Source organism: Vigna umbellata, chromosome 1 (assembly GCF_029865625.1).
Source record: "Vigna umbellata cultivar VRB3 chromosome 1, Vumbellata_1.0, whole genome shotgun sequence".
Classification (NCBI taxonomy): domain Eukaryota; kingdom Viridiplantae; phylum Streptophyta; class Magnoliopsida; order Fabales; family Fabaceae; genus Vigna; species Vigna umbellata.
Window position 1 is genome coordinate 10,220,536 of NC_142165.1, and position 144,179 is coordinate 10,364,714.

The 144,179-nt window shown below is 30.2% G+C and overlaps 7 protein-coding genes, 1 long non-coding RNA gene and 1 pseudogene across 21 annotated transcripts; 3 read left to right on the plus strand and 6 right to left on the minus strand.

Moving 5' to 3' along the window:
• Positions 1 to 573: 573 nt before the first annotated feature.
• Positions 574 to 1,702, minus strand: LOC148204585 (ethylene-responsive transcription factor 3-like). Its single transcript, XM_088093997.1, has one exon. The coding sequence runs from the start codon at positions 1,532 to 1,534 to the stop codon at positions 920 to 922; it is 615 nt and encodes a 204-aa protein (XP_087950123.1). The 5' UTR covers positions 1,535 to 1,702; the 3' UTR covers positions 574 to 919.
• A 7,624-nt stretch (positions 1,703 to 9,326) lies between these two features.
• LOC148204586 (zinc finger CCCH domain-containing protein 3-like) lies at positions 9,327 to 13,990 on the minus strand. Of its 3 annotated transcripts, none has more exons than XM_088094008.1 (7): positions 13,531 to 13,990; positions 12,850 to 13,019; positions 12,604 to 12,657; positions 11,659 to 11,775; positions 11,253 to 11,540; positions 10,367 to 10,618; positions 9,327 to 10,144 (listed from the first exon to the last, which is right to left on the minus strand). In XM_088094008.1, exons 1-7 carry the CDS (start codon positions 13,592 to 13,594, stop codon positions 9,830 to 9,832), a joined length of 1,260 nt encoding a protein of 419 aa, XP_087950134.1. In that variant the 5' UTR covers positions 13,595 to 13,990; the 3' UTR covers positions 9,327 to 9,829. The 3 variants fall into 3 exon arrangements, with proteins under 3 accessions (XP_087950134.1, XP_087950130.1, XP_087950139.1); XM_088094004.1 differs by having other exon boundaries at positions 13,513 to 13,990; XM_088094013.1 differs by lacking the exon at positions 13,531 to 13,990 and adding an exon at positions 13,104 to 13,490.
• A 14,746-nt stretch (positions 13,991 to 28,736) lies between these two features.
• Positions 28,737 to 32,744, minus strand: LOC148204587 (alpha-galactosidase-like). Of its 3 annotated transcripts, XM_088105610.1 has the most exons (11): positions 32,675 to 32,744; positions 32,235 to 32,370; positions 31,903 to 32,154; positions 30,443 to 30,617; positions 30,237 to 30,298; positions 30,005 to 30,168; positions 29,803 to 29,900; positions 29,590 to 29,648; positions 29,348 to 29,482; positions 29,127 to 29,262; positions 28,737 to 29,038 (listed from the first exon to the last, which is right to left on the minus strand). In XM_088105610.1, exons 1-11 carry the CDS (start codon positions 32,731 to 32,733, stop codon positions 28,824 to 28,826), a joined length of 1,491 nt encoding a protein of 496 aa, XP_087961736.1. In that variant the 5' UTR covers positions 32,734 to 32,744; the 3' UTR covers positions 28,737 to 28,823. The 3 variants fall into 3 exon arrangements, with proteins under 3 accessions (XP_087961736.1, XP_087961747.1, XP_087961746.1); XM_088105621.1 differs by lacking the exon at positions 32,675 to 32,744 and having other exon boundaries at positions 31,903 to 32,125; positions 32,235 to 32,350; XM_088105620.1 differs by lacking the exons at positions 32,235 to 32,370; positions 32,675 to 32,744 and having other exon boundaries at positions 31,903 to 32,160.
• An 8,464-nt stretch (positions 32,745 to 41,208) lies between these two features.
• LOC124846759 (E3 ubiquitin-protein ligase COP1) lies at positions 41,209 to 63,384 on the plus strand. Its single transcript, XM_088094017.1, has 13 exons — positions 41,209 to 41,624; positions 42,177 to 42,254; positions 52,245 to 52,400; positions 52,567 to 52,926; positions 54,191 to 54,348; positions 54,736 to 54,801; positions 56,174 to 56,252; positions 56,937 to 57,092; positions 57,237 to 57,335; positions 57,604 to 57,708; positions 62,278 to 62,457; positions 62,766 to 62,876; positions 62,945 to 63,384. Exons 1-13 carry the CDS (start codon positions 41,316 to 41,318, stop codon positions 63,113 to 63,115), a joined length of 2,028 nt encoding a protein of 675 aa, XP_087950143.1. The 5' UTR covers positions 41,209 to 41,315; the 3' UTR covers positions 63,116 to 63,384.
• A 30,820-nt stretch (positions 63,385 to 94,204) lies between these two features.
• On the plus strand, positions 94,205 to 99,677 carry LOC124846771 (inositol diphosphatase DSP4-like). Of its 4 annotated transcripts, none has more exons than XM_088094036.1 (6): positions 94,205 to 94,770; positions 94,981 to 95,074; positions 97,305 to 97,362; positions 97,462 to 97,505; positions 97,602 to 97,717; positions 99,459 to 99,677. In XM_088094036.1, exons 1-6 carry the CDS (start codon positions 94,508 to 94,510, stop codon positions 99,466 to 99,468), a joined length of 585 nt encoding a protein of 194 aa, XP_087950162.1. In that variant the 5' UTR covers positions 94,205 to 94,507; the 3' UTR covers positions 99,469 to 99,677. The 4 variants fall into 4 exon arrangements, with proteins under 4 accessions (XP_087950162.1, XP_087950159.1, XP_047180075.1 ...); XM_088094033.1 differs by lacking the exon at positions 99,459 to 99,677 and adding an exon at positions 97,840 to 98,383; XM_088094029.1 differs by lacking the exon at positions 99,459 to 99,677 and having other exon boundaries at positions 94,224 to 94,336; positions 94,478 to 94,770; positions 97,602 to 98,383.
• Positions 99,678 to 105,201: 5,524 nt separating this feature from the next.
• On the minus strand, positions 105,202 to 106,890 carry LOC124845908 (1-aminocyclopropane-1-carboxylate oxidase-like). Its single transcript, XM_047323102.2, has 4 exons — positions 106,710 to 106,890; positions 106,347 to 106,573; positions 105,884 to 106,217; positions 105,202 to 105,641 (listed from the first exon to the last, which is right to left on the minus strand). Exons 1-4 carry the CDS (start codon positions 106,812 to 106,814, stop codon positions 105,360 to 105,362), a joined length of 948 nt encoding a protein of 315 aa, XP_047179058.1. The 5' UTR covers positions 106,815 to 106,890; the 3' UTR covers positions 105,202 to 105,359.
• Positions 106,891 to 122,555: 15,665 nt separating this feature from the next.
• On the minus strand, positions 122,556 to 125,368 carry LOC124845906 (uncharacterized). Of its 7 annotated transcripts, none has more exons than XR_015784204.1 (6): positions 124,890 to 125,368; positions 124,371 to 124,425; positions 124,125 to 124,149; positions 123,854 to 123,979; positions 123,146 to 123,609; positions 122,556 to 122,797 (listed from the first exon to the last, which is right to left on the minus strand). It is a non-coding gene; the product is annotated as an uncharacterized LOC124845906 (long non-coding RNA). The 7 variants fall into 7 exon arrangements; XR_015784193.1 differs by having other exon boundaries at positions 124,125 to 124,265; XR_015784218.1 differs by having other exon boundaries at positions 123,146 to 123,244; positions 123,443 to 123,609; positions 124,125 to 124,425.
• A 13,223-nt stretch (positions 125,369 to 138,591) lies between these two features.
• On the plus strand, positions 138,592 to 141,517 carry LOC124846597 (uncharacterized). Its single transcript, XM_047323914.2, has 5 exons — positions 138,592 to 139,120; positions 139,426 to 139,575; positions 139,941 to 140,096; positions 140,194 to 140,361; positions 140,444 to 141,517. Exons 1-5 carry the CDS (start codon positions 138,811 to 138,813, stop codon positions 140,644 to 140,646), a joined length of 987 nt encoding a protein of 328 aa, XP_047179870.2. The 5' UTR covers positions 138,592 to 138,810; the 3' UTR covers positions 140,647 to 141,517.
• Positions 141,518 to 142,538: 1,021 nt separating this feature from the next.
• Positions 142,539 to 142,934, minus strand: LOC148204588 (secreted RxLR effector protein 161 pseudogene; annotated as a pseudogene).
• Positions 142,935 to 144,179: the final 1,245 nt, after the last annotated feature.

A 144,179-nucleotide genomic window follows, 5' to 3' on the forward strand; every position in this document is an offset into this window, starting at 1 on the left:
GTAATAACATGTTTTGGTTATTCAAACTATCCTAAAGACAATACTTAATCAAAATGTGATATGCTGTTTTTTATCCCAACATCTTCAAAGAAACACATGGTTTTAGTATTTGATATTCACATCGCTTATATATCACTTTTGAGAAATGTTTACACAAACATGTTAAAATTTTACATGAACTCAAATCAAATCTTGAGATATAGTGAAGGATAAAAAACATATCTTTCTCTATTTTAAGAAAGTCCTTGTTCAAACAAAAAGTTACAGAAGTAATACGAACTACCCCCCTATAAATCAGATCCATATCATCGTCATCAACTAAGTTATGGTCTACAAAGCAATGATGGTGATTATATTTTAAACTCTTGCAATTAACATCAAAGATTTATTGAAAAAAATCCAGATTCTTGAACGATTTTTTCTCATAACAAAGAACAAGAATTAAGATAAAACAAAGCAGCATCTGAATGCAGAGTCCTACTCACTGTTGCACAAAAAATCCAATCCATATGCAATGATGGAATGCAGATTATGCAAGATGATGACGAAGAAGCAAGCAAGGACAGTGTGCAATTGATTAGAATGTAATTTATTCTATGATCTGATTGCCATAATTTTTGTACAAAAAGAAAACAAAAAGAGTAAGTTCTAATTGGGTAAGGTAAGGTAAGAAGGAGATCCACGAAGAAAGCATAAGCACCAACCAGTTTTCAGATCAGGTCCAATGCTATGACACAGGATCCAAATAACTTACAACAACACAGCCACAACCACCACAACACAAACCTCCATCCCTCCGTGCCTATAATATTACTCTACAACACCACAACAATCTAACAACTTGTAAACATTAATTAATTAAAGGACATCGATGGAACAAGAGGATCAAGAGGAGGAGGAGGATTATACCGATCCGTCATCAGAGGCAGAGGGCGGTGGCCGGGATGTCATCGTCGGCGCCGGGAGGCGGGAGGTTGAGATCGAAGGGGAGAGGTTGCCGGAACGAGGAAGTGAGGACGCAGTCCTCGTCCTCGACGACGGAGGAAGAAGAGTCACAATCACTGTGGCAATCGTCGAGAGGAGGGACAATAGGGTTAACGATGGGCTTGCGAGGGTGGAAAGTGGAGGAAGAAGGAACCCTAGGCCCGCTGAAGGACTCGACCGTGCTGCTCATGCCGCTGGTGGTGGGCCGGTTCACCTGGACCTGGTCGAACTTGGAGAGCCCGTGAGCCTGGTAGAGCGGAATCTGCGAGTGGGAGTGGTCAGTATCCGGGTTCGGGAAAGGAAAATTGGTTTTTGCCTTGGGCCCGCGGAAGGATCGGGCCGCAGCGTCGTAGGCCCGCGCTGCATCCTCGGCTGAATCGAAGGTGCCGAGCCACACGCGCTGTTTTTTCCACGGATCTCTAATCTCTGCCGCAAATCGTCCCCAGGGGCGCTTCCTGACGCCACGGAAGCGCGTCTCCTTGGTGGGAGGTTCCTGGTCCGCCGAGGGATGGACGGCGGCGACAGCAGCGGTGGCTCTCCCTCGTCGCATGTTTTACTGGAATCGTTTGGAAGAAGAAGATGGTTTCGATCGAGACGCAAGAGACCACCTTTTCCAAACCCCAGTTCTTAATCTCGTTTCTTCTCCATTTCTTTTCCTTTCTCGTTTAGGTTTGGAGTCGCATGATGTGGTCTTGCCTCGTTTGCTCCAATAGATTCATTATGGTGACTTTAAATGTCCTTTTTACCCTTTTGTCGTTGTGTGGTGGTGTTTGGGGGCTCTCTGCCCCTGATGTGATTATGGTGTTAGGCGTTTGCTTGTCGTAATTATTGTTGTTATTCGGACCAAAGCGCAATGTCCAACCACCACAATTCTCAGCAACCGTTTTCCCAATTCTAATCACACCTTTTCACTTTTAACCACACTTCTCTAATTTTCACATGTTTTTTCTTTTCACCATTCATGTTTAAAATCTTTTCATAAAACAAACATAATTTTCCACAAATATTCACACTTCTTCTTTACTATTATTCATTGCATATTTATTACATTGCAAACATTTTCTGTTGGTTTAACTTGAATTTGCCTTCTATTGGAAAGTTAAATGAATGGGAAAGTAATAAAGTATGGATAGACAGATGAAATAGCATGGTTTCAATCATAGTGTGTCTCTTGTTCAGTAATTGAACTGTTAGTGATCTTTTAGGTTCCTTAAATCACGATTTATAACCTAAAGTAACGCTATAAAAAGTAAAAGTGTACCAAGTATACCAAGTAATGCTTCATTTAGTTTGCATGAATTAAGATATTTAGTATTCACACATTAAATTAGTTTGTGTATGCGTACGGTGAGAAAAAGTCTCCTATTTATATTTTATTATTATATTTGAATTTTAAGTTATTTATTGTTCACATTTCAACATAAAGGTTTGAGGAGGAAACGGTAAAAAAAAAACAAAAAACAAAAAACAAAAAAGACAAAGGTGTCCTATTGGAGATGTGAAGAAAGAAATGAGAAACACAATCAAATATTACTATTCTAGTATTTTGTCTATTAGACTTATGTATTCTTTAGAAGTTTTATGGATGAAGGTAATGTAAAAAAAATACTGTTATTTGGTTTGTTAAGTAAGGTTGAGAGTGTAATCAGCACATAATCAATTTTGAAAAATTATTGTGTTGAAGCATAATCCTTTATATCCTTAGACATAATTCACCATGTCTCTTTTAAAAAAATGTTAAAACACTTTTTGATTAGCACAAAGTAAAAATGTGTTTTATAAAGATTAAAAAATGATATTTTAGAAAATGAAAATAATTTAAAAAGAGTAAAAATTAATTATTTTAATATTAAAATAATCTAATATAAATAATTTTTTTAAGAATTTCATTATTTTAAAAATGTTATTATTATAATTTTTTTTAACTTTCATTGTTTTAAAACATGATAGAATATTTTAATAAATATTTATGTATATAAAATAAATAATATTTTTATTAAAATTATCACAAATTTTATTTAATATTTTTAAGCATAACGCGGAGAGTTAGTCATAAAATTATTATATATTTGAATATTAAAATTATAAGTAAAATATGTTTTAAACCGTTTTAGTAGTATGTATAAGACCAATCTGCCAACAGTAAGACTCCCACACAAAGAAAACTAAAAAATGTATATAAATATTTTGGAATTCAAAGGCATCATGATAACATGTTAAACCAAAAGGAATTAGTATTAAGGAGGCAACAAGAGGTATGAATGCACTCCACTTAAACTCGAGCATCCCAAAACCTTTTCAAGATTTTAAACGTATATATATTACAAAAATTCCAAGAATTTACTAACAATATAAAATACACTTTTTTTTCATCTTTTAAAGAACTTTAATAATTTTTGTTATTAATTAAATTTTTTTGGTATTATATTAAATTTATTCTTAAATTTTTATCTCATAAAAATATAATCAATTTTTTTCCAAAAAAAAATTCTTCATTGAATAAATTCATGATGCAATGCTGACTTTAATAAAAAAAAATTAACATTTTTTTTGTTATTCATTATATACCTTATAAATAAATAAATAAATATACACGTACATATTTAGTTTCATAATTTAAACCTAAATCTAAATAAATTAAATTTAATGGTATTTCAATAAATGATTAAATTATATGGTTAATTATTTTTTTACACTTACATCCATTATTGTGTGTGTGTGAATTTTACTAATTTTTTAATATTTTTTATGGAATATCTTTTATCGATCAAAAAAAGCAAAATGCATTGGATAATAATGTAACAAAAGCCATGAATTAATTAAAATTAAAGCATTTTAAGAAAATATCATGAAAGGATGTACAGTAATTAAAATTTAAGATTGAGTGTCTTTTAAGTTCCAAAAATATTTTTCAAAAAAATTGTTTTGTTTCTAAATTAAATATATATTTATTTTGTTTGTGCACTTTATAAAAATTTTGTAAACTATTATGCATGTTTATTATGTAACAAATGAAACTTTTCACTGAGTTATATATAACCTTCATGTTTTTGTTTACTGAAAATGATATTTTTTATAAGTAAAGATGAAATAGATATATTATAATTTAAACATAGAAAATTAAAATAGTTTGAATATATATATATATATATATATATATATATATATATATATATATAATGTATTTTATAAACTATTTCAAATATTATTTGATATATTTATAATAATACAATAGAGCTAATTCAATGGATATACAATTTAAAAGTACTGGATGGTTAACCAATTACATCTATGCTTATTTTCTATCATATAACCAAAAGAAATAATAATTATACTTTGTGTTTTGTAAGAGATGTTTGTGTTATTTTATGTATTTTTTTCTTATAAAAACAACTTATTTTCAATTTTGTTCTTTTATTTCCTTCAATAAATATACTTGCTCTTGGAGCTATAATAGAAAACCAGTATTATGTTATTGTAAGTTTTATACTTCATTGTATTATCTAGACAACATGATAATATCAGTCAAACTCTTGAAATTGCAAATTGTTATGATTTAAACATTTATATATCTTATAATGGAGATTTTCTTTTTTTATATACCGATTTTTTTTAAATCTAATCATTTTCCTTTTTTTAAATTTAACTACTTTTTAAAACTAAAATAATTATTTCTAATGAATTTGTGAAAATTATTTACATTTATTTTCTTTAATTATAGTAACAACAATTTTATTATTTTTGTTTATAATAATTGTGTTTTCACTATAAATGTAATGTATCCCGGATAAAATAGTATAAAATGTGTTTGTATTTATATATGCATATGCAATTAAAACTTTATCATGTTTTTCGTAAAAAAACATTATTATACTGATATGTTAGCTTTCATTCCTAGAAAATAATTTAATATTTTATCTTAATGTATTTATTTAAATTTTTTTATGATGAGTACATTTTATTTATTATGAATTTAGTGTAATCCCACTTGATGAATTTTGAGATTTCAATATACTAACATGACCTTAAGATAAAATATCATAAAGTTATAATATTTTCTACATTAATCTATCGTTGATAGATATATTACTTTGATATATTACATTTTTTCAACAACATTTACTCCAAAATTATTTCACGAGATCTATAAAGTGTATGGTTGTCTGCACCTTTTTTAGAAATTAAATAATTTTTTTAAAATTCTTACATTTGTCAGATAATATAATTTAAAATGTATAAAAAAAACATGTATAAAACAGTCTCATTATTCTTAACTAATATTATATGAATCAGGTATATTTTCTATTGCTTATTGGGTGTAGAAAATGTCATGCTAAGCTCAAATTATTAAGAATCACTTTTATGTGTAAACATATATGGTATGAAAAAGTATTTAGATCATCTTCTTAAACTGATTATTCAATTGTGTAAGGAATAAAGAGAGTCATGTAAATTTATAACTGATAGTTTTAGTGGATTAGTACTAGTTTAATGAATTAAAAGGTTAAAAATAACTCCAAGAGTTTAACTTGTGAATTCATCCTTTTGACATGCTAAGCCAATATGGTTGTCCTTAAAAGGTGACAACTTTTTAGCATATTTTAGATCTTATTTAGTATTTCAATAAAAGAAATGTCGATAAAAAAAACTTAAATAAAAAATAAAAAAATAAAATTTAATATAGTTAAATATACTTTTAATCTCTAAACTATTATTTATTTTTTAGTTTTGTTTTTCTTTCAAATTTTATTCTATTTTCATTTAAGAAAGTTATGAATTTAGTTTTCAATGACCAATATTATTAGTTTTTTTTTATGTGGTAGACATTGTACCACATTCCCAACCTGTTTAAGACATGTGTATTATGTTTTCAAGTTGTCAAGATAGTTTAGTGGTGTGTCACATCTAGGGATGGTAATGAATCGGGTCAAGTACGGATATGATTAACCCACTACATAATCCGCATAAAAAATTGTACTCACTACTTGTTTCACTATCCGTACAAAAAAATCTGAAGAGTTTTTTCAATCCGCAAGTACCCGCTAGATACTCGTTTCAATCCATAAATATTTTAAAAAAAATTATTTTGAGATAAATGAAAAAGAATATACTGGTCATAAAGTTAGGGAAGGTCTAACGCTAGATGGAAAAGAAAAATGCATAAATAACATAAACATTGAATATGTAAGAGAAGAATTACTAGTTCTAAAGTTAGGGAGGGGCAAAGGCTAAAACTACAAGCACATAAGGCTTAACTAAGTAACCAAGTGTTAAGAGCCTTAGACAAGTATTAATTGGTGGTGGCATGAATTGCCCTATTCACATTGCAAAAACTAAATTTCTTCCATTTCATGCTAAAACCAATCTTCGATTGTTGGAAACCAAACAATGACATCATCCAAAAGGAATTTAAATGTGCTTTAAACACCCTAAAACATTCATAATCGTGTTCACTTCGAAGATAAAATATATAAACATGAAACTCTAATATAAACAAATTTTAAAACAAGAAAGAACACAAACCCATACGACCAAACATTGAATACCAACACATTGCAATAACAATAAATTTGAACTATCACATGCCAATTACACAAAAATCAAAATTCAAACTATGATCATGTAGAAGTTCCACCCTTCTCCCATGCACACCCTTGTCTTTTAGTCCTGCAAAGTTCAATTATACACATAGATAACATCCACTTTTATCTACTTTTGTGTGTTTGATGTCATGAATAAATCAACTTTTTCTTAACTTTAATCTTATTTTATTCTACCTGTACTATATTGTACTTGAAGTATCCATTACCCACAAAATATTAAAATAAAAAAATTAATTTATATTTTATTAATTTAATTTAATTAAAATTAAAATTATTCTATTTTTTAATAGGTTAAATTTAATTAAATTAAATTTTAATTTATATTTATTTAATTTATATTTTTCTAATTTTATTTATATTTTATTTTAAAAATTTATAAAATATATTTTTTAAATATTCACTAGCATCCACAAGTACCAACCCGTTTTAAAATACCTACGGGTATTTTTTAACAGGTATCAAGCGGATAGTAGAGCGGAGTAATAAGTGAATTTTTTATTGCGGATCGGATTGCGGATTGACACTATTTGTATTTGATTCGACCCATTATCATCTCTAAAATGGATATAGTTCTCTTAACTCAATGAAATTATTTATTTCTTTCATATTTTAAATGTGTTTCAATCTCATATTTAACTTAAAACGTATCAAAAAGTATGAGGAATTCAAATATAAGTTTAAAACATCATTTAATACATCAAAATTATTTTTAAGACAGTTGAATTAAGAAAACCATATTTATTATTTTTTAATTTTGAAAACCAAATTATATCAAAGTTTGAGATAGAAAAAAAATTAATTTTACTTTCAAAATTAAAAACTAAAAACATATTTAATCTTATGTTTAATAAATGTTTTAACGGTTTTTTCTTCCTTCCTAACTAATAATCTGATTGAACTCCGTTAACAAACTTGTTGCACATGATTTAGAGTGCAAACATGTAATTTAAAATTTTAATTTTAAGTACATTGAATTTTATTTTTCTGAAAATGTGAAGATTTTAATTTGTTTTTTATAAAAGGTGAAAAAAAAATTACAAATACGAGGAGACAATAGTCTTTAGGCTCCATTTGGTTTTGGAGACTTGGATAAAGTATAGAAAAGTATGCATATAGAATTTGAACACAAATTTTACATACTTATTGAATACATAACCCATATCTTGCAAGCATAATTTTCATGTTGATCTCAAAATCGTTCAAAAGTTAAAGACAGTGTATCTAGCATTAATACATGTATAGGTCACAATTCATCGAAACTGATGAGAATTATTATTCAGTAAGTCTTGAATTGTACTGAATATTGAAACGAGTAGGCAACTTGGTCCACGATGTGCAGCCATCGTGTTTTTATTCCCAAAGCAATCATTCCATTTTATTCGATGGTGGTGTGACATGAAAACGTATAACCCAACACCCTTAATGCTATTATTCTCTTCTCCAATATTCCAAAATACTTCCACAATGTTGATGTCTCCAACTTTAATGCATCGCCTGCTAAATTCTACCTAGTAATATATCATTAATCAACGCTTAATTCTTACAATAAGTGTGATTAATGATGAGTTAATCATTTATTGGCCTAACTCTTCCAACTTTAATGTACCATTGCTAATTGGAAGGGAATGTATGTGATATTGCTTGTCTTTTTCTCCCCCACTTTGTTTTCATTTACGGGAACATTCCTGTTTTTTTTTGTATTTCTTTTTTCAACTATATTAATTGGATAATAAACTCCTGCTTAATTTGGAAAATCAAATTTAAACCTATATATAATGGTTGGTACATCTATTATCTTTTTTGTATACTTTAATCTATCATAGTAATTTTTTTTCTCACAAAATTTATTCTGTCGTAGCTGAAGTGACCAATACAAGAATGTTCTAACATATTAAAATCGAGAGGCATCCATATATATTGATTTAAAATGTAGGAAAGAGAATGGAATAACAAAAGGCGGAGTTAAATAATATAGATTTTATTGTAACCAATCAACACGTGTTTAAATATATGCTTACACGTTAATATGTTTTTTTTTTCATAAATGTCTTACGTAAGAATCAATCCTGTTGAAAAAACGGCGGTACGTAAATGTATTTATCTTATATTACGTAAAAATTTAAACCATAATGTATTGTTTTGTGAGTGTCAGTTTCTTCCACTAAAATCAATCTAAGTACTAAAATTTGATCAATCTAAATTGTAAATTTTGTTGTTTACGATTAGAGGAATCTTAAACAAAATTTAAATAAATTTGTTCAATCCAAAGGGTTTGGCCTGTGTTGGCCTTTTATTCCAGCCAAGGTCCATATTATCAAATTCATCATAATTTGAACTTTGAAAAATGAGATTGAGACCTTTGATTTTCTTCAATTAGAGATCTTTTTGGAAATAAGTTTTGCCAAGCAAAAACTTGGCAGGAGTGGTTGGAGAATCTCCTAATTATGTAAAAAAATATCTTTTGTACTCAAACAAGATCAGATCTTACTATTTAAGAAAAAGAGAATCTAAATCCATTAGAAAACCAGCACCAACACCACCCCATTTGGTAATGCTCATGGATTCCGTATTCTCTTATTTGTCTTCTTTCTTTGTATTTTATTTTCTATGCTTCTTGTTTTTCTCCTTCAAATTGGTATTTAGAATTCTAACCATGCCACAGAACAATTAAATCATTCACGTACTTTTCCTAAATTACAAGATAAAAAGACAAAATAAGGTTAATAGACCCTACTCACGTGATAAACAAGTCTTCCTATAATTATTGTCTTTCTTGTTTATACTCACATCAGAGACATGAAAGACACAAATGACCAAATCTGCTGGAAAACACCCGACAATAATCTAGAACTTCCAAACTCTACATAGCCACCACTCTAAATTATTAATTGTTATCAGTTAGGCAGACCCTTAAAAAATGGGGTAAAAATTTGGTGACAAGTTTGTCATGCATCCCTGAGTTTTTCATTTACCTTTTTTAAGTGTTATACCAAACCAACCTCAGCAGAGAGAGGGAAAAAAGAAGGGTCATAAACTTTCTACCTGCATTTTATTCACCACAAAAAATGCCTTCCATTCCCCACAAGGTAGTGGTTGTCACAACAACCTCTGAACAAACTATCCAACTCGACAGAATTGCAGGTGAAAAGGGGGGAATCGATGGTATGTGTGTATGATATACTTCTCCTGAAAATGTGGGGAAAAAATAAATTGTCCCAAAGAAAAATAAAACTTGAAGTAGTTTAGTCATGTAAAGGCTCTGAGGAGGCTGGGAAGGAATTTGGTGTAGTATCAGCTTGTTTGGATGAATCTTCTGTGGCAGCTTTTGCATCAGAGTGCTGAAGCTTGTTGTCACTTGATAATTTAGAAGGAGATGTCTCAGGTGGTTGTACACTTGACAACCCTCTTTGGTTACTAATAAGAGGAGCATCAAGTGCTAGAGCAGGTGAGGTCAAGCCATAGTTCTGAGGGATAGTCAACACTGGATGATCAAATTTGCATGTTGGACCAAATTTGCACATTCCATAGATTCTGTAGTAAGAGCATACAGCTTGCCCCTGCAGATAAGCCAAGTTTGAAATCAGGAATCTAAACACTAAAGAGCCATATTTGGTAGCAATATGGATTGTCAAAATAACTTGTCAGTATATTAGGAGCAATAAATACTCTGATTTTTCCTACTATCATGCAGTCACACTCTGTTACGACAGTTTGTGAACTTTCATAAGAATTACTTTAAAAGTGATATCACAAATTATTTTTGGAGAAGCTGAACTTACAGGTCTCACAGGAAGGCCAAGTGGATTTATTAATGATTGAGATACTCTTTCCTTTGGATGGTGGAACTTGCAATCGGATCCATATTTGCAGGTCCCAGTGCTCATAAAGTATCTACATTCTGGTTGATCAGGTCGATTTGGGAGAGCTGAATTTATCGCCTGCCCGCCGAAAAGTGACTCCCCCAGATTCATGAAGTCATAAACAAGATTAGATCCAAGATAACCAGTAGGCATTGTTGGATTCATACTTCCCTATTTTGAGAAACAAAGTCACAGTCAAAACAAAAGATTTTAACTCAATTTGCAGAAACTGCTGTTAACTGTATGCTCCTTTTTAATTTAGTAACCAAAACCCAACATCATTAATTATCATTAAAAGGCCAGATGCTCCAAAGATTTCCTTAAGAACAAGACACTTTTTCGTTTCAGATATTAACAGGGATATGGATTCCAAATGTGCTTCGCCATCACCATAATAAAATAGATGGAAAGTATGATGAATAACTATAGGTATATGTATCTAGACATGTCAGTCAGACACTTGGAATTAAAACATGGTAACGATGGACTATAATCCCCTTGCATTTATACATCAATCAGACGACAAAATTTTAGATGCCACCAAGTAAAAAATAACTATTGCTTAATGCTTCATTCAGCCATCCAAAACATTATGAGTGAGAGTAAAATTTCAGTAAGAGAGAATAGATATAATAATATCCACTTCCATCTTTTTTTCTGTAACAATTAGCAAACGTAAATAACCCTTGCAATCATTCATGAAGAGAAATACTGGCCACACAGGTCGAATTCAACGACAGAATAACACTGAGTAAGGCCAGAGCAAATATATAGATGAACAGGACATTCAACATCCTTAACTAACCATGTAGTTGTTCCAGCTCTGCACGGGTATAATGCCTTGTGAAGAAGAGAGAAAAGGTGGCACATAAGATTGAACACCTTGCCCAGATAAATATGACATTCTTGGCACTGCTGACCATGCAGGAAACCCTCCGGCATATGGTAAACCTGATGTAGGGATAATTGTTGAGGTAGGAGATCCAGCCAAGGGATATGCTCCAATGGAAGCATGCTGTGGATGATGAAACTTGCATGCAACACCAAACTTACAAGACCCGGTTCTCATGTAATAGGGACATGATTTTTCTTCCTAAATGCAACAACAATCAAAGAATGTTGAAAGATTGCAACGGTTTCTTTTATCAACAAAAACAAAATGATCAGCAATCAATTATAAAAATGCTGAAGGTGCAAAGGGATGCGCAAACCTGACGCATTGGAAGACCTAAAGTATTGAATGACACAGGAGCAGCACCACGCCTGTCCTTTGGATGATGGTATTTACATGTGGATCCATATTTGCATGTCCCTGTCTTAAGAAAATACTGCAATGCACATCTCAAACAAGTTAATCAAATTGAAAAGCACCGGAATAGAACAATAAATCTTCCATTGAAATGGACTGTGTAGCATACAAAATTCTTCAGATTACACTTGGGTTCCGTAACCCGATATTTATAGTATGATAGATGTGTACCTCAAGTTCATATATTTTATTCCTTTCCTAGTTCAAGCATGCCATAGCTGGCATCAATAAAATTTTGCCATCATATGAAATCTTATGATTAAGATCTATAAGACAAAAACCGCATAAAATGACCAGTAAAAATCAAACAAATCATCAATAGAAAACAAAATGGTTGACGTTACACTGACAGCATAACTACTCTACTTTTGTCCAGTTCATTAGGTATCGCTACTTCAGTTTGACATTTTCTTTTCCATCATTTAATGGTTTGTTATCAGTGCACCAGTAATCAGTAAGCTAAACATTTCAAACAGATCAGATCTATTATTGAAAGGGACCACAAAAAGGACAAACATAAATGCAAAAGACCAGGTAAAGTTTCTGCCAGAGGGACATTGCAAAATATGAAACGCATAACTTTGGAACTTCTTATGGAGTTTTCTACAGACGCAAGGTATTTTATTTATTATTAATAACAAAACAAACCTCAAACTTCGTTTGATTTCACTGTAGAGTTCTAATATAAAAACGCATCCACAATCAGTTTCATAAAGAATAATCTGTTATGACTAAGCTTAAGTTGCTAGGCAGAGACACAAGAACGGTTCTAAATTACACTCCTAACAAATTCAACAGAGGGAAAAGTTGCAAAACATTTACATTTTGATCACCAAAATAAACATACCTCACAATCAGGTTGCCCGGTCCTCTGGGGGAGTTCTTCACCATAATGAGAACCCTGAACATCTAATTAAGTATTAGAAACTTCCCTTTGTTTGCATATGATAAAACTGAGAAGCAGATTTAAGAATTTCAATAGGAACCAAGAGATTACAATTATACAAACTAATCCAGTGTTTGGCCAAAGGGGTTGCTTAATATATATTCAGAAGACAAGGAATGAAAAGGAAACAAAAGAAAGAGCTCTTACAATTGAAATATGGGCAGGGTGATGGTAGCGACAGTTACTCCCATAACCACACATTCCAGTCCTCAAATAATACAAGCAATCGGGTTCACCGGGTCGATCTGGATATTGGGTAGATTGAGCTGCAGCATCTCTGTCCCAATTATCATTGATTTTCAAACGACGAATCGCTTCTACGAAACAGATCAGTCAGGAATCAGGCAAAGTCTATTCAAGCTCTCATTTGAGCAAATTAAACCAATAGCTAACATTTTCACCTCAAAAAGCACAATAGTGTTCCCTAAAAGATTTTAAGATCAAAACATGTAGGCGATCCTTCGTTGCATCGTTAAAAGAGGTTCATCAACTATGTAAACCCACGGGTGATCAAGCATAAAAGCTCAGCTTAGAAAAGTAAACTTTGAAAAGAAAAAACTAAAACATGTTTTAAAAAATCCCCAAAGGTCTCTCGCAATACATTGTGTGAATCACCAGAATTCTCAAAATCAAAATCGTCGTACCAAAAAAAGAAAGCCACGATATCATAAACGAAAGAAAATGGTTCTGTGAAGACAATCTAATACCTAACATTCCCTAGCGAAACAAAAGAAAGGCAACATGATTAAGCGATGATCAGGACCATTTAAAGCAGGAATCATGACAGAAAAACAGAGGAAAATGAATCACCAGAAAAATCTGCACCACCTTCAATGTTGTCACCAGAAGGTGTAGAATCAGCATTCCTGAGAACCTGCCTGTTTTCTGGCATCTGGTAGCGTTGAAATGATAACAAGAGACTCTTTTTGGTTGTTCGATCAAACCCAGAAGACCCTTTTTGAGCCTTTAAGAAGAAATCAGCGCACAACACTCTCAAATTAACTCACCCCACATGGTAAAATGATCATCAGGAGAGAGTGAAAATTGACCAAAGACTGAAAACAATAAAATAAACAAAACTTTGCCCGGAAAAGAAAATTATTAAAACCAACACAAAAACAAAGGTGCAAAGAGAGAATCGGAGGTAAAATTGAGAAGAATCAAATGTGAAATCGTGAAAAGAGATTTAGTAATATTCCAATTGGATGAAAGTTGGCGTCAAATTAGATTAGAGTTCCTGGCTGTGGTTCTGCAATCTACGGAACATTTTGGATCTTTGAATGTGAAACCCGACAAGTTAATAATAATAATGTTAATACAGTAATACTAAAGTAAGGTTCTTGCGCGCGTGTACGAACATTTAATTCTCTGTACCATATTGCCCTCCACGTGGCACCTCCACAACACGTTTACGTGAACCAATATTTATTTCCTTCACTTGGCGCGTGCTCTTCAACCACTACTACAAATTTGGATTCTTAACAAAATTTAATTAGCCTGAAAAAGTAGATGCCAATTTTGGAATTCTCAAGTTTTTACCAACTCTTAATATTATCTCAAATCTCCTCAATTAACCACTTTAATTCTTTTCATAAATAGACCTCTCCATTTTTAGCTTCATATTCAACCATTCATCATCTTTTTTCAACAGATAACCCTATATATACCACTTTTATATCATAATTTTCATATCTTAATTTGCCTATTTTTAATTTCATGGCCTCAAAACTTTCTTCTCCCATTCTTTGCACCACAATGCTATTATTGTAAAACAATATATATATTTCTTTTTAGTATTATTATCTGATTAAAATGTACGATAATTTTTAAAATTTAATTATCCAAAATCTGTATTTATTACAATTTCTGCTTAGTTTTCGTATACAACTTTTTACCGTTACTTTCCATTGAACTCTTTTTTTAATAGGACGGAGCCACAAAGTATGACCTTTTGAGACACGGAGAACCAAACATCCAATATTATAAATTTGTACCATACCTTTTTTAGATAGAATTATGCATTTAATACTACCCAAAAATAAGTATGCATTGAAAATGTTATTATTAAATATCATATAAATAATGATTTGTTTTTAGATGAGCCTAGTCCTGTTTTTAACTTTGAAATTGATATAGTTTTTTTTTTTTTGAATTTCTTCAAGCATTCTATTCTATTAGAAAAATAAAATTCATGAATAGTTTATAGTAAGTGTGCCGTTGGTGGTGAAAATAATGGTGCAACACTATTTAAAATCTAATTACTTTGGAGATTTGACATTATGAAAAACCATCGTTTTCTATCAACCATCGTTCGATTGCTTTTCAGTAATGTTATGTAACGTTAGATTTCTAATTGCAATTTTTTTATTGCATTTTTGTTGTCCGTAAACAATAATATTCGAAATTATATTAGAATCTATTCAATTTATTAAATTAATTAATATTAGCTTTTATTATCAACATTGAACTTTGTTGTTAACCGTTGGTTTGAAACGTTTCGTTGAGCTATACGTAGATCCACTATACACAATTATATACATTTTTTTAATTAACTGGTAGAATGGTTTGTATCCCACACTCATACACGAAGGATTTTAAAATGATTTGTGAATATTCAGATTTATTTATTATAATAAAAATTAGTTACTGGTAAAAAGATAAGATGAAATTTGCATTATAACAAAGTGAGAGAGTGTTAAATAAAAACGATAAAAAATTATTTATTATCATTTTGACAACTCGTAAATATATATATAATTACTTATACACAGTTAAAAGCTATTAATAATTGTATTTTAACATGTAATATAACTTTGAAACATGACATGTGTGTCATTAAAAATAGCATCACAAGTCAATAATTATAATTTGCAATATTTTAGAAAGTAAAAAAATAATCTCAACAAACTTATCAGTCAAACCGTGTAACGGTCTCTGCGCATTCCACAGTCGTACAATCTCAGTTGGATTTCCAAACATAATTTGATCCTCAAATTATATTTTTTAATTTCTATTCAAATTTAATTTGTTTTGTTTTTATGTTCTTTTTGGAAGGATAAGGATTTAAGTCTCATTTGATATTACTTTAGTCTTTCGTTTAGGATTAAAACATATTATTATATTTCATAGTATAAATGATTTGCTAAAATTGTAAATGGTATAATTAAAAAATTATTTAAAAATGGGATTTATTTGTTGAATATATTTTGACTTTCAGATATTACCGACGGTTGATGTATTTGTTGTCAATACTAACGAAGAAAAAAATGGAAGACTTTTCAATTTTCTTTCAAAGAATGAGATGATAATTTGGAGGATCTAAACAGTCAAATTACGAGAAGGAGGACTTCGCCGTCCGATTTACGGTGGAACCGTGTAGAACGGTGAAATATTCCAGGTCGTTACAAGGGTAGAGACGTCATTTCAAATGAGTGCCAGAACTTCTGGTAAAAAGATCAGTGCAGCATTGACGTATCGGTGGTGTTGCCGAAAATCGTCGCCGTTAAAGGGAACTGAGAGAAGCTAACTTAGATACGCGCCACGTGGAAATGAATTGGCCATTGATTGGAAAAGTGAGTGGTGGGCCCTTCGTTTCTTCTTGTCGGCAGCGTTATTTTAATTTAATCAATGAAGCATGCGTTTTTGCATCATCAGTACACCCATGATGTAATATTAGTATGGCTAATATCATAATTATCATTTCAACAATACACGAAAAAATTATAATTTTCACCAGAAAATATTGTATAATAAATATAGTTGAAATATAATTGAGACTGATCCATTGTTTGAAGGGGAATTAGAAAAGGTAATGAAATAATATTAAATGAGTGATTTGTTTGGGTTAAGAAGGAAATATTAGGCTAGTATATCTTGAAGATGTGGTTGATTATGATGATTGGTGTCCTTTAAGAATGGGTAAGGGTGGTCCATGTTTAACCCATTTGTATTTTTTACTAATGGCATTATCTTTGTGGGGTAAGCATCAACCAACTAGCACAACTCATTAACAACATTCTTTACCATTTTTGTTCATCCTCTGGTCAGAGAATTAGGTTGTCTTAATATCAACTTCTGTTCTCCAGTAGTGTCATCCACCATCAAACAATTACAACAATGTCTGTTTCTTTTTCATTTCACAGTTAAAAGAGTTGGAAAGTGAAACCATTATCCTTTCTTGCCAACATATAATACAATTCTTAATCATTATCAGTATATTTGGATACATCATGCAAACTATTTAGACTCCTTTAAGTAAATATCAGGCATTGATTTGAAAAAAAAAATGCCTGATTATTTGTTTCCATATCAAAATAACATCATAACAAATTTATAGATGTAATATATCTGAAGCATTATTACAGCATCTCCCTGATTATTGTTTACACGTATTATAACAAAATCATTAAATAAAAATTAATTTTAAAGTTAAAAAATAATTAATTTGTTAAATTATAAACAAAACTTATTAATAGTTAAAATAGTTTTCATTAAATAAAAATGTATATTTAAATTGTGAATTAAAAATTTTAATTTATTCTTTAACATTAATTATAAATATATTAGATCAAGTAACAATCCACATTACTTTAGGAATAAGACTAATGCATGAACTATATGTTTCCAGTAAAGAGGAAAAATTGCACCAAAGAATTTGTTTCTAGAATAACATAGCTAAAATTTTGGTAATTAATATTAAAAATCAATTTATACTTTGATAAATAAATTAATTATAACTTTTTATTCATAATATATTTTAATTTAAATGTCAATGATTTTTAGTTTTAAATTAGTTAACACAGTGATCAATTATTTTCTGTCTCTAAAATCTCTAAAATTAATTGATATTTAATGACTCTTTTAGGATGGTTCTACGATAAAATTAGAAAATAAAAATAAATATTTTTTTACTATAATAAAAGTATATCTAATCAATTATATTATATTAATTATTATATTTAAAAAAATCATAGTGTTTTTAAGTAATATAGCTTATTATGGGTGAAGATATAAATTATGCAATCAAATAGCATTTTTTTAATCTGGTTAATGAAAATTTCTTTTAGATGTCACACTTTTTTTATTTTTTTATATTTATGTTTTGTTTGGATAAGAGGGAGAATAGAAAGGAAAAGAAGTGAAAAAAAAATTGAAAAGGGAAATTGTTTGAATTGAGTGAAAATTGAAAAAATTGTAATGGGTTTATTATTGTAATGGAATATTTTTTTTTATACATACACACGTATGTGTGTGTATATATATATATATATATATATATATGAGTGATTCTCCCTTCATCTCCAAAACATATTTTAATTTCAATCATACCCTTCGTCTTTCACACATTTAACGAGAATATTTTGAATCTTTTAAAAAGTTAACTGTCTGCCGCATCTCAAACTCAAACCCTACACCCCCTTTCCAGATCAGTTCTCTCTCTTTTTCTCTCCCTCATTCTGCCATTTTTCTCTCCCCCGTATTCTGCCATTTTTTCTCCGGGTTCCCTGTGCCAAGCTACGTTCGTGTCGTGCAAAGCGTTCGTCCTTCGTGCTTTGCGTTCGTCCGTGCTTGCGTTCGTCGTGGTTCGTCTGTTTTTCACAGTGAGGTTTTTCTGGCGTCTAGTACCTTCCATCTGCAAAACCTTCCATCTGCTTTGTTTGTTGTTCTATGCATGTGCTTGGTTGGGTGCTCGCTTCGTGCGCCGGAGGTTGGTTCGTGTTCGTCGCCGAAGAACTTAAACGCCGTTGGAGTTACGGTCACAGACGTCCGCAGTTGGAGTTGCGGTCACAGACGTCCGCAGTTGGAGTTGCGGTCACAAACGTCTGCAGTTGGAAGTGTGGTCAGGTGCACAGAGAAACCGCATTTCGAACTGCGGAAAAAACAAACCGCAGTTCGATATGCGGAAAGCACAAACCCACCCACCACAGTTCGAAATGCGTAAAGCACGGAGATCCCACACACCACAGTTCGATCTGCGGAAAGCACAAACCCACCCACCACAGTTCGAAATGCGTAAGACAAACCGCACTTCGAAGTGCGTTAGATTTTTAGGGTTTAGTTTTTTTATTTTTTATTAGGTTAGTATATATTTATTTATTAGGTTTTATTTTTATTAGGTTAGTATAATAAATTTAATTTTTTATGTTAGTTGTTAAATAAAATTTTTTGTTTTAATATATTTTGAATTATTTTATTTGTTTGTTAAATTTTGTTGAATTTGTTATTTTTCAACATATTATTATTTTCGTAATATATTATTTATTATGTATTTAATTTTATTTAAGTTTTTAATTTTTTATGAAATTGAAATAATTATTAAATTGTTTATTGAATTAAATAATAATTATTATATGTAATGTTAAATATTATTTTGGATTTATTTATAATAATTTAATTATTATATATGTAATTTTTTTGGAATTAGGTACCATAAAAATATGCACATAAATATATAAACGCACTTCGAAGTGCGACCACTAGCAAACGCACTTTGAAGTGCGGTTAGGAAACAACATAAATATATAAAATGCATTTCAAAGTGCGACCACTAGGAAACAAAACAATTAATTAAGTTTTGACATTTTGTTAAATAAAGGGTAAAGAAGTAAAATTGGGGGTGCAGGACAAAGGCGGTGAGGTGCAGGAAGAATTAATATATATATATATATATATATATATATATATATATATATATATATATATATATATATATAATTTAAAAAATATAAAATGAAATATAAAAGGTTAAAATAAAATTAAAATAAAAAATATTACCAAATCTGAATATAAAAAAGTATATTTTAAAATAATATAAATATATTAATTTTAAAAGTTTCAAAATCTAAATTAATTATTTTTATTTTATTTACTGTTTAAATATTTAAAAATATTTATTTTATTATAATATGAAAACACACACGCATTTAATTATCGGTTTTTCATAATACAGAAACATATATTAATAAAATATTAAATTATTTTATTTTTTATTTCTTATTTTATTATTTATTTTATTATAATATATGAGTGTATATATTAATAATATTTATATTATAATTAATAAAACATTTTGTTTAATGAATGTAAAGATAAATATTAAACATATGTGTTGTATTTGTTTACTGAATTATTACAAAATATTGAAAGTTTAACATTAGATATTTTTTTGCATTTCATATTTTTAAGTTTATTTTTCACATTTTATTTTTTGAAGTTGTATAAACAACATTTTTCATACATAAACACAATATTATTATTATTTTTATTTTTCATTTTTTAATCTATCTTCTTAAGAAAAAATATTTTAAGTTTAATTCGTAGTCATACAATATGTTTATTAAAATAAAGTTTGTATCTATAATACTTATAGTTTATATTTTTATATAGGATCTTCAAAATACTCTGTTATGCTGAAGACATTACATATAAAGAGCAGTATGAGATCTGATAATAAATATACACTCACTTATATATTATTATTATTATTATTTGATTATATCTCTATTGATAACTTTTAACACATCTATTTATAAATGAAAATACAGTAATAAATAAATAAAATACATATAATTGGATCTAAATGGGAAATAGTTTTTCTTATATATACATCAGTATTACTATAGATTCCTAAGTATGGAAAAGTGACACGAAAAGAAGAAACCTAACTTGAAGATATTTGAAAAAAAAAATTGGTTTTGTTCTCCCACGCTATGAGAAAGACAACATAATCATTGTTTTATTTTTGAAAAAAATATGGGCTTCATTTATGAAAGATTTATGTGTCTCAAAACTTTCTTAGAAATGAAGGGTGGAAGGTAGCTATAGAAGGACGTCTCATACCTATCTTTTTCCCATATGCCATTATACCCTTAAAACTACTATGCATCTTTTGCACCCCATAATCTCAATTTCTTATTTTAATAAAGGATTTTAATACAAAGATTATTTTAAATATTATCAGTAACTTATGGTAACATCTAATGGCTAATTTAGTAACTCAATATTATGTGTTTTACAACATTTTTGTCTATTAGATTCTCAAGTCTTAACTTAATGTATAAGTATATCTTTTTAGTCTTTAACCTAAGTATAATTCACAACCCATAATAAAAGTGGATTTGCAACTTTTTCAAGTCACTCTAGTTTGACTAAGTTAACTATTTTTTTACCAACACATGGAAAGAGCCATGCTAATATATTAGTATTTTTATAACTTATTAATTTTGTATTTTATCTTCAATTAATTCGAGAAATAAACTTTTTATTATTATTTTTTCTACTTGTTATTATTTGAAAAAAAATAAATGCACAATTAAACAAAATTAGTCTGTATTTCAAATTGAATTTGTTAATACACATTATTGAATTTTTTTAATTAGATTTTACGGGGGGAAAAAGTGAACATATAAAAGTTGAAAATTGAAATCTTGATAAAACTTGGACCATAAATCACTCGTATATTAGTATAATCATATACTGCAATGTTTTGAATGACAAATTTAAATTTAGTTATGATAAAAAAAAATATGTTTATTTTTATTAAAAAGTTATTTATATTTAGAAATGAAATGATTTTATGTTAATTTGTACAGTAAAGAATTTGAGTGGGCTTGATTTTGTTATATTAGGTTGATGATGAATGAAATAACGTGATGGTGGTGAATCAAAGTGGGTCCCAGTGAAAAAGTGAGCGTTGGATACGTATTACGATGCGAGTGGGCACGAGGAACGAGGCCGAGTATCTTTCGCTCTCACGGCAGACAACGTAAGATTTGGTGGTCCTGCGACACGTCGGAACAAATGTATCCACCAATGGTGGACGAACACGTGTCAAATGACCCATTCCTCCAAAATCAATTTTGAATCAGGTGGTCTCCAGGAACAGTAAAATATGAATACAACTGTAACTGTATCTTTTGGCCAAGTCAAGAAACTTGATGAGTGCACACTATGATTCATCAACTAGTCACTACCTTCTGCCACGTGTTCTCAGTTCAACACTGTCACCATTGACGACAGTATTCAGTTTTCCTTGTTACCGAAGAAAACTGTATGTATGTCTTTTGATTATGTCTTTGATTTTGATTGGAATTGTATATTCATGATAAGCTCCTTCAGAATATGTTTCAACTTTAATTTGTTATCTTTCTTTTTTAAATATGTTAGGGTTCACTGTTATGATTCCGAAGAAAGAACTGCGAAAAGTTAGACTGAATAATTAGTGTAAAAGTGATTGGGAAACAAGTGTTATGAGAAAGAGAGAAAGAACAAAAAAATTGTCTCGACAGAGTTTTTCAATTATGGTAATAGTAACAAATAGATTTATTAATATTAAATAAAACTGTTTTAATCTTATATTTTTAATATTATTATTCTTTTAATCTAAATAAATTTCAATCATTTTATTTATTTATTAGTTTTAAAATGTGTCTACGCACATTGTGGATGATGTTCATTTGTCTGTTTATTAAAGAAAATTAGGCATTGAGAAAAAGTTAATAAATATTTTTAAAATTTATAATTAAATTTTGAATAGAATCAATAAAATTAATTTATAGGTTTAAAAGTTATTGTTTATAAAATCATAAATAATAGATTTTGTAAAATTATAAAGGATAAAATATGTGTAAAAATAGAGTAAATTTTTTTAAATTATAAAAGATATAAATAATGTTGAGTTTTACTCGCTAAAAATATAAACTGATGTATAAACAAAATGATGTAATGTAAATTGCTAGACTCATATAATTAATACATAAACAAACTTGTTCAACATGAGTTGTTAGATTGTCTAATCAGTTTATGGACATTTTAGTCTAATGTGTATATATTATTATACTCGATTAATTAGTATACAAACAAATTTGTGTAATCTATATTGCAAGACTCATAATGTGTATTAATAAATTCATTTATTATGTCAATGAACGAATTTGTCTAACATATAACTAAACTCGTGTGATGTGTGTTATACATGCTATTCTTATATTCATCTAATTCATGTATGGAATGACTCATAATATTTTTTTGTTATATTCATCTAATCAATATATAAATAAACTCGTCTAATATATTAATGGACATCTGTAATGGCTTTTGCTATAGTCATATAATTAATGTATGAAAAAATTTGTCGTATTGCAATATTCATCTAAGCAGAAAATGAATAGATTTGTCTAATGTTTATTCATAGACTAGTCTTATTTGTGAGTGGAAAGACTCGTCTAATATGTATAATATATATTGATAAAGTCGTTTAATAAATATGTGAATGATTTGTCTAATGTATATTATTATGTCAATACATCCACAATCTCGTCTAGTTGTTTTACTTTGCTCATCTAATCAATATATTCTTTAACTTGTTTAGTAATTTTTGTTATACTCATCTTGTATGAAATGACTTGTCTAAATTTTAATAAAGAAGCGAGATAAGAATCCCATTATCTAACTAATAAAAACATTAAAATTTTAATTGAAAATTTTAAAATTAGAAAAGTTTAATGAAAAATAAATTAATTATTCCTAAATTTGTTAAACACTTGAAGTTTTAATCAATGATAAATATTTTCATTTGTAAAACTACAATTTGCAATTTAGGATTAAACATGTTTTTACTCTAAATTTAGATGCAAAATTAAAATTTGTTAATGTTTAAAACTTTAATACATTTTGGTTTTCAACTTAAAAAACAAACGGATACACTCTTACTAACTTATGGGATTAATTTTTTTTACGTTTTAAATAGTATTTCAGAACGATAATTTAGATAATATCAAACGATATAAACAACTCATACATCAATCTGAAACACCATTTGATGTGTAAAAAAAATGAAAGGTTAAAAACACTAAATCTATTTTATCTTATAAAAATTGTAATTAACTTTATTAAAGCTTTGAAAATGGACTAGTCTTAATTTTGTGTTACAATTTAAAAAATTTAAAAATTAAAAACCAATTTATTGGATAATTATATTTTTTATTATTTTTTTAATATGTCCTTTCATGTGATGTTGTCGTTAATGTACAAATTTAGTCAATTTAATAACATAGTCAATTTAATAACAGGAGAGACAAAACAAGATGAAAAGTGATCTGACTCTTTTAGTAATAGAGAAGAAAATTTATCTTTCTCTTTATTTCATAGAAAAAAATAGAAGTAGTATTTAATTTTTTTTTTCCTCTTCATCTCTCAGCTAGAAATTAGTATTACTGGAAAGTGAAATTATCATAAAAACACATGAACTAAACAATAACGCACGAAATTTAATGAGAAAATAATAACTTAAGAAATTAATTGGAGAAAAGCTCAATGAAAAAAATTAATAAAGATAAAACATGAATAAAAATTGTTGGGATCAAATACTTAACTTAAAAGTTTTTTTATTTTATTTTATTTTTAGATAGTAATGGTTATTAGTATTTTATTAATATAGAATTTTAATTGTTATATATATAGAAGTTTTATTAATACAACTAATAATTTTTTGTCACCCACGGAACTTACCTTAGATATCTTTGTATGGTATTTGTTTAGATATTTATTCATTTATTTTTTAGTAACACAAAAAAATGTACTTTAAATTTATTTACTTAATGAGTAAGAACTTGATTCATTCTTTTTGTAATTTAAGTTAAATATAAATAATACTATAAGAAAATTACAAGAAAATTTTTAAATAATAATTAATTCTAGTATAAAAATATATTTAAAAATTATTTTTTAATTAAAAATAATTTTTTAATCAAAATTTTGATAATTAATATTAATGACTAATTTTAAAACTAATTTATAGAAATTAATTATAATTTCTTAGAAATATTTAAATTATCAATAATTTCTAATTTAAAAATAATATCTAAATTATTACTTTTGTTATTAAAATTAATTATTATGAAAATATTTCTTTTGAGTATTAAAACGCATTATTGTTTCATTCAACACTCATCCATCTTTTCAGCATAAGGTACAAAAAATATGCATTTAAAACTTAAGATGTTTTATTATTTATGGAAACTTTAAAATGCTGATAGTCTTTTATTTAGAAAATAATCTTGTTTGTGACGTCATATTTAATAGTCAAATATAAAGATAACGAGTCAACAATAATCATGAATTGTGCAACAAGGCATAGAGAGTGTTGTTGACTACATATATACCACGCTATTTAAATTATTTTATTACAATGGAAAAAATAACATACAAAACCAATCAGTTTATATTTTTAACTAATATAAAAATTTAAATATATAAAATAAAGACTGTAGAAAAAGAGAAAAAACGTACATGTAAAAGTTCAGTGGTTTAGTTGATAACTTTTTTTTTCCAAAATAAACTGATTTTAAATTGTTATGTTTTTTTTTCTCCTTTGAAGATAGATACTAGTGTTATACACACTAGGAAGTGAAATTCAATTTTAAAATTTTTGTTTCAATATTTTAATTAATAATTTTTATAATTTGCATGACTTATTAATTATTTAGTAGTGGTTGCAAGAGAGTCATACTAAAAATAAATAAAAGCCGACAGTGAGACTCGTGTACGACAAGCATGTTAAACAAAAACATGAGTTGGTTTCTAAAGGGTCAAAAACATTTTCATGTAAATTGATGAAGGTCAAGTAATCAGCAACATTTTTCAATCAAGAAGTTAAATGTCACATTCAAAATTCTTCTATAATATTATTTGGCTTTAATTTGTATATTACGAACAATTATTTTAAATTTACTTGTAAGAATGATATAAAAGAGTTTTTAGCCTAACATATAAATGCTAGATAGATATATGTGTATTTTCTTTTGAGATTTTATTTAAATGAACATTGAACAAATTGGTATAAAATATCAGAATAATACTTTTAATCCAAACAGTGATAGAGTTATGAATATTTTAGTTACATACTAATTATTTTATAACTTTTTAGTTTTTTTATTTACATAAATTTAAGAAATTGAAATACCTAATTGGTATGTTTAGTTTCTGTTATATTGGGGACATTCTTATTACTTTGACACCCCATTTACCATTTATATTTATGATAATTGACACGATTCAATCTCATTATCCAAAAATAATATATTACAAATATGACAACAATTGATGACACATATTTAAATATTTAGTAATTAACTTTTAAGTTTATTTTGTCTGATGATATAATGTAATTTCGATTCCAACAACATTTTAGTTCTTAAAATTGTTTAAAATGATTGAACTAATTATGTTTCTTTGACATTGCTATATTTAATTTCATATTTTAGATTAATGCAAGATAGACAATTTTTTTTTTTAAATTATATTATAAAGATGAACAAATAAGTCCTATAACATATCTCAATTTTTTAAAATTATATACAAACATTTCTTTTATTTTAAAAAATGTATTTTTTTTTTAATTTTAAAAACTTTCTCACTTAAGTTTTAAAAATAATATACTATTATAATTCATATTGTAAGAATCAAATTGAATTCACCAGTTAAAATCTCTAGCATTTGAATAAAAAACGAGTTAATCGTATGTTTCATGTTTATAGTACCTGGACCAGACCAAAAAAAAAAGCCCATGATCACTTTTAATTCGCAGGAGTGATATTTTTAGGCAACGGAAAAAAAAACATACTAAAGTAAATAAGATTATTACAAAAGTGTTAGATAGCAGTTTAAATATTTAATATGATTATAAATTTGAAATTTTTACCACACACCATTAATTAATCTAAAACAATTTTATATTAATTGAAAAGGCAGTATACACATAATATAGATCAAAATTAATAAATAAATAAAAATATTGTGAATCAATTCTTTTCCTCCAATTCAATATTGGAAAACTCAATTATTTAAAACAAACCATAAATAAATTAACAATAATTTGTAACATTTAATAATAGACTATTCCTAAACAATAAAACTCATGATTCTCATCCTCACAATTTCCAATACAGGAATATAGAACACAATGATGTGAAGAAATTTATTTTCCCTTCCATTGGGCAACAAAGAAATAAGGTCAAACAAGGAATAAATTTGGGAAGAAGCACTCAGAATTTTCAATGTATCAAGCAAAGGTAAGAAGATATGGTCAAATAATCAATCTAAAGCACATATTCCTTCCTCCATGCACTTGCATATGTTCCCTATCAAGGAAAACAAAATGCTACAATAGATATTAAACTATCACTTCTAACTCAAAATTTTAACAATAAATTTTTAAAATTTTATTTTTATACATTAATTTGATTCATTAATATCACTTGAAAGGAATTTGTTCACCTTTGACTAAAAAGAGAGGAAATAATACGAATAGCATGAAAATTGCACTCAAGCTTGTGCTATTTTCCTGGAATTTGGCCACAAATATTCTGATTCTTTGTATTAACATAACATAGCAAGAAGGGGTAACTTGCATGCAAAAAACTTTGAATGAAGAAGAATAGGCGAATAGGTGCATGAAGAGTGATAATAATCATTGACTTTGAAGGTCACAACAGTAACCATAGTGGGGTCATAGAATTTTAAAAGCACTCCATGGCCACAATGGTCAAACTTTGGCATGAAGCCACCAACATATTATGCACAAACTTGACACCCAAATGCTAAGTAAAATCAACCAACTTTGCATTCGTCAACACATGTGAAAGAGAAACACATTCAATTTCCATGGAAAAAATGGAACCACTTACCACCTATTTCATTATTATCTTGTTTGAGTTGTAACATATTACCAATGTATGGTAAATAAACATTCTTTTGTAATTTGAGTTCTAACATTTTATATGATATTTTATTTCAAGTAGTGTTTTCGCATCTCACTCTAACATTCTTATATTTTTGTTACTTTTTATTTTTAAAATATTTATTATTTTGTAAAGTCAGATGTAAATCAATGACAATAAGAATGAAAATTGAAAATAACTAGTCCAATAGCATCAAAGTTCTTGAAATCAGGCAATGTTCATTTGGCTGACTATTTTTTTCCTACCTCTGTTTCTTCATTTCAATGGGTTTTGAAAAAGTAAAAAAACAATAATGTTACTATGGCCTGAAGCTAGCGGATCTGTAGGATGACAAATTGCAGAGTTAAGGCGCATTTAAACCCAGCGGGTGGATGTCCAAGAAAGCGTTCCACAATCATTTGGTTCTGACAACCGTTGAACAGAGTTAAGACGCAATTAATGTCACAACGGCTACTATTAAGTAATTAGGGTTTGCATTAATAATCATTAAGAGGTAAATTAATTGGTCAGATTCCTTTGAACTCTATAAATAGGGGTTTACTTTCGAGGTAAAAGGACTTTTTGGACAAATAATTAAATTAAGAAAGATCTACGGAGATAAAATCTGACTTGAGCGTTAGAGTGTCTTCTGCAAGTTAATCCCGAACGGTACGGATTCAACACAAGGGATTATCCTCATCCCATTTCAGAATAAACAAATAATAATCATGTTTTAAATTTGTAAATTGTAGGATTTAGACACATGTTTAAGATTGTATAATTCAGAAAATATTTTGAACATATAATTCGAAAATATGTCTCAAATTACATAATTTGAAATTCATTTTTTATTTCAAAATATATTTTAAATTTTATATTACGTCATCCAGAAACGTGTTTCATATTATACAATACATATTTTTAGATTATGTAATTTAGAAAAGTATTTTATATTATATGATATAAAATATATATTCAGATTGTATAATATTTGAAATTTATTTTCGGATTATGTAATATAAAATATCCTGATATATAGATAATTTGGATTTTTTTCACACTTATGGAGCTGTAGGAAGAAATAACGGGATAGTAAAAGAAATTGTCCGTTGGGCCAAGTAAGTGAGTCCAATAGTCCTATGGGGATTTTCCAAAGCCCATACATATATATAAAAAACAATTTTAACACATTTTTGAAGAAAACAATAGGTTCTTTGATCTTTCAATTCCAAGCTTTGTTCGATTTTCTCACAAAGTCAAGAATTTCTTACATGAGATTATATAAACATTTGATTTGTGTTTTTAATAGAAGTATAGTCGAACAAAATATTTGCTAAATTAAAAGCATCGATTGAAGTTGAAATATGAAAATATAAATATTGAAATAAGATTTGATGCCAAATTTTAAAAGCAACGAAGGACAAACAATGCGCTTCCATGACCTGCCACTTCTGCTGATAATGCATCATTCGTTGTTACATATGTTTCACTCCATGTTTCGATTCCCCAGCAAAGTCTCAACATGCTTCCACCTGGTTGCACAATAGCCAGGTCTACTATGTTTGCAGATATTGTTGTTTTCCCATCATTTAGATTGAAAAAAGCAACATAGACCTCCCCTGAAAGAAACCAAAACCAAAACAACAATTAATGTTAGTTGGACAAAACTTTTAGTAGTTTCTTAATTTAGTTATCGTTAAGACGAACCGTTTCTTCCAGTTGCAATCCAAGATCTAACTCCATCAGGATAACCTTCAGCTGCAAGATTGGAGTAAGTAGACTGTACTTTTGTGACATTGTGTCCTGCGGTCTTGGCACCATCTAATGTTGTGATATGAGGAAACTACATAAAAAAAGCAGAAACAGTGCCAGTGTAAGATTTAAGAAACATTGATTGCAAAAGAAAAAGCAAGAAATTTTTCACGTGCCTCCTGATTGTTTGAGCTAAAAGAGTTTATCTCCAGAAGGGTAGGATTTGTGATAAGATCATAGGTCTGTGGATCAATGTTCCGTAGATCCCCTCCATACATAATGGGAGACTTTGCCATACACCACAAAGTCATCTGTGAGATGAGAATAACACCACTTAGAATTCATTACTTTACATGAATATATGTCCTCTCTCCAATATACAGTAATTCAATTATGCTGTGTGCTTTTGCATATGTACCTGAGTTCTTTTCTCATCTTGAGTAAGGTTAGTAAACCTGTGTGGACCTTCATGAGCGTCTATGGAAAAACAAAACAGAAAAAAAGAAGTTTTTGTACTTTATATTCTTAAACATCTAACAAAAAAACTCACTGAATGTAAATTAGAAAACTATTATGCATTGATCCTAATGAATCAAGGAAAAAGTAGAAATGCAAGGGAATTTAGGCTAACCTGGATCAGTTAGCCATCCAAATGGTAGCATGTCCAAATCAGGCCAAGATTGTCCCTTTAAACCTTTTGCTCCTGTTAAATTAGATGCGGCAAAGTCTCTGAAAGGTAAATGAAACGAATGAAAAATGTCGAAGATTGACATATTTTGAAGAGAAATTGACATGTTTTGAAGTCAAACATTGGATGGCATTTTATCAAATACCTTGATACATTAAAATGAGATAAGATTGTTGGCCATTTATCCCAGTCATCTTTTGTTACACGGTACATGTTAACTAGACCACTAACCATCTCAGCCATTTCTGGTGTTGCACTGACTCCAGGAGACAAAGAAAATGCAATGGAATTGTTAAGGCCATTCAGAATCTGCATACAATGTAACTTAAATGAGGAAATGTTTTCCACGTCTTGGCTTTTAAAATTTTGCAGTATACCTCTGATACATATGTTATCTCACCCAAATCCAGGTCCTCACCAAATACACAATCTAGTTTCACTGTAACAGATCAAAGCAGAAAATTCGTATAAATGTGTCAAAGCTGAAAGTAAAATGCACGATCTACTGTAAGAAATGAATGTGTTGCATAATTTGTGATAGTACAAACATGATAAGAAGAATGTATTATAGTGGATTGAATACCAAAATCAACTCCCCAAGAAGCATATAACTCATAAATTGATCTTAGGAAGGCTTTTCCAGCTCCTGTTGTTGTGTTTATAGCCATGAAACCATTATTCATCCATCTACAAGCCCTTGATGGGATTCCAATGTCTTTCGCGTACCACACTCGACCAGATTCCATGTAAGGTTGTCCCTGGTAAGGTTCAAAAGCAGAAAAATATGTTCAAATAAAATTGACCGGTATATTATACACCAATATTTTATTTTTAAATTATATTGTCATATTTATGAATTTATATATTTTTATAATGTTTATATAGATATACGTGTTAAACCGAAAATTGTATGACTAAAAGAAGTGTTAATTAAAATAAAAAGAAGCGTTTATTAAAAATGTAAGGCTATACTATTTTGCATGTATTATTATTAAGGGCAATAATATAATTTTTTGAGAATATTTTGATAAAAATACATGTGTAATCTTTTTATTGGATTTAGAGTATGTCAATACAGTAACAAATAAATAATGAATCAGTATTGTGTCAAAATCTTATAAAATAATCTACGAAAATATATTTTTCCTATTATTAGTACTTTATATCTTTATTGATGTCATTTTAGTTTATTTTTTAAAATAATGTTGATTATGTTTTGGACATAATATAAACCTATGACATTGAAACACTAATGTTATCTGCATGGAAAAAAAAGTTTCACCCCATCATATTTTCTTTTAGATTTTTTAATTTTTTTTGAATTATCATAAGCCTAAGTTATGATTGGAGATCAAAATTAGTGAAAATAAAGACTATCCAGTGAGAAGTAATTGAGTAATTAGTAGGCCATGTTTTTTAGTCAATAGGGTCAGAGTTGTTGATAAATTTAGCCTATAAAGAGATATAGTATAAGGATGATAGTATATAAATTTTGAATCAAAATCAAAATGTTCTTTTATAAGAGCCTTATAGAATTTTGACATAAAAATTCAAATTTAAATTTTATCATGCTAACATCATACTGTTATAGTTCATTATTCACCTTTTGATCTCTTTTTATTATGACATTAATATCCTAGATCGAAAATCAAAATATTTAAAATTGTTTATTTACGTTATCAGTTTTCAAACATGCACTTTGATTAAAAAAAAACTATTTATATTAAAATCTTTTTTACATAGAAAATCTTAAATATCGACATTTTTTTATTAAAAACCAAACTACTTACGTTTTTCTATTTCAACTTGGAGTGGGTGAGATATTTGTTAATTTAATATTATATTAATGGAGGATAAAAACTAAAGATAATTAATTAGTTAAATTGTAATTAAAAATACTTAGTTTAAATATTACAAAAATTTATCAAACTAGAATCAATAATCTTTTATCCAAGTGTAGAATTAAGTTTATGTTTTAAATAAGATATCATGGAGTTGGAATGTATAGTAGAAGAATGAAAAGATGATGGAGAAGCAATATACCGTAGTTGTATCTAGTATTGGCGTGTTATGATTGAATGCCTGTGTACTGATTCCAGCCATAAGATGAATCCCAAACTTCAAACTCATATTATGCACTTTGTTAGCTACATCAGTGAACCCTCTTCTTCCTCCCGAAGAAGGCCATCTTTCAGTGTCAGGGAGCATTCTTCCCCATTCATCAATCATATCAAAATCAATAGAATTTTTGTCACCCTTCAGACTCCTGTACCAGAGGAAATCCACAACAGCATACTGCATGCTTTCAGAGGAAATGTTACACACAGTTTTTTCATTACTAAACATATTCAGAGTATGAGACTGCAATACAACACCTCATATCCATGACAAAGTAACTTCTGAGAAACTATATTTGCATTCTGTAAGAATTCTTCTTCGGAAATGACCCAGCTAAATGCATCGTAGGAGTTCCAACCTCTTGGAGGGATCACAGCATTTTGAGATGACACACTGAAATCAAGAGTAAATCAACGGTTTGAGTCGTTTCACATTAATACTTTTTCTCATGTTAAACACAAATTCTTCTCAGTTCATTATAACGAGACACACTTTTTAACCTTTTGTATAGAATATTTCAATACAGGATAATAACAGAGACACTGACTAAAGAAATACAAGAGAATGAACTTTTTCTAACCCAAAACTTGTAAGCTAAAGTAGTGTTCATAAGATCATAAAATACTCTCTTTTCTTTATCTTTTTGCAATGAATTAATATTGAAACCCACAGGCAAGGGAATGTGATGTTGAAATACCTTTGAATTGCACATAGACATAACAGGAAGGAAAGAGAAAGAGGTGAGATGCATTTCATGTTGCAGCCAAGACTCTTCTAACCATGAAGTGTTATCCATAGGAATTTCTAGTATTTATAAACTTGGATTTAAGTTTTTATAAAAAAAAATAGATTAAATATGTTTTTAGTTTTTAAACTTATATCTTAAATGTAAAATTGAAATTTGTTATTGTTTTAAATTTTAATATATTTAACTTCTTAAATTTTAAAAATTAATAGATATTCTTTCTAATTTAATTAAGTTAAATTTGTTTGAGGTGTCAAACACATTTTAAGATAATATTTGAATTATTTATATATTTTTGACATATTTAAACTCAAATACCAAGTTAAAATATAACTGGAATCCGAAAAACATTAATGATTAAATGGTTAATTTAATTTTTGAAATTTTACATTAATATAGGAAGAGAAGTCAAATAACTTTTTTAAAAGGGATGGTTCAAATAACTAGAGGTATAGAGTTCTATAGAAGAGTATTAAAGACTAAATGATTAATTTCATTTGGAAATTTTACTTTATCTCAAGCTGAATAGAAGTTAATTAATTTTTTAATAGGATTTGGTTTAAATAATTAAAGTTAATCTTTTTTATTTATGTTAAAAATATGTTATATTATTACTTAAATATCCAGATCAGGATTATAAAATGAAAATCAGGAATTTATTTGATTTTTTTCTTTGTTGCAGGGGCCAGGATGATAAAGAAAAACAATTTGAGAGCCTGATTAGACCATTTATTCTACTATTTGATAGATAAATGAGAAATTTTTAACTATTTTTATATGTTATTTTTGAACTTTATTATTGTCTATATATGATTTACTATTAGAATGAGGAATGAAATAGCTTAAATTTGTGTTTAAGATAGTTGTAAAGATTAAATTATTTTAATAATTAATTATAATTAAAATGTAATAATTTTTAAATAATTAAATTTCTCTGGATCTAGAAAAAAACAGTTTTTTACCTACAAAAGATATACTTATATGGTAGAAACAAAAAATAAACTATCAAAAATAATTACAATTAAAATTAAAAATAGTTTTTTATTCTAAAAACAGAAAAAAATCTCTAACGAAAACTATTTCCCAAAATATATTTTCTTAATCCGTGTTAGGTGATGATAGAGAACGTTTTCTAACCCTTTATTTGGTCTTGAATGTCTGATAAGACATTGCACTTTCAATCTATTTAGGAACAAAAAAGATGGCTTTGTCTTTCCTTGACAGAGAACACTTGTAATGCCCAGATCATTTAAGGCAATGTGGAAAGTTTGACAAATTTAGATGAAGTTCACTTTCCATTCAATGTATTTAAATTTAATTTTTACTAATTTAAATTTAATGAAGAAATAAATTATTAAATTAATATTGTGTATATATAACTTTTATAATTAATTTCAATTTAATATTAACCACAACATTCTATTTATTATATAATTATATTTTAAATAAATACTAAAATATAAATTTAATATTAACTTATATTCTCTTTATATAGTAGTGAAAACAGTGCATATGTGTCAACTTTTTATATATTTTACTTTAGTAAAAAAAATTAAACTATACAACGCTTTTATTAAAATAATATAAAAATAAAAATTTGTATAATTTTTTATTCTTAAATAACTTTTTAAGTTAAAAATTTGTATTTATTAAAAGAATAAAATGATAAACCTAATCCAACCTTATAAAACCAACTTATCTTTAATTATTATGTGAAACTTCTACAATACTAGGTATGTCATTTTGTTGATAAAAATATTAGATAATATAAATTTAATTGAAAACTATAAATTTATTGAAAACTCAATAAACCATAAAAAATTATTACTTGTACGATTTTGTATATTTTTTGTATATTTTAAATCAATTATTACTAGAACCAATGTAGTTTGTTGATCTTAGGACACAAATCACAGATGCACTTTTTCAGTTTTACCCTTTTATTTTAGTATATACAATGTTGCAAATATTTTTATCTTTGTGAGCAACATTTTCAACACAAAATAATAACTCTCTTCTACCATGCTACTATTGTAATTTTTCCATTCTCTGTATTTCCTTTCACTATGTCATTATTATTGCTTCTTCCATCATGGTCCACTCTAATTTAATGTCACACCAATTACACATTATAAATCTTTTGTCACAACATTTATTGTTGAAGGTGTCTAATTAGAAGTGGAAAAAAAATCATACTAAAAAATATCATTTGTTAAATGATTAGTGTATGACAAGACTAAGATAATATGTTTTTTTTTACTAAAATGTATTTCCTTTTTCAAATTTATAAAAATGAATAATTTTTTTCTTAAAAAAATATTTAGATGCATAAGTTGTCCTACTACCTACAAAGAACATTTAAGACAATAAAAGACAAGTGAGTTAGAAGATATATTAAGTATAACATTCTTTTATTAGCGCAAATGCAAATTTAGTCTTTTTTTTTATCTTGTATCTTATAGTTCCAACATATATGTTTCTTTTAAGGTTTGCAAAGTTATGTCTAAAAAATTGTGAAAATGTGGCCAACAAATATCTTTATGTTCACAAAGAACATGGATCAACAATAATATGTTGTATTAATGATTAAAAGTTTGATTCAGTATAGTAAATATGAAAAATAAAATAAGAAAAAGTTAACAAACAAACAAATCTCTTTCAAGAGAGTCTCCTTAAGTAGAAAATGTATACGTATTAATTAATTGCATGAAGTATGATATTGGAAGAAGCTTCAGTAAACAAGCATTGACCTTGTTAAAAATGATATGATAATCAATATTGATATACTTAGTTATTTTTCATGAAAAAAACTTGATTTGAAACAATTTGAATGATAAATCGTTTGTCCCAATATAAAATGACACGTTGAACTAAGAAAATATGAAAATATTGTAAAATATAAATGAGCTACTGAATTTCACATGCTAAAGCATAATGTTCAATCTTAATAAGCTTTGAAAAATCTAGATTATTTTCTTAAATAATACAAAATGAGAGAAGAACAAAGATAGACAAAGAAGTTATGTGAACCACAAAATGATCTTTTGTAGAATAATTCACTAACAAAAGTGTACATTTGTAAAAGTGAAAATTGTAGATTTTAACAGTTAAAAATAATCGAAAATAAAATTTCTGACAATTAAAATAATTATCAAAATTATATGTTAAAAAGTATTTATGCAACAAAAATTTAAATGTTGATATTATTTTAGAAAAAAAGTTACTAATAATTAAAAACCGTCAGAATTTTACTCTTATTGTATAATATTGGATTAAATATGTTTTTAGTCTCTATACTATCAAGCGATTTTGGTTTTAGTCTCTCTTTCAAAGTAAGGTACATTTTAGTCCTCGTCCTTAAAGAAACTTTGATTTTAGTCCTCTAAAACTAACACCGTTAAAAATTAGCTGACGTGACTAACGGTAGACTAACACACAATTTTTTTTTCAAGTGTTTCTTACCTTTTCTCCCTCTCTCTCTTCCTTCCATCTTCCACCCAACTTCATCTTTCAGAGCATCCCTGGTCACATCTCTAACGTAACCAGCTTTCTTTCTCATGGAAATGGCAATCCCTTTCTTTGTCTCCTCCATCACCAAAGCAATTTTTCCCCAATATCATCACACTTAACTTCACAACTCTTCCCTCTCGCAACCTCCACGCATATCCCAACCTCTTCCTCCAACAACTTGCAGTTGTAAAACTACTCCGCCGCCGTCGGCCATCCCAGAATAGGCACCGCCTGACTCAGTGATTCCAACACCGAGTTCCACCCGCAATGACTCAGAAACACTGAAACCGCAGAATGCCATTAAATCTCCAACTGGGGCGCCCAATCGTGAACCACCAAACCCTTCCCCGATTCTTGAACCCTCTCGACAAAACCCTCCGGCAGTGTGACCAGGGATGCTGTGAAAGATGAAGTTGGGTGGAAGATGGAAGGAAGAGAGAGAGAGGGAGAAAAGGTGAGAAACACTTGAAAAAAAAATTGTAGGTCAGTCTACCGTTAGTCACGTCAGCTAATTTTTAACGGTGTTAGTTTTAGAGGACTAAAATCAAAGTTTCTTTAAGGAGGATGACTAAAATGTACCTTACTTTGAAAGAGAGACTAAAACCAAAATCACTTGATAGTATAGGGACTAAAAACATATTTAACCCTATAATATTTTATCATATTTTGACAATTAAAATCTATCCAGAAATATATCATATTTTATTATCATTTCACACATATTAAAGGTTTTAAAACATAAAAATCGTTTAATATATATATATATATATATATATATATATATTTTTTAAAATAAAAAAATATTATTAATTATTTTTCATTAATTTTATAATCAATAATTTATTTATCTATTTTATTTAAAATTATTTTAAAAGATATTAATAATTTTATCATATTAAAAAAACTAATAGTCTAACTGTATCATATAATAAATAGTTATTTTAAAATAATCATTATGAATGCATCAAATAATAATATATAAATTAGTATTTTAATTTTTTTTCTTAAAATTGATTAAAGCAAACTGATAGCAACATACAAATTTTAGTTTAATCTTTGTGAACAAAAATGTAAAATTGATTCAGTAGCTAATAACAATATTGAGTTAGAAATCTTAAGTTAGCACATATTTTATCAGAAACACCACTTAATACATACTTTGCTTTTGCAAATGACCTTTTCTATCCACGAAATCATCCAAATAATTCTTAAGTTTTTTCTAACCTAAGTAAATTTTAATTTCTTAAAAAAATTAGTATCCATTAAATTTTTTCATGCAATTATGTATTAAATTTAAAATTCTTTGTCCAAGATCTTTTCCATTTGATCTTTCCATTAATGAGTGAGATGATCATTATTGTTATTATTGCCAACATGTTAACAGTGTATTGATTAAATTTTCTTAACACATGATAACATGTTGGTTGAAGAATTTACAACAACAATGATATGTTAAAACTCCAACACATTTTTATAGTTATAATTAAAAAACAAACACATTTCTTTAAGGAGATATTATAAACTAAAATTATTTTGTATGACGAGAAACAAAAGCCAAAGTAAGTAGTGGTATAGAAAAGGGAACATGTTATTAAATGTGATGATAATGTTATGGTGTATATTGAAAGTGGAAGAGGACACCTAATTGTAGGAGTTATGACTCATACATGGTAATTGAAAGTGGTGAAATCAACATGTTCGGTGTTAGCTTGCACTCACACAAATAACCTCATGCATGTGAAAATAATGGTTTCGTAAGATAAATTTTCAAAAGTCTTTTACTTTTTGTTGTGATCCTTGTTGATATTATTTTTAATTTTTACCTTGGTAGGAAACACGTATTGTCACTACAAAGAGGAGTAATATATTTTTTTATGTTTTTTTCTAAGTTTTCAAAGAAATGAGTTTGCTCATACAAGTTTACCAACATGGTAAATTAGTGCATGACTGTTAACATTTTGGTAAGTGTATCAAATCGTTCAAGTAGTAAACTGATAAGATTAAGATTGAATATAGTTTTCCATGGATATAAAAAACTCACATCCTTGCCATTAATATCCTAATGTCGACCCACAAGACTATTCAAACCCTTATCCCTCAGTAGAACGAGATTATGTTTCCTTATTGTAAGTCAATCCCTTGAATAAGCAAGCTCATTTTATGAATTAGGATTTAAGACAACTAATGGGTTAAGTTTCATCCTTAGATATAAACTCCATTAGGTATCTTGTTTCAAGTATAAGTTTCAAAAGATATTTTCCAATACCCAATGAACCAAGTATTAAGCTATGAATGACCACATAAACATTTGCAAAACACACAAGAGTTTAGTGGTTACATCTACTCCCAACAAAATGGGTTTAACTTTTTGTTGTCATGAAGAGCTCAAGCTTATAAAATGGAAGATGGAAGAAAATGAAGATACAAAGAGGAAGAAGAGATTGTTTCCACAAGTCCTAACAAACCTCCAAGCTCTCCAAAGATGTATTTTCGTGTCTTTAACAACTAAAGATTTGGTTTCCTTCGAGCAACCAGAAGAAATATAACAAACTTGCCACATCAACATATGTGTCGCTAAGTGTTTAAGCCACTCAATGCTACATTTTTTCGAACATAATTGTCTTTGATGCTGGGGTTCTGCCTCTTAGCATTGGATGTTGAGTTTCCAGGTTTGACCTATGTAATGCTAGCGCCTAACGAAAAGGAATTGGTGCTCAATGCTAAATATATTAATTGCATGGAGGACTAGAAAAATTACACTACCCTTTCACTTTGAAGTCTTATCCGGGTTCTTCCCTGTCCAGAGCCAAGCATCAAAGGAAGGATATCACCCTACGGTCTTGCTAGTTCTTCTTAAGCAGGTAAGTGAGAGCTCATAACGAAAAACAAAAGCATTGAAAAGAAATTATAATATTACATAAAAAAACGAGTTGAGATAACACCAGAGTACAAACTCAGTAAAAATCATAATTAAAATCCAATATAAACATTACAAAAATGTCATTTTTTTTCTTAAACTAAATATTAAAAAAATAACGAACAAATACATAAGAAAAATATTATATAATGTAATAGGTCACTTTATTTGAAAAAATAGACAACAAATATTTTGAACAAAAATATAAAAGATTTACAAAATCAATGACATGAACACTTTAATATATTAGATATTTATAACTTATTTAAACTTTTATTTTTATTTATCATGATCATATTTTCTCAAAAAAAGAAGATGTATGTCAACCTCTACTTAATAAAACAAAATATCTATATCGACATCGATGAGTTGGAAAAGTCTACCTACAGAGGCTGAAAAAAAAGATATTAACAAATGTAACTTTTTCTTCTTTAGTTCTAATTAGAATAAATTAATCTAACGTGAAAAATATTTACACAATCAATTTATGATATACTTAGAATTTATTAGCTTTTAAAATGTCCACTTAAAAATAGTATAAGTTTTAATTTTATATCATGAACGTATTAAAAATTTAACTCATTATCACGTAAAATACACAACATTGTTTTATTTATTTATTATTATACAAGTGAAAGATGTATATACAATTTTTGGTCTAAACCAATCCACAAAATATCATCATACGTACCTACCCTCAATTAATGGAAGGATGTTTTACAAAAGGTGAGTCCGACCTTTCATTGTTTTGTTGTACAAACCTTTATGCATTAATACTACTAACTGCTACCGCTATCTCCCATCAACTTTCCAAATTCATTATAACTATCTAACACTGACATATATGGTTAAAACAATATTATATTTTTAATGTGATAGATATTTTTTTGCTAAATTTTCACTTCTTTTTTCAAATACTTTAGTCAATCCCGATATTAAAAGGTAAATACACAATAAAAAATAAATATAAGAGAGATACTTTTTAAGGAAGATTAAAATGATATTTACTATAAAAAATAACTATTTTCATTCTCAAAAGTTCATAGTTCATAGTGATATATGATTTTTGAAAATTATAATTATTTTATTACTTTTATTATCTTATTTAATTACACTAATATTTATTATTATCAAAAATTCAAAAAATAGTCAATTAAATATAGTTTCTCCTCTACTAACAAATTGTAAAATGTGAAAAGTATCAAAATAGACTAGAAAGTTGATTCGAAAAAGTCATAAATAATGTTAATTTGGATAAAAAAGTATTGAACATAAAGAGATGCTATCTTTTTTTTAAGTGTGTTACAATAAGTTACGCAATTTTTTTTTTAAATAAATTTTAAATTTGTAAAAATCACAGATTTTGTTTTTCTTAAACTCACAGCTATCCTTTTTATGCATAACCATTATATCTTCCAAACATAACGAATATGCCGCTTCCGTTTCGTGTGATCTTGTAGGAAAACGAGATTACAGTCTAGCAGAAACATGAAACTCAACGGATAAATAAAATAAATTCGAAAATTAATCGCACAACTTTTAATCTACTGTGCTGATTTTTGTATACATATTATTAATGAAATTTATCAGACAGTTATAAAATTGAGACAAAAGATATTTAATTTTGTGTACAATGAGAGGCTGCTCAAGAAAAATAGAATATTATAAATAATAATTTTCTTCATATATATTCAACTCAGATCTATAAATTTCTATTTATTGGGCATGTCTTACAATAAAAAAGAAAAATATTTATACGTTCAGCCTTTCTATCTTTCTACAATCCTAAACTGTTTAATAAAATAATTTAAAAAATGAATGTTCATGTATCATCCACCACTAAATAGATGTTGATATTCATTATGTTTTTATTTTCTGCTTTATTTATATTCGCACTGGAGGTTGGCATTCTGTGACGTGGCTTGCAACATCATGGTGCTAGCGTATCCGTCACGTGGAGTTCTCTCACCCTCACATCACTACAACTGTGGGCCCCACTCCCTCCCTCTCTCCCTCAAATCTCAAGAGCAAGCCATCACACCCACACGCTTTCTCTCTCTTTCTCTCTCTCTCTCTTTCACTCTCTCCAAAATCCCAAAGCCGAACCAAAACAACCATCACAAGTTCTCAACCTCAACTCTGCGATAAAAAAAGGTAACTAACCTCATGGAAGAGCTCTCCGCGGGGCCTCTCGTCCCCGCCGTCGTCAAACCGGAGGCTTCCAGAGCCGCCGCCGACACAGGCGCATCCGCCGCCGCATCTGGTGACACGTTCCCGGCCTCCACGTCGGAGCCGGACAGGGAATTTCTCTGTCCGATTTGCATGCAGATCATCAAGGACGCGTTCCTTACCGCGTGCGGCCACAGCTTCTGTTACATGTGCATCATCACTCACCTCCGCAACAAGAACGATTGCCCTTGCTGCGGCCACTACCTCACCAACACCAACTTGTTCCCTAACATTTTACTCGACAGGGTTCGCTTCCTTTTTATCCTCTTCTCTATAGAATATACTTACGTTTCATTATGCAATGTTCGTTTTCACTTGCGAGTTTCCGGAAAGTGAAGAATCGTTTAGTTTTTTATTTTTACTTTTATTTTATTTTTGTGAGTAATGTGTGTGGCGAAAAATGCTGGTTCGAGTCCCTAGATCTTTCTGTTTGCTCTTGTAGTGCTTGTAATTACTAATTTCTCCTTGTAATGTTGCTTACTAAAACTTTTAGCGTGTGATTCGTTCATCACCTCCTCTATAGTTCCGTTGCTTTTGCACCGAAACTTGAATTGATTTTCGCTTGCGAGTTTTCTTAAACCCTGTGTTTAAGAGAAGAATCGTTAAGTTTTCAGCAGAATGTGTGTTGCGAGTGAAGCTGTCTGGAGTATTTTGATATTTCTTTTGGCGCTTGTAATTAATTATTGACACTTGCAATGTTGCTGACTGAAACGTCGTAGTTTTTTGAGTGTGACTTTTATCTTCCAAATATATTGGAAATGCAGCTCATTGTTGAACGGTTTATGTACCTCATTGTAGCTACTGAAGAAGACTTCTGCGCGTCAAATATCAAAAACTGCTTCACCTGTGGAACATTTCCGGCAGGCATTGCAAAAGGTTAGTTGTGCTTTCACTCTTTTTCTTGATTAGAATTTGTCCATTGGTGAACATGTTACTTGTGCAATAGTAAGAGGTTTTTGTTGTATCTTAGTCTGTTCATCTTACTTTTTGTGTTCTGTTAAATTATGAATATAAGCGTAGAAGAATGTCTGTAGATGTTTCTATAATTGGACCATCTAATAATAGTAGAGCAGATGGAAGAGGATTATATTATAACTGGAGCGGGTTTTATTCCTTTTTGGTATAACCAGGAGGTGTAGTCTCCCTCGTAGTGGGTCACAGTTTTTGAGGTAAAGTAGTACTGTAGTACCTTAACTTTGTGTCCAAGCTAGGGATTGAACTGTAGACCTTGTTTAAGGAACCCCAATGCCAAAACTATCTGTGCTACTTAAAGTGATGAAAAATCAGTGATTATGTATTCTCAGCTGATGTATATACGTGTTTGTGTTTGTGTGTGTATATATATATATATATATATATATATATATATATATATGTATGTATGTATGTATGTATGTATGTATGTATGTATGTATATGTATGTATGTATGTATACAAAGCTGAGTACAAGTACATCCCAAAAACAACTTTATGTAAGCTGCAGAGGAGTCATACTTTTAAAACTCTCCCTCAAGCTAAAGCATATTAATTGTATGCACCATGGTTGAAACATATAAATTTAATTTTAGGCCTTCTCAGGAACATAGTGAAAATGTATGGAGGCTGGTCGTGGCTGATAAATCCAATACTAAATGACAATCAATCTCTATTTGTTTGGTTCTTTCATGAAACAAAGTATTGAAAGCAATATGAAAGGCTGCTTGATTATCACAATACAACTTCATTTGCTCAACTTCACAAAATTTCAACTCGTGAAGGAGTTGTTTAATCTACATAAGTTCACAAGTAGCTAGAGCCATAGATCTATATCCAACTTCTGCATTAGATTGGGAAACAACATTTTGTTTCTTGTTCTTCCAAGGGACAATGTTCCCTGTAATGAATTCACAGTATCATATGGTGAATCTTTAGTCAATGGGATAACCCACCCAATCTTCATCACAATACCCTTCATTTTAGTATTTCCTTTGTCTTCATACAACAATCCTTGTGTTAGGTTTCCTATCAAGAAACCCGGGTAAAACTCTCTCTAACACCCAGATCAACAAGTCAGAAAGAATGAATAACCTCTTCTTGTATTATCACAGTAAGAATCCAATGCATAGGAAAATAGAGAGAGCCTAACCTCCCCCTTCAGGATGACAAATCCTGTTAGAACTACAATCAAACAATCAACAAAACAACTATCATTGTTTATTTGCTATTTATACAATCAATAACCCCGCTCCTCCTAACTGCTAAGGCAGTTAGGCATTTAATGTTTTATTCCTTCTCTCGTAAACTCTCCATCTCCTAACATTACCCTCCCCTCCTTTAACAACCTTGTCCTCAAGGTTGAACTCAGGATATTGGTCTTTCATAGTACTCCTGTCCTCCTAAGTTGCTCCTTCTCATCCTTCCTCTTGCCATTCCACCAGAACTTGCTGCACCAGTTCTTCTCCCTGTTGAATCTGTCTACTGTCCAGGAGTCTGACTCGGCGAAAGGAAGGTCCTTCAGCCTGCAACTCTGGTGGCAGCTCCTTCTCCTCCTGCTTTTTGCCCACTGCCTTCTTTAGCTGGGACACATGGAAGACTGGGTGTATCCTAGTTGTTTCCAGCAACTTGAGCTTATACGCTACTTCTCCCACCTTTTGCAACACTTGAAAAGGGCCGTAGTAACGAGCTGCTAATTTCGGATGAAGCCTTGAGGGCATAGAGGACTGCCTGTGAGGGCGAATCTTCAAGTAAACCCAGTCCTCCACCTCTATGTCTGTTGGTCGTCTCTTTTTGTTTGCTTGCTGCACCATCAGGTCTTGAGCCCGATTCAAATGAAATTTCAACTGTTTGATAGCCTCATCCCTCGTCAGTAAATCCTGGGCCACTGCTTCTACTTGAGTCTCCCCCGGTACGAACCTACTAAGGGAAGGTGGAGCTCTCCCATACACCATCTCAAAAGGAATGCACCTGGCTGCACTCTGATAGCTGGTATTCTACCAGTATTCAACCCAGGGCAACATTGTACTCTAGCTCTTTGGTTGTTCCGAACAAAAGCATCGTAAATAACCTTCTAGAATCCTATTTATCACCTCGGTTTGGCCGTCTGACTCTTACTCATCCTGAGTTGGGTCCCCTGCAGCCTAAACAACTCCTTCTAGAAAGTGCTTAAGAATAGAGGGTCCCTGTCACTCACAATTGAGACCGGAATCCCATGTAGCCTTACTATCTCTCTCACAAACACCTCCGCTACTGTTTTTGGCCGAATAAGGATGCTTGAGTAACACAAAATCACTTACTCAGCCGATCAACTACCACCAGAATTGCATCGTAACCTTGGGATTTTGGCAGCTTTACTATGAAGTCCATACTCACTTCTTCCCAAACTGCGTTCGGTATGGGTAAGCCTTGAGGAGAGGCTGCTAAGTATTTGTGCTGTTGGCAGACCAAACACCCTGCAACAAAATCAGTAACAAACTTCTTCATCCCCCTCCAATACAACGACTGTGCAACCCTCCTATACGTCCTATACACCCCTGAGTGACCGCCCCGTTCGGGTTACATGGAACTCAGCTAGCAGCTTGGGTATCCAAACCGATTTTGTCGACAACACCAACCTCCCTTTGTAATGCAATCGGTCCTGTTCTAAAGTGAAAGCTGCATGGGCCACGGAATCCTTCTTAAGATCTTTAATCACCTTTGCCAACTCCTCATCCTCCTCCACCTCCTGTAATATTTCTTCAAAATCCTGCCAGTATGGCCTTGCTATCAGCCTTATCTCCTTCTCCTCTTCTTCTCCGCTCTCTCCCCTTTTGGACAGTGCGTCCGCCACCCAATTTGTGTTGCCAGCTTTATACCGAATCTCAAAATCACATCCCAGTAACTTTGCTATCCAGTTCTGCTGGTTCTGTGTAGTTATTCTCTGTTCCAACAAGAATTTCAGGCTACGCTGGTCCGTGTGCACTATAAATTTCTGTCCCAACAAGTAGGTCTCCAATGTTGGATCACCAAGACTAAAGCCATCAACTCCTTTTCATATATTGACTTATTTAAAGATCCCTCCGACAACGCCTTACTAAAGAAAGCAATGGGCTTCTTCCCTTGCGTCAACACTCCCCCTATTCCTCCCCTTGAAGCATCACATTCTATATGAAAAGTCTGGTTAAAATCTGGCAACGTTAGAACTGGTGTCGAGGTTACCGCCTCCTTCAATCTGTTCATCGCCTCTTTGGCCCGTTCGGTCCAAGCGAACTGCCCCTTTTTCAACAATTCAGTTAGGGGTTTTGCTATCTTGCCATAGTCCTTCACGAACCTCCTATAATACCCCGTCAAGCCCTAAAAACCTCTCAAACCCTTCAAGGTTCTCGGCTCCTCCCACTCCCGAACGGCCTTCGTCTTATCCGAGTCCATCTCTACCCCCTTCTCGGAGATCTGATGCCCTAGATACTGAATCTGCGTCTACCCGAATTCGCACTTCTTCTTATTAGCCACCTACTTACTCCGCTCCAACACCTGTAATACTATTTTGACATGGTCCACGTGTTTCCCCCATGTCGGGCTGTACACTAATATATCGTCAAAAAAACCAGCACAAACTTCCGCAAATGTGGGTGCAACAAGCCGTTCATGGCGCTCTGAAAAGTGGACGGCGTGTTGGTAAGGCCGAACGGCATCACCAGGAACTCATAATGACCCTGATGAGTCCTAAAAGCGGTCTTATGAATGTCTCCTTCACCCATCCAAATCCGGATGATATCCGACCTTTAAGTCAATCTTAGAGAAATATTTAGCCCCCCTCAACTCATCTAGGAGCTCCTCTATCACCGAAATTGGAAATTTGTCCGGTATAGTCGCACGATTCAGAGCTCTATAATCTACACAGAACCGCCAGCTCCCATCCTTCTTTTTGACCATGATGACCGGACTAGAGTAGGGACTAGTACTTGGTCTTATTATCCCAGCTCTCAACATATCTGCCACCTGTCTTTCAATCTCTCCCTTCATGAGGTGAGGATATCTATAGGGCCGAACGTTAATTGGATCCACCCCTTCCTTAAGAGGTATTCAGTGCTCCATATCTCTGTTTGGGGGCAGCCCCTGTACCTCCTGAAAGACACTGGAATGTATCTTCAGAACCTTATCTAGCTCTGCCCTCTATACATCTGTCTACTCCATCTGCCCCTCACTTTCCACCTCCTTCTCGGCTAGACCCAGATCCCAAACCAACGTCCACGTCTCCACCTCTGTCAGCTTTAATAAAGCTTTCGGTTCTACTAGTTGCCTGGCTAGCGTCGGATCCCCTTTTATCTTCACCTTCGTACCCTCCTGGCTGTACACCATAGTCATCTCTCTCCAGTTTATCATCACGTCTCCCAACTCAGCCAACCACTCTACACCCAAATGATATCCACACCTCCCAGTTCAAACAAATGGAATTCCTCCTCCACGATCGCTTCCCCTAAACTCATCCGAACCCTTCTCACACCACCCACGGGTCAGCTTCTTTTGTCCATCTCCTAGACTCACCTGATAAGGTGGTGTGTCTGCTATGGGTAGTTTCAGCTCCTCAACTAATTTCCGGCTAATAAAGTTGTGGGCCACTATCTATCAACACCAACACTGTCTTTCCCTAATTCATGGTCTTGGGCTGAGTTAAACCTTTGGCTGAAAAGACCGACAGTTCCATGTGCCTTTGCTCCCGACCGGTCAAGTCATCCGCCCGTTCGGACATGTCCTCCACCCGTTCGGTCATTACTTCCTCATCACCCTCTTCATCCTCTGCTAAGAGTACCACCCTCAAACTCCTCTCTGGACATTGGTGACCAGGGCCGAACGGTCCACCGCATCGAAAACATCGTCCCTCTGCTCTTCTCTTCAGGAACTCAGGATAGGGTAGGTTCCTCACCGTTCGGCTTCGATTGTCGCTCCCTCCAATACCGTTCAATCTGCCCATACCGTTTGGTCTAGTGTTGACACTCAGTCCTCCCATACCGTTCGGTCCTTCTCTTCTCACCGATGCTACGCTTTCCACCCCGCTCGGTCAACTAGAATTAGGGCGATTGTTCTCGTTTCTTGTCATTGCCCCGACCGTTCGTCCCCAAGATTGCGAATTCTTTGTCGCATTCCAACTTCCCCCTCTCGCTCTGATTGTCGCGTCCTCCACGTCTCTCGCAATTCTCATTGCGACCATTAGCTTTTGAGGATCAAGAATTCGAACCTGCCCCTTGATGTCCTCGCGTAGACCGGCGAGGAAATAACCCAAAAACCTGCTCCTCCGGTACGCCACGGGTTTGCCCCACCAACATCTCAAATTCGCGAACGTAATCTTCCACGGTTCCCTCTTGCCGCAACGTCGCCGTTCGTTCAAATACGGACCCCCCGAAACCCACTCCAAAATCGGTCGATCATGGCTGCTTTAAGGCCCTCCCACGAACGATTCGTGGCCTTTTCTTTCTAAAACTTGAACTAGTAACTCGTGCTGCCCTCCATGCTGATGTACGCGAGTTCCACCTTATCTTCCTCCGCCACCTGGATATCGAAAAATCGTTCAGCCCGATTGATCCAACTGTGAGGTTCCAGCCCTTCGAACGTGGGTAAGTCCACCCTCTTCCTCCAATTATTTTTCACCCCCTGATGATCGCCGCTCCCTCTTCCTCCATTCTCCTCATCGTGCCTCAGCGAATTATCATTCACGGACGTTTGACTCCCATCGGAGTCTCCGTCGTGGTTGTTAGTCTGTGCCCCCAACATCCGCATTAATTATTGTAGGTCCTATCGTACGGCGGCGGACTCAACCTTCACTCCTTCCATTGTAATCTCCAACCCCTCCAGTCTTCCCTTCGTCGTTCTCTCCATAACTCGTTCTTGCGCCCAATTTGGGATCTGACAGGTCAGACCAAATTGTTAGGTTTCCTATCAAGAAACCCAGGTAAAACTCTCTCTAACACCCCAGATCAACAAGACAGAAAGAATGAATAACCTCTTGTATTATCATAGTAAGAATCCAATGTCTAGGAAAATACAAAGAGCCTAACCTCCCCCTTCAGGATGACAAATCCTGTTAGAACTACAATCAAACAATCAACAAAACAACTACCATTGTTTATTTGCTATTTATACAACCAATAACCCTGCTCCTCTTAACTGCTAAGGCAATAGCAGTTAAGGTAGTTAGGCATTTAATGTTTTATTCCTTCTCTCGTAAACACTCCATCTCCTAACACCTTGTCATAGAGCCTTTTTGGTGTATTTGAAAATGTGAATTACAACATTCCAATGATCAATGTGAGGATTCTGCATGAATTGATAAACAACTCCCACGACATAAGAAATGTCAGGTCTTGTAATATTGTGATAAATGAGTTTTCTCACCAACCTCTTATATCTTTTTGGATCTGGAAAAGTTTCAACTTGGTCCCTATCAACTTTTGATTTGGATCCGTGGGACTATCAATAAGCTTGCAATTCACTAACCTATATAATGTCAAGAGCATATTTTCTTGGTGAAATGATAACACTTTCCTATGATTGACTAACTTTGGTACCCAAAAGGTATTTCAAAAACCAAGATCTTTAGTCTGAAAATGGCTAATTAAATGCTCCTTTGGTTAGAGAGGTCCTAGTGGTATCAACATGGACTAATATATAAACAAACTTCCTAGGAGAAGTATGGAAATAGAAAATTGAATGATTTCTCTCACTTTGCTTCAATCCGAAAGCCTCCATAATATAACTTAATTTACCAAATTAAGCTTGGGGTTATTGCTTAGTGGAATCACAACACCGGACTTTTATCGAGCAACAAATCTAGGAGATTTCTCCATGTAAGTTTTCTCCTCAAGATCACCATAAAGTTTAATGTCATAAAGTTTAATATCAAGTTGGGGAAGTGTCCAATGACAATAATAGCCATTGCAAGAAAACATCTAACAATGTTGATTTTGGCCATGAGAAAGAATTGTCATTGTAGTCAGGTCCATAAATTTTGTATATATCCTTTGGCCACCAATCGAACTTTAAGACAATTTATTTCACCCTTAGGTCCAAGTTTAATAGCATAGACCTATTTACAATCAATAGTATTCTTTCCAAATGGAAGAGGAACAAGCTCTTACGTGCCAATGCTTGTAGGAGCTTGTTTTTCACCAATAGAATTGTCATTGTAGTCAGGTCCATAAATTTGTATATATCCTTTTGTCACCAATTGAACTTTAAGGCAATTTATTTCACCATTAGGTCCAACTTTATTAGCATAGACCTATTTACGACCAATAGTCTTTGTTAAGAAGTGGACTTGAAGCCTGACTCAACCTCACAAAACTGGCTTCTAAGGTGAGGTTTGCACCCACTTATATATTATAGATTAGTCTTATCTCTAGTCGATGTGGGATTTCCAACACCCCCCTTACGTCGAGGTATATACATCTCGAGTGTGAGATTAAACATTAATGGGTGGTCCGATAATGGCTTGATAGCGGGTGGAACAACATGGTAGCAATTTAGAGAGTCGAGGTCGCTTGTTTTCTGGATTTGTTCCTTTTCCGTCATGCATGGTGGCATGTCTAGTAGCTCTTATACCATGTTAAAAAGTGGACTTTAAGCCTAAATCAACCCCACAAAACCGACTTGTAAGATGAGGTTTGCATCCACTTATATATCATAAATTAGTATTATTTCTAGTCGATGTGAGATTTCTAACAGTCTTCTTTCCAAATGGAAGAGGAACAATCTCTTACGGGCCACTTTTTTGTAGGAGCTTGCTTTTCATCAATCGTAGCTTGTCATCATCTAGGATGATTAAGTGTCTCATGAATAATTTTAGAACAATGGGGACAAACAAAGAAAAAGCAAAAGAAGAATACAATGGAGACGAGTGATGATAACCCAACAAATTATAAATAGGATATGGATTATGAGTAGATCAAATACCTTTCCTTAAGAGTAATAGACCAATTTGAAGTGGAGTCATGTGAGAGTTGATGGAGAAGGATCCATGGTGGGAGAAGGTGTTGGAGGAGGATTTGTATTATGCGAGACTTTTGGAAGAGTGGGAGGAGTTGTGTCTTGCATTGGTATGTAAGGAAAGGTCACGGGGCAATGTTAGATTGGTTTGAATTAAAGTTGGAATCTATAGAGGACTAAAGGTTGGAAAAGGGAGAACATGTTGAATGGACATAGGAGCTTCTACAGAGGATGAGAAAAAAGACATGTTTTAATTACTCTTGGTAGTCCTTGTCAGAAAACCATTCGAGGAGTACCAACTCTCTTGGGTATGACCCATTCTTTTGCAGTATCTACATTGAGCATGACCACTCTAGTCACTATGTCCTACTCGGTTGCATTGACCTCCTCCACTTTCTTGTGATACCATTGTTGATGTGTAAATAACTTCAATTGAATTTTCATTTGTCAACAAGGTAGGCACCCAAAGAAGTTTAGTGACTAAGTTGTTCATTGAAAGAATTTGATCACCAATTGAAATTTGGTCATGTACATGATCAAAATCTGAGCATAGAATTCTTAGAATTAAGACCATGTATAACTTATCACATTTTTTGTTGACATTCTTCAATAAATTAGCCACAACAAATCTCGATAATTCTTCTTCTATTGCTAGTGCCTTTGCTACATGGGAGATCATATCGTGATTGGTCTATGTGAGAGAGACTACTCTTTGAGTTGCATCAGAGAGATGTTGAATGTTTATTACTAGAAATATCCGGCACATTTTTTTCCAAAATGAACATGTCTTAAAGGATCTATGAATTTCTGAGACATTCTGATCATCTGACTGTCATAAAGCAACATGTAATTAGAAATCGATTATTTACCTTTTAGATTTTTCTTCATTTGGAACAACATAAACTTCCTTTACCAAATGGTCACTATATCCTTGATCAAGGAACCATGACTCCATGAATGTGGACTAAGATGAATAGCTTTTGTAATTGAGCTTTGTCGCGGTAATAGTGGAGAAAAACTAGTGGGCATTCCAAAGACAATACCCATAGACAAATTTGAGGAGAGAGGGGGAAAACCTCGCCATGAGGGGAAGAAACCCTGTCTATAAGGGGAGAGAGTTGTGTGCAATGAACTAGGAGGATAAGGGAAGAAACCTACCTAGATGATGTTGATGAAATGAACAACGGTGATATGGTGTGATTCCGGTGCTGGAGTGGTGAAGGCGACCCTTGGGACACACACGTTTGGTGAGGGGCTGTGGTAATCAACATGTCAAAGAGCTTTTGGTCAGGCTACCATTGAGGTTGGCTCACACTCCTCAAGGCACACCTAACCATGACTTTATTAGACAAAACGACAATAGCTGATTGCCGGAGAAAGTGAACAAGAGGTGGTCTGGTGACAGGGCTCTTGATACTAACTTGAAATGTTGAAAAATTTGTGTGTATTCTCCGCTGATGTACATGTATATCTATAAAAGAACGTGTACAAGTACAGCTCAAAGAGGAAGGTTACAACCTGTGTTCCTTAATCTATAGATAGGTACTCCCAGAAACAGCTTTATGTTTGCTGTACAATACTATAACAGCCATAATTTGAACAGGGCTAACAACTTTTGGTCTGAAATTGGTTTTTGACATTCTTTACTCTATATATTTCTTGCATTTTTTATTGTATGTCACTAGGCTAGATCAAGGAATGTAATATTTGTTTTTAACTCATGTCATTTTATTGTTGAATATAATTTTGTAATGGATTTTATTTAAGTTGTGGAACCAGCTGTATATCGTTTTTTGTTTGGAGCTCATACAATTTAGAATATTGAAGATCACTAGATTATTATATATTTCTGTTTCACATGAAACTGTGGATATCGTTGGTGCTTTATCTTGTCTGTGATTCCTTTTTCTGTTTTTTATGTTTTTAATACAGGGTTGTGATGTGACAATTAAAGAGCTAGACACTCTTTTGTCACTTCTTGCTGAAAAGAAAAGAAAAATGGAGCAAGAAGAAGCAGAGAGAAATATGCAAATATTGTTAGATTTCCTACATTGCTTACGCAAGCAAAAAGTTGATGAGTTGAAGGAGGTGTGCTGGCTGCAATCTCTCTCTACCCTAAATTATTGCTTAGTTGCTAATATTTTCAATTTTTCTTTCTTCTGTTTGCACTAGTTGGTCTTTATAGCACTACTGATTTCTGTTACATTTATCTCTGCTTATTGCTACAATTGGTGTTTGAAATTTTCACTTTTAGGTTCAAACTGATCTCCAATTTATAAAAGAGGACATTAATTCTGTAGAGAAACATAGAATGGATTTGTATCGAGCACGAGACAGGTACTCTGTAAAATTGCAAATGCTTGATGATTCCGGTGGAAGAAAATCGTGGCATTCGTCACTGGACAAAAGCAGCAGTGGCCTTATATCTAGTCCGCTAAATCTTCGTCGAGGAGGGCTGTCGTCAGGCAGCCATACTAAGAAAAATGATGGAAAGTCCCAAATTAACTCTCACGGGCATGGAGTTCAGAGAAGGGATGCCGTCACTGGATCAGATTCACCACATATAAATCAATCGGGTCTTGCCCTAGTTAGAAAAAAGAGGGTCCATACACAGGTTTTCTTAGTTTAATATTCCATGCCTAGAATTTTACATTTCTATTTTTATTTCTATGTCAATTGGTTTCAGATATTTTATTAAAAGCTTCTTGCCTCAGAATAAGTTTATTTTCATGACGGGTAAAAGCAATTATAATTTTGGAAAAAGATTTAAATCTTAACATCGAATTTTTTTTAAAAATTGTAATTTTTGGGAATCATTTATTCCAGAAGAAGTAGTTCTGCACTTTTTCATAAACATGTCCCATTCAAATGTACGAACAATAATGTTGAAATTTTCTGCTTGATCAACACAAGTTGAGCTTAGACTCTTCATTTTTTATATTTAATTTATGATCATTTATGTTGCCACTAGCTTCTGAATTAATGTGGCTATAGCACATATTAGGAGAGACTTAGACTTAGCTCCCAGGTTGTTTGGTTCTACAGAACTTAAAAAGACAGCTACAAATTTAGGATGCGCGAAGGCTAAAAGAGTTAGTTGACATGATAAAAGGTAGAAATCTTGTTTTTTTAAATTCTAAAAGCTGTATATTGGGTAGATATTGAATAGGGATGGGTTGTATGCAAAAAGATGGTTAGCAAATATCAATATGGAGCTCCTGTGAACTATGTGTCTGGACAACAAAGGCAAAGAAAAATAAGAAATGATCTAAGTGGTGTAAGTAGTATACATTGAGGAGTTTAGCAAGGAAACAGATTTAAAGGATACTTATCATTTTACAGAAAAATAAAATTGATGACAATAAGATATAGATCTATGAGTCATGCTTTAAGATTCAACTGTATCATGATTGTGCTGTACGCACATTGACAGCCACATATGTTATGAAACTCTCGTTGACCTAAAGACGTTATATTTATGTAATAGTGCTAGTAATGCATTAAGCAAATTATCTCTAATTCAATACCCTTGCAGGCTTTGTTTTTGAGACCATAACTAGAATTAACTAATTAAGACAGACACAAATATCAATGTATCATGATACAATTTCTCGAGATACAAATTTATAATCAATCTCAATTAAAATGAATGTCTTATCAGTCATAGAAACGAAATACCTTTAAAAACTTAGCTAGCTTAGAAAAGTAGTTTCTTTATTATTGTCATGTGACTTTGGTCATGAATTTTGTAAAGAGTTTTAGCATATACCTTTTTTTTTTTATTATTTTATTTTTATCTCTGAATTTGCAACCATAAACTTGGTTTACTTTTTCCTCCCTGAATCCTTTCCTTTTTTATTCCCTTCCTTGTGGTCTAGTTTAATGATCTACAAGAGTGTTACCTACAAAAGCGACGACATGCAGCTGATAAGCCCCATAGCCAACAAGAAAGGGAAATGAGTCTCATAAGTCGAGAAGGTTATAGTGCTGGTCTTGAAGATTTTCAGTCAGTCTTGACAACTTTCACACGCTACAGGTATAGTTATCAGTTTATTCAAATATCCAGTTTTTAGGACTTGAGGGTCAAAGGGTACTTTGCATTGAGAGTGAAAGAGAGTCAAATTGGTTAGGAACAGTTAAGATTTCTGTTAGATTATTCGAGTAGGTTCAATTAGATGGCCTTGATTTTGTAGCCAGGCACTGCTTCGTGAGGAAGAAAGCAGTCATGTAGGAAATTGTATCTTGTATTAACTAAGGAAGGTCTCCTTGCTTTATTCAGTTCTGGCCACTAAATAAATCGTTCTTTCATTTCTACCTTTCCAATGGGGTTCTTAACAAAAAATTCTGGGCTTAATATCAATTACTACTATATTTAGTTAGCTATATACAGTTATCTCTAACCATTTTGCTTCATTTGAAACAGTCGATTGAGAGTCATTGCAGAACTAAGACATGGGGATATATTTCATTCAGCAAATATAGTGTCCAGGTGAATTTTGAAATTGTTTATAGAACACTTGCGTTTTGATATTTTTTATTTGTGCTGCCTTTATTTTAAAAAAAAACCTAATAAATCTTTTTGTTCAGTTCCAACCTATCATTTCCAGACTACGGTGGTGCTTTCCTTTAATAGTAGCATTATGATGATGTGTATGAGGATATATGATTCTTTGATTAATGCTAATAGAAGTAAGATAATCGTGAAAAGGATGAAATTCATCATCCCTGTCCATTTGCCGACTTTAGTTTTAGTATTAAACTGAAGTTTAACCATGATCGAAACTGTTGAAAATGGACTAGGCGTCTGATATGCGTTTTAAAAGAAAAATCCTAGTAAATCTACAGTAAGCATCCACAAACAAAATTATAAGAAAAGTCATTAGTGGATGAAATGTAGAAGGAAATTATGATAGACGAGAGAACGATATGAAGACCTATATATAAGGACTAGAGAATAGCCTTTGGGAAGAGTTAGTTGTAACTGATTACACCATCCATTTAATAAACACAACAAACTAAAAGACACACTTAACAGAAAAATACAAAGAGAAATATCTCTAACAACTAATAGAAAAATGCAAAGAATTATCTGTAAGAAATAGTGGTGGTAATTCAAGGTGTATGTTATAATTCTTTACCTTTGCTTGAATTCTTTAAGCTCTTGTAATGCCAACTACGTCTAAACAGTATTTTTAACTTTACCCATGGAAGAACTTTTGTCATGATGTCCTCTGATACCAATAATTCCTTTTAGAATGTATAGTAGATAGCCGAGTGGTTTCTCAATACATAAATCTGGACTCTGCAAAATCCTTTGATAATCAGTAACCCAATATCCCTCCTACTACTTGTGAATTTACTGGAAATTATTCCATTGATGAACTGTGGTGTCTACCTGTCTGGTCACAGTTGTTACTGGAACAGTTTACGCAATGACTTTTAATAAAAATTTTATTCTCATTATTGTTATGTTCCTAGATTGGAATTCTCAGATATGGTTATCATAGGCAGTTTTTTCAAGTTTTTTGATGTAAAGTTTAGTGTATAAGGCCTTTGTTATCATATTGGTTATAAAATATGGGGTTGTGATTGGCTGAGTACTATATCGTGATAGTGTTGTCATGCTGGTACTAAACTTGCTGTTCATACTGGTTCACATTTTATGCTGGAGATAGTTCACGTTGAGATAATAATACTAGGCACTCTAACAGACAAGTAGGACTTTATATGTATAAAGTTAGGCAGAATAAACTGTATTCATTGAATAAAGTGGCCATATTACATTTATACATATATTTGAGTACTCAAATTTTCTTATAAATATATTTTCTGAATGCGTGGATTTAACATGTATGTTGCAGCATAGAGTTTGACCGTGATGATGATTTGTTTGCTACTGCGGGAGTTTCTCGGCGCATTAAAGTTTTTGACTTTTCTGCTGTAAGATGGATCCCCTATTACTTCGAATTTAAATATAGTTTTTTATTTATTCTCTTTTCATTGTTAATGTTAGCACTTTTGTAAAATGTGTTTTTATAGAATCTGTTAATTAATGTTTCATCTATTCTTAGGTGGTAGTGGGGTCCCTTCATAGTTTACTTGGAATAAAACATTTTCCTCTTATGACTTATGACGATGAAATTTTCACTGATATTATTACATAGACAATGTCTTTAAATTTGACCGATTTGTCTTTAATTCAACTACAAAACCTTGTTCTCAGCAAAACCTTTATTCTCCTCTTGATATTTGACAGAACATATTAGTAACCCTTCATGGGACATATGAAGTATATCATAAAATCGGAAAGAATTAAAGAATTTCACATACTTCATTTAAAGTAGAAGCATCTCCTTGGAAAATTGGAATTATTTGATTTATGGTCTTTTTTTCGTTAAATTTGTGTTCTAGTATAACTAAGTGCACCTACACAACCAAAATGAGAAATTTGTGCACTATGTATAATATGATGCTTGAGGGGTTGTGTATTTAAACAAAGCATAAGGCACGCTTTCTGTAGGATTTTTGAACCTAGTGTAAGGGTTCACCCTTTAAATATTTCTTAAACAAATAATAATAGATTATGAATACAAAATAACCTTTCCCTATGTTATTGCTTTCCAGGTTGTGAATGAACCCACAGATGCTCATTGTCCAGTTGTGGAGATGTCTACACGTTCAAAACTTAGTTGCTTGAGTTGGAATAAATATGCGAAGAACCAAATAGCTAGCAGTGATTATGAAGGAATTGTGACTGTTTGGGATGTAACCACTCGGAAGGTAATTGTTGAATACACATGGTCAGTTTATTCTTGTATCAGCTGTTTTGTTGTCTTAATTCATTAATATCGTTTTTGATTGTTATATGCTTGTCGAAATGTTCTACAGAATATTTACCCATGGCTATTATTTTTCCTGTTGCAGAGTTTAATGGAATATGAAGAGCATGAAAAGCGAGCATGGAGTGTTGATTTTTCAAGAACAGATCCCTCTATGCTTGTATCTGGTAGTGATGACTGCAAGGTACTCAAACATTTATTTGGTAGTTTTGATGGCTATTTCCCTGGATTGCTTCTGTAATTTCCAATATTTTTGTAATGAAACATACTTAATATGTTTGTGACATATTAATTTAAACTTCGCCTTTTACAGATTTTAAAAGTTTTCCCACTTTTTTGCACTTTGCTTACTCGAATTTAATTGGTATTGGCATGGTATCTGTTGTATGATTGAAAGTGATTGAATAATCAGATACCATGGTGTCTATTTTAATATGTGTCTTTTCAAGCAGGTCAAAGTTTGGTGCACAAATCAGGAAGCTAGTGTTCTAAATATAGACATGAAAGCAAACATATGTTGTGTCAAGTACAATCCGGGATCTGGCAATTATATTGCAGTATGTACCTTTCATTCAGTTTTAAAGTATAGAAACAAGTATCTAGATTTAGTTCATTTTAGATTTGATCCAGTTCATACTATCTTCTATCTATTATTCTGCTGTGAACTTGTGACGTTTGTCATCACAAAGCAATATACTTTATATTTACTTTATTATAATTAATGATATTTCTGTCATAATTATTTAACCATGTTAAATATGTTAACTTATGCATTGTATTACCTATTTGACCTATGTGTAGTTGGATCATTATTATTTTGTATATCTTTAATATAAGGGTTCCTTTAAATGAATAACTTTGCCAAGAGATGAAACAATCTCTCGTAAGCATTTTCCAAATTTTTCTCTCAATTTGGTATAAGGGTGGGTTAATCCCGTCTTTTCTATCATTGTAACGTGAGTCCATCACTGTCTGCCACCAGCTAGTGTCACCATTTCTCTATGACAAACATCTGGTTAGCTTGTAGTTCACTGCCTTCTGTCACTAGCTACCACAGTTTTCTCCAGCAAGCACCAGATCTAGAGCACCTCTTTTTGAGCAAAAGAGAACCAAGGCAGTCTAGGAGGCAGATTCTGCTCATGATAACTTTCTTGTGTAGCTAATCTACGGGCATGCTGTCCCCTTGTTGCCTTGCATTACTGGAATGATGTCGCACCACCACTTGTGCTACACTGAACTCTTTATTTCCCTTTACCACCCTATTTTTTTTCCTCTGGAGTTCAGGCTCTCTTGGATACCATGAGGGTTTCCCTTTTTGCCCATTCATTCCCTGTTTCTGATCTGAAATTGCCTTTGGGATTGCCCACTCCTAGTTTGGGTTACCAACCATTACTTCAGCAAAGTTTAATGACAAAGATAACCTATCTTGGTCTGCATTTGTTGAACTTTGGTTTCTTGTCAAAGGTTTCCATAATAATTTGGAAGAAGATGATAGTAAAATACCATTAGACAAAGTTGAGTAGTGGATGAAAACTGACTTTCAGCTTTGTACCTTGTTGTGGCAATATGTAGAATCCAATATATTGGGAACTCTTAGAGCATTCAACACTTGTAACTCCTTTTGGAAGAAGGATAAGAATAATTTTGCAAATGATATTCAACATCTTAATGATTCTCAAACTGTCATCTCTTAAACAAGCATGACGTGACTTCTTTTATTGCTGAAGCTCAATAATTTGCTAAGGAACTGAAGATTTTTTAGAAGTTAATTCTTTGAAAGAGATTGGGAAGAAGTTGGATAAGTTCTGTATCGTGATGATCCTCCATTCCATGCACCCAAACTGTGATCATGTTTTGGACCAAATCCTAACAGGTCAAGAAATTGCATCAGTGTAAAGCCTAAAACAATGTTATCAAATGTGTTTTACCAGGATATTCCCATCTCCAAAGAGGATATTGTTGTTATTCTCTATAAACTAGAAGGTACATGTTTGGCAATGCAACATTGTTTGAGCATACTTCTTTCCTTCCTTCTTTATTCCAAGATGCCAGTTTTGTGCAACAAGACTTGTCCCATTCGTTGAACATTTGCCTTTTCCACCTCATGCAAACCTAATCAAATCACTTCTCAAGGTTCCTCTCCTCCAATTCTACCTAAACCATCATTACTTCCTTTGGTCACTTGTTAGTGCAGGAATACACGAGATTGGTCCAATGTTACCTAGTAAATCCTCTTCTTCATGTCCTTCACCACCCTCTAAAGTACCACCACTGTAGATAATGATTATCTGATTGACTCCACTCTTCGAAAAGGTACTGATTCTCCTTCTTTTCTATCCTTCATCTCATTTGTTTTCTCTATTACTAACCAAAAAATGTACACAAACATTTTATCATTCTAGATTGTGACAAGCCATGATTATTGAAAGGCAAACTCTTGATAAAAACTAGACATGGGAGCTTATTCCTCTTCCAACTAGAAAGAAGATAGTTGGATGGAAGTGGGTTTATGCTATTAAAGTTGGGTCAAGTGGTCAAATCGACCTCCTTAAAGCTAGATTGCTTGTCAAAGGATACTCATACGTATATGGTCAAACTCTTTTTTGTGGTCACTATTTGCCATTGGCCTGTCCATCAATTGAGTATGAAGAATTTTTTCTTCATGGTGATCTAGAGGAGGAAATCTACACAGCAATTTTTTGGGTTTGTTGCTTAGGAGAAGTGTGGGTTAGTTTGTAAATTGTGTTGATCTCTCCGTGGTCTTCAACAATGGTCACATGCTTGGTATGGAAAATTCATTCACATTGTACAAACTTTTGGGTTGATACATGGTAAAATAGATCATCCAATCTTTCACTATGATACTTCTTGCTGTGTCTGTTTTGAAGTTAGGATACGACTTTCACTCAACTATGAACCATTGAAACTCAAATCTATTCGGTTAACATGACATTTAATTGGTTAAAATTGAATTATAACTTGTTTGAACCTATTGAAGTGAAGAAACAAGTGAGTCCATGCATTAGAAATCAAGAACAACGAATTCATTAAGTAGAAATGGTTAAGAATCCTTCAATGCGATTGGATTGGTTTGGCCGTGGACATAGGATGTAAAAACATATAGAACAAAACATGAGTCAACAAACTATAAAAGATTGAAGAGAATAAGAATGAAGAAACACTCACATTCTAAGAGAAAGAAAAGTTCACTAGGGAAATCATCACTTGAATCTGGAAAACTTAAGAGAAGATTCATTAAATGAGGAATATGCCTCAAACATAACTCAATGTTTGAGAGAATTCTCAACACTTTCTATTTCAAAGTATGGGTTATGTTACATATAGATGTATACATGCTTATATAGGCTAACTAGAGAAGGAAGAGTTTATGACTTGTTTGGTTGGTGCACACACCTTTCTAAACAGGGTCCTTGCATGAAATACGAAGATTCTAGGACTTAGTTTGGTTGTTGCACATAATTTCTTAACCAAGGTCCTTGTTTTTGAAAGCAGCCTAATGTCCAAATTATGTCTCAAAATTCTAAAGAACACATTTTTTACATTTTTATTTACAAGAAAATTAGAGGAAATATTTTTATATTTTTTTATAATCTCTTCTGCATTCCTTTTGTGAATCTCCCTCCATAGTCTTAATATTGACTTTGAAGTTCCACTTCTTCATTTCTCTTTTCTTGAGCTCTTGGTATTAAATTCATCTTCTTGTAACATAGATCATCCATGACTTGGGATCACATCACTTCTTATGAGAAATGAGTGAACTTAATTATAGATGTTGATGGTATAGTCATTACAAAGAATGTTGCTACAAAAATTTCTCAGCTAAAGAAGCATTTATGAAATCACTTCTAGATCAAAGATTTTGGATATCTTAAATACTTTATGGCCATTGAAATAGTTCAAGCAAAGGAAGATATTGTAGTTTCTCAAAGCAAATACACCTTCAATATCCTAAAAGGAATTTGTATGATTGGTTGTAGACCTTTGAATAGTCCTATGGATTCAAATCAGAAATGAGTGACAAAACAAAGTGAGCTTTTCTTGAACCAAAAAAGATACAATAGACTTGTTGAGAAATTTATTTCACACTATTACTAGACTTGAGTTGTCTTTTTGCAGTTCGAGTGGTTAGTTCCTTTATGCGGCCTCCATGTCTTGACCATTGAAATGTTGTAATTCACACTAGAACATGAATGATATTTAAAGATAAGAGAAATACCTAGGTGACGGTGTATAATGATCTTGATTGAACAAGATCATCTATAGATAGACAATGCATTACTGGATGTCGTGTTTTCATTGCAGACAAGATTGTTCTGTGGAAAAGCAAGAAACCAAATGTGGTTGCTTGATCTAGTGCTAAAGTTGAGTATAGGGCGATGACATTAGTTCCCTGTGAACCTGTGTTGATAAAACAATTCTTCTAGGAGTTCTAATCTTGAGAAATTTGTCATATGAGCATGTATTATTATAAGCAAACAGCTATTCACATTGTATGTAGTTTCATGAGAGAACTAAACTAAGAGAGATTGATAATCATTTTATTTGAGGGAAGTTGTCAAATAAAATTTATGCTCCAATGATTAGCTTACAGATATTTTGCTAAGTTCATGGGAGAACCTTTAATTTTTGTGTAGATTGATCATTACTTTTCTAAATATCTCTGAAGTAATGGTTCCTTAAAGGTTGATAATTATTTTTCTATATATCTTTGATCTCTCTAGCATTTTCTTTTTCATAATTCTCACAATTTTATTGTTTTTGTAGTAGTAGTTTGTGCTAGTTGTACTTAATAGATATCAACATGATTGTGTTTCTTGTCTGCCCATATTTATTCTGCATATAGAAATTTTCTTATAGAAAACATTAGACTAAGGGCTACTTGTATGCATATTGATTTTAGTACCAGTGCATGGGAGCATATAAATATTGTTGATAAATGTTATAAATATCATGCTAATAATTAGCAATAAACATGTAGTATAATTGCCTGCTATTATCAAATTTCAATGGATCATTTGAACTTAATCGCAGTCTGAAATTAGTTAATGACTGATCATCTTTAATTTTGATATATCTAATACAGGCATCTTGGTATATTTTTGCAGGTTGGATCAGCAGACCACCACATCCATTATTATGATTTGAGAAATATTAGTCGGCCAGTCCATGTTTTCAGTGGACACAGAAAGGCTGTTTCATATGTGAAATTTTTGTCTAATTATGAGCTTGCTTCTGCATCAACAGATAGTACACTAAGATTATGGGATGTGAAGGAAAACTTAGCAGTGAGTAACGGGAACAAAATGATTTGGTTGATTTGTTTCAAATTTATCTTACATTTTATATTTAGTTTGTGGATAATATTAACTTTTGTTACTTAGTTTAATGTTACAGTCATCACTCTGCTTCTTGATGTTACATGTCATACTTCTAAAAAGCTAATAGTTGTTTATATTAGACTAATTTCATGTATATCAATATCATACCTATTGTCTACTATAAATGTATATCAATATCATTGCACCAATATGATACCTATTGTGTAATATAGATGTATATATATTTTTTTTCATTTTCACTCAAATCTGTGTAGGTTCGCACTTTCAAAGGCCATGCAAATGAGAAAAACTTTGTTGGTCTTACTGTTAGCAGTGAATATATTGCATGCGGGAGTGAAACAAATGAAGTATTTGTCTACCACAAGGTTTGTGGTGTTAAATTGTCTTTTTCTTGTGTATTTTACCTTTTACTTATTCAATTGGGGCTTTGCAGGAAATCTCAAAACCTTTGACTTGGCATAGGTTTGGGTCCCCTGATATGGATGATGCCGAAGATGAGGCAGGATCATACTTTATTAGTGCTGTATGTTGGAAGAGTGATCGACCAACTATTTTAACTGCCAACAGTCAAGGCACCATTAAAGTGTTGGTGCTTGCAGCTTGATCATGAGCAAAATGAATAGAATGTGGATTTGGTATTATCTTTTCCTATATCATTTGTTAATTGTACATAATATTCAAATGTATATTGCAGGTTTTAGGATCTTAATGCAACATCTGAACCTGTATCAATAAACCAATTGAGGGACCTATCATTAATTTACCAATTGAGGACCTCAAATGTATTAAAATTTTGTACTAACAAATCCCCCGGATACTAAAAGATAAACTTTGGCATGTGATAGTAATAATATTGGCAAAGCGCATGATATATATGATTGAAATTTTTAAATTCATAATAATTATTATTACTATTGTGTTTGTTAAGTGTCAAGAGTTACTTTATTTATCATGATTATATTGTGTTTAGGATTACTTATTTATCATAATTATATTGTGTATAGAGATATCCTATTTATCATGTATTTTTGTATTAATTTATTTTTATAAATATAAGATTATGAGAAGAATCAATAAAGTCTTTTAAAATTATTTTACAGTTTAATTTTGTTAAATTTGAGTTTTCCAATTGATTATGAAAGTGAACTTAATTTAATTTTAAAATTGTCCTTTGGTTGGTACATAAAGTTAAGGTCCTTGGAGAACAACACGAGACTTCTCGTTATATTGTCATTTTTTGGTAAGCACATGATGTGCTTTTTGGTTCTCACTTCCTCCTTTGTGTTTCCGTGGGAAATAGATGTGATTGGATTTTTTTTTTATGGAATGAAGCTTGGAAAGAGATTGTTTTAATACAATTGTGATAGTTGGTTTTTACTAAGTGGCTACTAGGTTGTCAATTATTGCTAACTTCAGGGGAAATAAGGACAAGTTGTTCATTCATACAATGATGTACACTTTACATTTCAAAGCTTTTATTATCTGATTATAGCCTCATCTAATTTTAATAGTTAATAATTTCATCCAATTTTGACCGTTAACTATTGACATATACTCTCCCAAGAATGCAAAAAGTACCTTTCGGAATATAAACTGTGTAGAGGACAAAGTACGGGCATGTATTTATCTCTTGTTATCATATCTTCTTTAGTAGGTGAGAGACCATGTATGTGTGATCACTCAAGTAAGTGTGGTGCATAGAATATCCAAACTTCTTTTCTCTTTTTACTGTCTTTTCAAAATTTCCAATTAGTCCCCTTCAAAATGTCGAGAAATTCTGAATGTTGCATTTGGTAGTACTTACACATTTTTCCTTTACTTTTGGTTTAATTTTTAGTCTACAATAGTTTTTACTGAGCAACAGATTAGATTCACTTTTCAAACAATTTGGACTGGCTGGAACCAAAAGAAAAGGATTCAAAATAATCAGTAAATATTCTGATTTATTGCTTCAAAAGTGTTCACTTGATCTATTAATGACAAAATCACAAGACCTGTAATGTTAAGATTACTTAGAATTTTAAAAAGTTTTGGTCTACATATAAGCATAATGACCACTAAAAGTCACATAAAGCAAATTATAAAAAACAATTACAATTATAAAATAAACTCATTAACTTTTTTTTTTCTTAAAAGGAATATTATTCAACTAGCTGGACTAACATTTTATTAGGTTCAGTATTTGATTGCAACTAAATAAGTTAATATAATATAGGGACCAACCTTGTGGACATTTGATTCACTGCATTTATAACCACAAATTATTCTCTATCAATTCTTATATAATGAATTCCTTTTTTTAAATGAGTAAAAATATACCTATTTTAAATATTTTCTTATATTCTTATATTATTCTCTAATGAAAGAAACTTTTTCCAACTCAAAATCAACCAAAGAAGATACTTTACTAATTCCTTAAAATGTTTTCATATATTTTTCTGTTTTTTTCAATCAATCTGGAATGATGGGGATGCTGGAAAAAAATAATTTTTTTGTAATGTGCTTGCTTAAAGATCAGTTTTACATATCTTGAGCAAAAATCTTAAATTGGATACTGAGCTCACTGAGCAAAAAATTTTATCCTTTTTCATATTCCTGACACTTTTTTATTTTCCAACCTTTGTATTTTTGTTTTTCTTGCCTTCGTAACACTGACTGTTATAAACAAGAATGATTAGTAGCTGTGTAAGTTCCAAGAGGAAGGCTAGAAATAAATTCTTCAACTCAAAACAGACAAATATATGATGGTGTGAACCATTCACTATCTTCACTTATTAGGAAAGGAAGAATACATTTATTGCACAAAGCAAAATACACATAAATAAAAGATAAATGGTAAACCAACAAGGTCAAGCTCAAGGAGGGATAGCATCAAATACCTACTTTCTAAAATATCCTACCTAATCTACTAAATCTCATACTTTTATGAACAAATTACAAGTAATTTTGACCTCACTATTCATTTTGTGGACTTGCAAGGTCAAGAAAACTTGAACATTATTCATAAAGTTGATAAAATGAAATAAAAAACGTAAGAAGAATAAGCTCAGGAGAGATACCGCCTTAACATCTACCACATGACAGGACTTGGAGTATTTTGACCTTCATTACGAGGAATCATGACCAAGAGCTTCAAGAGCTTGTCCTGCATTACACAAGACATGTTGAAAACCTAGACAAAGGTGGTTGAAGTTGAGCTGAAAGAGTGTTTCTTTTGAGTTCAGCTCAACTTTGAACAGTGGCATGAGATGTGAGAGTAAGGGAAGCTATATATATAATGAAAAAACCCAGTCCTGTCAGCACGGTCCATAACAATAAATGAAATAAATTTAAGAGTGAGAAAAAGAAAATGAAAAAAAAAAGACATCAAACACTGAAGCGGTGAATATAAATGATGATTACCTGCACGTAAAATTAGGGTTGATGTGTCCCTTTCTAGCTAGGGTGAGACAGGAAGGATAATGAGAGTTTGTTTTCTTGGGATTCAAAAAATGAACCCACTATTCCTGCTTGGATATGGACACTCTGCCCTCTTAAATTATGATGTCAGGTTCTGCTGACATTCTCTTCCTATCAAACTGCAAAATATTTTGGTTTCATTTTAAACCGTGAATGTTTTCGTACATATCAGTTCTTGGCTTGCATTTCTATCTCCATGTATCTTTCTTCCTTAAGGATTATTCAGTAAGCTGGATTTAACCATCATCAACATTAATCACCTTGTTCTGTTGTTGGATACATATAATATGCTCAAAATTTGTTCAAAAGTGAATTATTTAATGTCAATTGATTAACATATTACTAATTTGCATTAACTTGTTCTGGTTTAACATCTGACTTTTTTTACTGATATAAATAGTTAGCATCCCTTCTTCCCAAACCCAATCCACAAGCTGCATGATACAACAGTTGTGTAAGAAGTTAAATGAATTGAATATGAAGAAAATAAATATAGATTTCATAGACTGAAAGAATATAGTAATGCTGAGATGTTAAAAAAAATTCAATCATGGTGTTTGAAACTATATTATTCACACTCTGTTAACTTTCTTATTAAGAAGTTTTTAACAGCTCTATATACACACAAGGTGAGAATCTAGATGAGTTAATTTCATAATTATGTCTACTGAAAAAACTGTTAGCTAGCTGCTGAGATATATTAATGATTTAAGTTCTGACTTTTGACCATTGAATTTACTGTGCAAGTTTTTAACCATTCCTTATTCGTCAAACCTGTGTGTATCAATCCAATAAACAATTACTTTTATGGGATGCTCTACCATTCTGATTTTTTACCCGGGTGGGAAATCACAGGTTTTGTTTTCACCCATTTGAACTTTTTTTTAGTTTCTGTTTTAGTTTATTTTTGGACACTATTTTATTTTATTTTATTTGAAGAAACAAATTCTAGGACCTTCTGTCCCATGAACAAGAGAATCTACTCACATGCATTTTTAGAGAAACACAGTTAATTTACATCAGAAATCTACAAATGAGAACATACTCACGTGTAGCTTGTATGATAGAAGAACTTAATTGTGTTATTCTTAATTTTATTCTAATTCAAAAAATTATTAAGTTGTTTCCAATTAAATTTTGAATAATGGGTTTTTAAATTTTATTTTTATGATAACCTTTTATAAAATATAAAAACTTATAAACCCTAATGTAAATGATTCTCCTGATTTATGTAAAGTTTTAGATAATTTATATATTAACACTATATATCATAAGAAACCAATAATAAAATATGTTTATATAGTGTGTTTTATTAAATAAAATAAAACGAGTGAATATATATTTTTTGAATTTACATAGGAATAATTTGAAAGTAATAAAATGAGAATTATTGAAAATGAAAAGTCGGAGAGAAGCATATGCATGAACAGGCATTAACTGTAGGGGAGGTTTGAATTTGAATGGGGCCATGCAGGGTGTGGAATCGATGTTGAATAATAGATATTAGTAAGCAGAGTGTAATTGGACATTGCAGATGAAGAGAGTTGGCACACACAGATATATACATAGCAGATTGCAGCATCACAGAAAAATGCATAAATTGTTGGGTTTTTGGTTCCTACCATTCTGATTGACAGAGAAATAACATAAACAAAACCCTATGAACTTAGCTACAAAGGGATCTTCCCCACCAGTCCTACTTTACTGAATGTTGCTTTTGTCCCTTTGCCTGCTATTTCCAAATTCACATAAAGCAAAGCTCAAAGCCCTAATTCTCACGTCTTATGTAATAACTCTACGTTGCAGTCTCATAATTGAGCCCTGCCCTGCAGTGTAAGGTCAATCTCAGATGGGGTTCTCATTAAATGTTCTCTCTCACTCCTCATATTTCTCACACCTAATCAAAAACACATCACCAACAACCTAAATAAAACTTCAAACTTTTTTTAAGGAAAAAAAAACCTCTCATTTCATAACATGTTTTATCTCATTTTATACATCTCATCTTTTACAACAGTTACTGTGTATATTAATGGTTGTTTCTGCATAAAAAACATAATAAATTTAAACATTAATGGGTGTTTCTGCATAAAAAAAACAAAGGGCTGTGTTGGGGACCAGTAAATGTTTACCGTGGGTGTAGTACTGAGACACTGACCAATTTTGGATTTCTGGAGTAGTGTCTGAAACAGTGTGGGGTATTTTAATTCCCAAACTCAGTGCTCTAACTGATCACCTTTTGCTGCCTGATTCCAAAGCTCGTGAAGTCATCATGAAATTTTAACGCCATGCTAGGTCAACCCTGTATTAGTTTTCACCTACTCATTCTGTTAAATATTCAATGACCTTAATCATCTTCATCACCTTTCTTTAAATTAATTAATCCACCAATTAGATCATCATGTAATACTTCGCAGTCAAAATACATAATAAGTTTCAAAATTATTTTCGAAGACTGTGATAATCTCGAAAGAATTTCCAATCCACTGTTTGAAAAAACAACCCACAGAATTTGGTGAGAATTGAATGCTTATGCATCCAGAAAAAAAATTATTTTTTTCTTCAGATATTGTTTAGAGTGTTTTTAAGATTATCCAATACAACAACTGAATGAATGAACATGAGTACAATGCTACACATACACCAGTTCAGATTAAAAAAAATGTGTAATAAGATATTCAATTAATTAGTTGTTTTATGAGATTAATTATTTCTATACCAAATAACAGTGAATCCTTACGAGAGGTTTTGATGTTTGAACCAAGCACAAGGGATCCTTTATCTTACTAGTAGCTGTAGATTCTATCAATTGCTACCAGATATTTATGTCCTTCAAATTTTTTCTGTGAAAACATAAATATCACCTAAAAGAACTCTTATACAATGAGACTTTTTTTGAAGTTTTATTGAAAAGTACTGTGCATAGAGAGAAGAAATGCTGGAACTGAAAATGGTTAAAGAATATTTTTAGTAGTATATCACAAATTAATAATCTTAATATGGGATAGAACATTGGTTAACTTTTTACTATTTCTAGAACTACCACTTTTTACTCACTCATATAAATATAATATTGTATATATTAATTAGTTGAATGTTATTTTGTTTCGTTTTTTTGGTGTTATTATATATATGTATGTGTATAAGAAATTAGTTAGGTTTTCCTACAGATATCATTGTTAGTGATTGTATAATATTTTAGGTTATAATATATAAATATAATATTCTACTTTTTTGTTTAATATTGTGCAAATACTTATATAAGAGATAACTTTGGCAATTATCTCATATTTTACCATCATGTCCACAAATAAGATAGCTACAATGTATTTTGTGCTATGCTTCTATAAAATGATAAATCACTGTTTATATAATTTATACAAGTTTGTTAAGTATGTTAAATACTTATAAATGAATTACATAGTTTTGGCATAAACTGTGGTGAAAATGAATGTCGACATAAGTCTGGAACAGTTAAACTGAATTGGTCAATTTTTGGTCCTCTGCACGCGCTTGCTTGTTCATTAGGCGATGCTGCTAAAATTAACGTGTTTCAAGAAAATCGGGTGAGAATACAGGCAAATCTCTTCACATGCATTTAACGTTGGCATCTCATTCGTACAGAGAAATGCCATACATCTTTTTGTTTTGTGTCTCATCATCAACTCCAACATCATGTTCCACCTCAAAACTAACCCAATCATATTTTTTATATATCTCTAAATTACAAATAAAACATAACTCTGTAACCAACCTAAAATGATGGTAAAAGTCATGTCATATATAAATACTAGTAAATTATTCATATATAACAAAACCTTGTGGCAGGATGTCGGAACAAAACATTCTGAAAAAGAAAAGGAAAACAGTGATGGGGTAAATATCTATAACAGTTTTTGTAAGTGCAGATACAAGTTGTTTCTTGAATTTAGGTAAATTCTAAACAGCTTCTCAAAGAGTAAAACGTTAAATAATTTGTTCTTTCTATGGTTTGATGTCAGATAGCATTATTAATTGTGTTTATAAAAACAAAACATGTCGTGTCACGGATTAACATTCATGCAAACATTTGTGTATGTAACTTCTATATCCTAGGGATTCAATAACACTCTCGGAGATTGTGTTGTTGGCAGGTTTCATCATCTCTCTGTTTTTCATATTACTTTATCGTGACACGAAGAAGTATGAGTCAAATTAGTATCTGCATTTATGTTGTATAATATTGATTATCCAATTGGTAAAAATCAAATGAGATAAGAATTGTTTTTGACTAGGGATAAGAGTTTCACCCAACTCATTTTGTAATAATTTACATAAATTTCAAACCAGTTAAATACAACGAACTATAAATCAAAATGATCCTAAACTGATAAACAAAAAATCATTTCTAACTTTAATACTTATCTAACAAAAATTTCTCTAATATTCTTAAGTAATAAATGGCACATCAATAAATAAAGAAAAAATAATTTTTATTTTCTAATTATAATACTCATTAAAATTACACATTTAAAAAGTTATTATGATAATTCTGAAGAATTATCATAATCTCTTTATTCATTAACAGGAGAATCCATTAATAATATCTCTGTTTGTAGTAAATAATCATTTCATTCAGTTGTCTATACCAAGATGAGATTAGTCTTAGATAGAGGTCTCAAAGTGTAGGTCCTCTAAAGTAGTTGTGGTATAATAAGTTCTCTTTGTACCACACTAGTTTTTGTACTCATAGGAACTTTGGAAAAAATAAAAAAATATATTTACTATGTAAATTTTAGATTTAATGTCTCAATATGTCCCTATTTTTGTTCAGAATTTGAAATAGGTTCCTTTATTTTTTGGCGTCTCAATTGGGTCCTTATTTTTATTAATTTAATGCAAATAAATCCTTTCCGTCAATTTCATCAAACGACGTTAATGAATGTGTGACGTGACCTTACACGTGTCAATACTGTCCTCAGGCCACGTCACACATTCATTAACGCCTTTTGATGAAATTGACGGAAAAGATTTATTAAAAGATTTATTTGCATCAAATTAACAAAAATAAGGACCCAATTGAGACGCCCAAAAATAAAGGGACCTATTTCAAATTCTGAACAAAAATAGGACCTATTAAAACATTAAACCTAAATTTTAAGTTGTGTTGTTCCAAATATGTTCATGTTAAAATTTTTACATCTTAATTATCTTACCATTTCAAAGTTCATCAATTATTTATTATTATATAAAAATTTATTAAATAAATAAATAAAAACAAGTACGAAAGGCCATATCAAATATAATAAAAATTACATTTTACAAAATATAAACAAATTATATTTATTATGTAAAAGATTTAAATAAATATATTGAGGTCAAACATTAAGTTACTTGTAATGTTTTCTAATATTTTCTATGAATAAAAGTCAAATTGATTAATTTATCTACATAATGATTTTTCTTACTTTGTATATATTTAAAATAAAAATGCAAGTGTTGATATAATTTCTCTCTAAATTCTAAATAACTACTTATTGATAAGAAAAACTATAACAAACTAAGGTATGATTCTTCAATTACTACTTCTAAAAGTGTTTCCTTTAAATATACTATAAAGCAAATAACTTTCTAAAACTCAACATAAATAAAAGTAAAAAACATGGAAATATATCAACTTTGAATTTAAGGCTACTGATAATTCTTAATATCATTTAAAACCTCATATATAAACTATTAGCCTTTAATTGTTTGAATCTCATATGACTTGTTATCTCAACTTAATTTGTTTTTTTTCCTTATGGAAGAATTAAAGACAGAATGAAATCATTTAATTGTTTTCAAAATTCAATAGTTAGACAAAAGATTTTCTAGTCATTAAAAAGTTCCAACAGTATAGAATATTTGCTACTATATATCAAACATGGATAAATAAATTTAACCAATGAAAATAAATATAGTTGACTATTTTGTGCTAAAAGTTCTTCTAGTATATTAACCCAACCTTCACCATTTTATTTCAAATGCATAACTCTATTTTCAATCTAGACTATCCAATCAATCAATACTTTGATATCTTGTGCACTTTTGTTTGTTTTTGTAATATTTAAACTCATGTTTTTAGTGAGGTTTAAACTTTGCAATTATTCCAAACTTCTGAGAATTGATTGACGACTTAATGTGATGTTTTAAATCATATTCTCACTAAAAAAAAATTGTTTAAAATTCCTTTCCAAAACAAAAATCTTACAACCGAATCGTTTTTATTTGGGTTCACTTTAATCTCTTGTAAGATTTATCAAAGTTCAATCAATTACTTTAAAATATAATTGGTCACCTATCAGTCTTTTTTTATCTTAACATTTGATGTGATCAGTGTAAAATATATGTTCACCTTCACAAAAATAAGTGACTTACACTTATTTATATATTATAATTTAGTCATATTAATGGATATAAAATTTTTAACTTACTAAAAAATAACTTTTTATATGTTCCAAAAAAATCAAATAAATCACACATTATCATTATCCTTATCCTAATTAAAGTTCTCTTTCCAATTGGGTGGATTATGTCCATGGAAAATGTAACAGAAGAGATACAAAATATTACATAAACCTTGATATAAAAGACATAAAAAAAGTATCAATCAAAAGAAATATATTAAATAGAGATAAATGAATTGTCCGAAATCATATACAAATACTATATGGTCTTAAAAAGTTTTGAAATCATGAACCTTAATATCTTGTAAAACAAAGTCCACAGAAAAAAAAGAGATTTTGCACTTAAGGAGATCTCTTTTTCAGCAACAGACACTGTGATCTTAATCATAACTTTCCAAATCAATAAAATCTGTGTTTGACGCTTACTACCTTAGACTCCGCTACATTTTCATGCTAGTTTCCTTATAGAATGATTATAGAATGGTTCTGTATTGTCTAAATCGGGTTCTTGCCCTCATTAAATTATTTTTCACCTATTTCATTGATCTTCTACAAGCTAGATGATTGATGTATCATTTCATAGTTTCCTTAAAGGATGTTATATTTACTCTTTTATTTTATTTATCATTACTTATTCTCTTAACCTTTTGCACTCTTAAATTGTTATTTTTTTCAAAATTATAAGAATTTGTAGGAGGCTTATAAGTATTGTCCCTTTCACTTCCATCTGTTCTCCAATTGGACGATCTCTTCATATTTAGGTGTCCAACTAATTGGTGTTTCACTTTATTTTTATTTCATACTTAGTGTTTTAATTTATATTTTATTAAAATTTAGAATCACTTAAATTTCAACAATGCACTCTCAATAATACTAGGAAAATGCATTCTTTAATAAGAATGACAATATGATCATACACCAAACTATGGCAAATCTCAAATGAATCAACAAAGAATAATATACAATGTACTCCTAATTGAAACAATATGAATATGAAATAGAGTTGCAAATGTAATAACATGGACCAAGAAAATTGAAAAAGTAGCTGGGATGAAAATGTGAGGGTAAAAGAATGAGAAAAAGAAGAATGCTAAAAACAAGTTACCTTGAAAATGAGAAAATGATGTGATCTAATTGGGAGTGATCAATGGACCACATTAATTAAAGTTTTGCACTTCCAAACAGGACAAAGACAGGATTTGTGTTCAAGGCAGACCAACACAGACTGTCTTATGTTTTCTTTCTACAAAATTTTTTTATATTATAAATTTTAAAAGAAGTTAAAATTTCAGAAAGTGACAATGACATCCTAGGTCACTCTTGACTCGGCTAATCTTTCAAAAACCATTGTTAACTTGATCCTATTGTAAAATCGACTAAAAATCATCCTGCATTTTCACATATCAAATCACTATTTAGTCATAAAAATTCATCTATAATGGTAGTTCATCCATAATAGAAAATATTGAGATAAAACAGCAAAACTATATATATATATATATATATATATATATATATATATATATATATATATATATATATATATATATATATATATATATATATATATATATATATATATATTTTGAAATACATTAATTTATATTTAAATAAATGTATATAAAAAAGTGATTTTGAGAAATCTCCTCAAAATTAACTACTCCTTAGAAGAATTAGGTAACAAATTGAACATTGTCATTAAAAAATAAAAATAACACATATAAAGAACTTCTTTTTAATTTTTAAAAAAAATTTAACACATAGTTTCTATTTAATAAAAATATAAAAACCTTTATATATAAAAATTAAATTCAAATAGAAAAATTGTGAGAGTGAAATTGGATGACCCGGCATGATTATAAGTAATCTACCTGTTTATTAGGCCAGAGCTCGGCCTCATACAAAAACATGTACCCATCTTTTATGGGCCGTTAATCTATTCTAACTTCGGCTCATGTGGATCCTGAGTAAAAATTTATTTGTTTTAAGCTGTATAATAATAATGTTTCATCTTTTAATATATAATTGTTTATAAATTTGTAATCAAAATAATTTTGAAAAAATAAAAAAATTAAAATAGTTAAGAATGTTAACATAATTTATCTAAAATAAAATTTATCAAGAAAATTTTCAATTATAATTAGTATTATTATATAGATATAGAATATGAGTCCATTGAAAGAATTTATCTTGGTACTTAATTTGAAATGGTATGTCTTATAAAATTTAAATTAGGAAATGGTGTTTGATTTTTTTATATTTTAAATAATAACTTATTAAAAAAATTATTTATAATTTTTTTCAAAATATTAAATTTTCTGTTTCAATAAATCTTGCTCAGTTTAATAAGTCAGTAAATACTGTTTCTAGATTTCAAATATAGTTTTTTAAACAAAATTAACACTATTAAATGTAGTACCTTTTTCAATCAGTGAAGAGTAATTATTTTCTTATATCGTATACAACAAATTTATAGTGTTTAAGTAATAGTAAAGATAAGATAAAATATATTTCAATTTTCTCATTCAATAAATAGGTCAAATATTTGTGTTAAAACATTTGATATTTTCAGTTTTTATAGCAAAGAGTCACGTCTTTTGCCTGGGGAAGTGTGTGGAGACCGAGATGTAAGGTTGAAGTACTACATTAAACAAATGTACCTTAAAAAAAATTTAACCTAATAGTGTTTGGTGTCTTGAGGAATTTACACGGAAGACATTTCCAACTCATAGAAAAACATTTATTATCGAAGAAACTTATCCATTCAGTTCAGGTCTTAAAACTCGGATTCTTTGGTGATAGATTAACTGTGGAAGAAACCAAAAGCACATTGGTCTGAATTGAAGTCAAATTTGCCTGCATGTCTCTCATATTTTACAAAGAGAGTGAAGAATAATTTTCTAAGGTATTGTTCTTAATATGTAGTAGCATGCGTAACAATAATTGAATATTAGTCAATCATCTTCTCTATTATTGAGCCATTTGGATAAGGAGAACGTTTTTTCTAGTCTCCATAACACTCATAACTTCAAAAAACCATTGTTTTACTCACTTTGTATTCTACAATCTAATATTAGATTTTAGCAAAAGCATTTAAGGAAATTGCTTTGAGGAATTTTTTTAAAGTTACATAAGAAAGCATTAATTATGGTGATTTTACCTCTAGATTCAAATATAAAATAGAACTAATTAATTGTGTAGTGATTAAGAATGGTAGTTAGATTCTCTTAAAAAAATCATTTCATACAATAAATAACATGTTTCTTTTTAATTATCTTTGATAATGTTTGTGGTAAATGATGTTTAAATTTAAACAAGATATTAAGTAAGTTGAGATAGCTATAATTAACTATAAAATATCATTCTTTTTTTTCTCTTTATTTGAGTAGGGAGTACATTTCTCCTCATCTTCATAAAAATTTATTTAAATTCATAACTAATTCCATAAGGTTATTGATAGCAGTTGTCTATATATAGATTATAGCACTTCACTATAGTCCCAGAATGAGTGCAATTTTAGTTTTCTACTTTAAAATAGTATGTTTATTGTTATTTTCAATCTTCATGCAAAAGAAAAAGAAACTTAAGTGGCAGTTATTTTAAGACAAGGGGAAGATGGTGCAAAACTTAGAAAGTGAGACTTTCAACCTCTCTTTAGTATTATCTTAAAACAATTAATTAATTATCTAATAAAGTTGAATTGATTGATTGAGTGACAGAATAAACTTAAAAACAATAAATCCGATTTTCTTACGACATAATGTGAAGAAGTGTGTTTTATTACAATTTTTAATATGTACCGATATTGCAATAATTTTACAACTAGTAAGTTAAATACATTATTTCTTACATAATCAATTTAAAATAATTATTTCAATATTCGATTATATATAGTATTTCTCATGGGTTCTTTTCACGGATATCTTATTCCTATAAATTAAATGTTAATTAATTTCTCTGATAATATTATCATTTATTGGAATGAAATTGTTTTCACATAAAAAAATTGAAAGCGGAATTCTCAGCAAACTCTTTTTTTTATCGACTTTAAATATTGTAAATAAATAATAAATATCAATGATATATTTTTCAAAAATACTTTAATATGAAATATTAGATGTGTCGTTGGTTTAATTAACATGCTTGATATTAATTAATGAAAAAACCACAACATTTAATGAATTATTTTCCCTTATTTGTGTCATTTGTGCAGCACGTAACCTTGTTTGACTAATCAGTTTAAGAAAACAGTGGCTGCCTCATATTTTGAAGCAAAACATTATCCATACACACTATGTAGACAACTTAAGTTCATTGTTTGTTAAATTTCATGGTTGGAATTTGAGTGTTAGGTCTGCTAAGCTTGTGTTTGCGTACTCAAGTGTGATTAATTATACAACTTACACACACCAATAAACGTATGACATTGAATTAGTGAATATATAGCTTATTGTATCTTAATTAAATTACTAAAATGTTTTTTAATCAAAACTGAAGTATTTCAACTAAAAAGATATACATATAAATAGTTTATAGCTGTCCTTTCCGAGAAGGATATAAACAAATTTTGAAATGCATGGTATTAATTTAATTGTGCATTGCTTGAAAATGATTATGAATTTCACATCGACATTGCCATTGGAGGAACCATTGTATCTGCAAGTCACATTGCATAAAGTTAATTCTTAATTATTGTTTCCGCAAATTGGTTTTGTAGGAGTGGTAAATAATAGTTTCCCTACAATCATTTAATTTAATTTATTGCATAATGGCTACGTATAATGTATTGAATAAGATGCAAACCGTCCTTGATTTATGAACCAGACAATTTGCGCACCATAAATTGTGGGACCAACAACCCAATTGTTGAGCCAAAAAGAAAATGAAGAAACTATTATATCAAACATGCAATCCAAAACTATATAGATACATACTAGAAACAGGACAAATAAACGACATAATTAGACCCATAAGTTTGTTTAGTTAGCAACAAAATAAATAAATAAGTAATATATATATATATATATATATATATATATATATATATATATATATATATATATTTATGGTAAGTTATTTGTCTCTGATCAAATTACTACCTTAATTAGGGTAATGGGTTGTGTGAAAAAAAAAAGTGATAATGTGGATCAGTTTGACTTGTTTAAACTCGATTCACACTTAATCTACAATATATAGATTGTCTTAGCTCATCTACATAAAATATGCGAGTTGAAAATAGTGATCTAATTCATATTGAAATTGGTATGAGTTCACATGCATATTTGACTTAATTCTTTTTCTCAACTAATGATAAATTTCATATTTTATAAAATTTATTTTTTAACTTGTATGTAATGGTTCAACAATTTTTACAAATTTTATACTTGATTCAATTGTTTTATTAAAATGAAGTGATTAAAACTCTATACTATTACATTCTCATCAAATTTAATAGTTATGTATGAAATAACTAAGATCACTATGCAAGTATTGTTGCGAGATGGGAAAAGATAATGAATGAGACACTTTGTATTATGATTTGTGAGAGAGAAAGAAAAAATGTAAACAAGGAATGAGAAACACAAAAAATAAGTGAATGAGGTGTGTTTTGAAAAAAAATTGAGAATTTTGAATTGTTTTGGAGCTAGCGGACCAACTCACTCTACCTCATCACAAGCTCATAGAAATTATGTTGGTTAGACTTATGTAGGCCAATGAATTCAAAACCTACAAGTTTACCGACTAACCTGTCTTGTATTGTCATCTATATATTAGTCGTATTAATATCTAAAAGTAATGTGGTAAACTATTAATGATTTAAATTCACTTAAATATACTCATTTTAAAAGTCAATACTCCCTTTATAACATTTGAAAAATCACATTCTTACTTTGAAAAAATAAACAATAATTGGTTGGAATTTTATGTTTGGACTAGAGGTTTTTAGACAGAGGAATGGATTTTTGGTATGATTATGGAATCCCATTTTGGATAAGGGATGATTAATTAAGTTTTGGGTCTAGATGTTGTTTGCACGCATAGAAAAGCATTAACAAGATTGAATGTGGATGTGGATGTAATATTTGAACACGTCAAAACAGTCTTTATTCCTTTGTCTGTAACTAATAACTACGTACGTAGGTGCCTTGAAAGTTATCCACAAAACCTGTTTTCTCTTCACATCTAAATCGGTAAGTCAGGTTTTCAAAGTTTTACTTTCCAACATGTAATTTTCAATGCCATATCTCTTCTAGTAAATTCTTCAATAATTTTAAGAATTAATATAAATGTAATCTCATGTAATATATTTAATTACTAAAATGTGGAATGCGTTAAAATACTATATATCATTAAAGCCGTTGTACAATCAGAATATAAAGATAATCTAGAATGGTTTAAAGTTAGGATCATTATACGTACAATTTTTTTTAACAATTTTTGATAATAGACTATTTATCACTTGATGTATCACTTGATCCGTATATTTGAAACGACCAATCACAAACTAGTACATGAATAATTGTAAAAAAGTTATCAAAATAATTATTAAAAGAATGTTTTCTTTAAAATTATAACATGGGAATGACGGAAAATCACATTCTCTTTGTACACTATCATACAATTCACAAATTCCTCTACCATACTTAACCTCAGTATTTCTTTTTCCTAAAATACTATTTATTGAAAAAAGGAAAATATAATAATAAAAAAAAGTAATAAATATTTTGAACTGCTACAAAGTGAGTTATTGAAAAGACATGACTTGTTAAAGCCTTTAATATTCTTCAATTAATGGGTTCCTTTTCTCTATTTTTGTTGGTGACTTGTTAATTCTTCCCAGTGTGGCTATTACTGTTTAAATCGAATAAAAATAGCTGAAATGGGTCACAAGATATCATGGACAAAAGAATATCACGAGTGAGAAAAAAAAAACAGACAATAGAGAAACTTTATACTTTTCTTCTTCTTAGTAATTTTAGAAAAGACAACAGCAAAAAGAAAACAACAATTATTGGTCAATCAAAACCCTGCATTTCTTTCTTATTTTTTTTAAGGAAAAAGCTTTATCAATCGTTTTTGTGAACTTTATTCCATGTGTATAAAGAGCCTGTTCTCAGTGGTGTACCATGTGAGCTTTTGATGATACCGATATTGGCCTTAGCAAAAGGCTTAAAGAAAACAAACAAATTCTATCATACGTGTTAATATATATTGTTTTTTTAAAAAATAATAATATATTGATTTGATGTCTTTTATTTTCAGTCTTTCTCTGATTTTTAACTGTTTTTTATACTATGTCACATCTAATAAGTTAAACTGTGTAAAATTTAAAAATAAGTCTCGCGTATTACACCATCTTAATATTTGTATTTTTTTTTTAAAAAAAAGTTGACAAAAAATAACAAGTTCTTACGTACGAATAACTACTTCTACCTCAGTCTTGATGAACTCAGACAAGAACATGTTCCTGTATTTGGAATTTATATATTAATTATGTGTAGAGATGCTCTTTCGGCTCAAATTATTTAGAGAAGCATTAATTGGATTCTAATTTTTTTAAGGTGATTTATGTTTTCTTTCTCAATGCCTTTATGTTTGAAACAATATTTCTAAAATTTCTGTTCAATAAATTAGTTTTATAAAATTTATTTCAGTTTAAATTAATTTTGAAGTATGATATTTAGATGTTCTCATCAAAAGAAATTTTTTATTAATATTTAGACTTTAAGTCCGCATAAAATTTAGGAATAGTGTATTGAGGCAAATTTATTTTATCTAACAATGATAAAGTATTAATTTTAATCTTAATAATGATATTTCTATGTCTATAGGTAAAATTCGCTTTACGAGGGAAAAAATAGTAAAAGGATAGAGTTTCATAAAATGTACGAAAAAGCTAGGGTATAAATAAACGCTGCTTATTAGCCATTGGAATTGAAATTGAGTATATTGATAGCATCACCAGACACTTGTTCAACATCGCATTTGAAAATATAGCCATCCTTTTACTGACATTTTTTCATCATTGACAATGACATGTAGTTTTTAATAATGAGAATTTTAAAGTGACATTAAAACTAATCTCGTTTTTAAAATGTGATAAATTTTCAATATATCGAGAATTTATTATATATTTTAATAAACTTATAGTAAAGAATTAAATGTGTTACCTTATAGTGAATAATCTAATTAATTGATATAAACTAAATTAAAATTGGTTTAAAATTTTCTTATTTGTTTGAAAGGTCTTTTTATTAGTTTTAATTGGATTTTATTTAGGACATTAGCTCATAAGTCACGTGTCGGTTCGTTTTTTCTAATGTTTTAATTTCTTTTAATTTGTATTATATTTTTTTTCATTTTTGTTAATTTAAAAAAAAAATATGTGTTAAGTGAGAATCTTATCATATAAGCAATGTGACATGGTGATGATAATATTACGTGTCGATGTTGCACTAAGTGTTAAGTAAAAATCTCAATTTAAATTTCATATTTTTTAGTATTAAAGACTTAGGTTAAGTTCGCAAACAATGTGAAACAATTGAAAATGATAACAATCAAACTCTCAAGAAAGAAAATATCTTAAAATTTAAAACATTATATATAGGTCATTTATATATAGAGTTGGCTGTCTAAAGTTTAAAGGAAGAATAATAAGTTAACACCTTAATGCAAGATATTTTATATATCATTAGTACAGATAAGGAAATGGCATCGGTTAAATGACTTAATAGGATTCGGTTCTGCAACCGAGTCATATTCGGACGGTGTAAAAGAGGGTGGCTTTATGCCTCGATTTTGAACCGGGTTGAAAAGATACAGGATGATGCCTCGGTTCTAAAATAACCGAGGCAATTGCGTATTTTTTTTTCAAAACAATCCACTTCTATCTCTCCGTTACACAGTCCAGACAAGCAAAGTTATTGAATTTTTTCCCCAATATCAGAAGAGAACCAAATATCAGAATAGCAAAGGGTTATTGAATTTTTTTCCCTTTTAGAGAACCAAATCTCAGAACATAGAACCAAATATCATAACAACACAGAAAAATCAACTACACCAACCTTAACAAAATTGCTCCCAAAACAACAGAGAAAAAAAAAGTATGGATTTTGATACAATGAGCGTTTAGGGAAGAAGAAAAGATTTGGGGAAAAAGGGAGGTTGCTCGCCACCGCTGCAGGACGCCTCGCCGACACCTCTTCGTTGCTCGCCAACGCCATCGCTACAGGACGCCATCGCCGGGACCTCGCCTGACCTCGCCGCGACCTCGCTGCAACCTCGCCACCACCTCGCCGCCACCTCGCCAAGGAACTCCGTTCAACTCTTAGATCGGTGAACCTCGCCGCCACCTCGCCAAACGCCTTAGATCGGCGAGCCTCCCATCACCGCCGCCGCGGTACTCGTCTCCACCATCGCGCCTCCCCTCCGCTTTCGACGCCGGCCACCATCGTGCCTCCCCTCCGCTTTCGACGCCGACCACCATCGCGCTTCCCCTCGGCTTTCAACGCCGGCCACCATCGCGTCTCGTCCTCGCACCGTGGCTGTCAAGTGGGAGAGGAGAAGAGAGATCGCGCCCTCTCTGTTTCGATGAAAGTGAGATGAGAGTGAGATGAGGAAAGAACGAGAGGGGAGATGAGAGTGTCAGAGGAAAGAAGAGGAAAAAATGAAAAAGCGGGTCAGGTGTGGTGTGACAGATTTGACCGGGTAATAGGCCTCGGTTTTACCTTTAACCGAGTCAATAGGGATGGGTTCAGACTTTTCAGTGCCCAGCAGAGGTGTATAGGCTTCGGTCTCATTCCAAACGAAACAATAGGGAGGGGTTTAGACACCGGTTTCGTAACAAACCGAGGCAGTAGTCACGCTATAGGCACCGGTTTTGTGTTAACCGAAGCAATATGGCTTTTGGACCTCGGGTTGGATGGGGACCGAGGTATATAACCTTGTACGCTTTGATTTCTCAATAACCGAAGCGTATATGGGGCGTCAGAATCCGCTTTTTTTTACTAGTATAGGTTATTTTTGTAATATTAGATATTATAACACTAGTACGAAAATTACTATAATATTTTTTTTTCTATATTAGTTATAAATAAAACTTGTATAATTTACATAAGACCTTTAAAATTGATTAGAAAGTAATATATTATTCTTTTTTAACCTATATCATATTTAATTTTTATATCAGTATCAATTACAAAGATAGTTAATGAAGAGAATCATTCCAAATTTATAAAATTATGTGAGTGTATATATTTTAACATCCATATTTTAAAACCAACATTATATTATTAGCATAAATTTATGGTTCTATATTAGCCTTAATTAATTTAGTCATTTATATTTTAAAAATGAAGTGTATTATCAATTTTCATTATTAGTAAAGAAAAATAGTGACATTAGAAAAAGTAATTCGATACTTGACCATCAATCACTTTATTCTTAACTTTAATGTAGTCAATTTCACGTAAGGAACAAAAAAATAATTACGCATGTGTCATTATCGTCACCAAAAATGCAAATTATATATATATATATATATATATATATATATATATATATATATATATATATATATATATATATTAATAATTGTTATAAGGAAAAGATTGCTAATTGATATTCATTAACTTCTAAAAGTTAATTTTTCATTTTTAATATTAAATACTTACTTTACAGGTATGTATAATTTTAGGCAGTAAATTTTACATTTTAGTCCATATTTGTTTCTTAAATCTATAGTTTATGCAAATTCAAACAATAAATACTATATTTTAAAATATAGTTAACACTGATGAAAACATACACATGTGTGTATTAATAAAAATAATTAGATTATAATTATAAAAATAAGTATATTGTTGTTTAAATAAAATAGACAAAAACATATTATTGTAACTAAATGAAAATGGTGTATGAGTGATTCTTAGAAAAAACAAAAGTGAAAATTTGGAAGCGTGGGTATAGGAAAAAAGAGAATCTTTTTGGAACACTTTCTGTTACACTTTGTGGCTGAGATGGGAAAGTGATAAAGAAAACAAATAATAATAATAATAAAAAAAAAGTAAAACTATTAAAGCAAGTTTGTATGTGGCGCAGAGGCACCGCACTACTGGCCATCGCTGTTATTATTGCTATTACATTTAATTATTTCCTTTTATAATAGCCAAAGTACATAAGGGATTATGAGTACAAAGCATATTCCTTGGAATGTTCTATTTTACTCTTTAGTCTTTCAAAACCATTAATCATTAACAGTTACATCATTAAATTTTCATGTTTTTTTAATGAATACTTGGTGTTTTTAATTGTTCTCTTATTTATGTGTTTAGAATGAAGATTATGTTATCTAATTCACAAATACTTGCTATCCTTTCTTAATGTTTTTATTTGATTTTCTTTTAAATTTAAGTTATTAAAATAAAATCATTACATTCATTTTAAGAGTAAATACTAATTTTTTTGTGCGTATTCATTGTAAGAGAAAACGATTTCGACGTTACTCATCTTCCATTTGTATTCTATTGTGAATTATGAATTATGAATATGTATAAAAGGAAATAAAAGAACAAAAAGTGAAGCTTTTGTAGTATTAAAAAAAATCTTAATAAGCTTAATTCACAATAACAAACACTAAATTTAAGTTTAGCCTAAAATTATACAACTATATTACCTTATCAGATATATGAATAAATAATGTCAAATTTATAATGATATATTGTGTGGAATAAGTTAGTTGATAATTGAGTGTTTCTTATTAATAATAACATGGATAAAATTTAACTTATTTTACTTGAAAATATAAGTTCAAATTCATCTTAAAAATATTTATTCAAATACGAAGTAGGTATTATATAGTTATACTTTTAATTTTAATCTTTAAATAAGTTAGTTGAAGAATTATTTTGAATTATCTATATATTTTAAGTAAATTTATATTAAATATTATTACAAATATTTAAACGTTATAAAATAAAATAGAATCATTCTTCGATTAAAGTTTTTAAAATTCTTTCTCCAAATATGTTTTAAAACATAAATAACCAGAGTGTCACAATCAAGTTAGAACGAGACAACACAAATCATTTTATGAAAATAGAAGAATTTATTTAGAAAAATTACATAAAAACTTTAAAACAAGACATATCTATGAAAACAAATTTTTCAACCCATAATAAACAATTTTTATATATTATTTTTTTAAAATTGAAAATATTTATTTAGATCTGACAAAAGATTAATCTTGTTCTTACCTAATTTTTTAAAAACTATCTAAAAATGATTTTAAAAAATTTAAATTTTTTGAAAGTGAATCCTGTAAGACCCATGAAAAATATTTACCTTAATAGTAACAATTTTATTACTAGTAATAATAAATTTCTTTGTGAATGGAAAATATAATAAGTTTATGTAAAAATAAAATGTGAAAAGCTAAATAAGAAATTTTGGTAGCTTAAATGGTAGAAAATTGTGATGATTTCAAGAACATGGGTTCAAGCTCTTTTCTAAGAATCTGGACAAAGAGAGGAAGAATCAAGTGAGAAATCTTGAGAAATAGAGAAGAAAGAGTTAGGAAGAAATTTTTAGTTGCAAGAAGAGTAGAGGTTCTTGAGGGTTTTCGGGGAAACAAATTCTGAGCAAGAGATTAAGTCTGGAATAGAGGTAGGGAGCTAACCTTTCTAAGCTTTTATATTATGATTTAGTATTGTTTTATTACTATTCATGTCTTGAAATTCTGTGTGAATACTGTTAATGAAAAACATAGGTGCTTGTTATATATCTATCTATATTGAATTTCTGTGTTAATATTATATGTTGTTGTTTTGAGTCTGTAAATAAGAAATTTGCTAAAACTAGTTGAGGAACACTTTGGCTAAGGAAAGACTTGGTATTTAAGTTGTCCATTGTGACACACATCTCTTTCCTGGAAGTCTACTCGACAAGTTTTTAACTTAAATCTTGTTGAACAGATTATGTACTGTTAAATTATTGTGCAATATATCTTGTTAGAATGAAAATTTCTGATGAATTCAGGTTATTGTGGTAGATATGGAATTATGAATTATAATTGTGATGGTAGGATAGAGGAATCTTAAAAACCGGAGTTGGTACATCCCTGACCATAGAGCAGCCCTGGTCAAATCCAGTAAGTTGTGACTAGTCATATGTACTACTGTTTATGGTGAGTTTGATTCGTCAAACATTTGATTCTTCTCCGGTGACCATTTATAGTGATATGTTAGTATTGTTAATTTATTTTGTGATATATTCATTTTGTATGATTTTTGTGATGATTGTATTTTATTATATTGGATTTGAATTTATGCATCTGAACATGATATAAGTCTCGTGGAGAGATTCTGTAATGATATGGTATTAGTGTATATGAAGATGTTGAGGGTCCTGTTGTTGGAGGTTATCCTGATACTAGTATTATGGGGAGATTTTGTAATGGTATAATATGAGTTGAGGAATATGAGCATGGTATGAGTCTCGTGGAGAGATTCTGTAATGATATGGTATTTGTGTATATGTTGATGTTGAGGGTCCTGTTGTTGGAGGTTATCCTGATACTCTAATAATCATCCAGTCTCAAGTAGAGAAGGATGAATTATGTGCGAGAGGGGCAGGAGGTCCTGGTCTATGTGCCGGTTTTGGACATAGTGTTGAGGACTAACCTTATGGATGGTATGAAATATTTTGGAAGTGTATTTGTAAGAAGAAGTAGAAGTCATCACAAGTGCATAACCTCCCATGACCGCTCATCAACGTATCATCCGAATGAGTGTCTATTGGGTATTGTGGAATTAGTGTATATTGGGTATTTTGGAATGAGTGTCTAGTGAGTATTGTGGAATGAGTGTTTATTACGTATCATCCGAATAAGTGTCTATTGGGTATTGTGGGATGAATGTCTATTAGATATTGTGGGATGAGTGTCTATTAGGAATTGTGGGATGATGGGATGAGTATCTATGGTGCGATTGTTGTATGATGGTATGAGGGTGTCTGACATAATTATTATATGATGTTTGTTGAGTGTATCAAAATAATTATGCATGTTTTATAAATGATTTGTTGCATGTTAGCTCACCCTACTTGTTTGTGTTTGTGTATGTACGATGATCGTATAATTCGTTATACGGAAGCAGATGAAGGAATATCGTCTGATTCAGTGCCAACGAAGAAAAAGATAAAAAGATAAATTAAAAAAATTTGAATTATATTTATGAATTCTTAGTTGAAATTTGAGTTATATATATATATATATATATATATATATATATATATATATATATATATATATATATATAAACTATGAATTATCAAGACTCACTCATACCTATTTTAATTCAAATTCAGGATCACAGTAAAAGAGTATGGTTGCATGAATACTCGTACATTTAAAAATAAGTATTTTTTTAATCATTTTGAAATGAAAAAGATACTAAATAGACATCATACAAATACTCATACATTTAAAATGAAAATACCAGATAATATGGACGGCCGTATAAATATAGAAAGGAAAACATGGAAAACATTTTCCATCATTATTTTTTAAATTTATATTTTTATATTTGTATTACTTAAAATGAAGGATACGAAAAACACGAAAGGTATGATGTATGAAAGAATTAGAATAATAGACATAAGTAAAATTAAAACTTCACATATACTTGCAAAGCTATCAATGATATACTTGTAACAAAAGCAAATAACTATATTAAATATCGGGCCCACCACATTGTACATATTTCAATTTGGATTAGCATTATGACGCATAATAGGTATCTTTCTTCAAAATTAAAATGCAATTAATGTCAAGTAATTGAAAGATAAAATTAAAATACAACTGATGCCCTGCAATTGTGCCTTTCAATAATATTTAAATGAGTGACAATCATATGGCAAAATAAATTATTTTGAGAATATTTTAATACAATAAACGTATTATTTTTTGTTAAGTTTAAAATAAATCAATAAAATAATAAATTAATGAAAAATAATACCTATACTGTATAAATTTTTTTTTTCATTCACATATACAGTAATTATTTTTCTCCCTTCCTCTTCTCAGACTTTGCTCTCCAAGAAAATGCCGCGTGATTGCACTATTCTCTCTTTTTCTTTTTACTCTCGCTTCCTTCTGTTGCTTCTTTTTATCTTTCTATTTTTCTTATTTTAATTGTTATAAAAGAAAATAATTTTTAAGCAATCCATATTTTTTATTATTATAAAATTATTTTCTTATATATTTTAAGAACTGTCTCAAATAAAATATATTTTCTATTTTGTACTTTTTCTTTATAATCTATTTTTAATTTGTAAAAATACTTTGTTTGGTTCATTATAATTTTCAAAAGATTTGTATAAAACGTGTAACATCTTATCTAAAATAGTATAATATATTATCAATGAAACATTACAATTCAATAAACTACAACAATTAATAAATATACAATATCATTATATTTATCTACATATAACTATAATCAAACTTTATATACAAATTTCTAATCCAAAATTATTAACAATTTTGATTTTTTAAAGCAACAAAAAAAAGCATTTACTAGAACATTTATACATTTGCACCATCTTCACCTAGCATCTGCTATACAGAAATGTCATTTTTCTCTGCTCACACTCATTAGCTAATCATTATCCAAAGAATCAATTACACACGAACAATCTCTGTTTCACGTCTTAGACCATACTGGAGCACCTAGACTATGACCTTTTGCTACTCTCACTACATATCACTCATCTCTAATTGAAAATGAATGACCATTAGAGTGTCAGGAAAACCTTTAAGACTAAGCTTCCTACATTCATACAAATAATATTTGATACAACCACTTAGAATTTCTCCTTTAAAACTCTTATTCAATCACACCTTGATACATAAATCATCCTCATTTGAAACCATTAATAACATTTCACAAAGCATACTATCATACAATATCATCCAATCCTTAAGAGAAATCACAAAAGTCAAAGGAGTAGAAAACAAAGATAGGAAACTATGTAAATTGGCGATGAGTGGCACCTCCTTGCTGATGAGCGTCATTCCTCTCGCATTTCTAGCACCTGAGTGCCCACCCACATGCAGTTGGACGCCAAACCTCTCACAAATCTAGCACTCAGGCTCCGTTGACTGTCGCTAAACGTCACACCAGAATAACACAAACCCTTATTTTCTAGTCTTGGTTGCCTTTTATACTTATCTAATTAGTTAATATGCTATCCTAGACATTAATAATGCTTTAGAAACAGGTTTTTAACTTAAAAGGGATACCCTACACCAACTTGCCTACTCTAACTTACCTAAATTCATTTTCACCTTTTTCTCATGCATAGATTACCCTCCTAAGGGTTTAAACCAGTTTGAAATGCTCTAGCAGCAAACCCCAAACTCTTTTCTTCAGTCCAGACCTACTACATTATAATCTCACTAGCCAAAACCTCTAAAATTGAACCTAAAATCTTCCAAAAACCACCCTATTGACTCATACTTATTTCTATATCAGATTTCTATTAAATCAAGGTGCCAACAAGTCTCAAATGATCCTAAAACATGTCCTAGATTACAAATTCTCTCCTTAGACCCTTATCTATAAAACTCACCTATCAAAACTTCCATTTTTGACCAAAATGACTTATAACTCAACCTAATCCATTTCTTCTCAACATCATAACAACTTGACACTACTAAACTTCAAAACAACAACATATATGACAACAATCCAATCCAGACAAAATTATCAAAATCCACAAACATCACTCAACCAAGTACATGCATCCAAACACACTTAATACTAAAAACAATCATTTTAAGCATAATAATCAACATGCATTAATCTCACATACTACCAAATATCAGTTCATACTTCTTAAACATATTTTACTCTATTTATTTTATCGAGGAAAAATTGAGCTTTGACATTTAGCATAAATAGATGTTGCACACCTAAACAAATTAAGAAAATTACTTATATATTCAACTTGACTTTCTCTAAGTATATCAACACACGTAGTTCGAATATGACAACTCCAAACTACACCATAAGTATTCATCTTCATAATAATTATTTAACAAATGATATTTTAATATAACAATTTATTAAGTTATAAGTTTCCAAATATACACTCTTATGTTGATATAATATTAAATAATTACAAGAAAACCTAATCTTCTTAAACCTATATCAGTTTTATAAAAATTGATAAGTATGATAATTACTTATTACTCACACTTATTAGTATCTTTTATTTGTCTTTTATCATGTGTTTGTCTTGAATTTCATGAAAAGAGGTAGAATTTGTATATATTATTCATAGATAGATATAATTTTTTGCATATGAATTATTTTACAGGAAAATAAAAGATTGGAGAAGAATAGAGAGTTGTTTCCGGAAGTCTTTTACCCAACCACATGAATCCCTCACCCAACAAAACCACTAGACACTCACACTTCTAGGGTTCAAAGACTCCATCTTTCTTCATCCATTCCACCATTTCAATCTCCTTTTGTGTTATAGATGTATAGGAGTAGCTAAAGTTCATTTCATTGAAATTATATATAATATAACCAATTTTTTTTAACTTTTTCTATATAATAAAATATCTTTCATGCACTTACTTCATAATTATAGTGATCCCCTACTTAATAATATCTACTTTAGAGAAAAGAAAAATATCTTAACCTTTCTCTCACTAGTGCAGAAAGGGCTATAGACGTCCGTTCTTTAGGCTTTTTGACGTCCGACGTTCGACCGACGTCTTTGCGGGTGACGTCTATGTAGACGTCCGTTGTGTCAGGCCGGACGTCTATATAAACGTCCGTTGTGTTAGGCCGGACGTCTATATAGACGTCCGCTGTGTCAGGCGGACGTCTATATAGACGTCCGCTGTGAACCTCTCGGACGTCTATACACTACTGCAGAAAGGGCTTTATTAGACGGGTTATTTAGGGTTATTTACGGGTTATTTAGGATTATAGGGTTTGGACGTTTGTTTGTGCACTGCAACACGTCTGAAGAGCAGATTCGAAATGAAAATGGAGGGAGATGGAGGAGTAAACGACCTAAAACGTAGGCCAAAAACGCCGCCCAAGAACACGCTACAAACTGCACAAAAATGCACAGAAAACGATTTTTAATCGGTCCAAATGAAAGATATTTCATCACTGAACAATTTAATCGGAATAAAAGTAAGATTAAATGGTCCAAAACAGATAAAAACCAACCTGGAAATGCAAGGCGCAGAGGGAACTCTCACGGGTTCGCATAACTCCTCGCGGGTTCGCGTTTTGGTTAGTAAGTCCTTATTTTAAACGTCTTTTGAACGTCCATTGTGGTAGGGGCGAACGTCTATAATATAGTAGACGTCCGTCCCCCTCTAGAACGGATGTTCAAGAGACTGACAGTAGTTCAACCCATCAGTCTCTTGAACGTCCGTCCTGGAGGGGGACGAACGTCTATATATATTAAACGTCCGTCCCCCCCTCCAGGACGGACGTTCAAGAGACTGAGAGGGTAGTTGAACCTGTCAGCCCTTAAACGTCCGTCCTGGAGGGGGCCGGACGTTTAATATATATAGACGTCGGTCCCCCTCCAGGACGGACGTTCAAGAGGCTGACAGAGTAGTTGAACCAGTCAGCCCCTTGAACGTCCGTCCTAGAGGGGGACGGACGTTTATATATATTAAACGTCCGTCCTGGGAGGGGGCGGACGTTTACCTATAGTAGACGTCCGTCCCCCTCTAGGACGGACGTTCAAGATGCTGACAGGGTAGTTTAACTCGTCAGTCTTTTGAACGTCCGTCCTTGAGGGGGCAGGACGTTTACTATATATGGACGTCCGGCCCCCTCCAGGACGAACGTTCAAAAGGCTGAATCTTCAACTCTCCCGCCAGGCTTTTGAACATCCGTTAGAGGGGTCGGACGTCTACTATATTATAGACGTCCGGCCCCTTCTAGGACGGACGTCTCCACACTCAATTATTTACATTTATGCCACCGGTCAATTATTTACGTTGGGGTTTTGGTGGACAGACGTCTATGGAGTGACGTTAAAAATCAATTTTGCACTAGTGTCTATAACAAATCTTAAATATTAAATCTTAAATATGTTTAATAGTTTGAACATCTCATTTGAGTGTATTAAATAATTCATATAATCATGATATTATTTAAACAATCACTTAAGCAACAATCCACTACATAACTTATATTTGTTTAGAAAACAAACTTTGGATAAAAAAACATATCTTATTCTTAAAATCAATACAAAAGCTCCCTTTTACCTTTTACCTTTAATTTACCAATTATTATCAAATTAATATATACTTAATGTAATTATATCCATCTTCAAATATCCAATAAATACAATCATATATCACGTCTAGTTCAATTTTTAATTTAAGTATATATTAAAGTTAACTCTTGTTATAAAACAAAACTTTCTTAATCCTTTCTAAAATACAAGATTTTCTGGTCATCCACCTATCACATATTGGTTTCATCTTAACAAAACAAAAATAAGTAGTCCTTACCAGAAAATAAACTACTTACCCTCAATGTTCAGTGCACTGCTTCAACATAACAATAATTTGATTATCCTATAATTTTAGAGAGTTCAAATAAACTTAAATATAAAAAAGATAAATTTTTATAAAATAAAAATGAACATGTCTTTATTTTTAAATCTTCTATTTTTTATTTATTTAATTTTTATCCAACAGAAGTTTACGAGTATAGGAGCATAAAATAGCTAAATAAAAATAAGTTACCAACGGAATAATTTTGGAAAGCACTGTGAAAACTTAAATTGGTAATATGTCGTTTTCATAGACCAAATAAATATCTGGAAATTCTAGTTTCTGGTGTTGTTTATCTAACTCTGTGCACAAAATTCAACTTAACACATTCAACAAAATAGAAAAAATGGAGAGACAGATAAAATCAATAGAAGAATAAATATGAGTGATAATGCAAGATACTTCATTCTAGACGTAACTATTATTCTCTTAAATATTTGGCTAACTTTTCAAATGAGCCTTAGAGATATTGTTTGTTCCTTTTTATTATAAAAAAAAACTGAAGTTATTTGAGTTTATAATGAAAAAAATAAAGATGAATATAAAAATTACATTTATATATAGGTAACAAAGTTGTTGATTTAATTTTATCTTAATTTATAATTAGGAGATTTGTAATTTTTCTCATATCGATTTGTTTTAGTTTATTTGTAGTTTTAATTTTATATTATCAAAACAAAATAGTCAATAACTTGTAAGGATCACATTTATATATAAAAATAAAAATAAAACTTAATAGTAAACATACTCATATGTATTTATAATTAAAATAGTCAACTATAAAACCAGTAAGAATCTTAACCAAATTGACAAAAAAAAATATAGTGATTTCTATTCTACAAACTAGTGATAATACAGGTATTGATAAGTCAGTTGTCTCCATATATTTTTTTATAATTATAGAAATCAATTATTATAATAAAAGTTTAAAACAAAAAGTAAAATAGCAAGAAAATGGGTAAAAAAGATAGTTATAATATAGATAAATTGGAGTAAATATTTGATACCAAAGTTTATTTTTAAATATATGAATTTTTAAGTTTATTTTTTAATAGGTTGATGATGGAATATTAAATTTTTAAAAAATTGTGAAATATACTTTTTCTTCTTCAAATTATTATAAAAGATTGAATTTTATTTCTAAATTAAATTATAAAAATATTTAGTCTTTATATTTTATAAAAATTATAAAAATATAGTTTTTAATTAATAAATAAATGACATGTGAGGTATTTTCCATATAGAAAATAAAATTCTATAATCAATTAAAGTATAACGTTCACAAAAAAAATGTATTACTGACTTTTATGAAATACTCAAACAAAATATTTTATAATTTAATTTAAAGATGAAATATAATTTTTATAATAATTTTAAGATAAAAATATATATTTAATTATAAAAAAATCTTAAAATAACTTCGAGAGTACATGGGACACCTGGTTAATTCAATATTGTTTCCTTTTTAAGTGTTGGTTTTCTTTGGAGAAGTTTTAATATTATTTATTTTAAAGTGAAGATGACATTGATTATTCTTACACAACTATTTTATTATAATTAATAAAATTTATCATATTTTTTATTTTTTTATAAATTAATTTCATAAGGAAAATTAAGGGTAATATAATTTTCTTTAAGGATAATTAAGACATAATTGATTTCAGTTTCATCCTTTTTTTTTAACGGGGGTTGTTTGCATATTCTGAATAAATGTCTTTAAAGGAAATCAATGTATTTCAATGAATACTTTTAGATAAAGAGTGGTATTATTGATTATACATTACATATTAAATTTACTGAATTTTATAATAACTACATTAAAAATCACTTCTAATTAGATAGAAAATTTGCCTTCAAAATTTCCACATATTACATAAAAACTCAATAAATTGAAGTAAAATTTCAATTTTTTATTAAAAAAGGAAAAACTAAATGCTTACGTTTTATCTAATTTAAGGTTCTTAATATGACAAAAAGAAAAACTGAGTTGAAACATATCCAAATGTAAATAAAGTTAAAAAAACTATGTTAAATATCGATGAAACTAAGAAACTGCAAAGATGATGTTATCTGGAATCATGTTTTGTCAGATGATAGGTTAAAAAGCATAGGAAAAAAACATCCTAGTCCTAAGGTGCTGTTGAATTGTTTATTTAGAAGGAAAGAAAATGTGAAGGGTGTGCAATGTGTATATATATGTGTTCTGCCTCCTCATCCCTTTCACCTCTTTCACCTCTTTCACCTCTTTCAGCACTTTTGTTTCTCTCTTGAGTGAAAAGAAAGGCCTTTGAGCTTGAAGGGGCACCACCAAAGGCCATAATACATCACCACCACCTTAAGGAATATCCCATTTGATCCTTTTCTCTGTTACTACTACCATTATTCTAATATATAAATCTCTCTCCTTCACATACTTTCAATACTAATAATAATTATACTTCTCCTTACACCCTTCTCTCTCTCTGTATTGTCCTAAAACAGACATATACTACTTCAAACAGACTTTGATATGCAAGTGGCGGCAGAACTTCAACACACCCATCACCGCCAAGACACTCCGATGTGCCGCCAAATCCAGCTCACCATATCCGATCACACCCTCTCGCACACTACTGCTGTCGCTGGGGATGGCGTCTCCGACAAGCTTGACGGGGAGGATCTCTTCATTCCGCCTCTCAACTTCGCCATGGTTGATAATGGCATTTTCCGCTCTGGCTTCCCAGAACCTGCCAACTTCTCCTTCCTCCAAACCCTTGGCCTCCGCTCCATCATGTCTGTCTACTCATCCCAATCACTCTCTCTTATATTTTTTTATTGTTTTGTTTCTCTCGTGTTGCTGTTACCGTGTGTGTCTGTGTCTGTTTTTGAGTTTGATGATCCTTTTGGGATTGTTTTTGAGTACCCAATTGAGGAATTGGGAGTAAAGTCTCTTCCTTGCATGCTGTTGCTAATTGTTTGCTTGTTTGATTGGGTGTTTGTTAGATATTTGTGTCCCGAACCGTATCCGGAGGCCAACATGGAGTTCCTCAAGTCAAATGGGATCAAGCTTTATCATTTTGGAATCGAGGGTCATAAGGTCTCTTTCCTTGGCTTCAACCTCTTTTTGTGCTCTTGTGATTTGTGACTTGATTTGGGTTTGATTGTTTTATGATTCAGTAACTCTTTAAATAATATTCTTATCAGAGAATTATAACTAACAGACATAAAATCAATCAAGTTTTTCTTGGAAGATAAAATTCACTTGCTCTCCTTAATTTTTCTGTGAATCGAGTTTAAGTTTTAACTTCTCTGAAAAAGCAGAGGTGCATGAATTGATTTTAACGAGAAATTTATCTAAGTTCTGAATCTGGCTTTGATTGTTGTGTCTTGGCAATTTGCACAAAGTTTACTGCAATAAGAAAAATTAATAGCTTGCACTGAGATCAATGGACACATATCTAATCCAGTTGACCTGTCATTCTCATTCTCTTTTATATGCTTAATATACTTTCATCTCTCGAGGAGTGGCTGTGGATATAATTAGTGACCTGATGAACTGTTACCGTTGTGTGGATGCTTTGGTTTCAAGTACAGTTTAACCAGATGAGTTTTTGACAAGCTTGGAAGAAAAAGAGGGGACGTAAAGCTGGTTTTTGGCATTATTACTTCTTCAACTCGTTTTCTTGCTATTCCTCCTCTTCCTCTCTTCCTCTTCCTCTCCTCTTGCTTGAGTCTTCTGGGGTAACTTTTTGAAATGTCCCTAACTTTATAAAGTGCTTTAGGAAAATGTTTATTTGGAAACTTGTGCTTGCTAAATTTTACTATCCCAGCTTTTTAGGTACTATTATTATATTGTCATGTCAGTTTTAGTCTCGTTATTGTTCTGGATTAGATCCGTTGTTTTATTTCTTGAGCATATTTCTATGCGAGAGAGACCTCTTCAATCCTCACCTGTATGTGGACAGTGGAAGTATTTATTACCAACTTTAGAAAATGTAAATCACAGTTGATGGAATCCAAGCTGGCATGTCAAGTCTTATTCCCTGGTTATCTAAGATTATCACAATCATTGGTTTTTCGAGAATAATCAACAGTTGGAGATCATGTATTATACTTGCTGTCTATATAATGGGACCATTTGAAAACCAAATCTGCTAAAAAAGAGCACAGATTTGCTATTTGATTATACTGCAAGTACAAGGTAAAGAAGGGGGAAAGAAAGTAATAACTGTAGAAAAAAGTATCACCAAAGTCATGATCACCTAGGAAAGATAAGAAGGTAATATCATGGAAAGGAAAATCTTAAGAGTATAGAGAATATTACATCAGTGCATTTGGATGTGGAATTTATGTTACTGGAAGATTAGGGCTTTTTTGTATGTTGCATTTGGATTTGCCAAGTGACACAATTCTTGATCCAAAAATAAGCTTGATGATTCTAATTAATTTTAAGGTTTGTTATATACTTATTTGATTTTGTCAAAAATTTTAACAGTGTCTAAATAGTACACGTTATTATCTGAAGTGTATTTTGTCACTCTAGAAGAATCAGATCCGTTGAATTAACATAGATATGTTTTACCCTTATTGTTGAATTCTCAACTCTCAATTTCATGAATTTTGTTTGAATACTAACTTTTTGACCAATCTACATGTCCAGGAAAACAAGGGGGAAGCAATTATTTTATTAAAGCCCATTTTTTATAATGATATCTGACTTGTGTTCCTTAGTTTTGGAGTTGCTTCATGCGCTTTTCCTATCTTTTTTTCATTTTTGTGTAACTTCTATGACTTGGAGAATGTTCTGACGTCTGCTAATTTTCATGGTTATTCATGTGACAATCAGAGGAATAGATGATTGTTAGATGAATGGGAATGGAGTGATGGTTTATTCTATTGTGTTTATTGTGTGGGAGTTAGGTCTGTATAAATAGGTTAGTAATAGAATAAAAGCTTATCTTGGATCCCATAAATAATAGTTAGGTCAATCAATATTGGTAGTTAATGAACTCAGAAGGGATCAGTTTTTGTACACCAGCACTGTAAACAATATTACACTATCAACTAATAAGAAATAGTTGTTGGTACAAATTTTAAGGTAATTCTCAAAGCTACCTTCTGTAACAGTTTATAACTAAAGTTGCATAAGCTATTTATTCTTCATAAATTGTGTAATATTATCTTCAAATAGTATTAGCCACGCCCTCTCATCTCTTCCTTTTCTTTACCATCAAGTTTAGTTGATAGAAGATGATAATGGAACTTTGGTTTTATGTTGGCGTAGCAAGTTTCTGATAATTATGATATTATGAAACATGTGCATCCAGGAACCTTTTGTGAACATCCCAGAGGACACAATCCGTGAAGCGCTGAAAGTTGTCCTTGGTATGATATATAGCTATTTAATGTTATTAATCATAATTCTTCTGTATAGTTTCAGCAATTCATTTTAGCAGCAATAACTTTTGGTGGTCAATAATGCAGATGTCAGGAATCACCCAGTTATAATTCACTGTAAGCGGGGAAAGGTGAGATCTTTTCTGGATTTTTTTCCCCACTTTTGTAATATCTACACATAAGAGTTTTTAAAAAGTATTCAAACTGTTCCTTTTTTCTGTGTGCAGCACCGAACGGGTTGTTTGGTAGGATGCTATAGAAAATTGCAGAAGTGGTGCTTGTCATCTGTGTTTGATGAGTATCAGCGCTTTGCAGCTGCGAAAGCAAGAGTTTCAGATCAGAGGTTTGTAGAGTTGTTTGATATTTCCAGCATGAAACATTTGCCTATAACCTTTTCATGTCTGAAGAGGTAACAGACCGAGTTATGTATGCTGAGTTGGGTTTACTTTCTTTTGTTGGTGAAAGTGAACTCCATGTTCTTCCATTAAATAAATAGGAAAAGGTGATGAACTCCTTCAATGCATTGCAGCGGCAAAGGATAATTCTTCTTCTTCCATTCTTAAAATAAGATAAGAAAATCGTAGGCATACTAGATCATTACCTACCCATATATGTATGTGTTATTATATATCCTTCTTCCATACTTGGCCCTTCGTGTACCTCACCAGTCACTCACTACCTTTTATTATTTTCTTTCTCTTTGCTTTATGTTCCTTTTTGCTGCTCTACTATTCATCAACAATGAGTGTAGATATATGTCTTGATTTTTTCTTGAGACTCGGAGAAATTCAAGAAGGCCACAACAATGCCTTGTTTGTCTGCCTAGAATCTTGATGGATAGTAAAAGCAGAGAAATTATTGTAATCTTGCTTTCCTTATTGAGTTGAGATAGTTCAGTTCTGTGTGTGGTGGTTATTCTTGCACTAGTTGCATGCTGCTGCTGAGAAACTGTTTTTAATTCTATCATACAATTTTTTTTTCTTCTAAATATACATAATTTTTAGATTTTGATCGGGTCTTATTCATTTAATGTCTACTATAGTGATAGAAAGATGAACATTTTCTGCACGAGAATATTATGAAACGTTAGATGATAAACTTTTTAACGAATGTATGCTAATGGGAGGTGTCAAAATAGCAATAAAAGAAGGGAACTAAATATTTTTCTTAATTTTTTTTATAGTGGAACATGCTTCTTTTGAAATAGAAGTTTAAGAAGAAAATGATGAATAATAATGTTTCAAGTGATATTGTAACACGTAATTTGGATCGATTCGACATGTTATATTACCTTAATCTTTACAAATGTTTTCTTCCCACATGTTATTATAATGTTTTTGATTTCTAAATATATTTGTGCGTTATATTAACATCGTAAAAGTGAGCCTCCAATTTTTACCAGCTCTAATAAGAGAGTTTTGTGCAAAGACAAAATAATCACCAACAGTTAATATCTTCAACCCAATTTTTTCCTTTGTTTGAATTACATTTTTTTCCCTTCTACCATTTAAATGTATTTTTAGCTATTTCCCTGACGTTGTAAGTATTATTATTTTTCATCAATAGTTATATATATATATATATATATATATATATATGTATGTATGTATACACACACGAAAATCTATTAATAAACTTGAATGATAAGTTGGACATGTGCATGCTATTATTAGAAGGATGAGTTATTTTAATAAATGAAATTTTAAATATTATTCTTGTTATATTCGTCGGTCTCTCTCCTGAAAAACAAAATAGTTTCGTTCTAATGCAATTTAGTCTTAAAATAAATTTACACCTACATGATACAATATATTGATTATAATATTATTATTACCATTTAACAAAGTTAAGATATTACTATATTCACGTAAATTATTAACACAATCCAATGTGTTAAATGTAATGTCAATAAAAATATTAAAAAGGCTTTGCCTGGACTCTTATCAACATTAAATTCTAAAGATAAAATAAAACTGTTTATCATATGTTTTAAGTCCATGTGTGTGAATTCTCTACATATATATGTACAATTTCTTTATGGCCAATGAACTTATTTTGTTTGTTGGTATGTAATATGTTTATAGTTTGGAGTGAAGGAAGGATAGCTGCAATGTGAATGTTTCTTTATGGCCATCTTGAGCTCACACTGTCACATATCTATGGCTGAACTCAAGCTACCACTGTGAAGGATAGTTTTTCTATTGGGCTGCACACACAAAATATGGACCTCAGTTTTTTTTTTTTATATATATATATTCCTTTTTCTTTAGGCCCTCTAACACCTTGGGTGGTAGGGTACAATTTGCAACTTTCTTTCTATATTCAGGAACATCAATAAAGTACACTTTCACCCTCCTAAACCATGTCATTTTTAGCTTATTTTACCTAGATTAATGAAAGAACTTCAAGCTTTTTGATAAATCAAGGTTAATGAATATCTAATCAAGGACCTATTTTATGATTAGCCAGCCACAGGGATTTAAATTGTCAAGCAATGTATTTAGCTCTCCAGTTGCTTAGTTAGGGAGTAACAGTTAAGTTTTACAGTGGTGTTCAAAATTCTCATTTCAATGTTGACCTCAAATATCAATAAATTTGTGAGATAATAGTCTTAATCATCAATTCTCCAAACTGGTATTCTATATTTCTCTGCTTTAATTGACATGATTGATGTATTTATCATTGATTGATATGGTTGGTGCATTTGTCATTGATGGTTATCATTAGTTAAGTTTTAAAAGAAAAGAAAAATAGTTGCAACAATAAATTACAAACAGTGTTATATTATGTTTATAAATTATTTAGCAAATAATATCTTATATATATATATATATATATATATATATATATATATATATATATATATATATATATATAATGTTGTGATCCAAGATTTAAGTAGCTATGTATGGTCGGCAAAGCTTTTATTGTTATGTTTGGACATGACCTTAGAACATCTTTGATGGGTATAGTAGTCATAGTTTGTACTAGATGAATCATTGATGTAGTGTTTATTTAGATCCATTCCTTTTAAGTTCATTTTAATATTGTTTCAATTTTACAATTAATCATTTTTTCTTGGAATAGATTAATTTAATTTCTTCTTTTATTTTGTATTTTAAGTTTATTAGCTTCTTAATAAGGAATGCTTTGTTTAAAGAAATTTTTAACTTAAGCAAATGGTTGAATATTTTTTATAAGTTGTAAATGAGAGCTTCACCTAATACTTGATAGTAAACAGATTGATATATTTGTTGTTTGATTATGTCAATAATTTTACATTCAAATAATTTATTTTATCTACCATACCATTGCAACTCAACAATATTTAATTATAGTTGACAAATGTATTTTTTTTATGCATATATGAACTTTACGATGTTCATAACATTGCTCAAACAAATGGAACTAACATACAAGATTACATGAGATCCAAAAACATGTTTGGTTTAGAATAGAGACTCTATAATCAAGTTTTTTTTTTATTTCTAAAAATAGAGCAATTATCAACTTCTTTACAAACGTTGAATTTAATCAGTCTAATAATTAAATTACATTATATTATAATGACGAAGTATCATTAATCATTAAGTGACAACTTTTACAAATTTAATATATTTTATCATAATGTTATCAAAGGTGTCATTTGTCCATGACACTCGAAGTGGATAACATCTTTATATTCAAATTGATCTAAGAAATAAAAAAAAAAGTTATTCATTAAAGAGAATATGGTCCCCAATAATAATTTACATCCTTGATTATAACTGTACCAAAGAAGTGATTCATGCATATTATATAGAATAGTGGAAGTGGTCCAAATCAACACCCAAATTGTGAGGACAAAATAAGAAATTAGATGCAAAATGGACCACTTTTGTATCTAACAGACTGTATTTGAGCAAATGCGAGGTAGACTCTATGGCCCAAAAAAAGAACAGATAATTGTGGGTGGGCCCAAACCCATTCAACTGTGGACAGGTCAAAGTGTGTTAAGGTTTATGAATACTAAACCTTTTACAAAGGTTGCTTTGTATGAGTGATGAATAATTATCTCTAACCATAGAGATAAGGATAACATGATCAAGTTTGTGAGGTTCAACCAAAATCAAATCGTATGAACTAAGAATCAAAATAGAAGTCACTTTAACAAATTAGAAAAAATAGTTTCATGGCCATGGATTAAAGTTTGTATCATTATATGATATGTGTTTGCTTTTTGAAAAATTGTATAGATATTTTTTAAATTGTAATTTGAATATATATACACTTTGAACTAGTATGAGTTTTATATGAGATGTGATATTTGATGTTGCGTTAGTTTGTTTATTTCATCATGTATTTTAATATTTGAAAATTCTTTTTCAACAACTTAAATCCAATCAAATCCAACCTAAAAAAAATAAAAATAAATGGATAGGGTTGGATTTGATCACAAGATCATCAAACCTGCCGGGTGATAAGATTAACCAACAAGCCGAATGAATTGACCAAGGAATTAATTTTTCCTTCAAAGTTGGTTTAATTCAATTTGTGAATAATTCTATGCATAGAGTATACATTTTCAATAAAAATAAAATAAGAAATTATATATTTCTTAACTTTTTTACATAATTTTTTGGATTAACAATCTTACATTATTTAAGAGTTGAAGTTAAGAATAATTTATGTACACTTCATTTTCTTAATTATTTGAATTGTTTTTTTAAAAATAAAATTATAACAATCCGAACATCAAAGTAAATAATACCACAACTTTAAACTCAGAACATTAGCATTATTTATATTAAGGAATTTGTTTCAGTATATCCAATACTAGTAAATATATCATGGTTAGTAAAAATTGTGATATGTTTATAAGTCAAAGAATGATAGATAATATGTGTCTGAGTTCAAATTATATACTGAACTATTCGTCTTGAAATAATTATTTAAAAGGTTATGTAAAAGATGGATTTCATGGGTTGATTGTAACTTTTTTACAATGTGAGCATATGCGTTAAACTAAAAAATAAAAGACAAAGTGAATAATGCAATATAAAGATAATTGATAAAAGGAAGACCGACAAAATAATAAAATACACTATTACTAAAAAGATTTAAAAAAAGTATAAGGTTATTTGTAGAAGTAATGTATTTATGGAAAAATTCTATCAACCTTTTGAAGAAAAAATAATAAAATATATGAAAAGATGTTAAGGAGTTTGTCCTTACATGCATCATTATCAAAAGTTATTTTAATTTTTGTTGGGTTGTGTCTTTTAAATGGCGGAAAGAGTGGTTTCACACTACAGAAAGATACTCAGCACAAAGCAATGAAGCAAAACTTAGAAACCATGAAAATACTTCCTTCACCTTGTTGACTTGAATGGATTTGGGAGAGTAATTGAGAAGATTTGATAAAATTTGAAGATAAATATTTTTGTTGTTTATTTGAGTGAATTTGAAGGTAAATGAAAGTGAATTTGGAAGTAAATTTTTTAATCTATCACGTCAATCAAATCCTACACTAATTCTCACAAACTATACTTTCAAATTCATTCTCACGTCAATCAAATCCTACACTAATTCTCACAAACTATACTTTCAAATTCATTCTCAGTTACCTTCAAATTCACTCAAATAAATAACAAAAAAATTTATTTTCAAATCTACTCAAATTTTCTCAATTATTTTCCCCAAATCTATTCAAAGAAGAACTTAAATATTCACATAGTTAGATCTTAGAAGTATAAAAATGTATGCATGCTATTGTTACGTGTTTGAGTATCTATGTCTGTTTTGGCTGAGACATATTTTTGGTAACTTTTGATTTGTGCAAATAAGAGGTTTCACTTGGTTTCTGCTTTTCGAGTGTATACTATAAAAGGTGGTTCTCCACTGTCCCAAGTTGAATACTTACGTGGATTTCAAGCTTCTTTTGTGCGTTAAAACAAATTGTGTTGAGTCAATTATTGGGACTCATTCATCCTTAGTTTTGTAATGATTTTTTTTTGTTGATGTGATGTTGTGTTACGTCTGTATTCATCAATATATTCAGTCTTATGTTCTACTTCTACTCTCTTTTTAACATTTTCATTGTCATTATTTTCTCGAGTTTATTATTATTTTTATAAATAGAAAATTCTCAATTGCTTGTCATGAAAATTCATTAAGATATTAATTCAATCCTATTTTTATTTTCCATGTAAATTTCATCGTGATGAGAACAAATGATATAATAAGGTAGTCAATCTCAGGGTGAAATATTATGAATTTTTTTAATATGTTTAATTTGTATAAATAAAAATAACAGCTTAATTATTAAATAACATGATTATGATGTTTTTTTGAATTGTGTATAAATAAAATACAATTTAAGGGTTGTCGAGACAAAATGATGAGAGAAGAGAAAGAAGTTGATAATGATAATGATGAGAAGAAGAAAATTATAGATAATGGATAAAAGAATACATGTGTGCAAATGTTAAAATAAGTAGATTGAATAAATTTTAATTTGGATTATAATAAATTATACAAAGAATAATTTATTAATTTACTTTGATGCATTAAAAATTTATTGTCACTCTAATTTTAATTATCAGTATTGAACGTGTTAAAAGTTTGCTCACAAATGGAAAATTTGTTCAAAACAAAAAATTGGGACGATTGGGAAAATGAAAAAAAAAAAGAAAAAAAAGAGATGGAAATTGTTGATACACGAAACTAATTAAGGAAAAGTTTATGGGAGTAAATACATAAATAAAAAATACAATGTAAGAAATATAGTTGAATACTATATGGAAAAAATGAAATTTTTTTCTCAATTTTTCTCTTCTGCCTCAGCAAAAGAGAGAAAAATGTGAAAGCTTTATAAAGATCAAGAAGGATCGTATTTGAATTACTAAACAGTAAAAATATTAAACAATATTAGAATATGTTTTTGAACATTTAAAAAAATTAAGAAAGTTCTAAATATAAAAATAGGCTAAATTAATTTTGATAAATTAAATACTGATAAGAGTACATACTACATTTTGAAAACAATATTGGATTCAATTCAATCTATTTTTCGTTTAATGGATGAATTTGGGAAATTTACTTTATGTGTTGGATAAATGCATGAATTAATTTTCACCCCTTAACACATATAAGTTGGTGGGTGTTTTCACCATTTAAAATTAATTTTCAATAAACTTTAGAATTATGGATGATTTAAACAGTTTTTGATAAAAAATAACTTCTTAAAACTAAAATAATTATAATCATTTGGACAAACATTGAACACTGGGAACTTGATGCATGTCTTTTATGGAGTCATTACCATATTTATTGTAAACAAAACAAAAGGTTTTAATTAGAAAGTAACATGACAACCACCTAAGTGTTTTTTTTTTAAATTTTTTTTATTATGTTTTATCATTTTTTAAATCTACTAGTTATATTGAATATCTTCGTTTGGTTGCATCCACATCCTTTGGCCTACACGTTGTTTCAAATAAGTGTGTTTGACCTACATAGTCTTCCTTCAGCATCATGGTGCCATTAACATTCTTGTGCATTCAACATCACTAGGACACTGTCACTGTGGTCCAAAACCCAACTAGCATATTGGAGGCACATGAAGCCAAAAAAGGCAAGAAAATAATGCATAGTAGAGCCAATAGCCAATAAATATTTTTGCTAACCAAGTAGTTATGTTTTTATTATGAAGTTTGATATTTTTGTTGACCAATTTTTCGTGTCACAATCACTTCAACCATAGTAACATAACTTATGTTTGAAGTAAAATTGAGAAAATTCTATTAGGAATTCCATCACACAAATACCAATTACAGTACACAATAATAAAGGAACACTGTATTACATTAGTTTTTTAACGTTGTTCTAACTCAAATCCACACATGCACTATGATGACATTTTATTATGGCTATCGTAATATTCTTCTGGTAAACAAGTGCATAAGCTACTTTCATCGGTTCTCCCAAAGAGTAAAAATATATATTTATGCAGTTGCAATTGGACCAAAATTTGATGTTTTAAAGGCTTCAAATCTTGGCTCCTTGGCCTGGAACTTGAGCTTAGCATAGAGCTTCATGTAATCCTCAAACACAAATTTTGGGTAGAGCTGGACTTTATCCGCTGTCTCTTTCTCCAACAATTCTGGTGCAGGGTAGATGACAGCATCACTGCCAGGGTTGTAGAATGAGGCTATGGACATTCTGGTCCCATCAGTTTGTGCTATCACACGGTGCTCCACACTCTTGTACTTACCATTAGTGATCACCTGTTTTTTAACCAAGGATTAGTAATATCGTTGCATCTAACTTGTTTGTAGAAATGTCTACTTAGTATATATATATATATGTATGTGTGTATATGTATATATATTAAAGTTACCAATTAAAACTTTTTAAAGTAGTTATTACAGAAATCAATGATGTTCTCAACTACATGGTAATCTATGATAAGATGAAAGTGCAAAAAGCATTTACATTATCATTGTATTCAAATTAAGTTGACAGTTACCTCCAGCTGATCACCGATGTTAACAACGATGGAGTGGCGCATAGGGGGCACGTCAACCCACTGGTCATCTTTGAGCAGCTGTAAACCACTGACCTTGTCATCTTGAAAGAGAAGGACAATCCCACCGGCATCGGTGTGGGGACGAAGACCCTTCACCAGCTCTGGCTTGGGGCATGGAGGGTAGTTGGCAACCTTGGTGCCAAAAGTTGGTCCTCTTGATCCATAGAAGGCCTTTTTGAGGTACCCTTTCTCTAGACCAAGATTCTCACACAACAAGTCCAGCAGCTGCTCTGCTAGCTTTTCTAACCTCAAAGCAAAATCCTTCATCACCGTCCTGCACCATCACTTTATGTTAGATTCATATTGTGAAAGAGATATGTATATACAACAGCAGTTTCAATCCTGAAATTCTGCATTCTCAGCATGCAATGTGTAATGTTATATATGTTTGTTGCAGTGTGACCTGTATTCATCAATGAGATCAGGGACCTCCGAGATGTTTGATTCAGGGAGGTGACGCAAGTGGAAGGTGCTCTCCCAGTCCATATCCTTGACCTCAGTTTGGACAGCCTCTAGACCTTTGCTTGCCATTGACTCCTTGAACCTTTCTTCCATACATTTCCTGTAGTGCTCTTTAGTCAACCTCTCCACAGTGTCCAATATGTCATCGGGTATGCCATGGTTCACCAACTACATAATTTTGCAAGCAAATAGTTAGAAAGGACATTAACTACCAAGAAAACCGCAAGAACTAACTAGCCAGGACATATATTAGGAGGGCAATGTAGAAATGAATTAGGTGAGAGAAGCATGGGTTTTGAGGTACCTCAAAGAATCCCCAGTTTTCACAAGCATCTTTTATTTTCTCCATGGTGTCTTTTCTCTCCTCACCATTGAGCTTCTCAAAGTTGATCACGGGGAAGTTAGTCATTTTTTAAACTCAAAACTCGTTCTCTTTCTCTCTTTCTCTCTTTCTATCTGCCTCTTCTCTATTAGTCTATGCAAATATGAGTTTGCGAGGGTGGTATTTATAGACCTTTAAGATATAAGGCCGACCACAAAAAAGAAAAAAGAAAAAAGAATGTCGCTAAATAATATAAAAATTATGTTGGAATTTGCTTTCTTATGTACGCTTTAGCCTTTAGCACAGTGCAGATCACATAGCAAACGTTTCTTTTGGTTCCGTTGTTGAATTGTCTTGCCACTTAGGTGTAGTTTGGACCCACTTGGTGGCTGATTTGTTCTCTTGACAATTTGACCAGAACAAGAGAGACTACAACACCCTCCAATCAATTCTGAAGTTTTACTTGACCTTTATTTCTGAGTCATATGAAGGTGCTTTCTTGGAAGGAGTATAGGAGTTCCAAAATAATGGCGTCCACGTTTTGAAATAAGTTTGGAAGAAGAATTTGTATTCTCCACTTAATTATTAGCCTCATGGAAGGAGTTTCTTGAGCCAAAAAAGTTAGTAAGATGTGAATTCGATTAATATTTAATCTAGATTAGAAATTTCTAAATTAAAGGAAGCTCACAAAAATGAAATGTTTTTATTGCGTCCATTTTACTCAATCAAGCAAATTCATTATCCATAGTGCATGTGTAAAAAAAGGTTGTGTGGTCCTGAGAGTGCCGTGTCATTCCTATCCAGTTTATTAATTAGCAATTTGTTTAAAATCTTGTTTCATTTTGTACAAGAATATTAAAGCAGCTTTATTTATTTCCTCCTATAGCTTCATAAAGAAGTAAAAGTTGACGAGGTGATAAGGAGATTGAAGTAGAACAAGATTCTTCTGTTTTACTTTCATTCTTATACGAACCCAACCGTGACTACTAGCATTTTAGTGATCGGTCGTGAATTGAGAATTATTTAGATATGATTTTTGTTAAGTTAATTCAAACTTGTAATGCATGCAGAGTGTTGTTGGTTGATAATTTGATTATGTGGAAACTTGTTTATTAACATTTAATTAATTTAGACACTAATTCATTTGATTGTAAACATATATTAGAGATAAAATTTATAAATTAATTATATTTTTTTATTTATAATAGAAACTATTTTATATACTAATAATTTTTAATATTAGTATTTAAATTAATCATTATAATAATTTATTGTTTTTTTCTTAAATTTTTTTTATTCAAATAATGACCACATAAAAATAGCATTGTTAATATCATCCGACTTTATTGACTAAAAGTAGCACTACGAAAATTAAATAAAAAAAAATTAATGGTTGGATTAAAAGAAATAATATATCTAAATTAAAGGCTTAAAAGCATATTGATTTTTAATAAACCTAAAAAATAAACTATTTCAGTAAATTAAATAATATATAGGACTTAATAATATTCTTGATCCCCTAGTCATTAAATTTTGATTTTAACTCCCCTTCCCCTTACTATTTTTAACTGTCTAATTCGTTTATATATATATATATATATATATATATATATATATATATATATATATATATATATATATATATATATATATTACTTGATCTTCTAACACTAAATGTTGCATAGAAACAAACATTTTCATTAATATATGTCATTTTACTACTTTAATAATATTATGTTTATCTATCGATAATTAAAAGTTATTAAAATTGATTCTAGAAGCAAAATATAGAAGATGATAAATTAAAAGAGAGATATGATTAAGAAGTTGAGGCAAACAAATAATATGTTTGAAATGATCAAGATTTAAAAAGAGACACTATGCTTTTGCTAAAGAAACAGATTTTATAAAACTATTCTGTTTTGGTAAAAAAAGATGAAAAGAAATAAAAAATATAGTTATTATATTTATATGGTTTGTTTTGGAAGTAAATTAAGAAGAAACAAGTAATTTGTGTGATTTTTTTTGTTAATTGGAGTGGAATAAGAGGAAGTTATCTCCTATTTTTTATTTAGTTTTCAAAGAATATAACTAATGAAATTATGTTAAAGAAACTACTATTTAAAGTCATCTTTATTATATATATATATATATATATATATATATATATATATATATATATATATATATATATATATATATATATATATATATATTCATATAATTTATTTATTTCTTAATTATCTCTTTTCCTTTCATTGAAATAATTAGAAATATATTTTTATTCTTTTTACTTCTATCACTCCAAATATTATATATCTTGTATTCTATTTCCGTCGTCCCTTTTTCGTCAAAACAAAATTTAAGAATGGATTTATTAAAAAAAAGACAATTTTAAAATTTGTGGACAGTTGCCCACAATCCCATGAATAGGTTTATATAATATTATTCATTTAATCTTATTTGTGTATAATAATATTTAAAATAGGTTTAAAATAAAAATAACATACCATCATACTTATATTAAGTATTTTAAATACAACTAATATTTGCATTACCATAATATTCAACATTCAATATTTTGAAACACAATACTAGAATTAAAAATATATATAATTAATGAGAAACTAACGTCTTAAAAAGCTATTTAAGATTTTATTTCCTAAAAAGTAATAAAAAATCTTGAAGAGTGATGTAAAGCATCTCTAAAACCCTATTTAAGATAGTATGTACAAAAATTAGAATATTAAAAATGTTATTAAGTGTAATGTATGATAACGTGATTAATTACAACTCAGACGATTAACTAAAAACATTTATTGTTATTTGTCCAAGTTGTGATATGACTTTAGCATCGAAATATATAAATATATTTAAACCAAGTTTTTAAATAATCTCGTGGTAGATGAGTTACTTTGGCATCGGAATATATAATTATATATAAACCAAGTTTTTAATTAATCTCATGGTAGATGAGTTAAGTATGTGGAGGAGGAGATCGAGTAGAGAGATACAAATACCAATGAGATCTAGGCCCAACCACATAAGAGATTAATACCATTCTCTATACAAAATCTTAAGAAAATGGGTTAATGGGTCTTTCACCTTTATATAGTGCTTTACTTTCTCATTTTTATCCAATCAGGACTTGGACTTACACTTGAATTATCAACAATCGTTCCCTCGAGAGTGAGTTTCTTTCACATTGGTACACTTCCCTCCAGCGGAAGCATTCTCAATCACAAGTACCACTTCGTATCACCAACCATCGACTCTGATATTATTGTGTAAAAAACTAAATGTGACACACATAAATAATTTGACTCTTTAATTCACTGTGTTCATTTTCATCGAACCTTGACAACTTCTAAATAAGTACAACATTGGGACAAGTACAAATAATAAAAACTAAAAGTAAAATATCAACGAACTCAAAATAAAATATACTTAATCTATCACTATCTTATATCAACAAAGTGAAGTAATCTTGCACCTAAAAATGAAAAATCAAAACTATCTATTTTTATTTTATCTCTATCAAAATCAAACTAAATATTACTATACCCAAAACAATAAAATAAAATTAAAAAAATTATTAATAAACTCTTAAAATTTAAATTTATCCCAACAAGGTGAAGCTAGGTTTAACAAACTCTTCATTTATCTCACCATACATGCATGAATATCAAGATAAAGGAAGACAATTGAGTCTTTTTAACTTAATCTAAATATTCTAATAATATTTAATTTCCATTTAAGCATTTATCAATTTATGTTCTTAACCTTAAATATCTTAAAATATGAAAAAGAGATAGCATTCAGTTTAAAACTAATATATAACTTTTGTGCATAAGAAAACTCTAACATAGCTAGATCATGCGCGACGCTATCAATGACAACTTGAAAAATCATTTTGCGGCCATGAATTTAAGAAAAAGAAAGTAGTTTTCTTGTCAATTTGAAACTTTAGATTTTTTTCATTCATTAAAATTGAAGATCAATACCAAATAATTATCACACCAAAACAACCCTAAAAAAATCCTGAATCACCTCAACGAAACTCCCTTAACTTTGTTTATTGAGTCATGTTCATTCCATTCTTATAGCTTTTTCTCTATTTTGAATGATCAAAGTTTACATCATAATAATAATAACATTAAGCCATCAAATGAATGAAAAAGAAATTATCAAAATTTTAAAATTATTGAACATCTTTAAATGTAAAGTTGCAGTTTGCTTCTCCTTCTGACATGGGTGAGGTTTAGAACAAATGTTACTTGAAATTTGCGTAGAAGTTGTGGGTTTTTTCTTCTTATTAATATATAATTCTATAAGTCTAAATTAATACACGGGTTTGAACGATAAATCTACACTCTAACTTGTTTGATTGAATAGTTGAAGTTGCTTTTAGTGAGGCTCTACGTTAATTTATTCGGAAACGTACACATCTTTCTCACGAGTTTGTTCCACTCTCATTATAATTCAATCTAGAATTCGCTTAAACGATTATGTTTTCATGAATCGTGTTGCTTTATTTAAGAGTGCGAGATGAATAATTTTTAGAACGTAATTACTTTTATTAAAGAAACATTTTATTATAAAATATGTTTTTCTTATTAAAAAACACATTTTATTATTGAAATTTTTTTATTCATTGTTCACACACAAGTTTGTATTGAATTTGAATGTTAGGCTATGCTTTTGAATTTTTTGGATTTATGTTTGTACTTTTATTGTTGTTGATGAAAAATCTTTAACTACCAACTCTTTCTCTCTCACCACCACTTATGGAGAGATAAGGCCTCAATTTTATGTAAGAATTTATTACAAAATAGACCAAAATCCTTCGTTTGTATACAACCATTTCTTACAAAAAGGATAAATATTAAAGTTTCATACATCTCAAATTAAAAATATTAAAAAAATACCGATAAATTTTTAACATGTCATTTTTCCAACACACTAAAAAAAGTTACAAATCTAAAAAAGAATATAGTTAAATATCAAAGAAATTAAACTAAAGGATATTTTTAATAGAGACTTTGTTATACTTCACCGTATAACTTGCTTCATATAGCTATATTTTTTAAAATCGTAACAAAAACAAAACTATCGCACTCGAAAAAACTTGTTAACGTCGCGTTTGGCATAAGAAATGTTCATTGCTTTCCATCACTAGTGGAAAAATAATATTTTATGACGATCTATTATGACAGATAAAAATTATCCATCATAATAGGTTGACCGGTGACAGAATCGTAATAAAAGTAAGACATATTATAACGTAGTTTGTACATCAGTCGTAATATAAAACGCGGTGTCAAACTTGTAAATAAGTTTAAAACCTATTATTAAGTACATATAGACACCTGTCGTAATAATTTTTTTTTATGTATTATGTCTGAGTTTTAAAAATCCGTCATAATATGTAAATTTTTACATTTCCCTCTCCTTTGTCTATTTCTAATTTCACGTTCCCTCTCACTCTCGTTCCTCTCTTCATCTCTTCCTGTCTTCTCTATAAACCGCACACTCCTCCAAAAAAAAAGGAACAGTGACAGGGTTAGATCAGAGTGAATTCATTTGAATGAATTAAGATTCTCTTTTTCCTTTTTTTTTCTATTGTTCCTTTCATTCTCTTTTTCTTGTTCGAAATTGCAAACCCTAGTGTTAGAGGAAACATTGGTGTGAGAGTGAACGGCGTGAGGGAGAGCATCCTGGAGAAAAATAGACAAGAACAAAATTATGAGAGCAAGGTCGAGAATGTGAGGGATAGAGACAACCAAGCTTAGAATTCGAGAAGCATAGGTGTGAAAAGAAGAGGTAAGGCGCGATTCTTCATAGGAGAAGTTCGGGTGAGGAAGAATTCATTGTCAGGTGTGGGGAGATATTTGAGTGTGATTGATTGCTTGTATGTAGTATGCTATGTTTTTCCTTCATTCGGGTCTAATCGTATGTTTGGGGGAAATGAAAATAGGGTAATGATGTTTTGATTCTGTTTGGTTGAATGTACAAAATAATAAGAAGAATATCAAACCCATCAAACCTGCTTCTGTGGAAATACTTAATCGAGTGCAGCTAAATAACACATATGAGACTCTTCGTTCAACTATAAGAGGCATCATCAAATACCCTTTTCAAGCAGAGTTAAACTTCACCAAGGAATTTGAGCAAAGTAAAAGAAGCATTAAGATGGGCTTTTATTGAGTTTTATAACAAGCTTCGACTTCTAAATAACTACACGTAATAGATGCTATCACAATCTCCTTTACATCTGGTATGACAAGGAAATTACTCAACTTTCAATAGTATATGGACATTAATGTAATATTTGGATTTAATATATAGTTTCATGTATAAATGATGTATTAAATATTATTAGACAATTTAATTTTTGAAATGAATTTTATTTTGTTACTTGCATTGAATTTGTTCATTTGAAGCTATATTGATTATAAATTGATTGGATGAGATGATAATAATTTCATTGGATGTCAAACGTAATAATCAATTTTTTTTAAAAAAATATATATTATGACGTACTAAACAATGTACATCATCATACGTTGATCACATATTATAACATACAAAAACTTTTACGTCATAATACCTTTCGCCCTATTATAACTAACAAATGAAAATTTATCATAATAAATTACACATATTATGACGGAGTTCAGAAACTACGTTATAACATGTTAAACATATTATGACGTAAATTTCTGCTATGTTATAAAATACGCAGACGTTATAATATATCATTTTTATGTCATAAAATTGTCATTTTTTCACTAGTGCATGTTTTATTTAAGGAATCATGCTATGAAGAAGAAAAAAACTTAATTAAAATGTGCTGATGTAATATTTTTTTCTTCTTCATATTTTAAGTTAATTTTAAATTATATATGACAATAAATTTATTGATATGTATGTGAAATACTTATAAGTTATATCTTACCTAAATTCTAATTTTTTGATAACATTTTTTACACTAATTAAGCATTGACGTTAAACTCAAGAAAAATATGAAAAATAATTAATATTATTACCTTAATTCATATAATTAGAAATCACCATTTCTATGTAGGATTTAAAATTTCATTACTACTCTTTCAAATCTCAAATCTAACGCTCTCCCATCTTATTTTATATAGGAAGTTCAATTCATATCAGATAAAAATATTTAAAAACAATTAAGAGGGACTAAATTCGTTAAAAAGTGTTTTAAAGAAAACTTATTTTTTATGATAAGAGAATTTTAGTGCAATGATTCATGAACACCAATAATAACAAAAAATCGAAGATAATAAGAAAAAAAAAATGAAAACAGAAACTTTTATGGTATTTGATTTTTTCTAAATTTATATTCAATTAATCCAAGTAATTAAGGATGAATTTTTCAATAAAAATCTTGAAATATATAATTATATGGAACTAGAATAACATATATTATATATACAATACCATTCCAGAAGATTTACCAAAATAATGAAAACACTCCATTACCTGTAACAATGCGAAGATATAAAATCAAATTATAAGAAAAGTAAAGAAATAAATGACCTAATATGTCATGATTATACAAAGAAAATCTAACAGCATGATCATTTTCTGTTAATAAATATGATATTCTAAAAATATGTTTTACAAGAAAATAACAAGATTCTCTTTATTGAAAATTTGATATGCATTCATTCTTCTTTTTAAAATAGTGTTATGGTTACTAACTATAAAATCAATGATGATTAAATATAATCTATTAACATACTTTTGTTCATCTATTTTTTTTATATTCTTCATATATTTTTCTTCATATATATATATATATATATATATATATATATATATATATATATATATATATATATATATATATATATATATATATAACTCTATAATTAAAAAAATATTTGTTTTTTATTTATTTTAATTCAGAAAGATGTGTGAGTTATCTTAATTTTTAGGTTTAATTATTTTCGAGGTTCCTAATTTTGTAAAGAAGTCTCAATTAGGTTCTCAGTTATTTTTTTCTTAATTGGGTCCCTATTTTCCAAAAATTAAAATTATTAGGTCCTTAGTTTCGTGTTGACACTGTTAAATGAGATGTCATGTGTCAGTTTGTGGTTTTTTTTTTTATTTTTTAAATTATTTTTTATTATTTTTATTTATTTTTAATTTTTTTAAAATAAAATTTAAAAAAGCCACATGTCAAACTAATACAGTGCCACATGGTAATGGTAGTGTGACATGGCATTGACAGTGCCACGTGTCATTGTCAGGGCACGTGTCATTGCATTAGTCTCAATTATTTTTCTTGTGTCTCAATGAACCTTTTATTTTTATTTTGTCTCAATTTAGTCTTAATTTTAAAAAATTGAACAATTTTATCCCTCCTCAAATTCAAACAAAATTTAAATTGTATATAAATCTTAACAAATATTTTTATTAAAATTGATATTTTTATTAAATACTTTTAATAATATTAAGTTTAATTATATTTATATTTATTTAATTATATAAATAAATGTTAATTATGTTATTTAAATATACCTATAAGGATTTAAAAAAGAGTGACATAACATGTTTGTGTGAATTTTCGTGGAGAAAATTTTTATAGAAGATCATGAAAGAAGAAACTACCTTTAATTATCATTTTCACGAAAACTTTCTCTAATTTTTTATTTAAAAAAAAGTGAAATTTCAATCAATAATTTTACAATGAGCTAAATCATTTCAAAAATTCACACCACCATGTTATGTCAATGTTTTCTTTTAACTCTTATAGGTATATTTAAAGAACATAATTAACATTTATATAATTAATTAAATAAAAATATAAACAAACTTAATCTAGTTAAAAATATTTAATAAAAATATCAATTTTAATAAATTTTTTTATTAAGATTTACATACAAATTAAATTTTATTTGAATTTGGAGAGGGACAAAATTGCTTAACTTTTAAAATTAGACTAAATTGAGACAAAATAAAAATAGAGGACCAAATTGAGAAAAAAAAAAATATAAGAACCAAACTAAGATGTGGACTGATAGTGATAGGTGGCACTAAGAGTGATACGTGGCACTGTCAGTGTCATGTCACACTGTTATTGCCACGTGGCACAATATTAATTTGACACGTGACATTTTTAATACTATTTTTTTAAAAAAATTAAAAATAAATAAAAAATAAAAATATAATAAAAAATTAAAAAATAATTCAAAAATTCAAAAAAATCAGGAACTGACATGTGACACCTCCTTTAACGGTGTCGGTACGAAACTAAAGGCAAGAACCTAATGACTTTAATTTTTCGAAAATAAAGACTTAATGACTTTAATTTTTTGAAAATATAGACCTAATTGAGAAAAAAAATAATAACTGAACCTAATTAAGACTTCTCAGCAAAATTAGGGACCTTGAAAATAATTAACCCTAATTTTTATGTTAAGTATTCAACCTCTATGACTATCAATAAATCTCAACTAATTTTACTTTATTTAAATGAGACTATTTCTAAACTTTCTTTCATTTAATGACTTTTTAAAAATTTTTATTATCAAATTTAAAGAAAGGATAATTTAATGAAAACATTTATTTATTTTAATGAAACTGGTGCAATTAAATGATACTAATTAACTTAATTTTTTTTAAGTCAGTTGTAGTATCTAATTGTACATGCACCAAAAAACAGGTTAGTGTGTGGGTTGTGAAACACATGAATAAAATTAAATATGCTTTTATTTCTTTGGGTCCAGAAGAAAAAGCCAGGTGCATGAATGGTTACTACATTTTTAGCTAATATAAGAAAAAGCCAAGTGCATCCATTATCTTCTTCATTAAGTCCATGACTTTTGCTTTTGTCTCGTCTCGTGTAATATTTTCGTAAGGCTCACATTTTTTGCTTTCGAAAAATTAATAAAAAATTCTACGTCCACATTACAAAAGCCAAATATTTGATGTAATCCAATAAAATATTGATAATCAGCCTAAATCTTTTTGAAAGAGAGAAAAATATAAATTTCTATATTTTACTTTTTGATTATATATAGTCTACATGTTTAGGTATAATAATTACGTTCATATTATTAATGCCATTTACCAAATTATCTAGGCAATTTTTTTAATAATCTTAACAATGCTGAATTTTGGATCTTGTGAAAATTAGGTCAAAGTTTAACAGAGAGAATGAATCTTAACAATGTTTAATCTAATTCACCATAATTACATATCAGTGAAAGGTTAATTATTGTCATAGTGAAAGTTATGCTAAGCCTATAAGTCAATTTTAACAACACTTGATTCTTGAATTATCATTTACAGGAAGGAAGTGGAGGTCTGCCAAACTATACGAAAGTTGAAACATATATGTATACGTTTGCACTCAATATATAAACAAAATACGATAAAAGTCTGAACTTAATTAAACATAAAAATCTACTTATGATATATACTTGAGTATGATTTTATCCAAACTTATAATATTGAGAGTTATTGGGATATATTGTATTACTCGCGTATATAATTATTACATATTTAATATATTCAAGTTGTTTACTAATCAATATATGAATTTGTACTATAGATCTCACATAAGAAGAATTAATATCTTACTTTATATTTGAATAGGAAATTTAATAATTTGTTTGGATGGAAACTTTCATATCTAAAATATATATTGAATTTTGAATTACTATCGTATTAAGTTGTTTCATGTTAAATGTTTTTGTTTGAATTAGAAAATTCAAATTTAATTAATTTTAATTTTTTTAATAAAGTATTTCAATTATCATCAAATATAAGAAACTATTTAAATACCAAATAATTATTAAAAATTCAAAAATATCAAAATTGATTATATTTTTAATTGATTGATATTATTTTTCGATTAAAGTTGTTTAACAATTTTCCACTAACTAATATTAACCTTTTTTTATTGATTTAACCACTATTATTTTTCTTTATCAATTTTGATGGGAAAGTTTTCTTCGTTGACATTTGTGAAAGAAAATACTAATTAATATTTAATAAAAGTTTTCTTATTTAAATTAAAAAAATTGCAAATTATTGAAAAAAAATCACGTAACATTTCATTTTCAGCTATTTACAAGATAAAATAAGATATTATAAAATTAATAAAACAAAACATAACGTTTCACAAAATATATATATATATATATATATATATATATATATATATATATATATATATATATATATATATTTCATACAATTATCTAAAATAAATATTTGTAACAATAAAATATATATAAAATAACTAAGAAAAACTATTAGATGATAAAGAAGAATACTATGTAGTATCACTATTTTTTACCATAGATGTTTCAACACCTAACCCCTCATCTGTTCACACTAATAAGGTGACCATCACAAAAGAAACAAAAAAACACTAAAAGAAACATAAATACTACAAAACACCTAATAACATGTTAAATTTTATCACACAACTTTCACACGTTCATACATGAAAACAAACTCAAATTATCCGAATACATGAGTTAGACTTGTGAAGAAGCAATGCACTTGTGATGGTAATATACTTTTCTACTGAGTGGTTCTACTGAGCCATCATACACAAGGTTAGACCCTGTCACCATAAGAACCCTAGAGTTGTACTTATGATAGGACTTGCTACCACTATCACCAAGTAACCATTCTCTTCTACATGAGCATGAAGGGTTAGTAAAGTTAAGAAAAATTTCACATGATGGAACAATCCTACCTCAATGCACACACTAAAATTAGTAGTTCTTTGACTTTTACTTCACCCAACGAGTATATTCTTATCCAACGACCACCAGTCAGTATCTCTTTGACTTTGGCTTCATTAGTATATTCTCACCTAATGAATCTAGATAATTTTACATATTTATGTCATTTCAACCCTACAGGTTCAGTTTAACAACCAACACACATGCCAAAGCATGCAAATTCGAATTACACAACCTTCACTAACTCAAATAATCTCATATGTAATACAATAAGACAACATTCCCAAATTTCATCATGCAATTTAAGAACCTAACCACAACTCAACAGATCACACTCATCAGATAAATCAATCATTCAGTCAATTCACCATACAATCATAAAATTAGAAATATCAAGGTATCTGATAGAGAGATGAAAGACATAGAGAGAGAACAACTCAAATCAATAATCAAAATAAATAATTGCAGTAACTCAACCTAACCTCAGAATCCATAATGAAATTACAGCAGAATAGCCCTAGATGCTTAGCTCTCCGTGAATGAATGAATTCCCTTTTTATGCCTCCCCTGATTTTCTTTATATAGGGCTTGATTGGACTTGGACTTTGAATATTCAATTGACAGAATCTTTTATTTTATATCTTCCAAATAACTAAAAGATTTAGATAATTATAACATTATTTGGAAGATATTTTCTGTTGATATTCCCAAATTAAATTGATTCAACAACTGAATTTTATCTTTTAGCTTTTCTGACTTTCCAAAATTGCACAAATTCCCTAAAATTTCCTCTATCTGCACTTTAGCCCCTTCAGAATTCTCCAAAATTGCACCAGAAGCCCATGTTGACCAGCTTTGATCAGAGAGGTTGCGCTCAATGAGGGACTGTCGCGTGACAACCCTCTTTCTCCCTAAAAATTAGGTATCTGTAGATTTTGAAATTGAAGGCATAGCGTTGGTGAAGGAGATGACGGTCATGCGAGGAGGTTGAATCTTGCGATCTGGCGGGAGAGGAACACGCTACTGGTTGCGCGATAGTGGAGAAGATGAAGACGTGATGGCGTTGTCGCGGCGCGCTCGCGTTGATGGAAATTAGAGATGGTGTGATGGCGGCGACCTTGCGTGATGGTGCTGGCGATGAAGGTGGTTGCGCGATGGTGGCCGGTGATGATGATGAACTCGCGATGATGGCTGATGCGATTCTGGGTGGCTCTGCAACGGCGTGTTGATGGTGGTGTCGCGGCAGCCATGGAGGTCGCACTTTTGTGTTGGATTACGGCGGTGGATCGACGAGGAAGGAGGGAAAGGACGCTTTTGGTAGTGGCGTAGCCTTGCGGAGACATGCGCGTGGTGGCCGGCGGCGTGGTTGTTGTTCGGTGGGCTGTGCGTGACGGCACTAGCGATGAGATGGTTGCGGCTAGGTGGAGACGGCAAAGCGGAGACTAGGTTATCTGTGGAGAAGATTATGCTAATGTGTTAGGGCTGAGGTGGCGTGTTCTGATTAGTTCACTAGTGGGTGCAAGGATCAGTGATGTGGCATCATCTGGGTGGTAGTTCAGTCTGTTAGTGGTGGACTGTCACGTGGCATGATCTGGTGAAGTCTGACTAGTTAGTGGTAGGAATGCGAAAATTTAGGGGTTACAGGAGAAAAGACTTAGTGTTTGGGCTTGGTTGTTGACCTGTTTCAGAAATAGGAGTGTATGTAGGGATTTTAGGAGGTGCAAGGGTAAAAACTACATGTTTGGCCCATCTGTACATTATTTATCAACTAAAATATGATTTTGGGCCTTAATTTGCAATTTGGACCAATAAAGCTTTAATTCCATCTGCAAAAATAAACATTAGAACATCCAAGGATAATTTATGCACTAAAACTCACTTTTTACGTCTCTTTAATTCCCAAACCCAACAATTTCAATCATCACAAATTCACTTTAAATCAATCATTTAAGCAATATTATCTCATTACAAATTTGAATTTTAAAGCATAAATGTGGACATAAATATGCACTCATCAGTATTTATAACTTAAAAACAATGCAATTAGCTTCCCTTACCTGACCAATCGCTCACAAGACTCTAACTAGTGGAACTCCTTCCAACTTATAGGATGTTTCATCTACACACAAGAACATCACAAGAACAATCAAGACATATAATTATGATCACTGATCAACCATTGATCAACATAGACTCATATAAATGCCTAAAAAGACGTATGTAAGTGAAAGAAGGATCACATACAATAAATAATAGAAAAAGACCAAGAAAAATGACTGGAACTCAACTTACACGAGCAAAGAAACTGATTGGTCCAAATTGAAGAGCTCGTCGCAAGAATCAATCTTATGTTCTTTGTTATTCAATCAGACGAGCATGAATAACTCTTAGAAAGAAGTTAAAGAACTCTAGAGATGATGTGTTTTAAAATAACAAAATTCATAACAAAACTATTTATATTAAAACCTTTTAATATTAAAATAATTAAATCTCATTAATTTTAAACCATTATTACTTTTAGAATATCAATTTCTAATTTCTAAATTGTTAATTTCTAGGTATTTACAAATAATATAAGAAAATCAATAAAAAAAAATCATGACAAACAAAAAAAATTTAATTCACATCCACAACAAAATAATCTCTCCAAGTAAAATAAAGTTTGAATTAATATAAAGTAAGGAATAATAATAACCTTAAAAATATTATTCTTACAAAAATATAAAATTAGGAACACCTTTTAAAGATGATCATTTAAGAATTCCTACTTCATTATATAATAACGATTATATAATGATTTTAATAAAGGTTAAATATGTTTTTAGTCCCTAAACTATTGGCTGTTTCTGGCCGTTTCTGGTTTTCGTCCCTCTTTCAAAGTAAGGTACAATTTGGTCCTCATTCTTTTCGAAACGTTCGTTTTAGTCCTCGAAAACTAAACACTGTTTAAAAATTTGGTCCTCATTTAGCAACAAATGAGGACTAAAACCAAAATTCTGAGGACTAAAACGAACGTTTCGAAAAGAATGAGGATCAAATTGTACCTTACTTTGAAAGAGGAACGAAAACCAGAAACGACCAATAGTTTAGGAACAAAAAACATATTTAACCCTTTTAATAATAATGATAAAAAAGTTGTTGTTAAAATAAGCTTTTTATATAGTTGGTAAAACATTTTAATAGAATGAAAATCTAAAAAAAAATGTAATGAATATATTCTTATTTTGAATTTTAAACTTGAATACTTTTTTCCGCTACTACACTCTTACAGTTTTATTAATATTATTGTGATTTTCTTGTTTCTGGTTGATTATCACTTTTAGTTTTGAATATATTAAATTTTTTATATTTTAATTCACAATAAATAGATTAGATTTCCACTTTTTTTTAATAAATGTTAAGTCTAAACCTATTAAAATCTTTGGTCGACTTAGTTTCACTTTGTAGGCGTAGATAAATTACATATCAAATATTAAAGATCTCAAAACACTACAAAAATCTACATTTTTACCGGGGGTTATTTTTTCCATTTTCGGCGGTTTTAACCCCCGAAAAATAGGTTACCCGCGGTTAGGAAAAGTGCTGGAAAAAGCTGCGTCGCTAAGTAATTACCGGCGGTTTTGAGAAAACCGCCGGTACTAGCGGGGGTTTTGTGAAAACCGCCGGTAGTAGCGGGGGTTTTGCGAAAACCGCCGGTAGTAGCGGGGGTTTTGCGAAAACCGCCGGTACTAGCGGGGGTTTTGTCAAAACCGCCGGTACTAGCGGGGGTTTTGTAAAACCGCCGGTACTAGCAGGGGTTTTGTAAAAACCGCCGGTACTGGTGAGGGTTCAAGTTTTCTTACACATTGTTGGTTGATAGTAAGCTTCCTTGCAGCCATATTAACAGCCTGGAATTATATATTGAAGTCATCAAGGTTTTTAATAATATTAGAGCAATACGATTATCAACTATCTTCCTTTAATCGCTAAAATCCTAACTTGAGGGGTGTTTTATTACTAACAAACACAATCACAAAAATGTAGAAAATTAATGACAATGACAAAAAAGAGTAAAGCTATCACTAAAAAAAAACTGTTATTTAGTAGAGGTTTATTTTTCATTTTACGGTGCTTTGGTTGTTGTTTTTGTTCCTTTCAGCAAGCACAATCACTGTTAACTTCTCATTTTTCAGGCAGTTGTCTTTGCTTCCACTTATGAAAAAGTGAGGCCCTGATTTGTCTAGCTTAAAGACTGTGTAGCCATAAGAGAATTTTGCCTAAGGTGAATCGGTGTTGCAGCTCACATAGTCTTCACTCTTGCATACAACACTGAGTCTTGGCCAGATTGGTAGTTGAACACTACAATAGCCATATATTTAAAAGTTTAATAACTAGTGTTGATGGTGAGATTTTGCTGAGAAAGATAGAAATATATAATTATACTCAGGGCTTTAAATCTTTCAAGTTGTGAGAACAATACTTGTGTGAATGTGTGAAAAGCAATACTGGTTTTGTAAACTGATTTTGGCAATGTATATCAGATTATGAAAGTTATATATATATTGAAAAGGTTGATTTGAGACAAAAGAATATAAGAATCGTTAACCAAGTCAAAGTAGAAGTATATCAATTAGATGATCTAAAGTGAAACGTTAAACTGGTTAAACTGTGTAAATAGGAAGCATAGATTGAATGAAGAAAGCTCACCAAGGGAGTCTCCAACTTGAAAACGGCTCTTTTCTGCCCATTGATTGAAAGGATTGAAACTGGGATCATTGGGAACACTCCAACCCTTTTGGCCACCAACTACAAAATCATAGGAAGCACTCTTTTGAACCATCAGCAGAAGACAAAGCCATCCAACAAAGGCATGCACATGTCACAATCTACATTAAGGATAATTTCCCCGTTGCTAATCATTGATGACACTCTTATATGCATTTAGGACCAAGAACACATAATACAACCAATGATTAATTTCACAGCATCATGCACAAACCTTACCATAAATGTTAACGCATGAAAGGTATATACAATACCAATGAATTCATGGCTCCAGCTTTGAAGTTATGTGCAACTTGAGGTCTCTTCTCATGAGCCAAATATAACAATAGGGGCATAACATTCCCATCTACTTCTTTGGCACTCGAGTCCTTTTCGTGTAGTAATATCTATAAAAAAAATAATGCATATTATACCAGGCATAAGTATAGCAGTATACAGAGTACACATAAATATTCAAACATTACTTTTAGTATTATATTATTAAGTGAAGCATCATGTTAGCCTCTAAATAAATAAAAATTAAAGTTTAGTTAATGATACTAACGTGGAACTTAATTATATATATTGTTAAAATATATATTATTGATAAAACTTTTAGAAATAACGTGGAACTTAATTAATGATACTAACGTGGAACTTTTAGACATCAAGACTTTTTCACTTTTTGAAAGCTACAAGTCAGGTGTTTTTATTGACAAAACTTTCTCCTTCCTCCATTTGCTTTCCCCATTTATTTTCCCTTCACCCATTCAATAGCTGCAAAGAGTCCAAAAAAAAGATAAGATGTAAGTCCCTGTAAAAACCTTTTTCTCAATTAAAACATTGAATATATATATATATATATATATATATATATATATATAAAATAAAGAATTGGTCATGAAACGTCTATCCTGCTTACATCAACAAGAATACGTGGCCGGAATCTGCTTGATGTGAACCAAATAGATAATAAGAACAGAGCTTCAGAATGAGAAAAAGGTGAAAAATAATTGAAGGAAGCAAAGTTGCAATCTCATAACACGGGAATCTTGATGAGCATCTTCAGTAATCAAAAGAAAGTTCAACTTAGATTTTGATGAAAAGCAAGTTTCTAAAGGACAAAACAGATACATAGAGTTCATGGTTCCAGAGATAAGAAGATTACAGAATCCTTGCGAATGCATTTTGATTCTCTTCCAAAGTCCACTGATCCTCTGCCCCTGATGCATAGTAGTCATAAACCATCTTTGTCAGTTTTTCCTTTGCAATTGCTTCATACTCTGTAACATTAGTTATCATCTATATTTTCACAAGAATGACTTACGAAGTCCGCAGGATAAGCTGAAAGTGAGTTTGAAGTATAGTGATCAAATTACATTAAATGAGATCATATGCATTTCGACGCAAAGATGGTATGCAAGCATGAAATACGAATATTTCAAACTTAATCTTTGGGGTTCATTAATGGTATTTCAATTAATCTCCATCAAATGAAAGATTCATCTGAAAACACATGAAAGCAGGATCTTCTGAAATTTTCATATCAAAACTTTAGTTTCATGATTTGTTGTGTGTTCACTCTAGAGGAAACATATCAAAACAAGTAGCTTAAAGATCAAAACTTTCAAACTGCTTAAACCTCAAACAGTACCCAAAACAATGAATTGCAAACATTAGCACAAACCTAAAAGTTTGTAGGAGGTGAGAAGACGTAATGATGGTTATGGAACGATGGCTCGGCCACGCAGCGGCAACGATTTGATTTTTCACGGGTCCAACAACCTAACCCTAGCTTCTTCTCGAGCTCACGAATCTCCTCACCTCATCACTCTCACAGAGCCCTCATCGTCGTGATTCACATCACCAAATCACATTTTGCGACTTGATTCATGCTCGCTACAATCTTCTCCACTGAATCCACCGATTACATCCTCATTTTGGCACTGTTTCACCGATTCAACAGTTGAATCTTCCTTTTCCAAACTGTGTTTGATTCGATCCACTCGGGCTTCTCCACGTCTTCCATCAAGAAGGTTCGAGAGAGCAGAGGAAAAGAAATGTTATTAAAATGAAGTCAATAAGATGGTGCGGGGAGAGGCTTGGGAAAAACGAAGGCAGCAGGGAGAGGAGAGAGCGATTTAGGGTTTGGGGACAAAAATGAAGGCAGAAGAAAATTTAAAAAAAAAAAATGTTACGGCGGTTTATGTAATAACCGCCAAAAATTATTTGGGGTTTACAAAACCGCCGGAAAAGAACCCTCCCTAAAATATATTATTTTATAGTGAAAGGAATTCAATTTATAGTTTTTATAACACGTGAAGACTGTATACACCAATCACCAACGTTATACATTATTGCTTAATTTAATTTATTAATAATTGAGTTGTCACACCCAACTATATGGATTAGTATAGCTTCATGTTCTAAAATTAAACCCTTTTAGTTTAAGATAGAATAATTTCAAGCATCATTATCTTATAAAGTTAAACAGTTGTACTTTTTTTTATTAATTATTCAAATATTTAACAAAGAAATGAAAAATGAGTATACAAGAAAAATAATTCAATTAGCATTAGTAATTATCAGTAATTATTTTTGAAAAATATGGACATAATTTATTTTGGCAAAGTGTGATACTCAATTGTAGGAATACTGAATGAGCACAGTTTGGTTTTTAAATTTTACTTAAAATTATTTTAATATCTTCTTTATATTTTATGGGTGTATGTGAAAATCATGAAGATGTATGAAGTAACATTTTTCTGCATCTCCATAAATTTTCCACCTTATCTACACATAAAAAAAAATGTTTTTGTCAGATCTAGATTACGTAATTTGAAATTAATTTTTCTAAATTTTACTTTTTAAACTGTATAAATTGAGAGATTTTTTTTAATTATTTAATTTGATAAGAAATGAATTTTAAACTCAATTCTATTTTATATGTAAATGAATTTTAAATTTAACTTAAGGCTATAAATTTGGCTTATAAAACTAAGTTTGTATTTAATAATATATAGTTTAAAAGTAAAAAATAAAATTTAGAACATGAAGATAATTAAAAAATATTAACATAGACCAATGTTTTTTTTTACTTTCAGATTTTATGATGTAAAAGTTATTTTGATAAATTATTTGAATTGTAAAATTGTAAAATTCAAAAGTTGTTCCAAATTACATAATAGAAAATAAATTCCAGGTTATACAATTTAAAGAGGGCAATTTCTTATACAGAAGTGTAGGAGGAAATTTACGAAGTGAGGAAGAAAATGTCTGTACAAAGAAAGAGCCTTAAGAATAAGGAGAAGATGTTATAATTAAGGTTATTTATTCTTCTACCTTTATATTTTCTTCTTATACCTGATAGTTCAAGTAAATGACCTAAATACTTTCAATTTAAAAATTATCAAAAATTAAAAATGTAAATATGATAGTCATCTTTCTCTCTTTTCATATGTTAAAAATCCCAGAATATATTATGGATTCCACCATTGGAAGTGTCGCTTTCGACAATGGATATACACAAGCTATATATGGAGGTGCGATTGCTAAGTCATGGAGGTGCGACAGCTAGGTTATTTAGGTCATTTACTTTGAACTATGGGGTTGAAGGAGAAAGCATGGAGGAGCGGAAGAAATAGCCTATAATTAATTTTTAGTAACAAGGACGAGCCCAGATCCGGGCCTTGGAAAATGAACAGAGGCCCAAGCCTTGACACACTCATGAGAATTAATTTACACAATTTGTCTGTTGTCCATATAAATTAAAATAAAATATTTTAACAAGAATATTTTAACAAAAGTATTTTTTAGTATTTTAATATCTTCTATCTCTTTCCGTATAATTTACTTTTATTTTAAATTGAATTTCATTAGTTATTTTTTTAAATTATCAATACTTAAACTACACTCAAATCACAATATAAATTATTTATCATAAATATAAAATAGTTCATATGTAAAAATAAATATTAGTATAAATTTTAATTATAATATAATTTGTACATATATATTAAAATATTTATTTATTATAAATTTTAGTTATATAAAATGAACATTTATTTTACAATTTTACTAGTTAAAAAAGGAATCCGGAGAAAGAATAAGAGAGAAGATAACACACAATAAAATATAAGTGTTTTAAATTTATTTATTATTTAAATGCAGAATTTAATATTTTGAAATTCGATATAAAACAAATATAGCAAAAGAAAACTCCTAATTGTTATTTTTATGCTGACCTACATTTGAAAATAAAATAGTAATACAAAAATTTAAAATAAAAAAAATAAGACCAAATCAACTATTCACATGATTTATTTAACTGTTGTATTTATAAGAAATTAAAATGTGTCTGTTATGAAATAATATTAAAATGTTATACCCGTGTGTAAATATTGCTAAATCTTTTACCTAGTGGACTTAGTTTTAAGTTAAAGTCAAAATAAACCTATAACAACTATAAGTGTAACTTTTCATTTTGGCAGAGAATATCTATTTCTTTTTAAATTATATATATATATATATATATATATATATATATATATATATATATAATAGAGAAATAAGAATTAATAATCTTATGATCTCTTACTTTTATCTTAACTTTCCGTTCAAGTTTTTCACTTTGACTCAAGATATTCTAAATACTTGATGAGAGTCTTTAAGTTGAGATAAAGTAAAAAACTTGAATAAATATTTGAGCCAAAATCAAGACATAAGAAAGTTATCAATTTTTATTTCTTTATTTTATTTGAGAATTATTATTTTGTTATACAATATTTTATTTTCTCATACATATATATTTTTCTTTAAAATTTAAAATATTTTTTTAAGAAGTAGACTTAAGTCTAACTCAACCCTCAAAATCAATTAACAAGGTGAAATTTGCAGTCATGTACTCTAAATTAGCCTTACTTTGTTGGACTTTCAACACTTTTCTTTTTATCAGAGCTTGTTTTAAATGTGCAGATACACACTTGATGTTTGTCTATGTATTTATTAAAAGAGATTTAAAAATTGATGACAAAATAATAAACACTTTTAAATTTATAATTAAGCTTTGAATAAAAATAATCTAAAAATTATTTATAAGTTTATAAAATTAATATATCTGTAAAAATATAAATAATAGATTTTGTAAAAATTCAAAAGATAAAATATGTGCAAAAATAGAGTAGGCTTGATAAAAATATAAAATATATAGAAGTATGTAGAGTATATTCTCTTAAAATAAAAATGAGTTTATATTGTTAGACCTGTAACATCCCAATATCTCACACTGGATAATTCATAATTTATATATTGTAACATTAGATTTACGGTAACATCCCGTAATCTCACACTTAAAAATTCATAGTTGATATATGTCTATACATATTTTAAACTCAGATTTTAACTATAAACTCCTAAATATAACTCGAATTCTTCTAACTTATTCTTCGATCTCTTTCTTCATTGGTACTGGATCAGACGACATTCCTTCATCTACTCCCGTATAACGAATTATATGATCATCGTACATACCCAAACACAAACAAATAGGGTGAGCTAACATACAACAAATCATTTATAAAACATGCATAGTTGCTTTGATACTAACATCATATAATAATTATGTCATACACCCTCATACCATCATACCACAATTACTATTAGACACTCGTCCCACAATACCCAATAAACACCACAATACCCAATAAGCACTTATCCCGACGATATGTTGATGAGCGATCAACGGGAGGTTCCACACTTATGTTGTCATTCTTAGTCCCCTCACTATGTCCAAAACCGGCACATAGACCAGGACATCCTGCCCTCCATACCATTCACAAGGTTAGTCCCCTCACTATGTCCAAAACCGGCACATAGACCAGGACCTCCTGCTCCTCTCACCACATAATTCATCCTTCTCTACTTGAGACTGGATGATTATTAGACTATCAGGATAACCTCCAACTTCATGACCCTCAACATCAACATATACACAATTACCACATCATTACAGAATCTCTCCACGAGACTCATACCATGCTCACATTCCTCAACTCATACTATACCATTACGAAATCTCCCCATAATTCTCATACCATGTTCAGACGCATAAATTCAATTATAATAAATTACAATCATCACAATTAAAATTCATAATTTCGTATCTATCACAATAACATGAATTCATTCCAACGAGATATATTACACAATAGTTTAACAGTACATAACCTGTTCAATAAGATTTAAGTTAAAAGCTTGTCGAGTAGACTTCCAGGAAAGAGAGGTGCGTCACAATGGACAACTTAAGTACCAAGTCTTTCCTTAGCCAAAGTGTTCCTCAACTAGTTTTAACAAATTTCTTATTTACAAATTCAAAATAACAGCATATAATATTAACACATAAATTCAATATAGATAGATGCACAGTAAACATTAACAGTATTCACACAGAATTTCAAGACATGAATAGTAATAAAACAATACTAAATCAGAATATAAAAGCTTAGAAAGGTTAGCTCCCCTACCTCTTTTATGGGATCATTCTCTTGACCAAAGAGGTTGTTCCTAGAAAACTTCCAGAATTTCCACTCTAAAATTTCTTCCTACTCCAAAACTTCCTAATTTATTCTTTTCTACTAAATCTCTCCACTTCTTGGTGCAAAAATTTCATTTCCCAAGCTTGCTATTTATAGGCCAAAATTTTGACACTATTTAAGTTTTTTTTGTTTTTTTTTTGTTTTTTAACTATTCAAAAATTAATATTTTAATCTTCCACCACCAAATCTTCTTATCTGCTTCATCAATGCACCGTAGGAAGCCTTATCTACTGAACACTATTCATTTTTTTTATTATTATATTTTTTTTACTATTCACTTTTTACTATTCACTATTTACTATTCACTTTTTTTCAAAATCTTCTAAAATAAATTCTCAAAATTTTAAACTCCTTCCTCTGAAATTATTATAATTATATATCATAAATTTTAACTTTTCTTGCCATAATTTTATTAATTTTATTTTTATCCGTAAAAATTAAAATTACTACTATTTATTAAATCTAAATATTTTTCATGGGTCTTACATTCTCCCCTACAACAAAAATTTTCGACCTCGAAAATTCAACATAAATTATTTCACCTTATCTTCTAGTTTCCTTGTAAATTCACTCATTCTAATTTCCTAAACTAAGTTGATGATCTTTCATCTAAGTCGTTTTGTTTGATAGTTTTCTATACTTATGGGTTGCCCTTCTAATGAGATATCTTCTCTGTTTGTAGTCGCATCTACTTCTAAAATGTGAGAAAGATCCAACACATACTTTCTTAGTTAAGTAACTTTAAAAACTAAATGAAGGTTGACTAATGTACTTAAGAGAAAATTTCCTCAAGTGAATAGGTCCCCCCAATCCGTGGTTGAACTCACCCACAAGAAAACATTATCCAACTACAAACTCTAACGGTCTTTTCCCAAGATCAACACACGACTTCTACCTACTAAGATTCCTAAGTCATAACTAACTTAACAATAGACTCCAAATCTCCTCCTTTTGCAAAATTTTTCTAATTCAAAATCTCATCACCTAAAAACAACACCAAAATAATCAACCATTAGCTTCCACACCTGATTTCTGCAACCTAACAAGTCATAGTAATAACTTATGACAAATAATCACTTATCACTCAAAACCTTCAATTTACAAACTTCCAACTTTGTACTCTAATCTCTAATGAACTACCCTTGGTTCTAGATCAATTTTTTTTTTTAAACTTCGAAACCAAAACAAATTTAGGAAACTAGATTACTTAAATAACCTCAATCTCACATATTTGTCCCTTGAAATCTCTATTTTCAACCACAACACGCATGTCTTAGACTATTTATACCTCTTAAAGATAACATCCAATTTTACTTATCAAATATCATATACTATCAACCATCACAACATCCGTTTCATAATCCCACAGTATTGAGGATCCAATATTCAAAATCATCCTCTAAACAGAATGAATGTTTGAAAATTTTCTTTTCTTTTTTCTTTTTTTTTTTCACATTTATAATTGCAACATATAACTATGTATGAACATACTAAATGTACACAGCCTTAAGAAAATGCACATTTTATAAAAACATTGTCTAAAACAAAACCAATAGTATATAAAAAATTTTCGACAACAAAAATTTTATTTTAATACTCATTTGCACGCATTCCACTAGAAAAGTCTCACACTCATAACCTAAATCATTTTTCTACTTATTTTATGCATAAAATTTCTAGCATCTCAAATTGAAATCTACTCACGAAAAAATTAAAATCATAAACCTTTAGAACACTCTTACTTGTCACTTTTAGCCCCATCAAAACCACCATTAAACATACCTTACTAGTCTCAAAATAATCCATTAATGTTTTAAAAGAACTCATTACTCATAAACTATTAATCACAAGATTCCAGAAAACTTTTCATACCCACTATAACCAGAAAGTGATTCCCCTTATAGATCCTTATTTAAGACTTTCATGACCCTGCAAAACTTTAAGAATCATTCTTTTTCCGTAACAACTTTCCATTCTATTTTCTCAACACAGTTTCTACTTATAGAAATCGTACACCTCCAAAAGCCACTATGTCTACCAAAAATTATACTAGATTGCTCCACCTTACCCTCTACTTCTATTCTCCGTAAAATTTATAATTACTCTAATGATTACACGAAGTCCAAAACACTATTACTAAACAATTCATCCTTATGTTTTCTTTTCTATACCCACTTAACAAGAACTTGTCCAAAAATAATACCTATATTGAGTATGTTTTATAATATCCGTAGAAACCCTTCCATACTTAAGATCATGCATCATTTCCTTCATTTGTCCTTGATGAACTTATTTGATTCTCGGTAATATTACCTTCACCCTTAACTACACTTAATGTTCAACAATAAACTAACAATTCTTGAAGACGATAAACTTTTTAAAAAAACATATTGAAACATGACCAAACCATCCTTTCGATCATACCCTAGACTACAATGTCTATCCTTCACTTGCATTGGTCAGATATCCCTAAAATACTTATCCTGATCCTTTATTTAACCCACACTAAATGTTGAACCACTATTTTCTTTCCCTGATAAACACTTCTAAAATACTTAACAAAACTAGAATAATCAAGCTTTTTTCAAGATTATACTCCAAATTACTTCAATCTTCATCTAATTATTTTCCTAGCAAACATTACTAGCCTAACTTAAATCATTCTTTAAGAATTAACTTATAAACTCTAAACCTTAGGAATATAAACCTTGTCCTCAAAATACCTTCCCACATCCTATCCTAATATGAATCCACAAACTTAATGTTGTCTGTAACCCAGTACCTAACAATTGTGTATATCTGATAAGACTCAGCAGATCACTCAATCAACAATATTATAAAGTCTGAAACCACTTATTTTTATCTCAATAAGGCCGAATTTAAAACTAACTAACTTCCAACTATCATACCTTATCAGTACTACACCTACTCATTTAAATAAACCACTTATGCCACATAAGTTAAATCCATCTTATGACATTAAAGTATAGTTTAATGGTTATACTAATTAATCGTCTAATACTTGCAATAACTCCCATAGATATAAAGAATTTATGGGTCATCAAAACATGTCATAGCACAAAACCATGGTGCCAAGTATCCCTTCCCACCACTTTATTCAATAGTTTCATTGACAAGTATTAAATCGTGTCCCTTCCCATCACTCTATTCAAGAGCTTCTCCATGAAAGTACACTTCCGAATCATTTAAGCATGTTACTTCCCACCACTAAACTAGAGAGATTATTAGGGTAATTCCCACCACTCAAAAGCTTATCAGGGCAACTCCCACCTCTCATCTAGTGAGTTTATCAGGGCCATTAACCACAACGCAACCTCAATTATAACGTGCTTCCTGAGATCAAAACCATATCCCAAGGATATTTAGTGTTAACCAAATCTCAAATTTTTATCTTATGCGAACTAAAAGTAAGTATAAACAAGTTTACTCACACACGCATCACTGGCCAGAGATCAAGGTGAGATATATAAATCTTTACCCATCCTTTACATCACCATTAAGGTTTGAATATTACCATATAACTATACCTGATGAAAACTACTCTAACACAACCTACAACTTCTTAATTATTCCAAATTCCCTAATCACATCAGTTTTGTAACCCTTCTTTTTATCTATTTCCAAACTCTTCTTCTTCCTTATCTTGCCATGTTCATAATAATATTAATTCAACCTACACTACCTCTACTAACTTTAATATTCCAAAATCAATAAGATTTACAACCATTAAACCATAAATCATGACCCTTTAATCCTCTCATAAAATACCAAAAATTTGCATAGGCCGAAAGCCAAAATTTTCGTACCTGGATTTTCTCCACTGCTCATCATACCAAAATCACATACTCTCAAATCTTATCTCCAATACATTTACTGAAAAAAAATCTAACCATCTCCTTTTAATCATCCATTTAGCTTAGAATCCTTTCAATACTCCATTCTTCTCTAAAGACATCGTGTTCTCTTAACTTATAACTTTCTCCTCCTATTAAACTTTCTCTCAATCAGCTTTATGCCTTATACAACTTCTCCTCTACTCTTCTTCGTCTAATATTTGATTTATCCTTAATCTACTTCAGTATTCCTATCCCTTCAAATCTTCCACCATTTTCTTTCTTCCAATCTTCAAGCATCACTTATATGAAGAATTAAGTTGATTTCTCAAACCTTGCCACACTAATGTTTACCCAAAACTCCTCTCATTTAAACCTTTGAACTCAACTCTTATTGTACAACCATTGATATCTAATCCTCTTGCTCGGTTCTTGAAACACTTCCAAGTAAAAACGACGGTTCTATACTTCAAGACCAAAACTCTGATGTTTTGACTTCTAAGCTCTAGCATACCGCATCTACCCATCTTCGAGAAAAAGAAAAAACTTGTCTTAGAAGGTTTTGCTTAAATCTAATAAAGGTATACAGGTCAAGTTATCCTTGAATCTGTATCTCACTACCACTATAGAGCACACCACACAAAAAAACTCAGACCATAACTCTTCCCTCCTGAAACCTTAAGAATTAAGAAAGGAAATTCGTCTCTGATAAAGTCATGAGTGTGCACCCTCATTACTCTTATCAAGACGTTTTTCTATTCTTAAAACCTTAAGTGGGTTGCACTCACTCTACGATTTAAACTTAAATACACATGACAAATCGTGTCACTTAGCCCTCTTCACTGAAAGGCAGGTCAAACGTACAACCCGCAGGTCATCCTAAGGACGAACTGCTCTGATACCATTAATGTAACATCCCAATATCTCACACTGGATAATTCATAATTTATATATTGTAACATTAGATTTACGGTAACATCCCGTAATTTCACACTTAAAAATTCATAGTTGATATATTTCTATACATATTTTAAACTCAGATTTCAACTATAAACTCCTAAATATAACTCGAATTCTTCTAACTTATTCTTCGATCTCTTTCTTCATTGGTACTGGATCAGACGACATTCCTTCATCTACTCCCGTATAACGAATTATACGATCATCGTACATACCTAAACACAAACAAGTAGGGTGAGCTAACATGCAACAAATCATTTATAAAACATGCATAGTTGCTTTGATACTAACATCATATAATAATTATGTCATACACCCTCATACCATCATACCACAATTACTATTAGACACTCGTCCCACAATACCCAATAAACACCACAATACCCAATAAGCACTTCCCGACGATATGTTGATGAGCGATGAACGGGAGGTTCCGCACTTATGTTGTCATTCTTAGTCCCCTCACTATGTCCAAAACCGGCACATAGACCAGGACATCCTGCCCTCCATACCATTCACAAGGTTAGTCCCCTCACTATGTCCAAAACCGGCACATAGACCAGGACCTCCTGCTCCTCTCACCACATAATTCATCCTTCTCTACTTGAGACTGGATGATTATTAGAGTATCAGGATAACCTCCAACTTCATGACCCTCAACATCAACATATACACAATTACCACATCATTACAGAATCTCTCCACGAGACTCATACCATGCTCACATTCCTCAACTCATACTATACCATTACGAAATCTCCCCATAATTCTCATACCATGTTCAGACGCATAAATTCAATTATAATAAATTACAATCATCACAATTAAAATTCATAATTTCGTATCTACCACAATAACATGAATTCATTCCAACGAGATATATTACACAATAGTTTAACAGTACATAACCTGTTCAATAAGATTTAAGTTAAAAGCTTGTCGAGTAGACTTCCAGGAAAGAGAGGTGCGTCACAATGGACAACTTAAGTACCAAGTCTTTCCTTAGCCAAAGTGTTCCTCAACTAGTTTTAACAAATTTCTTATTTACAGATTCAAAATAACAACATATAATATTAACACATAAATTCAATATAGATAGATGCACAGTAAACATTAACAGTATTCACACAGAATTTCAAGACATGAATAGTAATAAAACAATACTAAATCAGAATATAAAAGCTTAGAAAGGTTAGCTCCCCTACCTCTTTTACGGGATCATTCTCTTGACCAGAGGTTGTTCCCAGAAAACTTCCAGAATTTCCACTTTAAAATTTCTTCCTACTCCAAAACTTCCTAATTTCTTCTTTTCTACTAAATCTCTCCACTTCTTGGTGCAAAAATTTCATTTCCCAAGCTTGCTATTTATAGGCCAAAATTTTGACACTATTTAAGTTTTTTTTTTTAAGTATTAAAAAATTAATATTTTAATCTTCCACCACCAAATCTTCTTATCTGCTTCATCAATGCACCGTAGGAAGCCTTATCTACTGAACACTATTCATTTTTTTATTATTATATTTTTTTTACTATTCACTTTTTACTATTCACTATTTACTATTCACTTTTTTTTTAAAATCTTCTAAAATAAATTCTCAAAATTTTAAACTCCTTCCTCTGAAATTATTATAATTATATATCATAAATTTTAACTTTTCTTGCCATAATTTTATTAATTTTATTTTTATCCGTAAAAATTAAAATTACTACTATTTATTAAATCTAAATATTTTTCATGGGTCTTACAATACCCGTCTAGTAAGTATATTAATAAATTCGTTTAATATGTATGATTAGACTTATCTAATTAATATATGAACACATTCATTCAATATATATTGTTACAAATTCTTATTCACGTGGAGTTATATTTAAATAATGTATTGCATATTAAAAAAAATAAAAACCTTAATAAATTTGTAATTATCATTAAAATTCAATTACTTGACACTATATTATGCGTGAGATTTGTGAAATTTATTTTTTAGTTAACATTATGTGGATATAAGTGTAAATAAGGATAAGTGAACAAAAATGTGAAATATGAAGACAAATATATATATATATATATCGACTAATAAAATTCACATATGTCTGTGTCACTCTCCCTAATATATCAGTGTTGGGCATGTATAATGTACTGTAAAGGCATACCAATTCTTTCACTTATCTAGAATGTTCTATCATTTGTTTTGTTTTCTTCAACTACAATGCTTAAAAAAAGTGAAAAAGAAAAAGATTATTCGTTTGATTTTAGTACTTTTTCAGGAAAAAGTATGATGGATGTACAATATGCATGAAACACGCTAATACGTAAAACCTTGCACATTTAACCTCAAATTTGTGCTAAAACTAGTAAACATAATTAAGAAAGAGTCAAACAATCGAATAAACCTAATTGAAGAAAAAAGAAAAAGTATATTACAACTATGGGATACAATGGAAGAGGTTCCTCGTTTGGGAAACAATTTAAATACATTTATTTTTATAAATGCCACTTATATTAAAAATATTATTTTATTGATAAATTTTAAGAGTTAAGATATCGAAGAGAAAATTCCACTCAAGTGAATTCGTTTATGAAAAAAAAATAACACAATTGACATAAAATTTGAGATAAGGATAAAAATTTTCATAAACACTTTCAGAAAAAACCACATAGTTTTTTTTTATAAATTAATATTAACCTTATATTAGTGTGTCCAAGAAAAAATGTTAGATTTTTTTTCATGTTTTTCTTTTTGTGTTATATCATTATTTTTTAAACTGGAATGAGTTCAAACATGTAAATGGTGGCGAGATTCTAATAGTGGTACGATGGTTCTTCTTGATGATATGTAACCAAATCTCTTGTTGTTAAAAGAGGATGCACTTAAAATAACTTTTCTTATAAGTGTTTTTAAAAGAGTGAATACTTCTAGAGAATTATAAGATCAACATGAACATTAAACTTTATGAAAATAATACTTACTTGAACAATACTATAGTTAATAGCAATATAATATATAATAACAACAGGTTAAATTGACAAAATTTAATTATAATATTTGGATATAGTCCAAATATATGAATGTTTGGATTATTTCATGAGAAAGAAACTTAAAAGGTCTTATTGGACCATATATATATATATATATATATATATATATATATATATATATATATATATATATATTAGATTGAGTAATAATAATATATTTAGAAACTTTCTAGGTGTATTGACAAATTTTAAAAAATATTTAGAGGATTTATTTTTAAATTTAAATTATTTAAGATGACATTAATTAAAGAAAGATGATTATTTTTTTATTATTATAAAACAATTGTTTTTATAAAGAATTAATATATTCTCACTTATTTGTTAATATTCGTATGAGTATATTTTTAATTAATTTTATGATGATTATTATTTTGAATGTATTAGATTTTCATCAATTACTATATAATTTTAAAAATCAGATTTATGGAGTAAGTCGAGATCCTACCTATCATTACATAACAATTATTAACTACTGTTAAGCTCTAACTAATGTAAAATTTTACCATTACTTTTTCTTTCTTTAACTACACTCAAATTTTAAGTTCTCAGGAAATTCCTTACAAAATTCCAAAAACATCATTGGTTAATAGATAACCTTGGACATCTCAATATATAACAGTTCTTAATAAATTTACTCTAAAAAAGTGTTACTTCTATCGGCATTAATTATGTGTAGATTAATGACCATATATAGTAAAGAAGTATGTTATTTTTCTTTTGTTTCGTGTTTGGTAGAGTTTGATGATTGAGAGTGGTGTCCATCGATGATCAAAGATACTTATTGATTACTATATGAAATTATACTTCCCGTGTGAACTAAAAAAGTGGGAAATGATGTGAAGTTGAAGCATCAAGTTCCTTAGGTATCACATATACATTCTCAGTATATAAGATGCATATCAATAATACAATGTCTCCTGCCATGTTAAACAGTATACACGATTCTGATAATCTGAAGTTGAAGCAGGATGAGAACGATCAATTATGTAAATATTGATGAGGTGTTGTCGAATAAAGTGAACCGTCTGACGGAGTTCACATTGAAAGGGAAATGGAAAGAGATTGAGGAGATGTACACACGGCAACTATTGACGATTACGTCGGCACTGCACCGTGGATTTGGACGAAGAAGTTGTGGTTGAGAAGCTTGTGAATGCCATTATGAGACACCAGCCGAGGGAGGCACTGGAAATGAAGAATGATCGAGGGGATACCGCTCTGCATGTTGCTGCTTCCAGGGGTTTCACAAATATATGTCAGATCATCGTAGGAGAGAATCGGGAGAGGATTTACTTAGTGAAACGCAAGAACAAAGATGGAGAGACTCCTCTCTTTCAAGCCGCTCTCAACTGGAAGAAACAGACCTTTGCTTATCTTTCTGACTTTTACTGCCACAGCGCTCCCATGAAAGATCTTGTGCGAGACAACGGTGACAGTATTCTTCACTGTGCTATCAGGAGAGAGTACTTCGGTATCTTTCTCATACCTATCTTCTTTTCCTGCCATATTTTAGATGATATCAAAATTATTCAAAATTTATACCAGCAAGAATTTATTGTGTTTAAAGTTCAAAATCAAATAAATGTTAGTTGTTAATATTATAATAGTATGAAGAGACGAATTCCCTCTAATTTTCTTACTTTTTTTTCATCCTTATTTTTATCTTTACAATTAAATCAACCTTATAATTCCTTATTTAATATTTTATATTTCTATTTTGAAGTAACAGAATGCTATATATACTGAGTACTACATATATTTATGGATATGATGCAGATTTGGCTGTGATAATAGTGTATTACTATGATTTTCTTAGCACACATTTGAATGAAGAGGGATTCACACCTCTTAAAGTCCTTGCAACCAGGCCCTCGGCTTTCAGAAGTGCTACCAGACTTTCATGGTGGAAGCAAATCCTGTACCACTGTAAGTATTATTATATATATCTATACACTGCATTACATATGAAATGAAGTGATGTTCAGATAATTTTAATTTAAAAAGATATCATTTTGTCAGTTTTAATCAGAATATCCATCTTTTTCTCCATCTCATGTTCATATAAATTAATAAAATTGATTTTGATAACTTTTCAATTGTAAAATAAGAAACTCAAGCATTTAAAAACTTTCAAGTTTCAGATTTAAATCAGGTGACAGGTGGGGTATTTTTTATTTTGTTAAGAAAAGAGAGTATAATTGATCCATTATATAAAATGTGCACATTTACTAATCCTATATAGTATGTAAAAATTCCATCAAGTTAGCAAATATTTTTTTCTTTTGTCGAAGGTATGATTGTGGAACCAGTGAACCCTGATAGACAAATGAAGAAGATTTTGAAAAAGATGCAGAAGAAATCAAATGACTCAAAATGTAGTTATCCAGAGAACTATACCACATTATGTGAATTCATTGCTGGATTCAAAAGTCTTGGTGCTCGAACTGGTAACGGGTTATATACTAACTAGTTTGTTTTTTTCTTAATTCTGGGGACTAGTTTCTTAATACTCAATCTATTTCTTGCACATTTTCCTTTGGCAAGGCAACTTTTTTACTCCAAGAAATCAGCAAGATTCAGAAAACTCACCAATTAAGGAGCGTAAAATCGTATCTGAAACTGCTGGGGTTGGATTTTGGCCACCAAATTATGAAACCAGTCGACAATTTCTGAGGTCTGCATATGTACATACTCTTGGTTTCACAGGAGTAGGTATGTCGCGCTAATTTCTTGATCTATGGCTTTTAATTAATACCATTTATCTGGTTTGATTTTAAGTACTTGCTTTTTTAAGGATTAAAGGAAATAAGAAATATGAAAAGAAGACACGAATGGAGTGGTCAACTCTTGAAGGCACTGCTGAAACGTCCTTATGGAGCATTCACAGGATATGGGGGTGTTCCAGATATTACTGATGAAGAAATGTATAATGTGTTTAACCAACCTAAACCAGGTATTTATCTATGCAAACACGAACTCTGTATCTTTTGTTCATAATATTATGTGAAATTTGTGTGTTTTCTATCACTCTTCTTTGATTTATGTTAGTTTTAATCTATGATCCATTTATTTAATTTTTTATTAAGATCAACAGAGAGTTAGATCTACTTTTTTTTACTTGCTAGTATGATCCTCTACGTATTAATGCAAGAAATTTTCCTTGACGCCGAATTATTTCAACTTCAAATTTGTTGGATAAACATAAATGGGTCCCACACCCTAAATTAAGGGTCAATGTTTTCCCATGTTTTCTTCCATGTTTTCCTTCATGTTTTGCTCAATGTTTTTCAGCTTTGTTGTTTTGGTATTTTGTGTGAAGCCCTTCTATAAAAGGGTAGAAGCAAAGAAGTGAAGATACACCAACTCAGAGAAGCAAAAACACAAACCATCGTGAGAGAAGTGAAGCCACGGTGAGGAAGAGAAAAATAGAGAGTCTATTTTGTGAGTGTGTGACATAGAGAGAGTTTTGTATACCATCCGAGAGGGTGAGATTAATTGAGAGATCCTCAGAGAGTGAGAGAAAGACGCACTGTAATCCTACTTTCATAGTGGAGATATTTTTCTGGACTAGGTCCCGTGGTTTTTTCCGAGAGGATTTTCCACGTTAAAATTTCTGGTGTTATTTTTCCCTACGCCTACACTTTCATTTACACTTCTATTTCTACGCTTCCGCATAGTGTCCATTTTTGGGGTTCATCGAGGAGGGAACAAGTACCGCTGTTTCCCAACAAAATTATACTAATTACTAATTGACATCAAAATTCTTATCGCAAAGTGTTTTAAACATGCCAGAATACGTTATTATAACTAATTTCATCTACTTATTACTAGAAAATGTTAAATTATTGATGAAAGAAATTTCACTGCTAAAAAATTTTATCCACAAAATTTATTCACAGATTCTAATTTTATTTTATCAATAATTTTTTATTAATAATTTTAATTTATTTATAAATTTTGATATTGACGAATTTTTATATGTAACTTCGTTTTATTTCTTTTTAATGTTTTGGGTAAAAAATTTCATTATCAATCTCGTATTGAATATTTCTAGAACCTTTTAAAAGTTTTGGTTTTACTTCAAGTGCTATATTCACACTCTCCTCCATAAATTGTCTATGATGCTTTGAAAATGAAGCACTCCTCCATCGTGAGTCTAATTTGACCAAATATTTTTATGAACATACAAATGTATTGTATACATTCTAATAAGTTTTTGACAGTATTTTAAGAGTATGAAAGGAATAGTTGATGGGTAGAAAAAATGTAGAGATAATGAAATATAGAGAAAATGTAGAGATAATGAAATATGAAAGTAGTAGTTGGAAAAAGTGTTGTAGTCATCTTAGTTGTGGTAGATGTTTTCTTATACAAATGGTAAAGTACATGGGTATTTATAGACCCGTAGATTATTCTAGAACATGCTAATCATATTTTATGTGGAATATTCTAGATTTTTATCTATGTAGAATGTTCTTGATTTGTTTTTCCTATCTTAGGATTTTCTACCATATTTTAGAACCTTTATTATATTTTAGTACTTCTATCTTAGGATTTTCTATATTATTCTAGAATTTGCATTACACTTTAGTACTCCTCCTTGATGCAAATTCTGTAACTCCAAGCATTGTGCACAGTAGTTGAAATCTTGGTCTTGGTAATGCCTTCGTAAAAATATCTACAATTTAGTCTTCTATGTTGGACAATACTCGAGTCGAATTTGTTTAGTTGTCTTTTCATCTCGAATGAAGTGATATTTAATGGCTATGTGTTTTGTTCTTTGATGATGGATTGGATTTTTTGGCTATTGCAATTGTCAATTTGTTGTCGCAATAGATAATAGTCAATCCATCTTGTGGTTGACCTATTTCTTCAAGTACTCTTCATAGTCATATTGCTTGAGCCGTGGTTTCAGCAGCTAATACATACTCTGCTTTTGTTGTTGATTGTGCTACAGTTGCTTGCTTCTTTGATGCCCAAGATAAAATACCTGATCCTAGTGAGAAAGCCATTAATCCTGCCCAATCACTATCTGTGTAGCCAATAATCCTTGAGTTAGTCATGATTTTGTACCATATACCAAACTCCTTTGTGCCTTGCAGATATCTTAAAATTCTTTTTCCTACTTCATAATGAATCTGACTTAGTTTTTGCATTAATCTTGATAGAAGACTTGTAGCATACATAATGAATGAGAGATACAAGAGACTTCCAATCAAACTCTTGTAGTGTGATGCATCTGCCTCTTGAACTCCATCATCTTTTTGTAGCTTTTCATTTACCATTAACGGAGTAACGATAAGTTTACAATCATTCATCTTGAACTTCTTTAGTAGAGCTTCAATATATTTCTTTTGAGAGATAAATATACCTTTTTTTGTTGTTTCACCTCTATACCGAGGAAATAGTTCATCAAGCCAAGGTCTGTCATTTCAAATGTCTTCATAATGTCTTCTTTAAATTCTTTCATCATCTCCATATTATTTCCTGTATATATAAGATATCATCGACATATAAGGAGACAATGAGATGATACTGACCTTGTGTCTTAATATATAGTGTTGACTCACTTTTGCTCCTCTTGAACCCTTGATTTATGAAGTATTGATCAATCTTGCTATACCATGCTCGAGGAGATTGCTTTAGGCCGTATAATGCTTTTTTAAGTCTTAGTACTTTGCCTTTGTTGCCTTTGTTGATGAAGCCCTATGGTTGTTCAACATAAATCTCTTCTTCGATCATTACATTTAGAAAGGCTGATTTGACATCCAATTGATAAATGTTCCATTTCTTTTGTGCTGCAAGAGCTATTAAAACTCTAATTGTATCTAAGCGAGCAACTGGGGCAAAATGTCTTATTGTAGTCGATTCCTGGTTGTTATGAGTAACCTTTGACAACTAATCTTTCCTTGTGCTTTTGTATAGTTTCATCAGGATTGAGCTTTGTTTTATATACCCATTTCACTCCATTGATGTCTTTTCCATGAGGACAATTTACGAGTTCCCAAGTGTTATTCTTCTCAATCATATCAATATATTCTTCCGTAGCCTTAACCTATACCTCTTGTTTTGATCCTTCTTCATAACAGTTAAGCTCAATCATGACTATATTGCAAGTTTCATATATGTCTACCAAAGATCTTACTCGTCTTGGACTGGATTCAGGTGAAAAATCTTATTGTTGTGGAGCTGGAGAAAGTGTACCTAATTTTTTTTGCCTCTTCTTGAGTTTCTTAAGATTATTGCACTAGAAGTAAAATGTTGCTTTTAAAAACAATTTCTTCTTCCCAATTCCAAGAAGCATTTACATCAACTTCAACATCTCAACGAATGATGAACTTTTCTGTTTGTAGGTTGTAGATTCGATATCGTTTTGACTGTGTTATATCCCAAGAGTATTCCTCGTATATTCTTATCTTTAAGCTTGTGCATCCTTTGATCAAGAACATGTATGTAGCAGATATACCCAAATATTCGTAAGTGTTTAACTGATGGCTTTCTTCCACTCCAAGCTTCAATAGGAGTCTTGT

What these genes read in the sequence shown, in the direction of transcription:
- LOC148204585 (XM_088093997.1), bottom strand. Translation starts at nt 1,534, where the DNA reads ATGCGACGAGGGAGAGCCACCGCTGCTGTCGCCGCCGTCCATCCCTCG.
- LOC124846759 (XM_088094017.1), top strand. Translation starts at nt 41,316, where the DNA reads ATGGAAGAGCTCTCCGCGGGGCCTCTCGTCCCCGCCGTCGTCAAACCG. An exon ending in TCAGCAAATATAGTGTCCAG is followed by an intron (nt 54,802 to 56,173) that starts GTGAATTTTGAA and finishes TGTATGTTGCAG; the next exon opens with CATAGAGTTTGACCGTGATG. An exon ending in GGGATGTAACCACTCGGAAG is followed by an intron (nt 57,093 to 57,236) that starts GTAATTGTTGAA and finishes TTCCTGTTGCAG; the next exon opens with AGTTTAATGGAATATGAAGA.
- LOC124846597 (XM_047323914.2), top strand. Translation starts at nt 138,811, where the DNA reads ATGAGACACCAGCCGAGGGAGGCACTGGAAATGAAGAATGATCGAGGG. An exon ending in TATCAGGAGAGAGTACTTCG is followed by an intron (nt 139,121 to 139,425) that starts GTATCTTTCTCA and finishes GATATGATGCAG; the next exon opens with ATTTGGCTGTGATAATAGTG. An exon ending in AAGTCTTGGTGCTCGAACTG is followed by an intron (nt 140,097 to 140,193) that starts GTAACGGGTTAT and finishes TCCTTTGGCAAG; the next exon opens with GCAACTTTTTTACTCCAAGA.
- LOC124846771 (XM_047324119.2), top strand. Translation starts at nt 94,508, where the DNA reads ATGCAAGTGGCGGCAGAACTTCAACACACCCATCACCGCCAAGACACT. An exon ending in TTGGAATCGAGGGTCATAAG is followed by an intron (nt 95,075 to 97,304) that starts GTCTCTTTCCTT and finishes ATGTGCATCCAG; the next exon opens with GAACCTTTTGTGAACATCCC. An exon ending in AGCGCTGAAAGTTGTCCTTG is followed by an intron (nt 97,363 to 97,461) that starts GTATGATATATA and finishes TCAATAATGCAG; the next exon opens with ATGTCAGGAATCACCCAGTT.
- LOC124845908 (XM_047323102.2), bottom strand. Translation starts at nt 106,814, where the DNA reads ATGACTAACTTCCCCGTGATCAACTTTGAGAAGCTCAATGGTGAGGAG. An exon ending in GATCTCATTGATGAATACAG is followed by an intron (nt 106,218 to 106,346) that starts GTCACACTGCAA and finishes GTGATGGTGCAG; the next exon opens with GACGGTGATGAAGGATTTTG. An exon ending in ACATCGGTGATCAGCTGGAG is followed by an intron (nt 105,642 to 105,883) that starts GTAACTGTCAAC and finishes GTTAAAAAACAG; the next exon opens with GTGATCACTAATGGTAAGTA.
- LOC148204587 (XM_088105610.1), bottom strand. Translation starts at nt 32,733, where the DNA reads ATGAAATGCATCTCACCTCTTTCTCTTTCCTTCCTGTTATGTCTATGT. An exon ending in TGTCTATGTGCAATTCAAAG is followed by an intron (nt 32,371 to 32,674) that starts GTATTTCAACAT and finishes TCTTGATTTCAG; the next exon opens with TGTGTCATCTCAAAATGCTG. An exon ending in AAGATGAGAAAAGAACTCAG is followed by an intron (nt 29,483 to 29,589) that starts GTACATATGCAA and finishes CTCATCTCACAG; the next exon opens with ATGACTTTGTGGTGTATGGC.
- LOC148204586 (XM_088094004.1), bottom strand. Translation starts at nt 13,594, where the DNA reads ATGCCAGAAAACAGGCAGGTTCTCAGGAATGCTGATTCTACACCTTCT. An exon ending in CCGGGCAACCTGATTGTGAG is followed by an intron (nt 11,776 to 12,603) that starts GTATGTTTATTT and finishes TGTGCATTGCAG; the next exon opens with TATTTTCTTAAGACAGGGAC. An exon ending in TAGGTCTTCCAATGCGTCAG is followed by an intron (nt 11,541 to 11,658) that starts GTTTGCGCATCC and finishes TGTTGCATTTAG; the next exon opens with GAAGAAAAATCATGTCCCTA.